Here is a 125,759-nt window from a genome sequence, read left to right as displayed (position 1 = left end):
AAAGGCAAATGGCTTCAAGATCTATAAGTAAATATTACAAGCTAGCAGGAGCTGGCCATAGGACAAAAGAAAGTATTTAAACTGCACTATTTTGGCTAGGTGTGGTGTTGTGTGCATACCTGTAATTCCAGTACTCCAGAGGCAAAGGCAAGCTAATCTCTTGAGTTCAAAGCCAGACTGATCTATATAGAGAGTTCCAAGATTCTGCCTCAAAAAAATTAATTAAAATTTAAAAGTTAAAGACAAGTAAATTTATTTGTCTGTCTGTTTTTACAGTTCTGTTTTTCCAGTTTTGGGATTTTTCTCCCCAAACAATGAGAACCTATTCAGTTTGATATTTAAAATTAGCATAAGAAAGCTTGGTGGTCCACGGTTGGGATTCTGAAGGGAGGCAAACCAAGCATCAAGTGGAAGGCCAACCTGTGCTACATATACACAGACTGTTTCTAACCTTGAGGCAGGGTGCGTGCACTGAGGACTACTGCTGCCAGCACAGGGCACAGACCTGATTGGTCCACAGCAGGAATCCTGGAGTGCAGCTGCCCTGTAGGGAGCTCATCAGGCTGGGGGTGAGGAAACCACTGCAGTCCCTAACCCACCCCGGGGCCCTGCACAGGGCTAGGGGCCCCTTCTCATTCTCCCCTGGGAGTAGGGGGGACAACCAGGTGGCTGATTCCTCCTGTAGTCTGTCTGACCTTGACCCTGAAAGAATGACTCGAGTCCACCCACTCACTCATTCAACCCCCAATCTGCATACCCTCCCATGCTCAGACCCTAGGTCCTTCCCTGGCCACCTTGACTCCCCCTCCCCCAGCACAGGGCATCTTGATTCCCCATCAGTGGCTCCTGCCTGCACCCTGACAGGCCACAGGGAACAGTCCCTCCAGCTCCACCTCCATAGTGCTAGTAGTGCTGGTCTTATCTCCTGGGGAGAACAATTACCTTCTCTGGAGGCCAGCTCCCACTTTTCCATCACACAACTTCTGTATGATGGAGGGCCCCAGACTTCAGTGAAGTTTCAGATATGGAGCGGAGCAGGGAGATGCTGCCAATCCCAAGGAAGGTAGCCCAGAAGACAGTTATCAGTTTGTCTGAGGGTCTGAGAGACGAGACAGGTGACCATAAGGTTGGACCTTGGAATCTGTTTACTTCCCAAATGGGAAAGATTATAGCAATCTATTCACAGTTCAGTCATAATGAGAGGACCTCCCACCGATACACCCTACCTAGGCTGATTAGGAGTCACAGTCACCCCTCAATTGATGAAAGGAGAAAAATAAATGTGGTATGCCCATACAGATGGAGTATTACTCAGCCATAAATATGAATTAAGGGCTGGGAAGTGGTGGCAGACGCCTTTAATCTCAGCACTCAGGAGGCAGAGGTAGGGAGATCTATATGAATACTAGGCCAGCCAGGTTTACAGAGCTAGTTCCAGGGTAGCCAGTGCTATACAGTGAAACCTTGTCTCAAAAAAGCCAAGGAGGGGAAAAGGAGGAGTAGGAGGGAGAAGAAGAGGAAGAGGAGGAACTAAGGATATTTACAATACCCCAGGTGACCCCTGGGAAGGTCATGCTCAGGGACAGAGGCCAGACACAGTGATCATGTCATAGGTCCTTTTTATACGATATGTCTAAAGTAGGTAAATCCTTAGTTTTTAATTTTACAGAAAAACAGCTGGGGAACTAGTGGCTTTTTATGACCCTGTGGGTACAGCCAAAGCTACCAGATTGTATATCTCCAAGTAATTCAATGAGATACATGAGTCATATCTTTGTAGACTTAAAAATCACAACCTTATATTTAAAAAATACCAGTATACAGCGAAGATGAGTTCATTGGCTGAACACAAAGAGCTAAGCAGGGCCGTATGTGGCCACTGCACGGTGGGGTTCACTGTCACCCCATCTGCCCCCTAGGATGCTGATACAGGAGCCTCGTCTTGGATCCTGCTGGCCCAGCGTGGCAAGCAGACCAGAGCCTGTTTGTTCTCTGGGCGTGTCTTCTCTTAGAGAGCCAGGACTAGTCTGGTTGGCCCCTACCTCCCCTTCAGGTCTCTGGTGCATAGTTGTACACAAAGACAAGAAAAAAAGACCAGAAGACCCTAGAGGGAGCAGAGGAAAGAATGCTCAGTTGCAGGAAGTCAAGTGAGGCCCTAGTGCAGACATGGTGGAGCTCAGCAGATGTGGGAACGCAGACTGGGAAGAGATCCCGACCTGAGGACGGGGGTAGCTGTACACGTGTGCCACCTAAAGTCTGTCACTCGAGACCCCTCTACCGCTCTTAAAATTATATTCTCTCTCTCTCTCTCTCTCTCTCTCTTCTCTCTCTCTCTCTCTCTCTCTCTCTCTCTCTCTCTCTCTTTCTCCCTCTCCCTTCTCCCCCTACCTCCCCTCCCCTCTCTCTCCCTCTTTCCCCGGTCTCCTCCCCCCCTCCCCCATCTAGTCCCGATGTAATTGTCTGCGGTTCCTTTTGTTCCTTTCCCTGAATACACAGGCCTGTCACTCAGGCTCTGCAGAGGGGTCTTCCTTACCCACTCATACCATCTCTCTTCAGTCGTTACCCTGCCCTGACCCTCTCCATGGGGGCTAAAACTACTACTTAGAACTATGCCACATGCCAGTATTTATCTCCTGCCTCTACCACTGAATCCCCAGTCCCTGTATTATGAGGATCTGGCTTTCTAAAGAAGCCTTAGCTTATAACTTTTTAAAAACATGTTTGTATGGGTGTCTACATGTGTGCATGCACACTTGGTGCCCAAAACGGCCAGAAGAAGGTGTTAGATCCTCTAGAACTGGAATTGCAAGAGGCTGGGAGCCACCAAATTGGTTCTGGGAACCAAATTTGGGTTCTTTGCAAGAGCGGCCAGTGCTCTTAGCCAATGGTGGTCGTGGGTTGTATGAGGAAGGGAGCTGAGCGAGCAGGAGGAACAGGCCAGCAGGCAGCATCCCTCCGTGCTCTGCTTCGGTTCCTGCTGCCAGGTTCCTGCTTCAGTTCCTGCCCTGACTTCCTTTAGTGAAGAAAGGAAACCTGTAAGCTGAACAAACCCTCTCCTCCTCAAGCTGCTTTTGGTCATGGTGCTCATCATAGCAACAGAAAGCATGCTCGCTGGATTTTTCTAACATTTATTATTTATGGGAGTGGGGCTGGAGTGGAGGGTGGAGGACGGCTTATAGGAGTCGGTTCTCTCCTTTTACCATTTGACCCAGGAAATCAAACTCAAGATATCAGGCAAGTACCTATACCACCAAGTCATCTTACCAGCTGTCTTGGTTAGGATTTTATTGCTTCAAAGAGACATCATGATCAAGGCAACTCTTATAAAAGACAACATTCATTTGGGGTTGGCTTACAGTTTCAGAGGTTTAGTCTGTCATTATCATGGTGGGAAGCATGGCGGTGTCCAGACAGGCTTGGTGCTGGAGATGGATCTAAGAGTTCTGCATCTTAATCCAAAGGCAGCCAGAAGCAGAATCTTTACACTGAGAGTTTGGGCACCAACAGACCTCAGAGCCCATCCTTACAGTGACACACTTCCTCTAACACGGCCACACCTCTTCTGATAAGGCCACACCTCCCAATAGTGCCACTTCCTATGGGCCAAGCATATTCAAACCACCACACTAGCCCTATTCCTGGTTTCTTCAAGACTTGAGACTTTTTTCCCCCTAGCTGGGCATGGTGGAGCATACCTTTAATCCCAGTAGTATGGGGGGTAGAAACTGATGGATATCTGAATTCAAGGCCAGTCTAGTCTACAGAAAGAATTCCAGAACAACCAGGGTTATACAGAGAAACCTTGTCTTGAAAAAATAATTTTTTCTTTTGTAGGTGTGTATGTCTTCTATGTATGTGACAAGGCATCATATAGAGCTCAGAAGTTGACTTCAGGAGCTGGTCCTCACCCTCTATCATTTTCAAGACAGTCTCTTGGTTGTTATCACTGTATACATCAAGCTAGTTGGCCTGTTAGCTTCTGCAAATTGTCCTGTTTGTGCCACCCATCTCTCTGTAGGAACACTGAAATTAGACACATGATACCATGCCTGGCTTTCTGTGAGTTCTTAGGATTTAAACTCAGGTCCTCATGCTTGTATGGCAAAAGTTTTACCCACTGAGCAATGTCTCTGGCCCTTTAAGAAGGTTCTTATAAAGAAGGGATGTTGAATTTTTAAACAATATATTTATTAATTTTTAAGAACATTTAAACATTGTAGATGTTGAATTTTATCAAAGGCTTTCTCTGAATCAGTTAAGATGACATGATTTCTGTTCTTATTTATGTGTTGAGTTCCCCTTAATGATTTGCATATGTTAAACCACCCTTGATTGCCTGAGCAAGACCAACTTGTGATTTGGTGGTCATGAAGTGTGAAAATTCCTACTGTGTTCTTTATTGGGGTTGTTTTGATTTTGGAGACTGTTTTAGTTAATAGTTTATTGCTGTGAGGAGACCCCATGACCACAGCAACTCTTATGAAGGGAATCATTTAATTGGGCTGGCTTACAGTTTCAGAGGTTTAGTCCAACACCATCCTGTTAGGAAGCGTGGCAGTGTGCAGGCAGCCATGGAGCTGGAGGAGCTGAGAGGTCTCTATCTGATCCATAGGCATTAGAAGACTCTGCGCCACACTGGGCATAGCTTGAATATATGAGACCTCAAAGCCCACAGTAATACATTTCCTCCAACAAGGCCACGCCTACTCTAACGAGGCCACACCTCCTAAGAGTGCCACTTTCTATGGCCAAGCATTCGAACACATGAGTCTATAAGAGCCATTCCTACTTAAACCACAACAAAGACAAAGTCTCTCGATGTAGCCCTGGCTGGCCAAAAACTCTGTTTAAACTAGACTGGCGTCTAATTTATGAGAAATGGATTAAAGGAGTGTATCACAACACCCAATTTTGAAGAATTCCTTTGAGAATGTTTTAGTTTGTGTTCCTTAGAAATCATACATCCCAACACTCAGCCATTGGGAGACCAGAGGAGCAGGAGTTTAAGATCATTCTTGGTTATATAGCAATTTTGAGGCCAGCCTGGGCTACAAAAGACTCATTTTCTGCCCTTTTTCTTTTGTTTTGCTTTACTTTTGAGGCAGGGTTTCTCTATGTATCCATGTCTGGCCTGGACCTCTCTATGTTGACCAGGCTGACCTCAAACATGAATTCTTAGAGATCAGCCTGCTTCTACCTCCCCATTGCTGGGATCAAAAGTATGTGCCACCACACCTGGCTCATAAAACTCATTTTCAAAGAACCCCTTCCAAAATTTTTCCTTAAAAAATAATGGTTGGGCTACATAACGAGAGCCTATCTCAACAAAAACAAATAACAACCTAAAAGGAGTCTAGTTTTTTTAAGATCTAAGTAATGTTTTATATGTGTGCTTGTGTCTGTGTGATTGTGTACCCTGTGGGTGCAACTGGAGCAGAAGTTAGAGCAAACCACCTGACATAGGTTCTGGAAACCGAACCCTGGTCCTCTGGAGGAACCGGAAGTGCTCTTGACCATCCCTCCAGCCCCTGGAGTCTAGGTTTATTCCCCTATGAACCAATAAACAACAAAAGATAATTTGGCACCCCCCCACCTCCATGGCAATGGGCAAAGAGATGCCTTGTTGATAATGTTCTTGTATCAGTCAAAGGCAGGGCAGACATCGGTCTTCTGTCTCTCCTAGCTCGATTCCTGGCTTGGTGGCCAAAGCTTTCTTATGGCTATGACTTGTAAAAATCAAGTCAGATCAAGTCAGATCAAATCCAGGCAGGCAGGGCAGCAGAGGAGGAGGAAGTCAGAGATCTGTGGACTGCCATGCCACCTGCAGAACTGCCCTCAACACACGGCACAAGCAGGCCATAGATAGTCATTTGCTGCTGTGCCATGCAGCACAGGTGTGAGATGTCACCCAGGAGCTCACCAGCTTTGTGGCCAGCCTGCTGGAGCCACCATGGTGCGCGAGTGTGTGGTGGTGAGAGGGAAGGGAAAGAGAAGTGGGGTAGCATGAGCAGTATGAAGAGAGATGGAGCTGGAGACGCGAGGGTGGAGAGGAGTCGCCTATTGTGAGTGGCAAACCCTGACAGCTGGGGACATTGGTGAGGTCCCAGCCCAAGCTGCCACTGAGGGCCATGTCTGAGTTCATGAATACACAGTGGCAGGGGTTAGTGTTTGTGTCCCTGGCTTACATTACCACAGAGAACATGGAGAAGTCCCTGGGTGGGGCAGCTGCCTGGGACCGTCCAGGGGCTGTGTGTAACTGGTCCCGCCCCTCAGGGGGATGCAGAGCTCTGGAGTGCTGGCCCCATCTCTCACAAGGCAGCAGTACTGAGGAGAGCAAGCCCTGAGCCTCACCCAGGCAGCATAGTGGAACTGGCTCTGGAGGCGTGTGTGTGTGTGTGTGTGTGTGTGTGTGTGTGTGTGTTGGTGAGCCAGCCCTGAGGGCATGAGTGTGGGAGAACTGACAGCTCCACTCATCTGCCCTGGGGTGGCACGGATGCAGAGATGATGTCCTTTCTCTCCTCTCCACTTCTGTCAGTGGGGAAAGCTGCCCACAGTGTCAAGAGCCCAGGAGAGCTGGCCCTGCCCCTCACCAGCTACAGCCCTTGGGAAGGGCCCTGCCCCTCACCTGGACAGCACAGGGCGCTGATCCTGTTGTCCAGAAGCAGGTGAGCAACCCCCTAGGGCAAGAGCTTGGAGCCTGGTCTCGTCTGTGGTCTCATCTGTCATGTGACAGCATCTGTGTGAGGCTGATGCCTTCCCCCACCTTGCCCCTCATCACCCATGACAGTCGGGAGAGCTGGCCCTGCCCCCTCACTGGCTGAAGAACTTGGGAGAGAGGGCCCTGTACCTTGACTGGCTCTGGAGGCCTGGGTAAGGGTGATCACTCAGGAGGGCAGGTCCTGAGCCTCACCTAGGCATCAAGTGGAACTGGCTCAGGGTGGCAGGGGGTGTGGGTGAGCTGTCCCTGACAGAGTGAGAGCAGGAGAGCTGGCCCTGCCTCCTGCACACGGTGGCATTGGGTCACCTAGCCTGAGCAGTGCTGGAGAGCTCACCCTGGTGGTGTGGATAAGAGAGAACCAGTGCACTGAGGAGCTCAGCTACCACCCAGGCCCAGATCCACAGCTATGAACTGGATTGGCCCACCCCCAAATCCGTATCATCTGCAAATGGCTGGGACACCTGCGGGTAGGGACAAACCACAAGTGTACTCGGGCTTCCTTGCACCTGAGGGCTCAGGCTGCACTAGGTCATTGGTAAGAAAATAGAAAATATTCAAATGCATTTTAAAATCTGAGACGAATAGCATTTGCTAGTAGAACAGGATAAAGCAGATTTATAAACACCAGACCCACAGTTCCTTGAACAGCAGCCAGGATTACATAGACAGATCCTATCTCAATCAATCAATCGATCAATTGATCTATCGATCAATCAGTATTTTTTTATGAAAAAGAACGCCAGCAGCTGCTTCAGCACACATAAGCCAGCTCAGCCCTGCCCACCATGAGTCCTCCGGTGTCCCATAACGTGTGGAAAGAGCCCTCATGTCATGATTATGACCCTCTTCTTCCAGCCTCAGGCCCTCGGTGGTCTGAGACCTTGCACCACCAGACTTCAGCTCAAAACCATTTGCCTCTCTCAGGGATGATGACACGTGTCAGATGCAGTTGCCAGCAAGGCAAAGGTGTGATTCCAGTTTCAAGTGAGCACATGTCAAAGCAGGCCAGCGAAGTCTCTGGAAGCTGAGTCTGCCTCTGAAGGTGAGCCGGAGAAGCTGAAGAGACAGATGGCTGCGTAGTTGAAGCCATGAACACGTGAGGACCCAAATACGGATCTCCAAAAAGCCACCTAAAGACTGACCAGTATAATTCCAGCCTTCAAAGGCAGGAGGTAGGTGTCCAGAACATACTGACCTGCAGGGCTAGGCATTTCAGTGTGTGGGCCTGTGCACCCAAGGTTTTCCAGGGAGAGCTCTGGCCCGGCTGGCCGGCGGGGTGTGAAGGTTTACACAAATGAGAGAGAGAGAGAACAAGAAGGGGGAGCTGTCTCTACTGCCTCCACTGCTACAGGTGCCTCCACCTCCCTCTCCACTGGTGCTGCCTCAGTTGTTCCTTGTCCTGCACGGAGTCCGGCCAGGCTGGGCTGGGCTGATGAGAGGTTCAGGAGAGCAGACCTCTTCCCAAGCAACAGTGTTACAGCTCTTATGATGGAAGCTCTCAGACACAACAGAGTAGTTTTCACACCTTTATTCCTTCTGTATAGGAATCTTATATACAGTTTTGGGGTAGATCAGGGTCTGACAGAGGTTTGGTCTGAGAGCTTGGAGATTCCTTATCTGCATGTGGGAGGTCTTGGTGCTGCTCCTACTTGATTGATGTCCACAAACCTCTCTGGGGGGCGGGGAGGCTGTAGCCATGTGACAGGAGCCAGGGGCCCAAGGGGCGTGGCCAAACGCCTGCTGTCCCTTATAGGTGACAGTCACCTGCTGGGTCTCTGGGGTTTAAAACCTGTGCTTGACCAGGGACCAGGCTTCCTATCACAGCTCACCACCCCACATCAGTAAGCTCTGGATTTGAGTAAGAGAGTCCACCTATCAATCAGTGAGCTCTGGATTTGACTGGGAGAGCCTGCCTCCATGAGTTGGAGTGGAGAACCATGGAGGATGACTCTTACATCAACCTCGGGCCTCCCTATGCATGTGCACTCACATGGGGGAAGATGTGTGTGCGTGTGTTAATTTTAAAATTTAAAAAGGTTTAAGCTTGTATTGAGTGCAGCAGCAAGGTAGCAGAACAAGTGACAGAAGATTCTAGAACCTGAGAAGAAAGCATGCTGTAGTAGACTAATTCACAAAACCGTTAATACCAAACAGAACAGTGAAGCTTAACCTTGACAAGACTCTTCTTTGAGACAAGGTATAGTTAATAAAGCTCAGGCTGGCCTTGAACCCACGACCCTCCAGCTCAGCCTCCTAAGGACAGGGATTACACTGCACCCTGCTGTAGCTCGCTTGCTTCGCTTGCCCCTCACTCTTCAGCCCACTAAAATCTTATTTCTATCCTAATATGCCTTCATCTCTCTCTCTCTCTCTCTCTCTCTCTAATTGTTTTAAAATAAAATTATTTGCCCGAGATGTATGATTTATTTTTATTTAAGCTGCATGGCAGCTTTCTGTGCTTGTTCTGTCTCTCCCTCTCCCTCTGACCCCCGTCTCCAGGGTCTATATGGGCTTGGTTGGCCTGAAACTCACAAAGATCTGCCTGCCTCTGCCTCTTTTTTTAATTTTGTAATTATATTCATGTATTGAAAACTTAGTGTAGATTTAACCCAATTTAGTGGCGAGTTAGTGGCTAAAGCCTTTGCCTTTTCCAGCTTGGAAATGCGAGCCACAGACTTAGGGCCCAGAACATTGCCTCCCCAGTGGCGGCGGGTCTCGTCATATCTGTCATTATAATTGGTCCCAATAGCTGCCACCAGCTTGGCCAGAGCACCCTTGTCTTCCGAGTTAACCTGTGTGAAGGCGACAGTGGTGCATGTCTTCCTGGGGACCAGGTGCCCAGCCTGGCCTTTCCCTTGATGCTGCAGTAGGGCACCCCCATCTTTCCACACAGGGCAGGCAGGTAAGCCACCAGCGAAATGGGGTCTACATGGTGGGCATCACCACCAGCTGAGCCTTCTTGTTCTCCACCGAGGGGGTGACTGTGTTGACTCCTGCTCAGAGGACAGTGGTCTCTTGGTTGGGATGTGCCCCCTTTGCCAGTGGCCTTCTTCTCAGCACGGGCCAGGAGCCTTTGCTGCTTCTCCTGCTTTGTCTCGGCCTGTACCTGTGGGCAAGCTCAAGCAGCTGAGTCCCTGTTTGCCTGTCCAGGGCCTGGGTGAGCTGGTTAATGGCAGGAGGGGCTTTGAGCCACTTAGAGAGGATGACTCTTTGCCGCTGCAGCCTGATGTAGCGGGGCCATTTGACAAAGTGTGTTAGGTCTCTTTTGGGCTGGATGTCCTGCCCAATGCCGAAGTTCTTGGGCCTTTTCTCAAACAAAGGAATGACCACTTTCTTGGCCTCCTGTTTCTGGATGATGGTGGCAGGGGCCGGGGCCACCTTCTTCCCCTTGGCCTTCTTTCCTTTGGGCATCCTGCTCAGCTGGTGGAGAGAGAAAGAAAGTGCCTCTGAAACACTCCAGCATACCCTGCCTTTTAAATTATTATTATTATTATTATTATTATATTTTAGCAAGAATTTTGGTTTCTTAAAAAACTTAGTTATGTTATGTGACTATGTTTTCGTTTGTTTGTTTAACCCCAGGTTTGGGATAAGAGGCTGCTTCACAGCAGGTGATTATGATTTGCCTCAGCACTAGCGGGGCAGTAATTTTTGTCAGCTGCAGATATTTAAATTTGGATGACTCTGAAGAGGGTATACATGGGAGAGGCCCAGAGGGCTGTGGATGCTGCTGCCCCCTCCCCGCCGCCCCCCCTGCCGCCCCCTGCTGCCCCCCCTGCCGCCCCCCTGCTACCCCCCCCTGCTGTCCCCCCTGCTCCCCCTGCTGCCCCCCCCCCCCCGCCACCCCCTGCTGCTCCCCCCCCCCCCCGCTGCTCCCCCTGCCGCCCCCCTGCCGCTCCCCCTGTCGCTCCTAGTTGCTGTTGTTGCAGTTTGTCAGTGGTCACCAGCAAAGAGATGAGAAGTTGGATATATCCTGACAATGGAGTCTTAGCTTGCTCTACGGAACTCAAGGCTCCAAGTCAGCAGAAAGTAGTCTACAGAGGTCCACACCACCTTTTCCCCTCTAACCTTCTTTCTCTCCTATCTAATGTTGGAGGGTTGGAAGGGATTAGGGTAGAATAACAGTTTGGAAGGAAGGCAGAGAGATAAGAACCCAATAAAATAGCTAAATAATTATGCCAACATTATTTTTGTTTTTAAAATTAACATTTGTATATCTGTTTTTGCCTTCATATATGTCTGTGCACCATTTGTGTGCCTAGTGTCCTCAGAGGCCAGAAGAGGGTGCAGGGTCCCTCGTAACTCTAGGTACAGAGGACTGTGAGCCACCATGTGGCGGTGGGACAGAACCCAGGAGCTGGGTCCTCAGCACGGGCAGCCTTTGCCCAGAACTGCTGAGCCCCAGGGCAGCCACTCTGTAAATCTTAGCAGAGGACCAGAGTTCAGTTCCCAGCATCTGTACAGGGCAGCTCACGACCACCTGTAACTCCAGCTCCTGGGACCTAGTGCCCTCTTCTGACCTGCGGGCACTTGCACATCTGTGAACACATACAACGCTTAAAAAAATCTTTAAGAATAAAGAAGTAGATATTTTAAAAAACAAAACCTCTAATGACAGAACTGCCTGCCTCACATGTTTCCTCCACCCCTACTTAGGGATCAACTGGACGCAGCCTAGACTTCTCTGAGGATGTCACATTTGGGGAATTGCCTCATTCAATTGGCTTGTGGCACATCTGTGGGAGTGGCTCAGTTGGTAGAGTACTCAACATCCTGGCCTTTGTCTCTAGCATCACACAGACTAGGCATGATGGAGCGCATCTGCAATCCCAGTAGAGGGAGATCAGGAGTTCAAGGCCACTCTTGGCTACATCGTGAGTCTCAGGCCAGCATGCACTGCCAGAGAGGCAGGGGCACTCACTGGGCACTCTCGCAGAGAATCCAAGTTCAATTATTCCTAGCATCCAGATGGCAATTCACAACTATTTGTGCATGGTGCCTTATCTGTGTATGTCCGTGACTATGTGTGTGTGTGTGTGTGTGTGTGTGTGAGTGTGTCTCCGTGAGTGTGTGTGTGTGTGTGTGTGTGTAGTGTATACCTTTTGCTGCTGAGCAATGTCTCTGGCCCTGTCTTCATTTCCTAGAGCGAGGAACCTGAGGCTTACATGGGACAAGGAGGGGCTCACGCTGGCACTCCTAGCCCTGGTCTCGTGGCTTGGATTGTTTCTTCTCTGGAACAGCAAACACTATCAACTTTCCCGTCACTGGGTGCTCCGGAAGGGAAGGCAGAGGAAAACAGTGGAGTGTCCCCAGAGGAGGACAGGCAGGGTACATTTTACAGGGCATTTGCACTCTCTGGTGGGAGCCTCGTGGACTCTGAGTTCTTTCCCCACACCCATCGGCAGCCTTGGGTTTGTTATCGTTGTGACAACGACAATGTCCTCATGGGACCTGGTGACGCTGGCTGAACAAATACTACCTCCGCTATTGACTCAAAACGTGTACAGGGGCTCAAAGTTCAAGTTCAGGGGGACCTGAGGCTTGGAGGAGGAGGGGAAAGCCCCGCCTTCTGGGATTACAACATTCTTTATTATGGGGTAGAGTTCCTTCAAAACTAGGTACTATAGCTAAGTTCCCAAAAGCCTTAAGCACGTTGGATGGATGTCTGTTGGGTGCTGCCAACAGAAAAGGAGGCTAGAGAGAATGACCACAGAGCAGTCATACTCTTGGCAAAACAGTGGGGGTCTGGAGAATTCCCTGTCCTGTATATTAGGTGGGATAGTTAGGGTTGGGTGTGGTTTGGCCTACTACACAAAAGACCTTGGCTTCCAGTGCTAGTTCTGAAAAATTTGAGGGCTGTAGAAGCTCAGTGGCAGAGCACCTGAGTAGCGTGCATGGGACCCTGCTATTAATCAACTTATTCTTTTCATTGTCCTCAAATTTGATATGTGGTCAAGGACGACTTGAACTTCTTGCTGGGATCACAAGTGTCCCATCATACCTGCTTTATGTGGTGTGGGGGATAGGATCTAGAACTTCATGTATGCTAGACAAGTGCTGTAACACTGAGACACATCTCCAGCTGTGGTTTGGTTTCTTTTAGATTAAAAATAAATGACGTGTATGGGAGGGTATGTACACATAAATGCAGGTGCACATGAAGGCCAGAAGGGCGCGCCAGATCCCCAGGAACTGGAGTTATAGATGCTTGTGAACCTTGAGACTTGGATGTTGGATGCTGGGAATCAAACTCTGGTCTTGGACAAGAGTAGTATTTCTATTTAGTTACTGAGTCATTTCCTCCAACTATGGTTTTGTTTTGTTTCGTTTGTTTTTGTTGAAACAGGCTCATGCTGTAACCCAGGATGGTCTCTCCAACTCATATATGATCCTCCTGCCTCACAGTCTCCCAAGTAATGAGATTACAGATGTGAGCCACCACACAGAGCAAACGTGGACAGCTGGCACTGTCTGTGGGATTAAAACAGAGAAAGAATGTGAAAAATAAACAGAAAATCTTGAGAAAGGTTATTCTACCTTTGGTGCCAGTTCCTGGGATATTTTCAGCACTCAGGGAGTTTAAGTTAATGCCCCAAGCTTTCCCATCCCCACCCCAAGGGGCGAAGGGGGGGGGTTAAGCTCTTTATTAATAGCTGCCCAGGGAGCTACAGTCCTTGGGAGCAGGGCCATGGTGAGGGTAAAGGAAGGAAGATGAGGTCCTCACAATGTAAAACCAGGTGCAGGCGGTTCTGGCTCCTTAAGGTGCCTCCCCAAGGCACATGAGGCTCCAGGCGACTGAGCGCTCCTTCTGAGGAAGTCTCCGCCCCTGCCCTTGTCTTGCCTGGCCTGCAGGTGGCAACCAGGCGGCCGGGCCGGCGGGAGGGCCTACGGTCAAGGCCGCGGAGCCTCCGGGACAGACAGGGCACAGGGCCAATCCAAAGGCAGGCAAAGCAGGACGCCAAGAAAAGAGGAAGTGTCCTTGGGGAGGGGACCGTTTAGGGCTGAGGTTCTCAGGAGAGGAGGAAGGGCATTTAAGGTGAGCGTAACTGTCCACGAGGTAAAAGGAGCCTGAAGTAGGGAGCGGCAAGAGGTGACGCTAGAGCCATGAAGGCCGATGACAGCCGGGTGGGCAGCAAAAAGTGTTTCCAGATAGCACCTCTGCAGTGCCAGCCACGGGTCACACTTGTCTCTCTGCTTCTGCGCTCAGGAGCAGGTGCTCAGGCAAGGATGCTTAAGAAGGCCAAAGGCGTTTGGGTGTCAGGACCACGCAGCCAAGTTAAAGACCCCGATTATCTGTGAATCCCTTCACATAAACGAAGTAAAACCCGCAAAGTTAGACCAATCGCCTGGCCTTTTAAACAATAGAGGTGTAGGGGGAGGCGAGACATAGCAACAGTTAACTACAGTTGGGGGCGGGATCAAGGGGAACTTTCATTTTCTCTTCCAAACCCTTCCACGGTATTGCAGGGAAAGATGGAGGCAGACAGCTCTTCCACGACCAGGCGTGCTTGACCTCAGAATGGAGGCTCTTCCTTCTTCAGAGCATTTATGGAGAGGGGGCTACGTGCAGGGCCTGGAGCTGCAGCCCGGGAGGGCGCCCCATCTGGCGGGTAGAGTGCCTTGCCAGGTCTCGGCCGAGCTTCACAGCACTCTATTCACAACTCACTCTGCAACTTTCGTTCCTGTGAGCTGTCAGCGATCCCTCTCCAGAAGCCACTCTGAACCAAGTTCCAATCCCCACTGACACCTGTTCTCAACGTTCAAGGAGTACTTCGATTCCGCTTTTTGGCGCTGAGATTTGAATCCAGGACCTTACACAGGACAGGAATGCTCAGCAATATGAGCTACACACCACACCCTAATTGCTCCGCAGATGAGGGGTGTTTGTTTTTTGTTTGTTTGTTTTTGTTTTTTTAAACCTTGACGATTTTATCCCAGGGAGACTATGAGTGTGTTGACCTCTGGAACCAACCTTCCCCCTCCTCCCCGATGAGAAACGTTTGTTCTCAGGCTTGGGTCTTGGGGGCTTACTTCTTCATTCTGTGATGATAGGCAAGACGTTCTTTTTCCCGCCAAGCGCCCCACCCCCCTTTTTTAAATAATCAACCAAACAACCAAACAAACCAAAAGTCTGGAGCAGAAACCACATAACCCCCGCAGGGTTGCAGAGACGTTTATATAAACCGCGAGTGTAAGCCAGGCATGGTGCAAAGTGCTTTTATGGGCATGGCTTTAATGAGTTGGTCCCTTTTGTATATGAAGAAACCGAAGCTCGCAAAGTAAGGAAGGTTGTCCTAGGTCTGTTGTTGGCAAGTTCAGGTCCTAGCCTCAGTTTCCTTACTGAACTCCTCCCCGCAGCCCCGCCCCGCCCCGTCCAGGCCCCGCCCCGTCCTGCCCGCGCCGCAGAGGGGCCGGGCTCAGCCAATCACCCGCGGCGCGCGTCGGTGCGCCTGGCCTTGCCCGCCCCGGCCCGGACTCCGCTCGCTCATTCCGCCGCCGCCGTCCGCAGACTCGGTAAGACACTGCGAGGGCAGCGCTGCGGCACCGCCCTGGGCTGGGCGCGCGGGTGTCATCCTTGGGAGCGCGGAGGGAGACCCAGACTGTGCCCGTAGGGTACGCGTGAGCCGCGTATTGGAGAAGCGGAGGGCACCCTCTCCTCCGCGCAGTGACGGAGCTGGGGATCCCGGGACGGGAGGAAAGATGCTTGGTGCCCAGACTGGGCAAGATGCCTCCGCTCGGGACGCGTAGGACCTCGGCTCTTGGTGTCCCGCCCCACGGTGGATTCTCTCACCGCGTGGGTTTGGGGTCCTCATTGCCCCGTGAAGGATGCTCAGTATTAGGCGTGACTCCTTGGTCAGTGACCAGTAGAGGTGTCAACTCCCTTTCCGACCCCATCTCACTTTCCACTCCGCGGTTGGCTAGGACCAATGTGGACACCGAGCCCTTTTCCACGCCCTTTCCACCCGCCACTCTGCAGGTGGAATGGTTCTGGGGCCGTGAGGGTCGGACTCCGCAGTAAGAAGGATGCTCCGCCAGGGGACTTGGCAGGTGGCCGGTGCCCTCTCCCCGTGCGGGTCCCTGCAGTACAGCCTTCGGGACACACCCTTGGCGCAGAGACTTAACTGTTGCGCACCCCTCACCCTCTGTTTTGCCCGAGGTTCAAGGGCAGGTGGGTGTCCAGAGACTGCCCAAGGTCGCGCCGGGACCGGAGCCCGGGAGGGTGGGGTGTCACGTGACTTGGCCTGAGTGAACTTGGCCTGGGACAGCCTTGCCGGCTAGGTTTGAGCAGCCCCGCGGTGCCCTACCAGCCGGTGCCCTTCGCTTTTCTTCATCTTCATATTGCGAATCGGGTCTGCTTTCGTTGATGTCACAGAACACAGATGAATGCTCACATTTTTAAGGAGATAGAAAGTTCCTAGTGTGAACCAGGCTAGCCACAATCGAGCGCTCAACTCTGGGCCGACTCTCGCTCAGCTCCTTTCTGTTCCGTGCATTCAAATAGTTTTCCAAGGATAGACGTTAGTCGGAAACTGCAAACTTTGGAAGTTCGCAAATAAAATGAAAGTGAGTTTAGAAGCCTTTCGGAACGCGTATTTAGTTACAGCATTTTGTCGCACAGGCGTCTGGTTTCTGGTCATTCCTGATATTCAAGCGTGTTTATCTCTGTCAAAACCACAAGCCAAATGACTAAAACACAGCTTTGGCCTTTTATTTGTGCCAGCAAGTATACATCACCACCACACCCCCCTTCCTAGTCGGTCGACTCAAGGCTCAGTGAGGGCGTAAAGCTGAGGACTGTGGTGCGCGGACGACAGTGCTTGCTCCAGGGCAGTGCAGAGCAGTAGGTAGGTCTGGGCAGCGTCCCCATTCAGTCTTTGGCTGGACTGGTTTTGCTGCTGCACCAAGAGCTCCTTTGTCATGTAAATTATTGTTTTCTTAACTATGATGCCTCGCTATACTTAACCTTACATTTGAAATTTCTCTATTATCTATTTATTTACTTTTAAAAATTGAGATAGGGTCTCATGTAACACAGGGCTCAAGCCTGCTCTGTACCCTCGGCTGGCTTTGAACCCCTATCTCCTTCCTGCACCCACCCCCAAGTACCGTGATTATAGGCGTGCGCCACCACGCCCGGCTTTGAACTCCTTAACCGTCTTTGGAATCAAGCCCCGGTCAGGTTTTGTATCAAAAGTGGCCGAAGCGGCTTCCTGCACAAGACAAAAAACCTTTCGAGTTTGAGGTAGAAAGCCACCTGACTGCAGATGAGGAACCGAACGCCTCCCTTCCGCCGCCGCTGCGCTTGGCCCTGACCCAGTGGTCACGGAACGGCAGGGCAGGCCTGGCTCTCTCGGGAGTCTGGGGCGCTGGCCGGAGCTTTACCCAACCCTGATTCCTCTTGCCCATTTTGCCCATTCATAAAAGTGCTGTAATTTTTATTTTTTGTCCCCCTTGGGTTTCGCAGTGAAACCCTTTGAGGCACGGTGCCGGCTGGCTGTTTTGTTGTCGGCGACATCTGTCCCCGGACAAAGCGGGTCGGTGGCTCCGGGGCGGCGCACTGGGATGGCAGCGGCGGCGCGGGCTCCGGAAGGCCTGCGTGGGCTCGGCCGGTGGAACAGGATCCGAGCGCCCCGGACGCGCCAGCACGGGGGCGGGGCTCCCGTAACCTTTCCCCTACTTTTCTCAGCCGTCACGTGACCCCGGCGGGTGGGGGGAAGGGGCGGGGCGGGAAGCCGCGGTTGCTAGTGTCCTTCCCCTCCCTGCGGCTTGTGTTTGCAGGCTGCTTCTGCAGACGGCTAGAGCCACGCGACTCTCCTGTACTTTGGCCGTTTGAAGGGTTTGGTTTGTTTGGGGTTTTTTTTTTTTTTTTTTGTTAGGAAAAATGTTTAGTCACTCTGGATAGCTATTTACCGGTAGGCTGGAGTCATGGATGGTGGAAGTCTGCATTTGAATTAGTTTAGAATAAAATGGTAGCCCAAGGTGGATCGTTTTAAAGTTGTGTTTAGCAGATGTCCAGTCCCCTGAAGGAGGGGAAGTCGCTCGAATCTGGGGGTTAAGGGACAGCCTGGGAAGAGGCTAAGATCCATCCTCAGCTCAAGAAAGAAGAAAAAATGGAGGGGGTGTTGAGCCGGTGGCCGCCTAGTAGGCTTAAAAAAGGATTACTGCACACTTGAATTCATGCCAATTTAAGCTCTTATTGCAAGAATTTTTGTTGTTGGGAAAATAAACCTGCTGCCAAGGCTGACGACTTGAGTTCGAGCCGTGAACTCGGAGGGTGAAAATGATCCCAACTTCCGCACACGTGTTTTAAGTAAAAAGCAATACCAGCATACTGTGCAAAGTTATAGAGGCGAAATAATGGGGTTTCGTTTGGTCACCTCCTTACTCGGTAGTTACTGCTGAGGCCACCCCTGTGAGCAGTTCATTCAGGACTGTGAGGTGTCCGCCTGTACCATCTTGGCCTTGGGAAGCAGACAGAGGATAGCTGGATTTAAAGCCAGCTTCTGCTCTCAGTGAGTTGGCGTCTGTGGGATACACAAGAGCTTATCCCTAAACCAAACCTACACTGCAAAGGTGTTTTTTTTGGTTTTTTGTTTTTTTTTTTGTTGTTGTTGTTTTTTATCTTACCTAACACAAGGAGTAAGTTCTACTTGTTGATTTCAAATATCCGTTACCTTTTGTACTTCACCTCGAGCCCCATGCAAATATCTAGGCGGACATTGAGTCCCCGCCGGCCCTGGGCTCAGGCCAGCTTTGCCCTGTTTGGGTAACGTGGCAGCCTGGTTCTGAGAAGTGCCCACCCTTTGCCCTTTTTGTTCGAGTTGTTCTGACCTTCAGGAATGTTTTTCGGAAGTTAACAACAGTGGGCATGCTGCCCATTGAGGGCCCCGACACCTGGGTAACTGCCACTGGGAAGGTTGGGAAACAGGGTGGCACTGACCTGGCCTCTGAGGAGTGTCAACCTGTGGTGCACACAGAGCCACTTAGGTAAAGGAATTTTGCGTGGTACAAAATACCTATAATCCTAGAGTCTGGGGGATGGTGCTGAGGCAGGAGGATTCCATGGTTCCATAGCAAGACCTTGTCTCAAAAAATTAAAATTAACCAAACCAAAACCAGCAAAGACAAGATTAGGCTGGTTGATCATTGCCTAAAATCCCAGCCCTTAGTAGGTGGAGACAGAAAATTAGTAGTTTAAGATCAACCTCAGTGACATACCTGGTTTAGGGCTAGCATGGACTACATAAGACCTGTCTCAAAAAACAAGAAAAAATACTTTTATACACTGGCATTAAACACTGGGGTTATGCACAGGTGTTATATTCTGGTATTATGTACTAGTGTTATACACTGGTGTTATGCACTGGTGTTAATGCACTGGTGTTAATGCACTGGGGTTATGCACTGGGGTTATGCCCTGGTGTTATGCACTGGTGTTAATGCACTGGTGTTATGCACTGGTGTTATACCCTGGTGTTCTGCACTGGTGTTATGCTCTGGTGTTATGCACTGGTGTTATGCTCTGGTGTTATGCACTGGTGTTAATGCACTGGGGTTATGCACTGGTGTTATACCCTGGTGTTATGCCCTGGGGTTATGCACTGGGGTTATGCACTGGTGTTACGCACTGGTGTTAATGCACTGGTGTTATGCACTGGGGTTATGCTCTGGTGTTATGCACTGGTGTTATGCACTGGCTTGTGGCACTTACGAACACAAAGGCCATCTATACTCTTTTTTTCTCTTCCTCCCCCATGTGTGGTCCAAGGAGCTGAGTCTCACTTCTGTCTCTTAAGTCCCTCTAGAATTTGTCTTCCTCAGTTTCTCTGACCTTGTGCAGGCATGCACGTCCTGAAGGAAGACCAGGTAGGGGTGCCCTTCCTTCACTGGACTGATCAGCCGACTGATATTAAGGGGTGGGGGCCTTTTGGAAGTTTCCCCTAGAAAAATGCCTGAGAGAGAGGGCTTAGAGGAAGTGGTTGGCCCTGCTTCAGTGTGTGCCCATGTCCCCTGGCTCTGGGTACCTTACCTGGCATTCCTACCCCATCCAGGCCACATGCTCTCTGCAGTGACCATGTCCACACCCACCTCTCTCTTTTAGGGTCCCCTTGGCTTTGGGTAAAACTATGAATAGAGAATTCAACATGCCTTGTTATCATGCCCTGAAGGGATATTCATATGTCTACAAGGACAGGGACACTGAGCGACTCCCCCAACCCTGTCTCCCTTGAAACAAGAGTCTCACTATATAGTCCTGGCTAGCCTGAAAATCACTATGTAGACCAGGCTGACCTTGAACTTCTGATCCTCTTGCCTTCACTTCAGCTAAAAACTTGGCCCTTTATGAAACTGGCTGGTTTATTAAAGTATTCACCCCTAGCTTGCCAGCAGATGCCCCTGAAAATGCTACAAGGAAGGTCGAGTCCTGGAGCCCATGGTGCCCGGTGGTCTGTGAAGGTTTTCTGAAAAGAAATGAATGAGCTGCCATGTCAGTGGGAGTTAGGAGATGGCTGAGGTACCTGTGCTGACGCCGAAGCATTGAGCTGGGGGCGGGGGGGGGGGGGGCGGTGGAGGAAAGAGCCAGGACAGACACCACTTTGTTGAAGGACAAGCGTTGACCACTCAGGCTCCTGCTGGAATGGCAGAGCGTGGCCTTGAGTGGAGGAGCCTGTTCTGCGTTTACACGCTCTAGCAGTCTTCGGTTGATGGGAGCTGAGGTGCTCTGGACTGCCCTGTGCTGATAAAGTGTGCGAGAGAGGCTGATGTGTGTCAGTAAGCCATTGAAGTAGACCCAGATCTGTGTTGTAGCCACTCTCTCAGCTAGGCCCAAGTCACCTGCTGTCACAGAGCACGGCTCTTAGTGGCGGCCACCACCCCCATACATGCAGACCTGGACTGAAATGTGGTCGTGTCTGGGTGTTCACTTCCTTCTCTGTAGGATGGCAGCCCTGATACCTGCTCTCTCATTGAGTTCCAGGAGACTCCAATAAGGAGCAAGGCCCCAGTCTTAGCATTCAGGTGGCAAAGATAGGCTGATTTCTAAGTTTGAGCCTAGCCTTGTCTTCCCAGAGTATGACCTGTGCACAATCTTGAACTTTAGAATGGCTTTTTTTTTTAAAAAAAAAGGATTTATTTTATTCTTCTTTTTAAAATACAAGATCATTATGTATATAGCCTTTTCCAGCCTTAAACTTGCAACATAGACCAGGCTGGTCTTGAACTCACAAAAATATACCTGTCTCTCCCTCCAAAGTGCTGGGATTAAAGTGTGCCACCATACATGGTGCTTTTGACTTTTTTAACATTTTTTTTTTATTTACAAGTCTGCTGTGTGTGTCTCTGTATGCGCACCTGAGTTCAGGTGCCTCTGGTGTCTCTGGCAGCTGGAGACATCAGCTCCCGTGGGGCTGGAGACAGGCAGTTTAAGCTGCAGAGGTGGCTTCTTAATCCTCTGAAGAGCGACGGACACTCTTAGCCTCCCTCCAGCCTGGCCCCTGATGCCTGAGAACACCACACATCCCATGGAAAGTGAACTTAGGAGGTTGACTTTGTATCTTCTCCCGGAGCTAATGAGGTGAAGTGGCATCTTCCATGCGACCCTAGGTGACTTCAGCATGACCCCACAGCTGTGTGGAGGAGCAGAGGCCCTTCACAGGACAGTATGTTGCTAAGGTGTGACAAGCAGCAGATTGGATGGACTCTGTGTTTAATCCTTTTTTTCCTTTTTCCCCCCCCTATGAAGACTGGCTGTGAGGGTTATTGGTGAGCATGTGTGGTGGAGTGTGCGACTCGGCACAGGGAAAGCCCTCGGTGCAGGGCCTGCTGCTTGTTCAGGAGACTACAACTGATGATGCGTTTGCACCCTCAGCTGACTTATTTTTCCAGTGTGTTGTACATGCTGTAATCTCAGGGCTCTGTAGGCACAAGAAGGCAGGTCTCTGTGATTTGCAGTCAGCTTGGTACATACAGTCAGTTCCTGGGCTACATAATGAGAACTTATCCTGTCCTTAAAGAAAAAGAAAGATTTATTTTAATATTCTCTCTCTCTCTCTCTCTCTCTCTCTCTCTCTCTCTCTGTGTGTGTGTGTGTGTGTGTGTCTGTCTGTCTGTCTGTCCGTGTCCGTGTCCGTGTCCGTGTATGCATCGCTCGAGTGCTCTGACCTCTGAGTCCGAGGAGGTTTATATTCTAGAACTGGAGTTAGAGATGGTTGTGAGCTGCCTCACATCGGCGCTAGAAACTGAACTCAGATTTTTCTGCAAGCAGCAGACATTCTTAACCCCTAAGCCATGTCTCCAGCCCCATCTAACAGCATTTTCTACTGGCGGTGGCCTGTGGCATGTGCCGCCTGCCTCTGTCAATCAGAACATCTGTAGACACAGGTTCTAAATGCCGTGTCAGGATTGCAGCCGGATGGGCTTTCTGATGGTCGCTGTGCTCTGCATTGCTAGTGGTGCAGATCTCAGGTGCTGAGGTGACACACATGGACAGGACGAGCAGGGCAGTCCTTGAGGATCTGGGAACATATATGGGGACAGTGGTGTGAGGGGAAGTTCGACTTCCTTGAGCTAATAAATGTATGCCACTTCCTGGCAGTCAAGAGTTCAGGCTGGCATCCTGTTCTGGCAAGATTGGACCCAGGTGCCGTTTCATAATGGATGGGGTTATGGCTTAGCCTTGTCAAAATCCATTTCTCTTATCATTCAAAATTTTCACATGTATTTTTTTTTGGTATGGTGAGGTAGAGGAGTGTGTGTGTGTGTGTGTGTGTGTGTGTGTGTGTGTGTGTGTGTGTGTGTCAGAGGACCGTGTGTGAGACTTGGTTTTCTCCCTCTTCTGTGTGGCTCTCTTGAGGACTGAACTCATGTTGACTTGGCAGCAAGAGCCTTCTGCCCAACCAACGAACCATCTTGCTGGCCCTCCTTATTATTTTGTTGTGCGTTTTTTGAGACAGAGTCTTATATATGCATGGGGAGTTTAAACTCACTATGTAGTTGAGGACAGTCTTAAGCTTCTGGTCATCCTGCCTCCACTTCTTGAGGACTGGGACCAGGTCTGTGCCACCACACCTGCTTTAGTGGTGTTGGAGATGCAGGATTATTAGGACTGTGCGCACGCGAGGCATGTGCGCACGCACTCTGTCAGCTAAGCATATCCCCAGTCCTGGTTCTTTCCTTTAGAAGTGTGTCCTCTGGTGGCTTCCCCTATATCTGTTTCTCTGATTGCCCGTTCTTGATGATGTGATGCGGTATACAGCCTAAACTGGACTTTGCTTTACTTTGAACTTTTGTTTCTTTTTGAAACGGGGTCTTACTAAGTAAGACTCTGGCTGACTTGGAAGTAGCGATGTAGACCAGACTGGCCCCAAATGTACAGCGATTCTTCTGCCTCCTGGGATTACAGGTGAGCACCACCACACCCAGCTTTTACTTCACTAGTATTGTTATTATTTTAAATTAAGACAGGGTCTCATTGTGGCCTAGGCTGGCTTTGTAGCCACAGGTGCCTTTGAATTTATGATCCTGTTGCCTTCAGCTCCCAAGTGCTGGAGCCGGAACTGTTCAGCACCATGTCCAGCTTGGGTTTTTACAGTGCCTGGCATGTGGGAGTTCTGTTGTTATTTTGGGGGAACGTAGACTGAATTGAAAATAGATTGAAATTTTATCTTTACCGTCCAAATACTAACCAGGCCTGACCCTGCTTAGTTTCTTTCAAAATCAGACCGTCAGACCATTTAAAATAGACCAGAGTTTGGTGCTGTCCCTAGTGACAGATGCCTGCCACGCTTCTGATGCCCTGCCTGCCTGGGGTTCTGTTAAGGTGCCACTTCCTGTGGGTAGCCCTTTCTTTAAGGATTTCCAGAGGTTGTTTCCTGCTAGTCAAGATGGACAGCTGGTGAGGGATTAGAGCTGCGGGCACAGCCTGCTCCTGTCTGGCGGTGAATTATACAATTCTGGTAGGCACCCAGGTCATACTGATAAGACTTATAAGCTTTGGTCTGCGTTTGTAGTAATCGAGTTTTCCTGCTCGCTGCCGTCTATTATTTTGGCTACAGCAGTGACATGAGTCAATGTGTGTTGCAACTGCAGGAATCTTTTGCTGGCCCTTGCTGTGTTCTTTTCCTCATCAGTGAATGGAGACAGCTGTGGATTCGTTAATTAGAGCTGTACTTAGGATTTAACGAGCTGATGGATGTAAAACAAATTAATAATAATAATAAACAAAACATACGGCAGGTGGCCCATGCCTTTAACCCCACTTGGTAAGCAGAAGGTGGATCTCTGTGCATTTCAGGCCAGGCAGGACCTCATAGACCCTGTCAAAAAAAGCAAAGAAAAAGGCTTGGGCTGAGGAGAGGGCTCAGTGAGTTGTGCTTGCCGTGCAAGCATGAGGATCTGAGTTCGGATCCCAGCACCCACTTAAAAAACTGGGAGCAGTGGTGCATATCTGTAATCCCAACACTGGGATTAGTGACAGGGACAGGAGGATGCCTGGGGCCCACTGGCCAGCTAGCCTTGCCATATCGGTGGTCTTTGGGCTCCAAGAGAGACCCGTTCTCAAACAATAAGGTAAAGATTGATGGACACCAATTTGGACACATGCATTCATGCACAAAATAGGGAGGGCATGCATTGCTTGGTTTGTGCCAAGCAGTTATTAGGCAAACCTCACATTTTCTTTGCCATGAAAACAGGCCTGCATGCCATCCATGCTAGACTACGGTGAGTCACCTCCCTGCCTGTTGTCTTGTCTGCCTTTCTACCAACCTATCTGGCTCCCCCATCTATGGGCTGCGGGGCTGTGTTGCAATACTCCCTGCGGCACAGAACCCATTTGCATAATTCAGTTACTTAGAAGCCTGTCATCCCTGGGTGAGTCTTACTGTTTGATTTATGTGGTGGACAGAGTTTCCTCATTGCATCGTCTCTGGCATGTACCCGTTCCTGGCGGGTGCTGGGCCTCTCCTGACCTTTCCCCCTCCTTTCCTAGCTGGCTGCCTGTCTCAGCTCTGCAGCCCCAGAGAGCTACAGGAGCTGCAGGGAGGCAGGGAGGCCCTGGGCTGGGAAGGGGAGCGGGTCTTTTAATGGGGTGGCACTTTGGTGGCATGGCCAGTGTTAGGGCTCATGGGTTGACCTCAGAGGTGAAATGATTTTGAGGCAGAGGGCTTGACTGCAAAGAAAGCAAACCCAGTGGGCAAGTCCTATCAGCAAAGCTCAGAGGACTGGCGCTTGACGCCGAGCCATGATGTTAAAACGAAGACAGTTTCAAGTCAGCAAGAAGCCTCAGTGGGTAAAGTGCTTGCTGCACAAGTCTGGTGACCTGAGATCAACCCCCAGATCCCACATACATGTAGGAGAAAAGAGACTCCAGGAAGCTGTCCAATGACCTCTGCACATGCTCAAGAGTGTGTCCCCCAGTCGTGCACACACACTTGTACAATACTAAAGACAAATTTAAAAATGAAGACAGTCTTGGCAGATCAAGCTGCAGCCTTCAGGGTTCTCGTGATTCGATCAAGAGCATTAAACTTTGGTGTCTTTGAAACGCTTTCAGCTTATTGGGGGGGGGGATGATTAAACACAGCTTGGAAAGGGAGAGTCCTCCCCCAGAAAATAGAGGTGAGCACTTGAGTGCATCTTGAGGCGCTCTGTGCTTTGGGAATGTGAAGTCAGTCGCTGGCCTAAACTGGACCCTGAGGGAGCTAACTGTGATGAAAGGTGAGAACAGGTATGACCCAAGAGGGGCTAAGGAGATGGATCAGGCAGCGCACACCTTGTTATCCCGGCTCTGGAGAGGTGAACACAGGAGCATTCCTGGAGCTTACCACCAGCCAAGCCAGCCTAGCTGAATGAGCCAGTGAGGGAAGCTTGGCCCCTGGGGAACAACACCCAGGATGGATCTCTGGTACACACACACACACACAAGAACATAGTGCAGGTGGAGACACAGAGTTGCAAACAGGTGACAGTTAAGCACCAGCCCTAACATGTGAGCTTGGTTCTGGTGCAGGTCTCCTGTCTGCATTGCAGGAAGGGCTTGGGGGGTCTGTCACAGCCCTCCTTGGGAGTTCCTCCTTGGCGGGTGCAATATGAGGCTGGAATATAGGCAGGGTTGGGCCTAGAAGCCTGGGGCGCCTGCATGTCCCCAGATAAGGAAGTTGGCAGGTAGATGTGGGAGTGAGCATTCACCCACCGCACTAACACTGCCACTTGGGGCGGGGCAAGAGCCCAGGTCTCCATACTTGTATCTCAGAAATACTTTTGTCTTCTCTCTGACACCAGATACCACAACCTAGTCACACACCTAACAGAGTTTTTAACTTTAGCCATTCTGGATGTATCCCTGAATGTCTTCCTGGGTGAGGGTGGAGCTTCCTGCCACAGAAACCACCTGCAGTTTTGCCCTGAGCAATTGTGAGGACACAGGGCAAGAAACTGTGTTGTGTTAGGAAAAATCCCAGAGGGGCCTTTCCTGTGTACCTGACCAGACTTGCTTCTGGGGGTGAAGCTGTCGGTGTGTTTACCCTAGAGGGTGTGTCTCATGTAACCCTTTTCCTCTGGTTTTGGTTTCTAGTCCAAAGGTAAAGCTAGGTGTGGTGGTGTGTATAGATCCTGTGGTCCCAGTATGAGGGCAGCCACAAGGTCAAGCCCAGTCTGGCGTAGACACCAAGTTGAGTGGCAGCAGGGGTTCTACTTCTCCCTCTGTCCCTGTGTTTCTTATCATGTTTCTTATCAGTGTGTGTTCTTGGGGCCCTCTTTGAACTTGGGGCCCTGCAGGTATAGACTCTGTGGTCCTGGTATAGACCTGGTGTCTAGGGACATCTTGTGCTGTGATGACTCAGTCCCTGGGGGAATATACAAAGCAGAGCTTCAAGGGGGCTTGGGACAGCTCTGTGAGAAGTAAGGGCTGGGGAAGGCTGGGGAATCAGGAGGAGCACAGGTCTATGCCAAGGCCAAGAAGGGTGCAGGTCGGGGAGGCGCTGGTGGGCTAACACACCTCCTTCCTCTGTGGGTTCTGCTGCCTGGGTGAAGGAAGCAGAGGCAGGGAAGCCAGCTAAGGTAAGAATGGTTCCTCGCCTGCTGCCTCACTGAAGCAGGCCAAGTAGGAGAGAGGTGAGGTAGAGAGGGTGCAGTCTGAGAGATGGGCTGATGTCCAGTCTTTGTAGTTTGGGCCTTGGAAGGTGGGTTTGTAACATCTGGTCACACGCACAGGTTGTAGAGATCTGATTAGGGACAGGGGCCCTGGCTAGCTCCCAGGTAAAGAGAGCCAAAGAACCTCCTATCATGTAGACCGAGATCAGGGGCTGGAGGTCATAGCAGGCAGTGTGGTAGGCCTGGCCTGTGTGATCTGAGGTGGGAGGGAGAGCCTGCAAATGAGACTTGTACTGGGGAGGCCAGGCTTAGTGCACCCTGCATGGAGCCGTGGCAGGTCCCCCAGCCACCATGGAGGTCTGCCGTGCCCTCCTTGCAAATGACTTTGGAAGGAAGGAGGCAGCTGCCCACTGTCAGTGGCCTGTATCCAGGCACAGCTGACCTGCCAGATGGCCCTGAGGGCCTTTCTTCTAGTACGTTAGGTTCCCAGTTTCGTAGACACAAGGATGTAGCCTTGTGCCCAGGCTGGGCAGGGTGTGATAGCAGAGAGGGCTCTTGGGAAGGAAGAGCGGGAGTCAGAGCAGCCGGGGTTCTTACTACTCTTCAGCCTCAGGTGCCAGCAGGGGAATGGATTGGCGGGAGAATGGATTGGCGTTCTGTTGGCAGGGGAACACCAAAGAATAGGGAGGGATCTGTGGGTGGATCAGGCAGGGATAGGCCTGCCCCCAGGCCTTGCTGCTTCTGAGACAGGACTAGATTTCTAGAGAAAGGAGAGAGAGGAAGGGCTTCTGGTGGTCAGACAGCTTGAGCACACTTCCTTGGGTGTCCAAGGTGAGGTGAGTGGGATTATCCAAACTCTTGGGGAAACCAAGTTGGGGATACAAGGATCAATACAGCAAGATTTGCAGACCACTTGCACACACATGCTTGCATGTACAAATGTGTCCACTCACACAGGTGCAGCACACACATGGCTGCTCAGACACGAATGCGAGAGAAGCCCGGGGTTCCAGGGAAGAGGTGTCGAGTGTCTGTGTGTGCATCATGTGCACACGGTGGCTTGGAGCCTGGAAGACATCGGATCCTCTGGGTGGAGTTCAGGCAGCTGCTGAGCCACATAGGGCTGCTGCTGGGAACTGAACTCGCTCCTCCGCGAGAACAGTACGCTGTGTTCTTTTTTTTTTTTTTTAAGTATTTGTTTTTATTATTTTAACTTATGTGGTTATGTGAGACTGTGCGCATGTGAACTAAGGTGTTCCTGAGTCCAGAGAAGTCTGCTCTCCCTGCAGACAGAGTTTCAGACAGCTCAGAGTTAGATGATGTGGGTGCTGGGAACTGAACTCTGGTCCTCTGCATGAGCAGTGTGTGTTCTTAACCACCGAACGGCTTCTCCAGCCTGAGGCTGTATTCCTATCTATCTATCTATCTATCTATCCATCCATTTTTACTTTTTATTGATTCTTTGTGAGTTTCACACTCTGTACCCCAGTCCCACTCATCTCCCTGTCCCTGATCAGCCCTTGTCACCTCCTCCCCCCAAATAAAACCCATACTCAAAAACACACACTATAGAAAACTCTCGTTGTAGAGGCTGTAGTGTGTCAGTGTGTCCCACAGTACACCCCTCCATCCTCACGTCTTCCCTTGCAAATGCACATTACAATGAGTCATTGGTCCGGTTGGAAATCTCTGGCGTCTGAGACACCATCAATATTGGATCCCCACTGGCGCTCCTCCAGGTTATCCTGTCGTTGCCTTCAGTCATGGAGATCCTGCAGCTGCGGATCGGATCGGATCGGATCGGATCGGCAGGACCAGCACTTCCATGCATCCCAGTGATTTGCGGATGATACAGATTCTGCAGTGGGCCAATTCAGAGCCCTGGCTCTGGGCCTGGGTGGGGCCTGAGCTGGGCTGCACACAGCTCTTCCTCATCAGCACCTCTAGGGCCAGTTCTCCAGCATTGTTTCAGCTAGGCCATCCAATGCCACCATCAACCAGAGGCCGAGTTACACCCTCAGGCTGGCTTGCCCACACCCACGCCTCCAGAGCCAGCTCCACTGTGCTGCCCAGTCAAGGTGCAGGACCCACTCTTCCGAGTGCTCTCACCAGTGAGGAGACAGAGCTAGGTCTCCTGCTCTCATGGCCTAGGGGCCAACCAACTCCCCTGACTGCTCAGTTGGCAAGGGGAAGGGGGAAGGGCATCACCCCTGCACCCCCACCGCCTCACAGCAGACAAGTGGCAGAGCCTGCCCTCCGTCGCTCTTGCCCTCAGGGTTGGAGCACCCACACCCTCTTGACCAGAACCAGCCCTCCTGTGCTGTCCAGGCAAGGGCCAGGGCCAGCTCATCCGCTCTCACAACCCCCGCGGTCGGCTCTCCCGGCTGCCACAGGTGGCAAGAGGGCAGGAACATGCATCACCACGAAAACCACATCACCTCATGACTCCGTGGAGCCAGCTCTTCCCACCCCACCCCCACCCCACTCTTGCCCTCAGGGGACCAGCTCACCTGTGCCCCCTGTACCAGGGTCAGCTCTGCCTGCTGTCGGGGGTGGGGTGGGGGGCAGGGCCTGCTTTCCCCAGAGCTCCAGCTGGTGAGGAGCAGGGCTAGCTCTCCCGTGCTCATGACCCTGTGGGCAGCTTTTTGGACTGCCAGAGTCAGCTCTCCCCACCCTCACACCACAAGGGCCCGATCTCCAGAGTGCTGTCGCCAGTGAGGGGCAGGGCCAGTTCTGCACAGCCCTTGGACAGCCAAATGGTCCCCTGTGGCTGTCCCAACTAAGGACTTCCCCATGTTCTCTAGTAGTACTATGAGCTAAGGATAGCTATACTGACCCTTGCCACTTGGTAGCCATTGACTCAGACTTGGCCCTAAGCAGCAGCCCAGGCTGGGACCTCACCATGACCCCAGGTGGCAGTACTGGCCACTCACAATAGGCTCCTCCTCTCCACCCTCGAGTCTCCAGTTCCTTGTCTTCATACTGCTCAAGCTGTTCCATTTCTCCTCCTCTTCCCTCTGACCACCCACTCATTCCTGCACGTTGTGGCTCCTGCTGCAGGCTGCCCTGCAGTTGGTGGACCCCTGGGTAACATCCTCAGTCTTTGCAAACTGGCATCAAGTGTGTGTGTACAGCCTGCCTGTGCTGTGAACCAGAGGGCGGGTCTGTGGGTGGCATCATGGTACAGGTCTCTGTCTTCCTCCTCCCTCATTACACTGTGTGGTGATAGGCCGGTGTCTGTGTATCTATGGCCTGCCTGTCCCATGGGACAGAGGGCAGGTCTGTGGGCATTTCCCCTGCTTGCACAAAGCTGGCATAGCAGGACACAGGTTTCTGTCTTCCTCCTCCTTTGCTGTGTTGCCTGGATTGATTTGATTTTTATGTGTCCTAGACATAAACAGCTCTGTCCACCGAGCCAGGCATCAAATTAGGATACACAAAAGACTGCTACATGCTCTAACCCTATAAAGTTAGACTGCTATGAGGACAGCGAGGTGTTGCCTTGCCTTTTGCTGAGGCTGGGGGGATGCTATAGTATTAATTGAAGAGGACCTGATAGCCATAGGTGTGTGTCACTAACTGGTCATTGCTGGATCAGGTACTTACTTAGGTGAACTTCTATACTGGCCTGTATGTGTTGTGTTTTATGACTGAACATTTGAGGAAGTGCTCGCTTATGGCCAAGTTCATGGAGGCCTTGGGGGAACTCTCCCAAGCTCCTTGGATGTATGGATGTTTTACTTCCCGCCCCGGGACTCTGCACACCCCAGCACCTTCTCCTCAGGCTTCCAGCTGGCCCTCCAGGGGTGCCAGGCCTCCAGTCCCACAGACTGGCCCCCAGCAGCCATGCCTGAGGGTGAACTTGCTTTAGGTGCTTTATGGAGAGCTATTCATTCTACCACAGTAGCTGCTAATGGTAGGTGAGGAGGAGCACAGGGTGTCCGACCCACACACAGCCTGTGGAACACATGCGGCTAAGGATCTGAAAACAGCCCGGCATAAATTATAAAATTGCTCTGTAGCAGTGAGGAGGTTAGGAGACAGCTTTCAGGAGTCTGTTCTCCCGCTCTGCCCACAGAATGGGCCACGAGTGGGCGGGCTTAGCAGCGTGCGCCTTTCCCCCTTAGCAATCTAGCTAGCCCAGAATGTTCTTTTTTTTCTTTCTTGAGTTTTTGTAGATAGTAATGTCCTGTTGAAAGTCAAAATGTGAGGCACCCTGCCTACGGTTACTTTCCCTCTGAAGAGAAGGGCCCTATCGCGAGGGGCTCTGGGAATGCCGGCTCTGAGTCAGGGATGAGGACCTTCCCCACTCAGGCCTGGGATCAGTTCGGCTAAGCAGAACTGTGGTGACTGGGCTGGGACTCTGTGACTACTGTTTCTGGGGTGACAGAGCCTCCCACAGGGACATCTGTGCTCATCTGAATAGTAGGGAGCTGCAGATGGCAGTTTCTGCCAGGTGTGGGGTGTGGTCTCCAGGGCAGGAAGAGAATGACAGGACCAGTGTGCAGCCTGACCACTGTGTAGATGGGTCTGGTCAGAAACCTCGGAGTGGCGTGTGTACACACGTGAAGTCAATCCAGATCAGTCTCCTACGACAGGCCACCAAAGCCCAACTGGGCAAAACAATGATTCAGGGGGTGGGGAGTGGGGTGGGGGGGTATTTACAAGAATATAGGGAAGGGGTTCCTCATAGGAGCAGGAATTACTCACAGACAGCTGCCTCACCAAGGCCCACCCCAGCTTGGGTGACAGCCCACAAAGCTGGGAACTTAGAGCACACTGCGACACTCCTGGCAGCTCACACATCGGAGAGTGTCCTTTCCAGGCACCTCGGTTGGTCTAGACCTCTATCTGTTAGCTTGGCTGGTTTCTGCTTCTTTTAGGCAGTTGGCCTCAAGAGACTTCGTTGCTGCTGGTCCTGTCTGAGTCTTACCAGCAGCTCTGTTGTTGGGCTAGTCACAGAGGCACTCAGAGCTTTTCTCTGGCACAGAGGGGCCTAGTAGATCTGGTCAGTTTCAGGGACTTCCACGAGGTATTTACCTTTCTGTTTAAGGAGCCTGCCTGCAGGATGGAATGTTTTGGAGGAAAAGGTTATACAAGAGGTGGGCGTGGGCTGGGGTCCGGGCTTGGGGCTGGGGTCCGGGGCTTGGGGCCTGGGCTGCTGAAGCTTCTTTCCCTCCCTCCTGTGTCCACTGCGGTCTTCATCTACTGCAGGAGTCCACTGTGCTGAATGTCGGTGCAGCGAGTTCTTTCTATCTCAGGAAGCATGGGCACACAGGACTACTTAGCATCCATGAGACTCTGGCTTCTGGAGCAGACAGCTGTGTTGGGTACATTCAGAGCTGTGGGGAGATCTCAGACTTGTACAGAAAAGGAGCCCAGAGCCTGGAGCTTCGTGTGGTCCCTGCCCACTGCCCACCTTTCCTGGCTCTCACTGAAACTTCCCCACCCACATCCTAGATGCCATGAAATCTGCAGGGTGTGTGTGTGTGTGTGTGTGTGTGCGCGCGCGCCTCTCTATGTATTTGTATTGTGTGGGGGGGGGTCATGTAGGTCAGAGGTCAACCTTGGTTGTCATCCCTTGTACAAGCTACCTTACTTTTTGAGGCAGGATTGGCCTGGGTAGATCCCTTGGCGAGGCAGGCTGCCCGTTGAGCCCGAGGGGTGGGTCCTCCTGTGTTTGCCTCCCAGTGCTGTGCCCCACCATGCCTGTCTTTTTTTTTTTTTTCTTAAATTGAGCTCAGATTTTCATTCTGTGCAACAAGGGAAGTACCTCACTGTCTGAGCTGTCTGCAGATGCAGACGCTTTGGTATCTGTCCTACCGCTCTAGGGGATTCCTGAAGAATTACTTAGTTCTGGAGGGTGACGTTTGTTCTGAATGAGGCCTTGGTAGGGACAGTGATGGAGTAGGTACTAGAGTGTCTCCTTCCACACCGATGGCCCCAGCTGTGTGTTTGACCAGAGCAGGATTCAATGCTCAAGACAACAAACCAGGTAGTGGTGGTGCACACCTTTAATCCCAGCACTTGGGAAGCAGAGGCAGGCAGATTTCTGAGTTCGAGGCCAGCCTGGTCTACAAAGTGAGTTCCAGGACAGCCAGGGCTACACAGAGAAACCCTGTCTTGAAAAACCAAAAAATAAAAAGAAGACAATAATGCTTGTGTGTGTGCCTGCATGTGTGTGCATGTGTATATGGAGGTCAGAGGTCAACTGTTTTAGCATCTGTTCGTTTTCTTTCCACTTAAACATTTTAGTTTATTATTACTGTGTACATGATGTGAGTGAGAGAGAGTAGGGACACAGCGCACCACCGTGTGTGGTGGGCAGAGGATGGCTTTTGGAACTCAATCCTTTTCTTTCACCTTTTTTTCTTTAATTAAAAGAAATGTAGGTGTGTGTGTGTGTGTGTACATGTGTGCAAGTGTGTACAAGTGTCCTCAGAGAGCAGAGGTGTTGGATCTGCCTGCAGCTGGAGTTTAGGTCGATGTGAGCCAATGATGTGGGTGCTGAGCACAGAATTCTGGCTCTCTGAGAGAGCAGAGTGTACTCTTAGTCTGGGAGTCCCCCCTGCAGCCCACACCTTGTCTCAGAGCCCCCCCACCCCCCGCAGCCCACACTTTGTCTCAGAGCCCCCCCTGCTGCCCACACTTTGTCTCTGAGCCCCCCCTGCAGCCCACACCTTGTTTCTGAGCCCCCCCTGCAGCCCACAGCTTGTCTCAGAGCCCCCCCCCCTGCCGCCCACACCTTGGTTTTGAGGTGGGGTCTCTCACTCTGTTGTACTGTAGACTCCACCGCAGCTGTGTCTGTGAGCTTAAGGCCAGCTATTTTCTGCCCCACCTCTTGCTGAAGGAGTTGTAGATTACAGATGTGCACTACCACACCTTCATTCTTACTGAGCTCTGGGCACGGAGCTGAGGGCATTAAGGATCCACGGCAAGCACCTTTGCGCACTAATTCCTCTCTGTGGCTCTCACCTTGGTTTTTGAGATAGGGTCCATTACCAGCCCCAAAGATGCACTGGTCTCTGCCTCCCCAGCACCAAGATAGAAAGTGTACTCCACTGCACCCAGAGTTTTATATGAGACCAGGACCCAATTCAGGCTGTTTTATGCAAGCACTTCACCAACTGAACCACTTTCCTGTTCTGTTTGTGTGTGTGTGTGTGTGTGTGTGTGTGTGTTGTTTGTTTTAAAAGACAGTTTCTTACTTCTGTAGGTCTCACAGCAAACGTCCTGCCTCAACTACTCAGAGACTAGGACTGTAGATGTGAACTACCATGCCCAGCTGAAATAGTTTTTTTTTCTCCAAGTGATATGTTTTAGCAGGACATGGTGGTGCCCACATTTTTAATCCCAGTACTAGGGAGGAAGAGGCAGGGGAATCTCTGGGAGTCCAAGACCATTCTGTTTTACAAACAGAGTTCCAGGATAGCTAGGGCTACATACAAAGACCCTGACTCAAAATAGAAGACAAAACAAAAAAGATAAATTTATGCATTAGTTTTTAAAACTTATTTATTTTTATATTTTTGGATATTTTGTCTGTATGCATGTCTATGCACCATGTGAGTATCTGATGGCCAGGGAGACCAGAGGAAGGTATCACATCCCTTGGGACTGGGGTCACAGATGGCTATGAGCTGCCATGTGGGTGCTGGGACTCTGACCTGACTCACTTAGAAGAGCAACCAGTGGCTGGTGAGTCGTCTAGGAAGAGAAGCTCAATTTAAATTTCTATTTATTTGTGTATGTAAGTGTGTATGTGAGTGTATATCTGAATGAGTGTGTGTGTGTGTGTGTGTGTGTGTATGTGCGCGCGCATGCACAGCGCACGCACGCACACACACCACGTAAAAAGTGCAGTGCCCACAGAAGCCAGAAGAGGCCATCAAATATCCTGAAACCATAATTACAGGTGGTGTGAACTGCTTAATATAGGTTCTGGGAACTGAACTTGGATCTTCTGGAAGAGCAGCAAGCACTCTTGATGACTGAGCCATTTCTCCAGCCTCTGAGACACTATTTTTTAATAACAGCCTCAGTGAGGTATGCCTATGCTATTTTATATGAACTTGACACAGGCTATAGTCAATCATCTGGGAGGGAGTGTAACTGCCCACAGTTACATCGAACAGGCTACCTGGAAGGGAAGCTGGGGATGTATGGGAAGGTGGCGAAAAGAGACGGAGACCAAGACAGCACCTGCTATTCAAGGCTTCAAAGTTTAATGAAGAACTTCAAATATATAGGCAGGGGGAAACCCTTACCCCAAAGGCTGGAGGTTCTCAGCAGAACCAGTTCAGTTGCTCCACAGGTGGCTAGTGTTTCTCTGGAAACTGCAGGTCCTTGAAGAACAATGGGCTTCACCTTGGTCTGAGCACTGCACCTTAGGTGGAGGGGATTATGGCTAACACAGGAGTTCCTGCTCAAAGGCTGGGAGAGGAACGTCACCTTGGTCGATGTCAAGTTCCTGCCAGGTGGCATGGCACCTCAATAAGGCTCTCTACAAGGGAGGAGGGAACCTCAATTGAGAAAACCCATAAGATCGGGCTCTAAAGGATTTTCTTTATTAGTGAGAGATAGGGGAGGGCCCAGTCCCAGCCTGTTGTGGATGGTGCCACCCCTGGGCTGATGGTCCTGGGTTCTATAAGAAAGCCGACTGAAGCTGGGCGGTGGTGGTGCACGCCTTTAATCCCAGCACTTGGGAGGCAGAGGCAGGCGGATTTCTGAGTTCGAGGCCAGCCTGGTCTACAGAGTGAGTTCCAGGACAGCCAGGGCTACACAGAGAAACCCTGTCTCAAAAAAAACAAAAAACAAAAAACAAAAAACAAACAAACAAAAAAAGAAAGCCGACTGAGCAAGCCATGCAGAGCAAGCCGGTACGCAGCACAAACTGTGGCCTCTGCACCAGCTCCTGCCTCTAGGTTCCTGCCTGGTGTGAGCTCCTGTCCCAGCTTCCTTTAATGATATACTGTGATACAGAAGCCTGTGCCAGATAACCCCTTTTCTCCCCAGCTTGCTTTGGTCACGCATTTCATCGAAGCAGTAGAATCCTGAAACAATGGGTAATTCACATAAGTAATCCACCCATCGAAAGTCTGTGATTTGGTGATTTTTGATTTATTCACAGCATTCTAATCAGTTTGGGAACATTTTTATCAAGCCTCCCAAATACTCCTTCTAAGTGCTCATCCAGCCTCCCCCGTCCGTCCCTGGCCACTCCGATCCTTCCTTCTCTATAGGTTTGCTCTGTTCTGGACGTGTCCTGTAAATGGAGTAAGGGAGTTTGGAGTTTGGCGTCCTTGGCTCACTGCAGTGCTGGTTTGTTCTGGTTTTAGGAGACAGGGTCTCCTGTAGCTCAGGCGAACTTCTAGCTTACCCTCTAGCCAAGGATGCTTTGCACATTGGATCCCCTGGCCTCCTCTCTCAAGTGCCGTGACCTCAGGAGAGAGCCACCAGGCCTAGGTCCTGTGGTACTGGGATGGACCCCTGGGCCTTGTGGATGTAAGGTGACCCCTCTGCCCCTTGAGCCGTGTCCCCAGAGCCTGGTGCTTTGCTTTCACCCCTGTCACTGCATGTGTTGGTGCTGCTTTCCTTCTTAGGGTCAAAGAGTCATGTTCCTGGCATGTGACTGCAACAGTTTACCCACTCCCCTCCTCCTGTGGAAGGGCCTGGTTGTAGTTTCCTCTCCTGCTGTGAAGGGACTCCTGACTGTTCCTGTAATTTTGTCTGTCATGACCATGGGTGTATAGGTTTTCCTGTGAACTTGTTTGGTTATCTTAGACAAGGAGAAGTTGATGGGTCCCATGGGTTGTAGTTTTGCTTTTTTGTTGTTGTTGTTGAGATAATGGTCATTTAGCCCAGGTTAGCCTGGAACTCACTGCCTGGAATCAGCTATATGCTTACTTAGCCTTTCAGGAAAAGACAGGCTGTCTTCCAGAATGAGCCTACCCTGTCACATTTCTTTGACAGAGGCAGGGGAAGCTCCTGCTCTCTCAGTGTCCTTGGTAGCACCTGTCACTGATTATTTGCATTCTAGCCATTCCTGTGGGTGGTGTGTGCTGTGATTTCATTTGTACTTCTTGGTGACTTCCGGAAGCAGTCTGAGAATTTGAAGTAGTCTATGAGGCCAGCATGGAGGCTGCTGCTGCCTCATTAGATCTGCGGGCCTGAGTTTCTCAGACTGGTGTTTGGTTTCTGGCACCAGTGCCTGCTTAATGGCTTGGAGCGGGGAGGCTGTGAAGGCAGAGCGCATTGCTCATGCATTCCCACAGAGCAGCAGGACTGCCTGCTGTCAGGGGAGCAAGGCCTTGATTAAGTTTAGGCAGGTCTTTTAGTCTCTGGGTGGCGGGGTTTTATGTAGACTACATGGGTCTTGAATTCACTGTGTAGCCAAAGATAACCTTGAAGAGCCTCTTGCTTCTACATCTCTAGCGTTGGGTTTATAGGCTTGTGCAGTCACACCTGGGAGGTTCAGGTGGTTCTGAACACTAAACGCAGGCCGTGTGACAGGGATATTTCACCCTGGAAAGGACATCATAAATATTCTCAAGTCCCATGATTGTCCTGAGGGCAGGTTTGGTTTCTGGCCAATCATGGGGTGTGTGACTTTGGATAGAATTGTTTGCAACAGTGTTTAATCCACTGCTATTAACAACCCCCTTGTGGCTGGGGAGACGACTCAGTGGATAAAGAGCTTGCTGGGCAGGCTTGAGGACCTGAGTTTGAGCCTCAGTGTCCATGTAAAGTGCTGAGAACAGCAGCGCAGGCCAGTAATCCCAGTGCTGGGGTTGGTGGTGGGAGCAGGATACTTGGGCTCACTGACCACTGGGCCAGCCAGCTTGCTCCAGGCTCTGTGAGAGACCCTGCCTCCAAACAGTAAGCTTGTAAGCAGCAGCAGAAGACATCTAGCCTTGAGCTCAGGTCTCCAGGTATATATATATATATTCGCACACCCACGAACACATGTACACATACATACACACAACAGAAAAGTTTACATCAAAATAGTTCCCTGGTGTTTTAAAAATTCACTAATGTATTAATTGGGTTTGTTTTTGTTTTTGTTCTTGCTACAAGATATGTCTGTAGCCCAGCCTGGAATTCACTGTTGAGCCACAGGCTGGCTTTGAACTTCAAACAACACTCCTGCCTCTGCCTTATAACCAGGGGGATTCCAGAGTGGGAGCCACTGTGCCTGGCTCACCTTTGAGGGTGTGTAAAAGATTGGCCAGGTGGCCAGTCACAGAGCCCTGTTCGCCAAGATTGATGCCTTGGCGGGGTGGGGAGGGTCTCTTGTCTGTCTGCCAGCCCCACGATTGCTGCAGATGTGGGCAGCCTGCCTAGCATACCCTGGCCTCCATCCCTGGCAGTGCATAGACCAAGAACAGTGCCTCATATCTGTGGTCCAGCACTTGAGAGGAAGATGAAGAAAGACCAGGACTAGCAGATGTCAGCCCCTTTGCCCCACCCAGAGCCATGGCCGGGCCTTGTTGCCCTCTTCCTGCCTGCCACAGATGAAGATACACTAGAACTTCCCTGGGGCTCTAAATTATCTCCACTACCAGGCTGTTTCCTCCTCAACCTTTTTGAGGTCAGAACAGCGCTCAAAGGCCAATTTCCAGGTGTGCCTCCCACGAGCATTGTCCTCTTCCTCCCACATCCACCTGTCCCTAGGTGTCCTCGGTGACACTGTGACATTTCCAGCACAGCAGGTCCACGGGTGAATTGTCTGCTGTCTGCTCCCCCCACCTCAAAGGTGAGCCAGGCATAGTGGCTCACACGCTGTAATCCCACTAGTTACAGGGCAGGGGTGGCTTCGCAGAGCACATGGTTCAAGGCTGGAGGGTCCCTTTGGGCAGCTTGTCCAGCCCACAGGTCTCAGACCCGCGCAGTAGGTTGGCATCTTCATCTTCACTCGCACCACACTGGGCCAGGGCTGTCCGCTCTCCTTTCCAGAGTGGCCTGCTGAGCTTTGTGGTGCCTGCCTGGCCCTCTTTCTCCCACATCCTAACTACTCTGCAGGCATTGCTTGCTCTTTGCCTCTCATCTGTGCCCACAAGAGGGCAGGAGGGTCTAGGTCCTTACCTCACTGGTACATGGGAGGCAGCCAACAGGTATTTGTTGAACGAACAAGTGATTGACAGTTGACACCATCTCATTCTGCAGCTTAGGCTGGTAGGTCAGTCAAGCTGGCCTCAAACTTGTAGCAATCCTTCTGCCTCATCCTCCTGAGGTGCATGCCACCACACACAGCTAGCTTTGGTTAATATCTTTGAGGTGTGTGTATGTGTGTATGTGTGTGTGTATTTTTTAAATTTATTTTGCAGTGCTGGGGTTAGAACCCAGGCCTCACATATGTTAGCAAATGATCTACCACAGAGCTACATCCCCATTTCTGCTTGTTGATGACAGGTAGCCCAGGCTGGCGCCTAACTTTCAGTATAGCCAAGGATAACTTTGAACTCCTGATCTTCTTGCCTCCATCTCCTGAATGCTGGAATTACAGGCATATGCCACCACACACATGATGCCCAGGGCCCATGCAATCTAAACGGGCATTCTTCCACCTGAGCTACAGCCTAGAACCCTGACTGCTGATTTTCTAAAAAGGTACTTATTTAAGTTTTACAAAATCTGAGTATTTTGGCTACATGCATATTTATGCAGCATGTGTAAGTCATGGCCAGAGAGGACAGAAGATGGTGTGGGATCTTCAGGAACCGGAGATCCAGACGCTTGTGAGCCACCCACCTTTAAATGCCAGGAACCAAACGCAGGTCCTCTGTAAGACCAGCAAGTGCTTTTAACAGCTAACCCATCTCTCTAGTCCTGATACCTGTTGGTTTTGACAGGTTTCTCAGGCTGTCTGAGCCTCAGTAGGAAAGTTACCATCTAATGAAAACACACCCAAGAATTAGATTTTATTATTGTTCTGCATAGTTTTTACCTGATTTTTTGTTTGTTTGTTTTTCGAGACAGGATTTCTCTGTGTAGCCCTGGCTGTCCTGGAACTTCCGCTGTAAACTAGGCTGGCCTCGAACTCAGAAATCCTCCTGCTTCCGCCTCCTAAATGCTGGGATTAAAAGCATACTCCACCACAGCCAGTGTTAAAAGCATTTTTATTTATTCCGTGTTGGGGGCAGGGCATGCGCACCACAGTGTTGTTGTGAGGGTCAAAGGACAGCTTTGTAGAATTGGCCCTCTCTGTCTGCCTTTCCTGGGTTCTGGGATGGAGCTCACATTGTCAGGCTTTGGAGGAACAAGCTTGTCCAGCCAAGCTATCTCACCACCACACGTGGAGTCTCTATAGCACTGTCCAGAGCTGGAGGCACAATGGTCCTGTCTGAAGGTCAGGGTTCAGGGCGCTGGGGGCTTGTCAGTGGCTGCTCCTGGTGTCTTCACAAGAACTGAAGGGGAGGGGCTGCAAGATTTCATCTCTGCCATTCAGGTCAATGCATAGTGATGAGTGTCCTTAGCTGCCTGAGGATGCCTTTGGAGGTGTGGCTCTGTGGGGCAGGCAGAGGGGGTTGGTGGTAGCATGAGCCCGCACCATCACCCCAGACCTCCAAATGGGGGCTGCACAGGTGAGGAGTGTGGAGTGACCGGTGGCCCTGTATCTGTTGACCAGAACGAGGCTGTTGAGCCAAAGAGTTCACTCTGAGAGGGCCTTCTCAGGCATCAAAGCTATCTCTTGCCCCTCCTCTAGGTCACCACTCACGATGGCAGAGGCTCACCAAGCTGTAGCCTTCCAGTTCACAGTCACCCCTGACGGCATCGACCTCCGCCTGAGCCATGAAGCCCTCAAGCAGATCTGCCTGTCAGGGCTGCACTCCTGGAAGAAGAAGTTCATCCGATTCAAGGTTGGTTGGTTGATCGTCCCTGCAGCACTTGCTTGGGGTGTTTAGGGCACCTCCTGGCCCCACTAATGGAGCAATGTGTCTTAGGTGGGTCTCTGACAGAGCAGTGGTCTCCATGCTGGCTAAGGCTTGTGGAGGACACAGATAGATAAGATGGCCTCGCAGACTCAGAGCTCCTTCTTAGTGTTTGGTTTGGGGCTTTTTGTCTGCTGTTTTAAGATATGGTCTCTCTGCATCCCTCATGCTCCGGGAACTCACTCTGTAGACCAGACTGGCCGTGAACTCACAGAGATCCTCCTGCTTCTGCCTCCCAAGTGCTGGGATGGCAAGCCCAAGCTACCATGGCCCGGAAGGCAACTGGAGCTCACCAGGTCAATGTGAAAAAGGCCAAGCACCTGAAGGCGGAACAAGGGGCCCACTTACGGGAGGCAGCGTCAAGATAGGGACACAGGCCTGCCTTCTGCCCCACAGCTGGATCTCTTGTACCTTACTGAAAAGGGTTATTTTCAAACTTTAATGAATTTGTGTCTTACTTGTTTAAAGAAAAAGGTCTCCTGTAGCTCAGGCTGGCCTGGAATTCTCCATGTAGCTGAGGATGGCCTTGTATACCTGGCTCTTCTGCCTCTGTCTTTCCTGGTGCTGAACCACAGGTATGCCTATTGGGCGTTTTATTAGGTTTCTTAGGGTTTGGCTGGCTTCAGGGATGGAGTCCAGGGGTTTTCTCAGGCAGTCAAGCCACCTCTTGAGCTGTAGCCCCAGTCTGGTGGTTTAGTTGTTGTTTTTCTTTCTTTTCTTTCTCTCTGTGTGTTTGTTTATTTTTCAAGACAAGATTTCTCTGTGTAGCTGACTGTCCTGTAGACTCTGTAGACCAGGCTAGCCTCAAACTCGCAGAGATCCTCTGCTTCTGCCTCCCAGGTGCTGAGATTAAAGGTGTGTGCCACCATGGTGGATGTATTTATATATTTTTAATTTTAATGAATTTATTTACTTATTTATGCTTGTATTTTTTGCCTTTTTTTATTCTATATATATTTTATTTACATTTTTATGCTTGTATTTTTGAAGTAGGGTCTCATTCTAGTCCAAGCTAGACAATCATCCTGCCTCTCCTCCAAACTGCTAGGATGACAGATAACACAACACGGGCCTCTGAGAACCTTGTTTTTTTGTGACACACATAACTAAGGCTGGCCACAAACAGTATAGTGAGGGATGACATAGAATTCCTGGTCCTCCTGCCTCTACCGTCTGGGTGCTGAGATCACAAGCATGGGGTTTTAGTTTTCTTTAAAAAAATTGTTTTACTTTTAATTATATCCCCGTGTGTCTGTGTATGGGTAGGTGTATCTGAGTCGCAGGTGCCTGCAGAGGCCAGAGGCATTGTGTCCCCTGAAGCTGAAGTTACAGGTGGTGACCTATAGATACCTGATGTGGGTGTTAGGAATTGAACTCCGGTCTTCTACAAGAGCAAGTAGTCTTAACTACTGAGCCTTCTCTAGTTTTTAGAGAGGACGTGTTTTTAATTGAAAGGTTTTCTTCTTGGTTTTGTTTGCCTATATGTACAAGGGTAGGGGAGAGAGAAATAGAAAGAGAGGAGCGTGAGTTAGTGTGTGTGTGTGTGTGTGTGTGTGTGTGTGTGCACATGCATGGAGGCCCGACCTTTCCAGCGGGTATCTTCCTCTATAGCTTCATTTATTGAGCTGAGTCTTTCTGAACCTGAGGTCACTGCCGCCTCTGGCTGGTCTAAGGTCTGGCTGGTCTAGTTAGCCAGCTTGCCTCTGGATCCCTGGAGTTACATACAGGTGGGTGCCGTTCCTGCCTGGCTTGTACATTGATTCTAGAGATCCAAAAGCCAGGCCTTCCTCCAGCTTGTGTGGTAAGTGATTTACCCAGTCAACCTTGTTTAACGTTTTTGAGACAATATCTGACCCTAGACAGGCTGCTCTGTAACTATAGGCAGTTCTCCTGTCTTAGCCTTTCAGGTGCAGGGAGGGCGTGTGAGCCCCCACACTGCGCTTGCAGGGTTGTTGTTAATATCACTGTCATTGAGTTAGGGTTTCACCGTGCATTCATGGCTGACCTAGAGCTCGCTCTAGAGACCAGGCTGGCCTCAAACTCACAAAGATCATCTGCCTCTGCCTCCCAAGTGCTGGGGTGAAATGTGTTTGTCCATTTACTGCCTTCCAAGTGCTGGGATGAGATGTGTTTCTCTATTTATTATGCTGGGTGGGGTGGCACATGTCTCTAATCCCAGTACTCAAAACACAAACAAAAAAACCAACAAAATAGAATTAATGTTTTGTAAGACTCAAACATCCAACAAAACAGAGAAAACACACCACCTCCTTCTGGTTCCCAGAGCTGGCAGAGTCTGGCCCATGTTGAGTTATTCCAGCCTTCCCTCTTCTTTTTTTTTTTTTTTAAAGTGTGTGCTATTTGATAGAACAAAAAAAGATTTATTTATTATATGTAAGTACACTGTAGCTGTCTTCAGACGTACTAGAAGAGGGCGTCAGATCTCTTTACTGATGGGTGTGAGCTACCACATGGTGTCTGGGATTTGAACTCAGGACCTTCTGAAGAGCAGTCAGTGCTCTTAACTACTGAGCCAGCCCCTAACCCCTCTTCTTTAGACCAGTCTTTTGAATTAGGTGGGCAAGACTGCAGCCTACCTGATGACCTGAGTTTGACCCAAAGTTCCACAAGATAGAAGGAAAGACCTGACCTCCTTTGTACTATAGGGTCTTTGTATCCACCTCTGCACAATAAATAAATGTAACAAAAATTATTTTAATTCAAACTTTATTTTGCTGGGTTAGTTTGCAGCAATAGTATGGGAGCTCCTGTAAACACATTTTGACTCCAGAGCAGGGCAAGGGGGGGGTTGGGGGCTGGGACTCCTGACTGCCAGATAGTGGTAGACTGGGAATGGGGCCTCATAGTGCCCCAGGCTGTCACTCACCATATGGAGACCTATGTGGTAAGTCAGGCCCGGCTGTTCTTACCGACACAGTCCCTCTTGGGAAATCTCTCAGGATGCATTTGGGCCCAGAAGTCAGGGGAGAGAATAGACTGTGTGAAGGTGAGGCAGTTGAGACTCCAGGAAGAGACCCAGTTACTAGGCCCTGGTCTTTGGTGGCCTGCACACAGCATCTTCTCCCTGATGCCTGACATCCCAGCTGCCTGTTGCCACGGGGCTGCTGACAGACAGTGATGGCGACCTCAGGGCGGGTGCTGCTCACAGCCCACGTGTCTTTCCAGAATGGCATCATCACTGGTGTGTTCCCCGCGAGTCCCTCCAGCTGGCTTATCGTGGTGGTGGGTGTGATATCATCCATGCACACCAAAGTGGACCCCTCCCTGGGCATGATTGCAAAGATCAATCGGACCCTAGACACCACGTGAGTAGCCCAGCCCCACCCTCCGCACCTTGAGGAAGATGGCGGTACCTCTTCTGCTGACTGTCCTCGCTCTGGACTGTCTGCTTACGATGCTACTGCTGCTCTTCCACACGAGTCCTCTTGGCTTTCTTGACCTGCTATTGAAAGTTTGCAGACACTCTGCCCTTCCTCTGGAGACTAGGCTAAGAATGGCAGAGGCACGGGGACCTGCCTTCCAGGTGTCTGTCTCCCTGAGGTCAAGCTGTGGCAGTAGATGGAGCCAGCGGTGACCTCAGAGGGCATCTCTGCCCCAGAAGATGGCTCCCAGTGTGGCTGTTGCCCTGGAGTTAGTCCGTCCAGTGATCTGGTCCTCTGATCTTTCTGCCACTCATTGCATAGGGACACTTCAGCCCTTGGCCCCCCACAGTGGCTTAGATGGCCTGCAGGGAGGTCCATTACTCCTTGGTTTTGAGTTTTAGTTTATTCTGGGAACTTAAAAAGTAGTTGTCATCCTGTTTAGGGACAAGGCCAGACCAGCTTCTGGGTTTTTCTTTCCTTTTCTCTTCTCTTCTTTCCTTTTCTCTTCTCTTCTTTCCTTTTCTTTTTCTCCCTCCCTCCTCCCCCCCCTCCTGCTTGCTCAGCTGCAGATACTGTACACTAGGAAGGATTACACAAGCATACAGATGAGAGAGTGGCCCCAGGGGACGCCCACAGCTGGAGGAGTTGGTGTCTGCTGACTCAGAGGGACTAGCAGACTTAACCCAGCAGTGTCATGTTTAAGACAGCTTGAATAGGTGCTCGGGAATCCTGGAGGTCAGTCTTTCATGGGTCTCCATGCTCTGCCCTGATTGAGACAGTCAGGAGCGACTGAGAAGCCAGCCAGCTCCTCAGCCTCCAGCCCTCCAGGAAGCATTGGTCATTCCTTTGTAAGCAACTGCAGGAAACAAGATAGAAATGCCTGTCCAGGCGTCCTGCCAAGGGTCCTGTCTGCCTGGGGCCTGGAACATCTAGCTGGGACTGGGTTCTCAGAAGCAGCTGGCAGATCTAGTCACTGAAGACTGGACCCGCGCAGTCCTGAGAGGTGAGGGAAGTCCTGTGGACGCTCACCGTGCTGCCCTGTGTGTTGAGCCGGCCGCGGAGCCAGGCTGTGTGTGTCTCCAAGCCGGATTGCACACAGCCATGCCAGCCCAGCTACTAAAACCTTGCTTAATCTCGGTCTTTATACGATTTGTTTCTTTGTCCCTTGGACTCTATTTTGGTAAACTGGGTCATCTCTGGCCCAAATTTAGAAAGGCCAGGTGAAGGCTCAGAGCCTTGCAGCCTGGAGGGCTGTTCCGGAGCCATCTTCCCAGTGTGGATGGAGCTACTGTTGTTTGAGCAGATCTAAGAGGAAGAGCATAGAGGTTATCAACACAACTGAATGTTGGATTACTCTTTTTTTTTGTTGTTGTATTTTTTTTAAATTTTTTTTTTGAGACAGGGTCTCTATGTAGCCCTGGCTGTCTTGGAGCTTGCTATTGACCAACCTTGTCTCCTGAACTCATAGAGATCTGCTTGCTTCTGCATGTGACCCCATGCCCAGCTTCTTCTTCTTCTTCTTTTTTTAAATTTTATTCTCTGTGTATGTATAGCTTACTGTGAACCATGAGTGTATACCTGGGGCCATCAGAGGTCAGGAGAGGGCATCAGATCCCCTGAGATCAGAGTTGTAGATGATTGTGAGCCACCGTGTATCTGTTCCCATCAGCTGCAGAAGGAAGCATCTTCTGATGACAGATGCTTCCTTGTGCTAGGCACCGATCCTGTTCTTCTGGGAGGCAAGGCCTCCAGAGCATAGGTCTTTTACCAAGGAAGAAACTTGTCTCTTACATAATGTTAATGTTTTCCAATATCAGAACTCTGCAGGTTAGGTATGCTACTGCTCTGATCATTTGGGATCTCTTAGTTTTGTTATATTTTGTTTTTAGATTTATTTATTATGTATTAATATTATATATTATGCATATATATATTTAAGAATTATGTATTTATTTTAGGTATATGAGTACACTATAGCTGTCCTCAGACATACCAGAAGAGGGTATCAGATCCCTTTACAGATGGTCATGAGCCACCATGTGGTTGCTGGGAATTGAACTCAGGACCTCTGGAAGAGCAGCCAGTGCTCTTAACCTCTGAGCCAGGCCCAACTTCTTGGTTTTTAATAGAATATCTTTTATTTGTTCCTTGACAATTCCATACATGTCAATAGGGTATCTTTTTGTTTTTTGTTTTTTCTGAGACAGGAAACAGCCATGCCAGCCCACCTACTAAAGCTGTATAGCCCTGGCTGTCCTGGAACTCACTCTGTAGACCAGGCTGGCCTCGAACTCAGAAATCCTCCTGCCTCTGCCTCCCAAGTTCTGGGATTAAAGGCGTGTACCACCACCGCCTGGCTTTTTTATTTGTTTGGTTTCTTCTTTTCCTTTTTATTTTTTTAAAGATTTATTTATTTTATGTATATATGCTCTCAGACACACCAGAAGAGGGCATTGGATCCCATTGCAGATGGTTGTGAGCTACCATGTGGGTCCTGGGACTTGAACTCAGGACCTCTGGAAGAGCTGAGCCATCTCTCCAGCCCCAGTCAACAGGGTATCTTAATCAGATCCATCCCAACTCTCCACTGGAACCTTTTTTTCACCCGCTGAGTTCACTTAGCACCCCTGCTGGAGTGTCACTGGTCGGGCAGCTGGCCTGGTCCACTGCTCAGGGAGTGTCTGCAGCAGCCATGCCATGTTGACAGCTGGCTGCACCCTTTCCAGCCCTTCTTCCTTGATGTCCCCTGAGCCATGAAGAGGAGGGGCTAGTTTGAATTTTTGTCACTATTTTTCCATTTCTAAAACAACTGAAATAACTCTACAAAATAGCAGTCTTGAGTTTTCTTTCAGAGTAGGTGCCTTTGATTTTTAACTACTTAAAAATCTTTTAAGGTTTTTGTTTTTTGTTTTGGTTTTTTGGATTTGGTTTTTTCGAGACAGGGTTTCTCTGTGTAGCCCTGGCTGCCCTGGAACTCACTCTGAAGACCAGGCTGGCCTCAAACTCAGAAATCCACCTGCCTCTGCCTAGGATTACAGGCATGCGCCACCTCCGCTCGGCTAAGTTTTGGGGTTTTTTTTATTTTTTTAAGATTTATTTATTTTTATTTACGTGGGTTTTTAGGGGGGGTTGTTTTGTTCTGTTTTTGTTTTTTGAGACAAGGTCTTTATGTAGACCATGCTAGTCTTGAACTCACAGAAATCTACCTGCCTCTGCCTCCAGCGTGCTGGGACATTTGAGTTTCTTATGAATAAAGACAACCATCTGAGGTTATATTTGAGGGCTGGGAATATAACTTAGGGGTTGAGCCCCTGCCTAGTGAGCATGAAGCCTTGAGTTTATTCTGTGCCCAGCAAATACAAGCAAGGAATGTTTGACAGAGTGGTGAAGCATAATCTGAAGGAAACAGGCCAGGGTCCCTGTGAGCAGCCATTGGCAGTCCCCACCCCCTGGGAGCAATCGCCATTGTGAGTGGCTCTCCACCCCACAGGACCCTCTCCACCGGTCCTCCAGAGACTGGGAAAATTGTGTGTTGTTCAAGATTGCTCAGGTCGCTGGCTGGCCTCTTGATTCTTCCTTGGGGATAGAACACTCACTGTGCTGCCCAGGCTGGCATCTGCCCTCTGCCTCCAGAGTGCTAGGACCATTCCAGAGACAGACCACTCTGCTGCGCCCAGCCAAGGCTGGCCCATTTTGAGAGGGATAGCGACTGCCAGGGTGCTTGGAGAATTGGGGTCCCTCAGGCTTCTTCTGCTTCAGGGCACTGCAGCCTGCTCTCTCCTGTCGCTGGAAGGGTGCTAGCTCAGCCTGCTTTCTGGTAGCTGCCATTACCACCTTCCATGCTGACGCCTTAGCTACTTGTCTGGTCCATCCCCACAGTGGCCGCATGTCAAGCCAGACGAAGAACATCCTGAGTGGCATCCTCTTCGGCACGGGGCTCTGGGTGGCGGTCATCGTGACCATGCGCTACTCACTGAAGGTGCTGCTCTCCTACCACGGCTGGATGTTTGCAGAGCACGGCAAAATGAGCCGCAGCACCAGGATCTGGATGGTAACCACCCGTCACCTGCTAGGGGACCCGCTGTGGCTGATGCCCCGCGTCTGAGCAGGACCCTTGCTTGCCTCCTTTTACCTTTCCTCCTTTGTTCCTTGGTGTGTGACCTGTCCTCAGCCTCTGGCTATGGGAGCTGTGGCTCACCCTGACATAGATGGAGCCAGGGCTGCTTCTGCTAATGGTTTCTGGGAGTTCTGCCATCTCCCTGTTCACCTCTGTGTGGCCTGTAGTTCAGGCTGGATATTGAGCACAAGTACCACCCACGAGGTCTTTTTAGCCTTGGGGGCCACTTTGCAGGCAGACACCAGATGGTTTCCTGAGCTGGTCAGATCGTATGATTTACCCTAACCCAGCAGAGTTCTCTATTTCCCTGTGATCTTAAGGCCAAGGCACCCTGTTTAAGGGAGAGGGTTATGCCATATGCAAAGCGTTTGTCCGGTTATAACTGGTTATGGAGATTCTTGTTTAGTTTTGGTTTTTGAGATGAGGGCTCATGTCACGATGGCTGGCCATACACTGACTGTGTAGCCAAGGATGACCTTGAATTTCTGGCTTTTCTGCCTCCAGCTCAGGCATGCAACAGCATGCCTGGTTTTTATGAGATGCCAGTGATAGACCCAGAGCTTCATGCCTGGCTTACCCAGGTGAGCTGTCTACCCACTGAAGGACATCGAAGCCCCAGCGAGCTGCTTTTATATGCTTAGTTCTCTGGGGTAGTGGGGAGGAGGACAGCTGATCACTCCTGGGACCTCCCTCTTTGGCACTCAGACCCCAACCTCTCCTTCCCACACATACCTTGGTGTGGCTGTCACATGCCGTTTTCTGCACCTTAGGTTTGTAAAGGATGTTAATGAATCTGGCCTTGGTGACATTGTCTTTCAAACTGCTTCTCTATGGAATTCCTTCTTTGTGCCTGGGAGGAGTAGGTCAGCCTGACCTTGACCTGCAGGCCCTTTGCCCCCCACCCCCCATCGCCCGCACTTGTGAACTTCTTCAAGATCCCCTTGCTGCCTACCACACACTCCTGGCCTCCACTCTTTCCCAAACCAGCCTCCACCTTGTGATAAGTTGTATACGTTTAGAGTAGCAAAACTTAACCCACAGGCTTAAACAGTGTCCTCTGAGATGGCCCTTGTGGCTGATGTTGAGCTGAGTCCCAGCACTCCCGAGTATCGAGAATCATCACCTACTACATCTTGAACCCTTAGAGATGCCCTAGCTTCTGCCAGCAGGAGACAGCTGCCTTCCATAGCTGGCCTGCACAGTCTTCATACAGGCTGTGGGAGGACACACTGCTGCCCCTGGGGTGGCTTGAGGATCAGGCCCCTCAGCTGACCTTACTCCCTATGTGCAGAGCCCGCCCCAACCTTCAAACCAAGGGCCTTCCAGGAGAAGGCAGACAGCCCACCTGCAGAATTGCTGTCAGATCTGGGGCTCTTAGTCAGGAGAGACAGTAGAAGACTTCTTTTCAGCTGAGCTTTGAGTGGGACCTGTTTTGTCCAACCAGGGCCTGATGGTGTAGAACCAGGCGTGACTGTCGTAAACACTCAGCAAGTCATATGCAGTTGGACCCTGGCTTTGGTTCTTTAACACAGCCTCATCTTTGAAAATGTAACTTGTGTCTTCAGGCTATGGTCAAGGTCTTCTCGGGTCGGAAGCCCATGTTGTACAGCTTCCAGACATCTCTGCCACGCCTGCCTGTCCCAGCCGTCAAAGATACCGTGAGCAGGGTAGGTACGATTCACACTCTTGCAGAGATGCCAGCGACCTTGGGATCAATGCTTCTGCCTAATTGTGACCATAAATTACAGTTCTTAATCTTTGTTGTTGCTCTGCAGTCTCTCCTGTAGGGTTATTATAATAATGTCCCCAAGTCCTGCCCCACAGAGTCCTTGCTCTGGCTAGACAAGTGCTCTGCCTCTGAGCTTCATCCACAACACGTTGATATTTTTTGGCTACAAGGTCTTGCTAGTTAGAGTACACTGGCCTTGCACTTTTTTGGTTGGGTTTTTTGTTTTGTTTTTCTAGACAGGGTTTCTCCATGTAGCCTTGGCTGTCCTAGACTGACTTTGTACACCAGGCTAGCCTGTGCCTGCCTCTGCCTCTGCCTCTAAGTGCTGGGATTAAAGACAGCACAACAACTGGTGAACATTTTCTTTTAAGATCTACTTACCTTATGTATGTACACCGTATGTATACAGTGCCTGAGGAGGCTAGAGGAGGGTGTTGGATCCGCTGGGACTGGGGTTATAGACAATTGTGAGCCACCATGTGGGTGTTGGCAATCGACCCTGGGTCTTCTGTAAGAGTAGCCAGTGCTCTTACCTGCTGTCCATCCCTCAGCCCCGTGGCCTTGAACTCTTGACCCTCTTGCCTTAACCTCCTGATGACAGAAGAGTTTCACTATTCATGGCTTGATATTCTTTTCTCTAGAGCTTATTGTATCTTCAGTGTTTAAAGATGCCACGTCCCAGTCAGGCAGTGGTTGCGCACGTCTTTAATCCCAGCACTTGGGAGGCAGAGCCAGGCGGATTTCTGAGTTCGAGGCCAGCTGGTCTACAGAGTGAGTTCCAGGACAGCCAGGGCTTCACAGAGAAACCCTGTCTTGAAAAACAAAATCAAACAAACAAACAAACAAAAAGTGCCACGACCCACCTGTTGGAGCATCTTTACCGTTTTTTTGTTTTTTTTGTTTTTGAGATTTTATTTATTAGAGTTCACTGTAGCTGTCTTCAGACACCCCAGAAGGCAGCCTCAGATCCCAATAGAAATGGTTGTGAGCCACCATGTGGTTGCTGGGAATTGAACTCAGAACCTCTTGAAGAGCAGTCACTGCTATTAACCACTGTGTCATCTCTCCAGCCCGCATCTTAACTTTTTAATGGTTTTATTGAGATGCAGTTTAGGACATTATAGTACCCTTGTTTAATATGCAAAGTTCAGTGATTTGAGTGTATCCATTATTTTAAACTGTGGCAAATACATACAAAGACCTTTTTTTTTTTTTTTAAAGGCTGGGCATGATGGCACATGTCTTTAATCTTAGCACCCAAGAGACAGAGGTAGGTAGATCTCTTGTGAGTTCAGACCAGCCAGGGCCACAGAGTGAAACACTTTAAAAAAAAAAAAAGAAAGAAAGAAAAGAAAATGGTTAAGAAGATGACTCAGTTGGTAGAATGCTTGCCTTGCAAGTATGAGGTCCTGAATTTGATTAGTCAGAACCCATACATGATATGACAGATTTGCGGCACAACTGATAATCCCAGTACTGGGGAGTGGAGGCAGGAGGATCCCTGTGGCTCGCTGCCCAGTGAGCCTAGCCTGGTTGTTAAACTTCAGGCTGCTTCCAGGGAGGTGGATAGCATTTGTAAGGATGGCTCCTGTGTGCCTCTGTCTTTTAAATGCCTCCATGCATGGGTGCCTCTGTGCCCTTCAACTCTTGAGTGCGCATGTGCACGCACACACAATCATTTAAACTGTTTTCAAGTATAAACTCAGCAGTGCTAATTATACCTAGAGCATTGAGCAGTGGTGACCACCCTGGATTGTCAGGATTTTCATGGCCTCCGGCAGAAGCCATAGCGATTAGGCAATAACTCCCACGCTCCCTGCTCCAGGCCTGCCAGCTTCTGTTCCACTTTCTGTTTCTAGTTCTGCCCAGTCAGGGAATATGGCATGAATGAGATTATGTAAATGAGGCTTTTGCGGTTGTGTTTCCCCCCTACTAGTGTTTATTTTTTCTTTGAAACAGTATCTTAACCCAGGCTAGCCTCAGACTTGTAATCCTCCTGTCTCAGCTTCCCAAAGCAGGATGATTTCAGGGTTCATCCCTGTCCTAACAGGGCTGTGCTTCCCCTTTTGTGGCTGATAGCACAGTCTTGTGGGTAGACCAGTTATCTGTCGATCTGATGGAGTGAATGTGGGTTATGTTGTAAGCCAGGAAGTTGGGAATATCTATGCATGGTTTTCTTCTGGGTACCTGCCACTTCTTGTTGATGGCGGTGTCCGTGGCTGAACTGAGGATTTAGACCCTAGATGTGACCTGTCCCATGACTCCTTGTCCAGCCTGCCTGACCTCACTGGGCTGTGGGTTTTCCCACCCTTCTCACCTCATCAACCAGGTCATCACTGAAGCAGTGGCCAGGTGTCTTGGTACCTCCCTCAGGAAGCAGTGATTTAATTACCATCTACCCGAAGCCCTGCTTGGCCCTGCAGGGACTGTCTTGTCCGGCCTGCCAGCCTGTGCGGAAGCAGAGAGGACAGGCTAACTTAGGGAAGCTTTTCCAACCTTGCCTACACTGTCTTACTTTTCTGAGGCGTGTGGAGTGATCCTCGGCTTGGATGGAGGAGTGTTTAACTCTGCCCATGTTTTCTCTCTCCAGTACCTGGAATCTGTGAGGCCACTGATGAAGGAAGGAGACTTCCAGCGCATGACAGCACTGGCCCAGGATTTTGCTGTCAACCTCGGACCCAAACTGCAGTGGTATTTGAAGCTAAAATCCTGGTGGGCCACAAATTATGTAAGTAATTCTGCATGTAGATCTTTTCTCAGTGAGGTGTTTTGGTGTGAAAGTTCTTATTTGGGTACCAGGGCTCATGAAACCAGCTACACTTCTGCATGTGGCGTTGGGAGGGGCAAGTGGGCACCTGGCAGAATATGAAACCAAGAGGGGGAATCCAGGTGTCATGAGTAACCTGATGGAAGGGAAGGGATTGGAAAAAACCCATGGGAGCTAGACACAGTGCTACGTGGGAATAATGCCAGCACGCAGAAGGCAGAGGCAGGAAGACTGTGGGCTCAAATAACCAGGGCCACCCAGGGAGACCAGACCCTAGCTCAAGAAAAACAATTAAAATTTAAAAACATTGTTTACACACACAGACACACACACACACACACACACACACACACACACACACACGCCTAGGTGAGTTTATATGTATTAAATGAATGCCGGTGCCCATGGAAACTAGAGGGCACTGTATCTCCTAATTGTTGCAGATGGTTGTGAGCTGCCCAACATTGGTGCTGGGAACCAAACTCAGGTCCTCTGTAAGAGCAGCACACAGTGAGCCATCTCTGTAGTCCATCAAAAAAAAAAAAAATGCCAGAGTTGGGAGTCCCTGCCAGGGATGCACCATGCCCTGGGTTCAGTCTCCAGCACCACACCTGTTTTGTGGCACACATGTATTCCCAAGGGCTTGAGAGACAGAGGCAGGAAGGTCAAAGTTCAAGGTTATCTGTGCTTTCATAGAGTTTAAGGTGAGCCTGGACTGCTTGAGACTGCTTTAAAAATAAAACAAGCTGCTGAAGAGAAGGCTCGCTGGCTAAGAGCATTTGTCATTCTTGCTGAAGAACCTGGGTTTGCTTCCCAGAGCCCACAGGATGGCTCACAGCCGTCTATGACTCCAGTGCCAGGGGAGCCAACATCCTTTTCTGACTTCCATAGGTACCAAGCACACACATGGTACACATACCTATATGCAGGCAAAATACACACATGAAAAAAAATCTTAGTGCACACCTTTAGTCCCAGCACTTGGGAAGGCAGAGGCAGGTGGATCTCTGAGTTCAAAGCCAGTCTAGTCTACAGCATGAGTTCCAGGACAGTCAGGGACAAACGGAGAAACCCTGACTCCTGACCCCTGACCTCCCAAAAAAAGAAAAATTACTTTAAAAACACAAATGATAATTAGACAAAAATGAACAGAGAAAAGGATCCAGCAGGACCAGCAGATGGGGCCAGACCCAGGCCCTGTGCCTGGGAGGGCGGGAGGCCACAGGCCCCTCAGGCCATCGAGTTTCTGGGTCTAATCCTCGGCAGCTGGCCTGCTGCTCCTTTAGACTCTTCTGCAAGCCTTTGCTCAGGTGCGCGCCCAGCACGATGCTGCGGGTGGCATGGGTCACAAATCGGCAGCTTCTGGTGCCAGGGCTGGGTAGACTGCTCCGCTCCCTCATGCTGGCCTTAGGCTTCGTGCTGTGGCTGAGACACACCCAGGCACCAGGAAGAGGAAGATCAATCTTTGGGGAGATCTGTGTTACTTTTTTTCTGCAGTGCTGGGGATGGTGAATGTCAGGCAAGCGTTGGGCACAGTACCCCACTTTCAGCCAGGATACTTTGGCAGTTACAGGTTTTTGGAAATGGTCTTATGTGGCCCTCAGAGTAGTCTCAAACTTGCTGCATAGCAGTCTTGGACTTGCTATGATCTTGAACTCCTGATCCCCCTTCCCGGGTGTGCACTGCTGTATAGTTCTGTGCCCAGTTTTATGCATTCTTACAGTTGAGCTAAAAACAAGCCCCAACTCATTTATTTATTTATTTATTTAAGCCCATTATGAAATGATCTGTTGTCTAGCCAGGTCTCCCTTTAATACCAGTGTGTCTCTCAACTCCTTGTGGCCTGTCTGCTTAAGACAGCTTGGTTTTGGAGCCTGCCATCCGCTGGAACAGCTGGGCATGGCTGCTCAGCACGCTGACTTTCTGTTTGTACTACAGGTGAGTGACTGGTGGGAGGAGTACATCTACCTTCGAGGCCGAGGGCCGCTCATGGTCAACAGCAACTACTATGCCATGGTGAGTTGGTCTCCACTACCGCGGCAGCCACGATGGGTTTGTCCTGCTGGGTGTGCCCCTGGCTGCCTGGGAAAGCTCAACATGAAATCTTCCCTTCTTGTTCCTGCTTCTGTTGTCTGAGTCTTCCTGTTGCTGTGAAGAGCCCACCTGGGGCCCAAGGTGTTAGACCCTCAGTCCTGCGTCTGAGGAGCCCCCCCAACCTGACAGTGCAAGCACCTTTGCATTGCTAAGTAAGTGCAGGCTGACCCTGAGCCTGTGGCGGTGCAGATAGGAGCTGGCGGTGTAATAGAACAATAACAAAATGAGAGTTTGTGGTGGCTCATGCCTGCCAGGCACTAGGGAGGTGGAGACAGGGGGATTAGGAGTTCAGTGTCATCCTTGGCTACATATGTATAGTTCAAGGCCCACCTAAGTTATATTAGATACTGTCTCAAAAAAGTAAGTTTGTGGCTAGAGAGGTGGTTTAGCAAATTAAGAGAACTTGCTGCTCTTCTAGGGGACCCGGGTTCAGTGCCCAGCCCACATCTCAGGTGTTTCAGAACCATCTGTAACTCCAGCTGCAGGAGATCAGATGTCCTTTTGGCCTCTCTGGGTACCTGCACACACATGTACACTTAACTCCACACAATTACACGTATACACATAAAGATCAATCTGCCATAAAAACAAATGGACCCAAAGTGGTAACAAAACTGTCCAAAGTTATAAAGTCAGACATCGTGACACAGGGCCTTAATCCTAGCACCCAGGAACCCGAGGCAGCCTGAAAGCTAAACGTGGTCTCAAAACACAAAAGCCCACCTGAAACAAACACAAAAGGCAGTTGTCACGGAGCACAGCTGTAGCAGCACAGCTGTGAGGGAGGGTCCCCCACACCATGTATACAGACCACCGTGTCATCCCCATGAGCCCTCTCTGCTGTCAGCACAGCTGTAGCAGCACAGCTGTCGGGGAGACCCCCCTCCCCCCAACACACACCATGTGTACAGACCACTGTGTCATCACCATGATCCCTCTCTGCTGTCTCATCCTCACAGGAGATGCTCTATATCAACCCAACCCATATTCAGGCAGCGAGAGCTGGCAACACCATCCACGCCATACTGTTGTATCGTCGCAAGGTAGACCGTGAGGAACTCAAACCTGTACGTAAACTTCCCATTAAAATCTCTTGGGAGGTGTGGGGCTGCGTACCGAGGCTTTCCACAGAGGTCTCTGACCTGGCCGGGTGTGAGAATTCTGGCAGAGGGAAGAGGGTGGAAGCAGAGGGGAAGTCACTTCAGCTGCCACAGCTGGTTCCATCTCCATGTCACCATTTTGGTTACCTGCGTAGCCCTGCGCTGAGTTGGGTCAGGCTGGGACAACGAAAGGCTAACTAGCCTGGGAGGAGTGCGGCAGAGCCACAGGTGGTGTGTCAGGAGAGCAGACCTCTTCCCAAGTGTTACAATTCTTATGACAGAAGCTCTCGAACAATGGAGTAGTTCTCGCACACCTTTAATAATAATCTATAGGATTCAGGATAGGATTTATATACAGTTTTGGGGGTAATTCAGGGTTTGACAGCAGGTACTTCTCATTGGCTAGGACTGAGAGCTTGGGGAAACCTTATGTATGTGGGAGGGCTTGGTGCTGCTCCTACTGTGACTAATAGCTATACACCTCTCCTGCAAGGAGGTGCTGTGGGGGCTGAAACTGCTACAGGAGCCAGGGGCCCAGGGGGCGTGGCCGAACTCCTTCGGTCCAGTCCTGGGACCAGGCTACCTGGCACAGCTTCCTAATGGGGAGGCTAGAGAGGCGGCTTGGTTGGTGAAGTGTTTGCTTTGAGAAAAGCATTCAGACCTGACCCAGTGGTGCCCAGCCAGATGCACGGTTGTAATCTCAGCACTGGGGAGCCAGAGTCAGACAAAGCTGGGCCTTCCTATCAGGCATAATCAGTGAGGTCCAGGAGCAGTTAGGGACTTTGTGAGGCCTGAGTGCACGTGTTCAATTCCGGGATCTACACGGTGGGAAGAGAGAATCACTCCTGCAGGCTGTCCTCTGACCTCCACATATATGATACATTGGCGAACTCCTCAGGAGAACTGTTTCTTCATAACCTTGGGTGCTTACATGTTTTTCTGGAAGAAACTTCAGTTCCCTGGCACAGCTCAGTGAGGCCCCTAGGTGCTACCCCAGGGAAGCTGAGTGGTGTCGTCAGACTGGGCAGTGTGCACAGGAAACAGGCTGCGTTATAATCAGCTCATTGCAAAGCTTTCCTGAGGGATTTTTGCCTGTTGGTTTAAAACACATTTTTATTATAGATTCGTCTTCTGGGATCTACAATTCCACTCTGCTCCGCCCAGTGGGAGAGACTCTTCAATACTTCCCGCATCCCCGGGGAGGAGACAGGTGGGTAGTGCTCACCAGGGTCTCCCCTGGGACCCAGCATTTGCCATTCTGCTGCTCGGAACCAGGAACTGCTGGGGAACATTGGGAGCAGAATTTTTACAGTGTCTGACTTGTTTCTGAGTGTCCCTCCTCTCGGAACCGCTTTGTCTTTCGTCATTGGTGTGGTTTGGGAACAGGATCTCATGCGTTCCAGGCTGGCCTAGAACAGTGCATGGCTGAGGACGATCCTCTTCTCCCCCTGGGATATAGGCATGTGTCACTATGCCCGGAGCATGTGTTGCTGCACTTGGAACTCTTGGCTTCACATAGACAATCGAACCTCAGCTCTGGGCTGAAGTTCCTTTGTCCACTAGGCCTGGACAATGGGCCAGTTTCCAGATTTTAGTATTTCTTCAGTTGAGAGTTTCTTTTCTTGGGCATTTTCCCCAGACCTGCTGGAATATTCCCACAAGACTCCTTGGGCATCTTACGCTGGCCCACGTGCAGGGTTTGCTGTAAGATACCCTGGAGAACCACAGTGCCTGAGGAGCTGGATCTCAGCCCAGCTGCTTGCTGTTGGCAGCCTAGCCTACGCTGGGTGGTCATCTAATCTGCTTCTAACCTAGGAACTCCTTGGCAAAGACAGGGAGAACAGATTCTAGCTGGTGCCATACGGGCCTGCTGGGGTCAAGGGTGCAGCATTGGTCACTTTTTTAACATGGTGAACAAATACCTGAGCAAAACCACTTAGGGAGGAAAGATTTATTCCACCTCCTGGAGCCAGAACCCATAATCCATTGTTTCTGGGCTATGGAAGGCAAAGCATCATGAGTACAGGAGCATGCGAGGGAGCACGCGTTTACCTCTGACAGGCAGGACACAGCTCGAGGAAAGGGACTAGAGTCAAGGGTCCCCTTCAGGGCTGGCGAAGTGGCTCAGCACCTGAATGTGCCTGTCTGCAAGCCTGGTGCTGTGCTTGATGCCAGGGACCCTTGTGGTAGGAGAAGAAAATGGACTCCCATGAGCTGGTGGTCTGCCGGCTACACATGTACCAGGGCATGCCTGTCCTCACAGGTATTTGAGCACTCACACAAGATAAATAGATTCCATTTATTTAGTTTACTCTTGAGGGAGCTGGTTCTCTTCTTCCACTGGGTGGGTCCAGGCTAGGCAGCAAGTGCCTTTACCAGCTGAGCCATCTCGCTGGCTCCATCATGGTCTTTAATAATAGCAATCATAAATATTAATTAAAATCTGGGTAACACTGGGTATGGTGGCACATGCCTTTTCAGAAGGCTGAAACAGGTAGATTTCAGTGAGTTTGAGCCCAGTCTGGTCTATACTAGGTCTACATAGTTATAGGCCAGCTAAAGCTTCTTAATGAAACCCTGTTGCAAAGACAGCAAATTATAATTTATGAAAATGTAGTATGCTTGGCGCGGCCGTACAGTGCATGCCAACAGTCGGAGGCCTCTCCCGCTCTGTTGTGGGCGCCGATAGACTGCTGTTCCTTTTGAGAGAGGATATCCTGAAGCCCTGGCTCTTCTGAATTCCCTAGCTAGACCACGCTAACTCACAGAGATCCATCCCCCTGCCTCGGCCTCCTCTGTGCCGGGATTAAAGGTGTGTGTCACCATAGCCAGCCTTTTGCTCTCAATTCTTTTAAAGATTTTTTCATTGTGTTTGTGTGTAGGAGGGACACAGTCACACTATCGCAGTCGTGTGCAGGTCAGATGACAGTGCTGTGAGGCTGCAATCAAACTCGGGCCACCAGGCTTACACAGCAAGGGTCACCCACAAGTCATCTCCCAGCCCCCCCCCCCTTAGAGACAGGGTCTTATGTAGCTCAGAGTAGCCTCTAAGTTGATATGTAGAGGCTGACTTTGAACTCCTGATCCTCCCAAGTGGTATACCATCATGCCTGGCTGATTTTTTTTTTTAAGATTTATTATGTATGTGTTGCCTCTTTATACGTATGTGCACGTGAGCATGTGAGTGCCCCAAGAAGCCAGAAGAGGCCACCAGAGTTTCAGGAAGTTGTGAACCACCTGATGTGGGTATTCAGGAAGTTGTGAACCACCTGATGTGGGTATTGGGAACTGAACTCTGCATGGGAGAGCTCTCATTCAATGCTACATGTGCCAACTGTGTCTATAGATAGGAAACTGAGGCTTAGATTAGAAGGGCTGACTCAGTATGGGGCCAAGGGCCACACAACTGGACTTCTAGAACTTACAGGTGGAGGCAGGAGAATCAGGAGTTCAAGGTTATCCTTGGCTACATAGGGAGTTTAAGACCAGCCTGGGCTACATGAGATCCTCACAAAACAGTCAGATCGGACGCTCCCAAGGCTTTCTGATGTCTGTCACTCCTTTGTGTTCTCACTACCCCAGACACCATCCAGCACATCAAGGACAGCAGGCACATTGTCGTGTACCACAGAGGCCGGTACTTCAAGGTCTGGCTCTACCATGATGGGAGGCTGCTGAGGCCCCGGGAGCTGGAGCAGCAGATGCAGCAGATCCTGGACGACCCCTCAGAGCCGCAGCCCGGGGAGGCCAAGCTGGCCGCCCTCACTGCTGCAGACAGGTGTGTGCGTGTGTATGTGTGTGTGTGTGGCCTTGCACACCCTTCCTAGTGCTCTGCAGAGCTCTTCCTCACAGGGTAGCAGCAGTTCAGTGTTGCTTTATGGTGTCAGAAGCCCTGAGAGGAGGGGGGTCGCCAGGGCAGCAGGTGTATGTGGGACAGCACTTGAGAGCACATGTACAAGTCAAGGTGTGGCCGTTTTCGTCAGGCTGTGGACTATTTGTTAAAGGCTCAGACTTCCTATGTGTTTGAGGGCCTCAGCCCAATGCCTTAATCTTGGGGTCCTCCCTCTCTCCACCTCCTATAAGCTTGGATTAAAATCCTGCACCACCTAACTTCATTTCTTTCTCTGAGGTAAGCATTCCACCACTGAGCTCACCCCCCAGCCAGAGAGACGTGTGTGTGTGTGTGTGTGTGTGTGCGTGTGTGTGTAGTGTATGTGTGTGTGGTGTGGGTAGTGGATGTTTATGTGTGCGTAGTGTATGTGCATGTGTATATGTGTAGTATATGTGCATGTGTGCGTAGTGTATGTGCATGTGTATATGTGTGGTGTGTGTGTGTCAATGCTGGGTGTTCATCTGTCCCTCTCCCTCTTATATTATGAAGACAAGGTCACTCCCCGAACCTGGAGCTCACTGATTGGCTAGTCTGTTAGACCAGTGAGTTCTAGGGATCCTCTTGTCTCTGCCTTCTCAGTACTAGGGTGATAGGTCAATGGCCACAGATCCTCATGCTTACACAAAAGTACTTTACCCACACCCCACACACACCAAACAGGCATGTTTACCTTTAAGGTCAGCTCCATTATGGGGTTAGATTGTGGGAAAAAGGAACTGCCCTGCGCCCTGCTTTGAGAGAGTAAGCAGGTGGTGGGTTGGGGATTTCCCTCTCTAGGGCCAAAAGTGTACCAGCCTTTCACAAAAGACCATCTTTCGCAGAAGACCAGCCTTTCACAAAAGACCATCTTTCCCAGAGCCCCGAGCTGCCCGAAGCTGCTGCAGGGTCAAGGCCAAGGGGCAAATGCTTTAATAAAGAGTTGCTCCAGGCACTCTGGAGATAACAAGGCTGTGTGTTGTTTGGAGCCTGGGACTGAGGAGGAAAACCAGAAAGGAGGGAGGCCGTAGTCCATGCTTCACCTCCTGCCCAGGGCTGCGGTGCACCAAGGACTTGCGGCACTTGTGAGTCTTGACACCAAAAGTGGCGAGAGAAGTGGGCAGTGGAGGGGGGCAGCACAGAGGGCCTCGGGCTGAGAACTGTGGGAGGGACCCAGGAGCCATGGGAGGAAGCTACTGCAGGCCAGCTCTGAAGGGACACTGACGTGAGCAGCGTGGTGGGCTCAGGGTGGTCATTGTGGGAGTATCATGTGGTCAGGCTTGGCCTGGGTTCAGGGGCAGGTGTCGCTCCTTCCCTGCCCCAAAGTAGTTGCGGCTTGATCTCTGTGCCTCAGTTTTCCTCATCTGACAGATGGGTCTGTGATGCTGAAGACATCAGTGGACTCATGCCTGAGGGAGGCTCAGGTCAGAGCCTGGCTCCAGGGCCAGGTCCTTCAGCATTTGTTATAGCTTCTGCTGGGGGATGTCTGGGGCAGGGAAGGGTGCTTCTCCCTGGCTGCTGCAGAGACAGGCTGGATTTCATTCTGAGCTCTGTGTGTGTGTGTGTGTGTGTGTGTGTGTGTGTGTGTGTGTGTGTGTCTGTCTGTGTGTCTGTGTGAATGTTGTTCCTCAGGCATTTGCTGTCCACATTGATTTTGGAGACAGGGTTCCTCACTAGCCTGAAGCATGCCTGGCTGGCTCCCAAGCCCTGAGGATCCTGATTTTGTCTCCGAGACCTGAGATTAGGAGTACATAACACCAACTTGGCTACTCTACATGGGCTGTGGGGATGAAATTCAGGTTCTCATGTTGACAAGCAAGCACTACTACCTACTGACCATCTCCTCACCCGGGCAGCTGATTTTAGAAGTGTTTATTCCTTGCCACAGAGTGCCCTGGGCAAAGTGTCGGCAGACCTATTTTGCACGAGGGAAAAATAAGCAATCCCTGGATGCGGTAGAAAAGGCGGCGTTCTTTGTGACCTTGGATGATTCAGAGCAGGGGTACAGACAGGAGGACCCTGAGGCATCCATTGACAGCTACGCCAAATCTCTGCTGCATGGGAGATGCTTTGACAGGTAACTCCCATTTTTCATCTCAGTTATGGGAGATGTTCCTGGGTGTGCTTGGGAGCAACCTCCCCCAATCTGACCCCCGCCCCGGGTTGTACTAGGAAGGAATGAGCATCCAAACCTAACACTCTGCTCTCTTCCCTGCACACACACTCAGCAGGCACAGCCTAGGCCAGGTGCTCTCGAGGTCCCTTCCTTTGCTCGCCCCACCGCCCTTCCTAACTGTGGGTTGCCTGGCTCCCTGCACAAGGTGGCACACAGGCAGAGTGGGGTCAGTCCTGGGACATCATTGGCCTTGTGCAGTTGCTGGAGCCTGCCCTCCTGGACCGCCTTTCTGTACGTGTAAAGTGAGAAGGTGCCTCCCAGGCCTGGCTGGAGGGGGCACAGGCCTGGTCTCTGTGTGACAGTAGTCTGCACTCTTCTGGTCCCAGGGCTCACATGCATACTGTATTGTATCTGTTACAAGAAGATGTGAATGACTCAGTGTTCTATGTGTCTCTTTGAGTCACCTTCCTGGGATTTAGAAACCTGGAGAACTGTCAGGGGTGGGAAGAAGTCATTGGTCCCTGCAGAAAGAAATGCCCATGTAGCTTTTGGGTTCCCATGTTGATATAACCCTGGAAGCCCATGATCATGTTGTCTCCCTATAGGTGGTTTGACAAGTCCATCACCTTTGTTGTCTTCAAAAACAGCAAGATAGGCATAAACGCAGAGCACTCCTGGGCGGACGCGCCCATCGTGGGCCATCTGTGGGAGGTGAGCCACACCATTGTTACCTGTCTGAATGTGCAAGGTGCTTTGGGAAACCCAACCCAGGCCCACTTGAACTCCACACTATTTGTCTAATCCTGTATCAGTTACGTTTCTCTCTCCATGACCAAATGCCTAGAAAAGGGAGGAGAGATTTCTTAGGCTTTGAGAGGGCATGGCCCACTGTGGCCATGGAGTGCAGGTGCTGCTTGCTGACTGTTCGGTGCATCAAGGAGCAGAGACCAGATAGGGAACAGGGCCCTAGATGTAAACCACAAGGCCTGCTCCCAGTAACTCACTCCTCCAAGAATCCCTAACATCCAAGAGAGCACCACCAGGGGCTGCAGAGATGCCTCAGAGGTTAAGAGCACTGACTACTCTTCCAGAGGTCCTGAGTTCAGTTCTCAGCAACTACATTGTGGCTCACAACCCTGTGTAATGTGACCTGATGACCTGTTCTGGTGTGTCTGAAGATAGCGACAGTGTACTCATATAAAAAAAATAAATAAATCTTAAAAAAAGTATAGTACCACTACCTGAGGACCAAGGGTTAAAACATGCATGCTTGTAACCTGAGCAGTGGTGGTGCACACCTCTAATCTCAGTACTCTGGAGGCAGAGGCAAGTGGATCTCTGTGAGTCAGAGGCCAGCCTGGTTTACAGAGTGAGTTCCAGGATAGCCAGGACAACACAGAGACATCCTGTCTCAAAAATAAATGAATAAAAAAGAGCCTGTAGGGGACTGCTTACATTCAAACCACAGCACCACGTTTGTCATTGGTGTTGGTACCACACGGGAAGTTAAAGACACTTGAGTCTTGGTTTCTTTCCTGTAACTTGTGTCCCTTGAGTGCTGGCATATGTGGGGTCTATTTTTGCAACTGACGTCACACAGTGGCTCTCGGCTCACACAGCATCATTAGTTCTGAAATGTTTAGCTTACTGCCAGACTTCCTAGTGTTCCACTCACCCAAGTTTGAGAGCAAACAGAAAAAAAAACATTAAAATCTGAGTGTGTATGTGTGTGTGTGTGTGTGTGTGTTGCCAGGCAGGTGCTCCACACTTCAGCCATTATTTTGGAGACAAAGTCTCACCAAATAAAAACATTCTAGACTTGAACTCACTCTGTTGCCCAGACTGGCCTCAGACCTGGAATCCTCCTGCATGTCGAGTGTCAGAGATTACAGGTATATATCACCAGGTCTGGGTTAGACTCTTGGCTTTAAAATGGCAGTGTCCTAGAGTCAGAGAGATGCTAGTGGGGTAAAGTCCCATGATCTGAGTTTAACCCCTGACACCCACGTAATGGTAGAAGGGCAATACTCCATGCACACACCCACACACATCATGATAGTTAAATTAAAAAATTTAAGGCGATGTATCTTACTGAAAATATTTTAATTACTAAAATGACCAGGTTACTCAAAGACAACCAAATCTCTGTCCCTCTTTCTCCTAACCCAGCTCTCACAAACACAGAGTTGGGTGTGGTAACACATGACTGTCACCCTTGTACCTCAACCTGGGAGGCTGAGGCAGGAGGATCAGGAATTTGAGGGCTAGCTTGGACTACAAAACTAAACCATTTCAAAACAGTGAAAGAAAAGCCCAGTATGGGCTGGAGAGATGGCTCAGCAGTTAAGAGCACCTACTGCTCTTCCAGAGGTCCTGAGTTCAAATCCCAGCAACCACATGGTGGCTCACAACCATCTGTAATGAGATCTGACACCCTCTTCTGGTGTGTCTGAAGACAGCTATAGTGTATTTACATATAATAAATAAATCTTTAAGAAAGGAAGGAAGGAAGGAAGGAAGGAAGGAAGGAAGGAAGGAAGGAAGGAAGGAAGGAAGGAAGGAAGGAAGGAAGGAAAAGAAAGAAAGGCCAGGTATGCTCAGGGCCGGGCTGACAGTCTGGCGTCTTGGTAGACTTCTCAGTCAAATAGCTGTATTTCAGAAATCTGAAATGTATTAAATATTGAGGTAACTGTCAACGCAGTTTAAATTCTTTGTAAGAGTTTGGATTTCAGGGATGCTCTCTCCTTCTCTTCCTCCCTCTTTCCAGGGTCTCACCATTTGGCCCAAGCCAAACCCCAGTTCATGGCAATGCTCTTGCCTCAGCCTCCGGAGTGCTGCTGGTTTAGGGTCCTGCTCTGCCAGCACACACCCACCCCCTTCACCCCACCCCCGGCTAAGACTTGGCACCTTGGTTTCTCCTTGCAGCAAGCACTGTACCAGCGATTGCTTTTCCTGTGGTGCAAAATCAGCTACAGAGTGCAGATTGAATCTGCTTGCTTGTGCGTGTGCTCTGCCCTCTTTCTGGAGGGGAGGTGTGTTCTTTAGGTTTCAGCTGACTCCTCTCCATCCCCCTTTTCTCCCCCTCCAAAGGAGGTTAGCAGCACCTTGACTCACCTTCTCTCATCCCTTGGGTGCTCTGACCTCTGCTTGGGGTCTTGGCAAAGCCCCAGCTGCTGATGCTTCAGCCAGGGAAGGGTTCCTACACGAGAAAACCTGGAAAGGAAGAACCAGGCAGTCTGGGTCTAAGACACCAGTGTGCTCCACTGAGACACCGATTCCAATGGCAAAGTGCAAGGGCTTATGGCCCCACCAGATCCTAAACTGATGCCGGCAGCAGTGAAGGGCCTTAGCCCAGACGCACAGATACCTCCCCTTCATTAGCCCCCAGACCCTGTGCTCACACACAGATCTCTGGGAAGCTCTGCAATGCCCAGCAGTATAGACCCATCAGAATATCCCAGGGAACGAGGGTCTCTGGGGCCCGGGCAACTTGCAGCATATACAGCACTGTTCTCAAGGGCAGACATAAGAGGAAACGTAGTGGCGCATGCCTATAATTCCAGCACTTCAGAGGCTGAGACAGGAGGATTACTGAAAAACTTAAGGACAATCAGAGCCACATAATAAAAAACAAAACAAAGCAAAAGGTTAAAAGGAGAGATAAAGAAGAGAGATCAGATCAGCAAGCTATCCACAAGCTCTGGCTGATAAGGTTTGTGTGTCTTCATGTGCACATGAATGTAGTATGTGCAGCAACCAAAAGTGGGTGGTAGATCCCTGGGAGCTGGAGTTAAAGGGAGTTGTGAGCTGGGACCCAAACCCCAAACTTCTGCTAGAGTAGCAGGCACTTTTAACAGCTGAGTTGGCTCTCCAGCCCTCGGGCTAATGTTTAAAGTAACTGATCAAGATAAGGCTAAGGAGACATAGCCTTAGGCCAAGGCCACAAGTCCACATGATGCTGGAATGAGGAGGACTCTTGAATGGAACCCAGGTACCCAGGAGAGTGCTGGGGACACAGCACTCATCTTGAAGGCACAGTGCCACAGTGCCCCTGGGCTGATCCTGAGATGTGAAACGTGGTGGAGGCAGACACAGCTTAGGTAGTGGCATCCTGCGTGCCATGGGTGCAGCATTCTGAGAACTGAGGATGCACCCGGCAGCCCTGATTCAAGGTTCCCTTGATTCCCTTCTCTGGACAGATTAGTCTCCTAGAGCAGCCCTGGCTAGGGAGATGCCTGTGCTTCTCTCTTATTACAAGGAACACGGAAGGCTGTGGCAGGTGGGCCCCAGCGACACAGAGGTTCAGAGCCACGGTATTACCCTCCCAGACCTGGTTTCTAGAAACCACTCATCAGTTAGCTCTCTGGGAGCTCCCTACTCTCTGCCTTCTGGTGTGGTGGTGATGGTGTGGTGGCAGTGGTGGTGTGGTGTGTGTGAGACTGAATTGGGCACCCAGCGGGTGGGCACTGGGGAAGGTGCTGGGTGTGTGAAGACCCTGCCCTTACTCCCAGGATTTGTCCCAGGAACGGTCTGTGCCGAGCATGCTCGCTCGCTCGCTCGCTCGCTCAGTTTCTATTCAGTCTCTGCTTCTTTGTCTTAGTATGTCATGGCCACTGACGTCTTCCAGCTGGGCTACTCAGAGGACGGACACTGTAAAGGAGACACCAACCCCAGCATCCCCAAACCTACCAGGCTGCAGTGGGACATTCCAGGAGAGGTAAGTCTGGTGACCCAGAGGCCGTCACTCACTTGGGTGGCAGTCTTGTTCCTGAGTTCTGTTAATGGCAAGCTCTCTACCAGACAGACAGAAAGCTGTCTAGAGTTGCCTAGAGTTGGGGATGGGCCTGGGCTGCTGAGAGAAATGGGGCGTCAACCTGCAGCTCTCTGTTGAGATCTCAGCTGAAAAGTAGCTGAACTTCTGTAAAGTCCCTGCAAATAAGGATAAAAACTTAAACCATAGGCAGGCGGTGGTGATACACTCCTGTAATCCCAGCACTCCAGAGGCAGAAGCAGGCAGATCTCTTTGAGTTTGAGGCCAGCCTGGTCTACAAAGCTAGTTTCAGGACAATGGGGACTACACAGAAAAACCTTGTCTTAGAGATTTTGGGGGCTATATAAAAATGGCCCATTTCTGTCATCCCAACCCCTGTGGCTGAGGCTGAAGAACTGCTGAGACCTTGTCTCAAAAACCAACAACAGGAGATTCTGAGATGCAGTCCGTTCAAGTAGGAGCCCTGAGGAGAAAGGATGTTGGGATTGGAACTTTTCCAAGTGGGAGTTGCTGGGCCTGAGAAGTACTTCATGTGGTAAAATCCAGTGCTCTGAGGCCCCAGGGCAGTGTGTACTCCATAGAGAAACAATACTTCTGTGGAGAGCCTGCCTGACCTTGGGGCCAGGGCTGACCAGGCCACCCTGGTGGCTCTCTTCAACACACCTGTAATAGAGCCGTGCTGGGTTCATGGCAGAATTTCCTGGATACCACAGAGCCTGCACCCTCAGCATCCCCACCCCAGTGGTCTGTCAGGCCTCCTGCCACATCCCACGTTTACACAGTGTCACCTGGCCTAGATGAGATTGTGTAGTGTCACATGACTACTGTCACAGAGTCGGACAGCAGTGACATTGCTGTAAACACCCATGGCCTCTGCCTGCTCATCCGGCTCCTTCCTGACCCCTGGCAACCACTGATCCCTGGGTTTGTCCTTTAAAAAGTAATATTCTTTTATTTGTGCTTCAAATTTAACACATGTAAACAATGTGTTTTGATTATATCCATGGCTTCCTCCTCCAGCCAACTCCCCTAGGGCCCTAGAATAGAGGCTATGAAGGGCGTACTTCCAGATTTGTTCTGCCCTGCTTCCTTCTGCTGTGCTTCCCCACTAAGCAGAGCTGCCTTCTTCCTCTGCAGTGTCAGGAGGTCATAGAGACATCCCTGAGCAGTGCCAGTCTTTTGGCAAATGATGTGGACCTGCATTCCTTCCCATTTGACACCTTTGGCAAAGGCTTGATCAAGAAGTGCCGGACGAGTCCTGATGCCTTCATTCAGCTGGCGCTGCAGCTCGCACACTACAAGGTAGGAAGGGAGCCGGGCTCCCTGTGGGCACTTTGGAGCCCCACGAGACATCTGGGCTGTTTCTCTGGTGGGCAGAGGTAGTATAAAGCCCAGCATGGAGGGCAGCTGACACCAAACATCAGCTCTGTAGATCCCTGAGGTACCAAGGTATGAACGGTCACACTGCAGAAGAGCAGATCACCCTTGGTTTTGTGACGTCCCTCAGGCAGTAGTTTCTATCACAGACAAGAGGGTTTGGGACATAAGCAGATGAACAGTTAAACTGTAATGGGGGTGGAGAGATGGCTTGGTGGCAAAGACCAGCTGCTGCCTCTGCAGGGACCCCATTCAGTTCTCAGCACCCTCACATGGTGGCTCACAGCCACAGTAACTGCAGTTCCAGGGGATCTGATGCCACGCCCCTGCCTTCTGTGAACTCCTACATTCACACAGTTACATATATGCACAGAGGCAAACACACACACCAAATCTTAAAATGTAAATCGTGTAAAACAACTCCATAATAAGCTCTGACTCCTACGTATCAGGAAATACTTAGGACAAATTGCTTAATGTGTCTGACCCTTGTCACCCTTTCCTTAAAGCAGAAGCTTTGAGGTCCTCGCTGCTCAAGGCTGAGTCCAATTTCCGTATCCACCCAGGATTGTGTGCCATTTTTTTCCCCCTGAACACTGCTAAAGGGCAGCAAACCCAGAGTGTGCCTGTGTGAGGATGTGGAAGGGACTTTGGTTCTTGGGAGTGGACAGCCTACCTCAGACAGAAGCATTCAGTTGCTGGCAATGCAGAAGTCACTGTGGCACCAGATCTAAATGTACTGCACGGTGGGAGGGTGGATACCGGCTCCCCTGGACTGTGAGTGTCCCTCCAACTGTCCTCTGTGACATCCAGGGGCTCAGCTTTAGGTGCCACCAGCTGTTCCACCACCCTTGTCTCCCCAGGTCTCGTCCTGCCCCACCCCACCCCTACCCCGTTTCTCTTCTGTCCTCTCTGGCACAGCTCCCAAGGCCTCTGTAATCACCCCTAACCTCAGCTTCCCTCTTCTCTCCCCAGTCACGCCCTCCTGACCACGCCCCTGCTGTTCAGTTTCCCAGCCCTAGCCACACTCTCCTCCAGCCAGGAGCCTCTTACCTCTCCCCTGAAGCTCATCACCCTCCTCTAGTCTGCTTCCAGGAAGGCAGCCTTACCTGCACACCTCTTTGCTTCAAGCTAAGGAGCGTTGGCTGCAGTAGCCTCCCCCCTGTGGTACCTCCCATCCTGCCTTCCACAGGTGACCCTTCTGCCCCATTCAGACAATAATCTTTTCCCTTGGGGACTCGCTAGCTCTCCCAGCTACTGTCTTGTCAACGGCCATACTGAACTCCTCATTCCCCACTCCTGCCCTCTTGCCTGTCCCTCCCGTGTCTCTCAGACCTTCTCATGACTGTGATCTTGCTTTATGCCTTGTCTTTTCTCCTAAGCAAATTTACATCAGCTGGAGGACATTATGGCCTTAGTCGTGACTTGGACCAGAAACCAAGCAAATACAGACTCCAGGGGGCTGGAGACATGGCTCGGCAGTTAAGAGCACTGGTTTCACTTCCAGAGGACTTGCATTCAATTTCTAGCACTCACACGGCAACTCACACTCATCTGTAACTCCAGTCCTTGGATCCAGTGCCCTCTTCTGGCCTCTCGACACCAGGCTTGTCCTTGGTTGGCAAAACACACACACACACACACACACACACAGTGGGGAGCAGACTGCCACCTCCTCGACACCAGGCTTGTCCTTGGTTGGCAAAACACACACACACACACACACACACAGTGGGGAGCAGACTGCCACCTCCTCAGATCCATTCCTAGTCACTTCTCCCTTAGACATAGATGGCCACTCCCACCTGTTAGTCCTAACCTAATTTTCTCTCCTTCCCAGGACATGGGCAAGTTCTGCCTCACGTATGAGGCCTCCATGACCCGGCTCTTCCGAGAGGGGAGGACAGAGACCGTACGCTCCTGCACTACGGAGTCCTGCAACTTTGTGCTGGCCATGATGGACCCCATGACAACGGTAAGACCATGGTGGCAGAACATGGCATGGTGCATGCTTTCCTGGAAGACCCTAGAACAGTGGTTCTCAACCTGTGGGTCATGACCCCATGGGGGGGTCACATATCAGATATCCAGCACATGGGATATTTACATTGTGATTCATAAAGTAGCAAAATTACAGTTATGAAGTAGCAATGAAATAATTGTATTCATTATGAGGAACTGTGTTACACAACATGAGGAAGTGTGTTAAAGGGAGACAGCAGAGGAAGGTTGAGAGCCACCAACCATGAAGCTCTCTAGCCCCTCCAGGCCACCCTTCCTCCCTCTACCCCTCCTCTCATATCCTCCCCCTGCTCCTCCACCCCCACCCTGCCTCTGCATCCCCTCCCCTGCTCCTTATGCCTGCCCCTTTACAAAGGACCAGAAAGCATTTAAGAGGTTCTGTTGGGACACACACAAAGAGCATTGTCCACTGAGCTTCGGGAATGAGGTTATAGGTATTGAGAACTTCACATGTGACATGGCACAGGGACAGGAAGCAGGACACCTATCCCTGGGGTCCATGGACTCTGGTCAGAGCCAGCCTGCTGCACCAGTCTACCAGACTGCTGCAGAGTGCTACAGAGTGCTCTGCCTCTTAGGAGCCCTGCAGTGGCCTTGGGAAAGTGAGTCCAATGCACTGTTGCTTGCAGCTGGCACATGGCCGCATTCAGCTGTGCCCAGGTCCCCAAGCCCCGAGGGAGACAGGTGCTTACCACCAGCAGACAGCAGGCTACATTTTTTTTTACTCTAGAAAAGAAAAAAAAAAAAAGCAAGTGGCTACTTCTGTCACCGGAACTCCCAGGAAGCCCCTAGGAGGCTGGCTCTGTCATAGGAGGACCAGTGCCTTGACACACCTCCATGTAAAGGGCATGTTCTCAGATGGTGTTGTAATAATGTCCTGAGATCCCAAAGCAGCCTGTGTGTTTGTGGTATGTGTGAACACGCATGTATGTATGCATGTGTGTGATATATGCATGTATATGTGTATACATATGCGTGGTGTGTATCTGTCAGTGTGATGGAGGCCGTGATGGAGGCCGGAAGTTCGTGCCGTTGTCTTCTGCCATTACCCTCCACCCTGTATTTTGAGACAGGGTCTCTCACTGAATCTAGAGCTTGCTACTTAGGCCAGCCTGGCTGCTCAGCAAGCCCTGTGGACCCGATGCTTAGGTGCAGCAAGCACCTGTCTACAGTCCCCTGAAGCCCCCACCCCCGCTTGGGTCATACTGAAGCCCCCGCAGCACCATTTTAGCAGAATAGCCAAGGAGGGGTAGTGTCCATCCCTGTGACAAGATAAACTTAGGTCAGAGCTGGGATAGAGCTCCAGGTTTGACAAGAACTCTAACAGCTTGAGAGGTCCACTTCTGGCTATCTCAGTGTACATAGCACATACCCCGTCACGGGGCACCTCTCCATCAGCCTGCCCGCTCCCGGCAGCCCTTCTGAGGCAAGAATCTGGAAAGGGGTCGTGGGCTGGTGGGGCTCTGTCAAATACCTTGGTCACAGCACCCTGCCTTTTGCAGACCACTGAAGAGAAAGTGGCCCGGCGCACAACCTGAACCGTGCAAAGTATGTCCTTCTCCTGTTGACCCTTAGGCAGAACAGAGGCTCAAGCTGTTCAAGATAGCTTGTGAGAAGCACCAGCACCTGTACCGCCTTGCCATGACGGGCGCCGGCATCGACCGCCATCTCTTCTGCCTCTATGTGGTGTCCAAGTACCTTGCAGTCGACTCACCTTTCCTGAAGGAGGTGAGTGTTTGGCCTGTGCTCAGCCTGGCTTTCCTGTGTTGGGGAGACAGGGTTTCTTCACTCTGCAGCCTAGCCTAGCCTTAAATGCAAATCCTTCTGCTTCAGCCTTCTGAATGCTGGGAGTACAGGCATGTTATCAGCATGCTGGCCTTTAACAGTGGCTGCATATAGTGAGCTTGAAAAGCCCTTGAGAATCTTGAGATGGGTTTACAGAAGTGATCCTGGCTATCCTTGACCCCACAGACTGTCCTCTACCTTCCCTGTGACAGGCAGTTGGTCAAGGGGAGGGGCTCACACACTTTAACCTTAGTGTCCTCAGGGGCTTGGGGAAATAGTCTTTGACCACACAAGTCTTTCCTTGCCTCCCTGTTAGGGGGGGGGGGTCCCCAGGCAAAGAGGAAGGTGTTCTATATTGCTTTTTGTGTCTATATAAAACACTCTGACCACTTGCCCCTTGAGGAGGAAAGGGTTTATTTGACTTAGACTTCCAGGTCACAGTTCATCTGTGGAAGTCAGGGCAGGAACTTAAGCAGGAACAGAGTCAGAACCATGGAGGAAGGCTTCGGGCTGGCTTGTACACAGGCTCCCATTTGGTTAACTTTCTTTAAAACACATGCGTGTTGCCTTCATGTGTAGGTATGTGTGTGCAGTGCCTAGAGGGATGTCTAGGAACTGGAATTAGTGTTCTACCACCTGGGTGCTTGCAACCAGAGCTGGGTCCTCTGCAAGAGCAACAGTGCTCTTAACCCAGCCACCTCTCCAGTCCTCTGCAGCTGGACAGCTGTGCAGGGAACAGAACCACCTACACTAAGCTGGTCTTCCTGCATCAGGACAATTTCCCACAGACTTGTCTACCTTACTGAGAATTTCTATTGCTGTGAGCTGGGGGGCAGGGAGTGTTTATTTGGCTCACATGTCCATGTCATAGTCCATCACTGGAAGAAGTCGGGATAGGGACTCAAGCAGAGCTGGATCTGGGAGGCAGGAGCTGATGCAGAGGTCATGGAGGAGTACTGCTTACTGGCTTGCTTCTCCCTGGCTTGCTCAGCCTGCTCTCTTATAGGACCTGCTCTCTTATGGGCAGGACCACCAGCCCAGGGATGGCACCACCCAAAATGGGCTGGGCCTTCTCCCATTGATCGATAATTGAAAAAATGCCTTTCATCTGGATCTCATGGAAGCACTTCCTCACCTGAGGCTCCTTCTTCTGCGATGACTCTAACTTGTGTCAAGTTGACAAAACTAGTCAGTGCAATGTCCACAAACCAGTGTGATACCTGAGCAGTTACTCAGTTGAGAATGTCTTGGGGATTTTCCCCCCAAGTGATTGTCAGCTGTGTCAGGTTGACAGTCAGTGCTCACCAGGAGAAGCAGGTGGGAAAGTGTCATTTGGACATCTTTTTTCTTTGTCACAGGTATTGTCTGAGCCATGGAGGTTGTCCACCAGCCAAACTCCTCAGCAGCAGGTGGAGCTGTTTGACTTTGAGAATCATCCTGAGTATGTGTCCTGCGGAGGGGGCTTCGGGCCGGTAAGTGCAGCCAGGCCACCAGCTAACTTCAAGCCCATCCCATTGTCCTGAGGCTGGCCTCAAACCCACTCACTGTAAAGTACAGGCCGGCCACTGGCGTCCTCTGGCTTCAGCCTCTTCAGTGCTGGGATTCTCCACCCCTGCCCAGACTTAACATTGAGAACAGGATCCATGTGATCTCATTTCCTACTGATAAAACTGCCCTTTCTCAGGGGCTGGAGAGATGGCTCAGTGGTTAAGAGCACCGACTGCTCTTCCAAAGGTCCTGAGTTCAAAACCCAGCAACCACATGATGGCTCACAACCATCTGTAATGAGGTCTGATGCCCTCTTCTGGTGTGTCTGAAGGGAGAGAGCTACAGTGTACTTACATATAATAAGTAAATTTTTAAAAAAATGCCCCCCCCCTTGCAGGTTGCTGATGACGGCTATGGTGTTTCCTACATTATTGTGGGAGAGAATTTCATCCACTTCCATATTTCTTCCAAGTTCTCTAGTCCTGAGACGGTGAGTATATTGGGCACTACTTTTTATGGACATGGGGTGAATTTTTTTGGAGAGAGCATATCTTTAACAGAAACATTCAATTCAGGTGTCAGCCTTTATTTAGCTTAGTTTCACATAGATTCATTTCCCTCATTTCCCTCATTTGAAGGGCATATATTTGGTTCATTTACCTGCCTTTGATGGTAGAGGTGGTATTTTTTTATTTAAAATTTCCTTTTTTTAAATGATTTATTTATGTATATGAATATACCATTGCTCTCTTCAGACACACCAGAAGTGGGCATCAGACCCCATTGCAGATGGTTGTGAGCCACCATGTGGTTGCTGGGAATTGAACTCAGGACTTCTGGAAGAGCAGTCAGTGCTCTTAACCACTGAGCCAATCTCTCCAGCCCAGCAGCAGTGGTCTTAAATCTCAATGTGTATGTGTGTGTTTATATCATTCTTTCTATTCTAAACAACTCTGTGAGCAAGTTCTGGCCTTACTTTGGAGCTGTCTGAGGGAGCCTCCTGGGAACCTCTTTGATGGTGGCTTCTGCAGTACCAGCCCAGCTCATGCTGTAAAAACTTCCCACACTCACAGACCCTGAGTCCTCAAGAGTGTGAGTTAGGAAGCCAGGCAAGAGGTCACACCTCTAACCCTAGCATTACTTAGGAAGCTGAGGCAGGAACAGAGTTCAGGGATAGCCTGGGGTGTAGAACAGAGTGACAGGGATGCCTCAGATCTGACCCATCCATGCACATAGCAAATCACCTATGGCTGTCCCCTCTGAATGCTCAGGGTGCTTCTGTCGCCCCTTCAATAATTCCCTCAGAGCATACAGAGTGGGAAGACAGGAGGCTGTCCTAACCCAGGGACAGATGAGAATGGGTGGTTCCAGATGTGAGCCTTTCTGTATGCCAGTGCCTTCTCCTCTCTGTCCCTGCCTTTCTCTGCCTCTCTCTGTCTCTGTCTCTCTGTTTCTCTGTCTCTTTCTCCCCCCCCCTCTCTCTGTGTGTGTGTGTGTGTGTGTGTGTGTGTGTGTGTGTGTGTGTCTGGGGGGGGCACTGGATATTCCTTTCTATCAATCTCTTTCTTCTCTGGAGACAAGGTCTTTCTGAGCCTGGAGTTCACTATTTGGGCCTCGGCTGTTTGATTAGCAGGTTTCCAGATGTCTTGCTGCCACCCCCACCCCCACCCCCACCCTGTCCTCCTGTCCCCTGTCCCCTGTCCCCAGCACTGGGTTCCAGGTGGGAAAGGGCATGCTTGGGTACTGGGGACTCAAACTCAGGCTTGTACGTCCACTGAGCCATTTCCCCAGCTCCTTTCATTTGGCTCTTGAAGAAGAGTCTTGCCATATAGCCCCGGCTGGGTTTGAACTTGCTACAGTTGATGCTCCTGCCTCAGCTTCGTAGGTGCTGGGATGTGCCCAGCCGCTAACGTGTTTTTGGCTTTCCCTCCAGGACTCACACCGCTTTGGAAAGCACGTGAGACAAGCCATGATGGACATCATCGCCTTGTTCGGCCTCACCATCAATTCCAAAAAGTAACCGTCTGAGGCACACGGGAGGAAGACAGACTTGTGTGATACAGACCAAATGAATAGGTGTTGCTCCTGATCATAGGACAGGCAGAAAATTGTTCTTATAAAACTCAGTTTTCCTTCCAGAAGGTTTACTGTTGGTCTCCCTAGAACAGCCACAGACTCCACGGTGTGAACTGTGATGCTACGACACCCAGAGAAGCCTTGACTCCAGGAATATTGGGCACAGTCCCTTGAAGTCTTTTGAATTGGCTCCTACTGGATAAAGGGATTTAAATGCTGGTGAATTCCTGGATTTTGGGGGCTATATCTTCATACATGTTGGAGGTGACAGACTTCCTCAGTGGTGACCCTGTGGATATTTGGGACTTGAGGGTGCCTGACTTCACCTAGGCAATGCAAGCGTCACCTTGTGGAGAGAGAACGTGTCTTCAGAGCCAGCAGAGGTAACAGCTGTAGCTAACACACCTGTAACATACTAATGGAATGCTTAGGCCTGGGGACTAAGGCTCTGCTACAAGTGACAGCCACCCTCCCTTTGGGAGTCCACACTTGACTCTCCACATTTCCACCTCCTCAGTGCCACCTTCCTCACGCGTCTTCAAAACCCAGTGCCTTAAAGATGGAAGCCTATTGGCAAGTGGGGCCGTAGAGATGACTGAGCATCTGTAAAGCCTTTGGGTGGATATGTGAGGATGCTGCTTCCCCTCATGAGTTTCTGAATAAACATGTCCCTGACTTAGCACTCCCCCACCTCCAGAAGACAAGGTCCCTGGTGAAGGCAGTGATGCCAGAGTCTCATTGGCCACCGAACAGTTCCATTAAGCAACAAAATAGCAGACGTGTCTACAGAGGAAGTGAGGGACTTGGTAGTCAAAGGCTGCACATCTGGAGACCAGCTGGAGAATATGGCTGGCTGTATTTGGCAGCTGATGGCATGGGGAGTGAGACCCTGGTCACTGAGTCAGGCACACTGACATAGGCAGCCAGAGCCTCGTGGCAGCCAGGAAATACAGACCCTGGCAGTATTCTGGCAGACACACCAATGGGCTTATCTTCTAATCCCACCCAGGCAGATTCCAACCAGAGCAAATTCCATAGAAGGCTAGGTCGTTTTGGTGACAGACTCAGGGGTCTCAAGTAATGGGTGCTTTGTACCCAAATGCCATCCCTAGTGGCAGTGCCTTTCTTAAAGCACCCAATGGACTGTAAAGCAACTCTGTACCAAGTCCGTTTGGTATTTAATGTAAACATAGCATAATGGAGTGACCTCCCATACCTGTCACCATCCTATTCTGACAAACTTAGCTATTCGTGTTTTAAATCATGTATTTATTTTTTAGTGCCCTGTTGGCCTTGCTTGATTCCTGCCCCTGTGCTAGCAGTAGCACAAAAGTGAGGGGTGGGTGGCCGGAAGCGCAGAGGTGCTGGTTGAACAGCTCGTGCATATCTTATGGGTATACATGTATACATTTTGTAATCTCAAAAAAAAAAAAAAAGGAATCACACCTAAAAGGGCCAAAGTTCTTTTCCTACTAAAAACAAGAAAACAAAAGGCAATATAAATACAGAAACAAACTGTACATCAGAGCTGCCTGACCTCGCTGTTATGACCACTCGCCAACCTGTGTTTCTCAGAGCGGCCCTGCTAGTGCCCAAGTGTGACATTCCTCTCTCAGGTTTCCAGTGTCCCTGCTGCTCCTGAGCAGGTCCCAATGCAATTCCATATTCCTTACAAGGCAGAAGAGTGGGCTTTCACTGTATGTGTTCAAGGAGGAGGTAAGACTATTATATATTTAATTTAATGTGGAACAAAACAGTCTTACCGCAGCTAAGGTTGGATTTGGTATTCTAATCTGTCCATTGCATGTAAATACATATGCTGTTTGGATATAAATCTTAGAAATGCATGTGTGAACGAACATAGCTGACCATTAATAAAACATTAATCCCGTCTACTATGGCATCTGTCCCTGTCTCCTTTGTCATACTAATCAGGGTCAAGTACGGGCCCTGAGCCTGCAGTGTGGGGGCTCCATTGTTCATGTACTTGACTGAGGAGCAGCATGGGTGCCTGGCACCATACAGGTGCTTTAGTGCATGCTCAATGAAGGATAACATTTCTTTTTAGGAACATGTAGAGTGTGTGCGTGTGCGGCCTATGCACATAGGCATACAGCTGTGCAGGTGCATGGTACATGGCGGCCTGGCACGTAGGAATACAGCTGTGCGGGTGCATGCAGAGGCCAGAGGAGTCCTCTGTCACTCTCCACCACCTTTCTTTGAGACAGGGTTCATTTTTAGGGATGCTGGTATCTGAACTTTGGTCTCATGCTTTGTCTTAACTGCTGAGCCATCTCTCTAGCCCAGCACTGAGTTTCTTCATCAGGCTCTTCTAAGCATCTGTTCTAGGCAATGAAAATAAAGTCCTGACTCCCTACCTCTAGCTCTAGGTGTTAGCTTCAGTCCCAAGACAGCCAACTGAAGGATATTCAGTATTGCAACTTGAGGGAGGCCTGAGCATGGTGACATAGACCATGAATCCCAGTACCAGGGAGGTAAAGGTAGGAAGATCATGGAGATGAGGCCAACCTAGGCTACATAGTGAGTGCCAGACTAGCCTGATCTATATAGTGAAACCCTGTCTCACAAAATGAAGCAACCTGAAACTGGACGTGGATCAGCAATTCAGAACACTTGCTGCTCCTGCAGAGGACCTGGGGTCGAGGCCTAGCACTCAGCCTCGCACTCATGGGAACTTAACCACCTGTGACTCCAGTTCAGAGCATCTGACAACATCTTCTGACCTCCAACATGGGCATGCGTATGGTGCACAGACAGACAGACAAAACAGCCATTCACATGAAATCAAATCTTAAATTAAAAAAGAAAATAACCAAGAGCCCCCAAGAGCCAGATGTGGGAAGTGTAAACCAGAACAAGGAAGCGCCCAGCTGGGCATGGGTTAGAGCTACGATCAACAGGAATAACAAGACAGCCAGCTTTGGCCAACCTACTAGAGACAGTAGCAGTCATGGAGTTGCTGGGCTTCACTCTGACCAGCTTGGTGACACACCAGTGTCTGTTTATCTGGTGGGTAGGAGTCTAAGACTCCTTGTCATGCTTTCCTGACAGTTTTTGTACTAGGTTCCCAGTACAAAATAATTCCCTTAGCAGTGTGCTTGTTCCAGCTGTACACAGACACCAGGAGAGGGCTGGAGATGACAGGTGCAGGAGGAGGGCAGCCTCATCTTCCATTTAAAATTTGGGAAACATTCATAGTATGTAATTGAGTGGGAGGCTCTCCTCATTTTAACAGGAAGAAGCTGCCAGAGCATTGTGTAGGATCCTTCCCAAGGATATGGGAATGGCAAGGTTTGCTGCTAGCCTGAGGATGTGGGTCAGCCCACAGAGTGCTGGCCTAGCACACAAGAAGCCCTGGGCTTAATTCCCATTCTAAATACACTGATTATAGTGGTGCACACCTATAACCCTGGTGCTCAGTAGGAGAGGCAGGAATGAGAAGTTCAAGACTGCCCTTGATTACATGGTTAAGTTCAAGGTAGCCTGGGCTACATGAGACCTTTAAGAGATAGAAGTAAAAAATTAGTTAGAAGCCAACCTGGACTAAAGAGTGATCACTAGGCCAACTAGAGCCATGCAACAAGACCCTGTATCAAACAAGCTAACAAAAAACTAAAATGGCTGATGAGATAGATAGCTTAATGGGTAAAGGTGTGTGCTGCCAAGCCTGACAATCTGAGTTGGATCCCAGAACCTACTGCGGTAGAAGGAGAGACTCAACAAGTGTAAGTAAAACCAAACCCTGAAAGCAAAACCTGATGGCGCAGGACTTTAATTGCAACTACTGGGTAGACTGAGACAAGGTAACAAATTCAAACGCAGAGTGCCTGCCCATCAAGCAGGAGGTCCTAGATTCACTCTCCAGTACTGCATGGGTAATAAATAAGCTGGCTGGAAGATGTCTCAGCGGTTAATAGCACTTGCTGTTTTTGCTGAGAACCCAAACTCACTTCCCAGCATCCCTCAACTCAGTTTAGCCACGCCCCTAAGAGGTTGGACTGACCATTAGGGACCGTTATGACGGGGGCGGGGCCATCTGACTGAACAGGGCGGTGCCTGGGCAGGAGTGGGTGGGGCCTCAGCTTGTTGGAAAATAGTCTTGGACAGATGTCAAGCTGGGAAACCCGACTAGCAGTGCTTCAGATTTCCTAGAATGTCAGTCACGCTTTTAACCTCAATTTTGGGGAAGCAGAGACAGGCGGAGTTCCAGGCCAGCCAAGGCTACCTACTGAGATTCTGACTTAAAAACAAAAACAGGTGAAAGGGAGGGGTGAAAACGATGTAAATACAGTCAGTACTCACCTATGAAATTCTCGAAGTTTAAAAAAGAGAACTACCATTTTGGGAGCCTCAGTTTCCCCCACTGGGGGTAGGAGATGTGGCTGATACCCAGTTCCTCCAGCCTCCATCCAAGCATACAGAAAGGCCGCACTACAGGCCTGGCCCTCAACCACCAGGCCTCTTCCATCATGCTCAGGCCCCGCCCACCGAGAGCTAGAGCCCAACCTCCACGGCAAGGCCCCGCCCACCATAGGCTCCCACCTACCACAACCCAAGCTCCTGTTATCTTGGCCGAGGCCCCACCCACCACATCCCAGGCCCCGCCCAGTTCAGTCAGAGACGGGCCCCGCCCCCTCCCCTAACGGTCAACGGTCAGTCGGTCCAACCTCTCAGGACCACGGCGAGCTGGGCGGTCGCGTCGTCGTGTCGCTGTCCTCAGGTCCCCGTGGCCATGGAGGACGCGCTGCTCGGCGCCATGACTGGTCCTGAAGACGAGCTGGGCGCCGAACTGTTCGGGTCAGAGCGTGCGTTCGCCGACGGGCTGGCGCTGAGCCCCGCAGGAGGTGCGGCCGATCGGGATGAGCTGCCCGTGCTGGCCGACGCCTACCTGGGCGCCAGCGAGCCAGGGGAGCCGCTGCTGCGTGCGCTCAGTCCCCCGCCGGGCGCTGAGGTACCGGCCGCCCTGCTCGGCGACTTCCCGGGGCTGCCCGAGCTCCGCAGCGCAGACGACGCCGCTCCGCCTCCGGCCTACAGCGTGCACGTGCTGTCGTCGTTACTTCCCGGTGCTCGCGGGCCCGCGCTGTTGCCGCTAAGCGCAGGAGTGCGCGTGATCCCAGTAAGCGCCGGCAGGGGGCGCCGTCGCGCCGCCTCTCCACGTGCATACCCTGTGGGCTAGCCCGGGGCAGCACGCTCTCAAGGGAGTTAGGGCACCCGCGGGTGGCAGAGGCATCACAAGGGTAACCTCTCGGGCACCCTGTCTCCTCCTGCCCAGCCTTTTCCCCTGCAATGACTGTGCCACACTAGAAGAGTTTGTAACTGTTGCCATCACAGTAGGTGTTTGCATCGGACACCTGCTTTGCATAATTCCTGGCCTGTTGTACTTGTGTCTTCACCCCACCTTCGCCCCAGCAGGGCTAGGGATGGAACCCAGGGCCTTTTGGTTGTTTTGCAGATATCTTCAGCCTGGTAGTTTGGCTTGGGTGGGGAATTGTTTTTTTAGATACACATTTGTTCACACCAAAGACTTTCATTTTTGAGGAAATTTTTTTTCAGTTGATCTCCAGCTCTGTCAAAATAAGGGACAGTTCTTTAAACCTATGTAGAGTCTTGATGAATTCTGCTTCTCAGCCAGCTTGAAATTACTATTCTTTGAAATTGTCATATACCTTAGCATGACCTCGGGCCTCTGATTCTCCTGCCTCTACCTCCTGAGTGCTAGGAGTACTGTGAGCCCCACCACAGCTAACTAATACTGTGTGGGGATCAAACCCAGCGCCTCCATTATGCCAGTCAAGCATTCTTCCAGCTGACCCACATCCCAGCACCTCTCCTCTCTTGCCAATTGAAAGGAACCAACCTTTTAAAGGAAACCTGGCATATACGTTAGCCCCCAAAGAAGCCTGCTTGGGAAACTGGGCTCCTCATCCAGTCAAGTGTGTCAGGTCGAGAGGAAGCCTTCATAGAACTTTTGTTTTATTAAATCTCTGGAGATGACAGGAGCCTGGCTTTGTACAGCAATAAGTCACAGCTGGTGGAGCTCAGAACGCAAAAATCCTGTTCCCTGCTCAATTTACAGGGGAGGTGGGACTCGAGCCTCCCCACAGGAACCTTCTAACTCAGCCTCATGCCAAGGCAGAGGCCACATCCTGATTTCCAGTGGTTCCAAATGCCAGCAGTTCCATTTACCTCAAGCAGGAGCTGGCCCAGCACCTTCTGCCAGTTTCCTCTCCCTTCTAAGAGTAGAACAGGAGAGGGAATGAGCTGTGTAGAAGGCAGCTTCTCTTCTTAATCCAGGTTTAATCATTGGGTAAAAAAACAAACAAAAAAAAAACAAAAAAAACTACTCTTTTTTAAAACATTTTTTTGAAATATGTTTTTTAATGTGTGAATTTGTTTACATGTAGGTGCCCTGTGAGCAGGCAGTGGTCACGGAGGCCAGAAGAGGGTGCCAGATCCCCTGAAACAAATCACCCACCTGTTGTGAGCTGCCATGTGGGTGCTGGGAACTGAACCCCGGTCCTCTGCAAGAGCAATAAGTGCTTTTAATCAATGAGCTGTCTTTGAAGTCTCTCTTTGAACTTTTAGACTATATCCTAACATAAGTATATCTATTGCTTAAACAATGGAATCATTCTGGTTCTATTCTAGTAACTCTTCAGAGTGAGTCACTAACATCCTTTTGTAGACCTTAGTTTTTGTTTTTATGAGGCAGAGTCTCATGTAGCCTAGGCTGGCCCTGAACTCTGTGCACCTTGCACATGATCTTCACACCTGCTGCTCCTCTCCAACAAAAGGGCTCAGGCCAGCACTACTGGCTTTGCCTGAGGGAATCCTCCCCACACACTGTCATGCAGTTAGGTTCAGTCTGGAAGAATACTGCTGCTGTAGTATAGCCAGCTCTGATATTTGCTGCTACTGAAGAGGTCAGCAGTTGTGTTTGTGGGTAGGGGGAAGTCATTTCAGTGGACTCCAGTCAACTACTGGCAAGTTCCAAGGCGGCAAGCAGGAAAAAGGTGTAAGTTTCCTGCATTTCTATAAAATCTGAAATGTAAGGCTATCACTCAAAATCTAGCTGCACTTTCTCGTCTTCTAAGGCTTGGCCCACTCAAGGCTGATGTAGATTTTGTAACCATTGGGACCTTTCAGCTTTTAAATCTCATTGCTTAGTAAATGCAATTTTGTCTCATTTATTTTATAATTAGATTTATTTATTTGTGTGTGGGTCATGTTCCACAGTGCACATGTAGAGGTCAGAGGACAGCTTACAACAGATACCTTTCTCTACCATGTGTGTTCTGGAGTTGGAACTCCGGCTGTCAGACTTGGTGGCAAGTGCTCTTACCCCGAGCGAGCTTGCTGGTCCTTCTATTTCTTTTTGATGCAGGCTCTCAATATGTTCCCAACTCTTGTCCTCTTCACACCCTGGAACTGATGGCTATCCTCAGAGGCCTCCTTCCTGAGGCTGCTCAGATGACTAGTTCCCTTTATTTCTCAAAGGACAAAGTGGTTTTCAGGGCTGAGGGGAGTCCTTGCTCCGCTGCTGATCCCAAGCTCAGACCTCAGCGTTCCATGTGCTGTCACTTCAGTGCATGTCTCTGTATCCTCTAACATGACCACTGACTGCTTTTCCAGGTTGAAATCAAAGAAGCAGGTGGTAGTGTGCCAGGCGGCAGCCCTGAAGATGCAGCTTTTCAGGCCCCTCTGGCTCAGGAATCCTGCTGCAAGTTCCCATCATCCCAGGAGGCAGAGGAGGCCTCCAGCTGCCCTCGGAAGAAAGACTCCAGCCCCATGGTAACTATGCAAAAAAAACAAAAAACAGGAAAAAAAAACAGAAAAACAGCACTCTTTGCTTGTCTGTCTACAAAGGAGGAGAATAAACTTGAGCCCTCATGCCCCCTCAAGACTCTCATCTCTGCCCCTCCAATGAGGATTGGGACACTGCTGTATCCCAAAGAGGAGCCACCGTAAGTCATGCTGTCTGGTGTCTGTGTAGGGTTAGGAACTGAGGACAGTTCCACCCTACAGTTTGAAGTAGTCGTTTTTCCAATGCTGTGTTTCTACAGCTTCAGGGGATAGACCCAACCTTTCTGCTTGTTTCTAGATTGCCAATGACAATGGTGAAATGGCCACCCCTAGGGACTGTGTATCCTAGTCACCCACAGGGACTAGTACTTATGTGATGTCATTCCCTTATCTCAGCCTTACAGGCAGTCCTTCAGTGCCTGTCTTAGATAACAGATGCCTCACGGCTGTCTCAGCTCTAGGCTAGTCTGTTGCGCTTCTGGAACTGCTCTGGAGACAGAATCACCAGCACTTCAGCCCAGCTTGGGCTACACAGGCAGCGCAGACTCAGAGCCTTCAGCCTTTCCAGATGATGCTCCCCCAGAAACACTTGAAATAATGTCCTTGTGAAATCTGTCTTTGGGGTGCAAACATTAGTTCCAGTCTGTGTCTAGACTTATTTGGACCCCTAGGTTCTGATGGCAGAGCTTCCCATAGGACAAAGGACTCTGCCTCCTTCTACACTGTAGGGTGACACCTGCCATCTCTTCTTGGGCAGTGGATCACAAAGCTGGGCATCACTTTAGGTTGTTCCCAGTTTAGCGCATGCTTCTATGTGGCTACATAGTCTGAATGTCGCTGGCCTCTTCCGGTGTCCGAATAACTTGATCATTTGCCCTGGAACCTACATCTCTTCTTCTAGCAGGTTCATGATGTTATTCAGATGACTTCTGTCCTTTGTGCCTATTTGAGTTCTCCTGATAATCTCCACACCACATGCCCTGAGAAGCTGGGTGTGCAAGACACTCACTCTGTCAGTGCCTGGACTGCTGGCTCTGCTGGGCAGATACACCTGGCTTGCTGAGGATGAGTGCTCAAACCCACATGGAGTCTGACAGTGTTGGTCAGGCCCCATAAATCCACCCTGGTTTCTTAGGAGTTTCCAGTCATCTTTCTTAACTGTATTTATAGGAAATAAAACAACAGGCATGAACAATCCACAAGATCGCCTGGCTCTGCAGCAGGGAAGAACACACAGCAAATTAAAGTTAATTCTACAAATGTGCTTAGCTCCTAGGGGTCTCAGAGGTGGGAAACTGGGGTTCAGGGGACAGGCAGATCCCTGTCCACTAGGTTGTGGATATTAGGAAGAAACCTCAGTTCATAGCTAAGTCCTTCAGAGGATGCAGGAGCAACCTATGAGTGTGTGGAAACATTCCAGGAATATATGGGGTGGGGTTAGGGGGCTGCAGTTAGTGTAGAGGAAGACATGGAGAACACACCCACCTTCTTCCCCAATTTAAACCCCAGGGAAAGTCTTCTCAGATTTCAGTCTCTTCCTGCCTTGAACTGGAGACATCTGCCCTCTTTACCCTGTCATTTCAGGTAATTTGTCAGCTGAAAGGAGGTGCCCAGATGCTCTGCATAGACAACTGTGGCGCGAGGGAGCTCAAAGCGCTCCATCTGCTTCCTCAGTACGATGACCAGAGCAGTTTTCCTCAGTCAGGTACCACAGTGCACAAGCTGCTCTGGGTCACTCACGCTGGAGGAGGTGAGGGATGGGGCAGCAGCAGATAAGCCTGTTAGGAGGGAGGAGGAAGCTCTGTTAATAGCTGGCCAGCCGGCCAAGGCTACTTGGTGAGTTCAGACCAGTGAGAGACCCTGCCTAGGAAAAAAGGGAAAAGGTAGATGGCTACTGAAGACCATCACAAAAGGTTGTTCTCTACATAGAGACACAGACATCCCCCCCCCCCACACACACACACAGTAACAGTAGAACAGGCCAATGATATAGTAAAGGAGCGCTTGGGAAAACCTGGGCAATGGTAGTCAGAGTCAAATGAAACAGCCGACCACCAGCCTAATCCTTCCACAGTGTTCAGCGACTGTTGTTTGGCTTCCTCCACTGCCTTGACTTCTAGTGACAGTTCTCATCAGTCTGGCTCTGCTTCGCCCCTCTAGGCAGGGGTAGATGTGGCTTGCTTTGAAACATTATCAGCCTACCCAGTGGCTCAAAACCTGGCTGTTCAAATGTGCTCTAAATTATTGGCATTTTAATAGGAACAGTTTGTGTGATCAATAAGGGCGGTCCCTCTGCTTTACCCTCAGGATTTCCAAGCTGGCTCTCCAGTGACCTATCTGACAGTCATTTACCCAACCCCTCACACTGACACGATAATTGACAAAATGACCCCAAAAAGCCTGATCTACACTTCAAAGCTGATGAATGCTTAGTGAAAGATTAAATGATGTCTTGGGCCTATCTAACCAAGCCCCTGCCTTGGCCTTGGCAGTGAACCTCTCTGTGTAAACCACAGAGGCTCAGACTGCTGTGATGAAATGGCAACCTTCCAACAGTGTCAGGCTAATGTCAAGCAGGTTAGTAAAGGGCAAAAAGAAGTGTAACACTCCAGACTCCTCCTTGAGGTCCTTCTCCAGGGGCTAGGCCTTACGTCTGGGGGTCCCCAGGTGCTGTTCATCCTGGGGTTCTCACCTCTTAGTGGGCAGGGAGGTGTGTTTTCTCATGCCTAAATCCTGATTCCTAGAGGACCACAGAAGGTCCTTCAGTTCAGTGTTCTTGTGGGGGAATTGAGGCTCTCTCGGTTGTTGCTTCCTGCTACGTAGACCACATCTATGGCCTCCAGCCTTTCTTTTACTGAAAGGATACAGAGGACCAGAGCAGGAAATAGGTGTACACTGGAGGGCTGCAGGGAGGAGGAGGAGATTACACCAGGTCTCCAGGGATGTTACCTGATGGAGCCTTTGGGCCAAAGTACAAGTGGCTTCCTCTAGAGAGTTTAGAAAGCATTGATACCCTAACAACTTAGGGCAATGCGAGAAAAGAACATGCAGAGATTCGAAGTCCTGGATGTGGCATCCAAAAGTCGATGCTAGGCTTTCATTGAAAATGTAAAATGCCTCAAGGTGTTCAGGGAATTTGCTAGGTCATGCACGGTACCTTGGCACACAGTTTTAGAAGCCGGGTGCTGACACTCTTCAGTATAGGAGACTGTGATACTTAGCCCACACGGCTTTATGATGGAAAACAGCAAAAAAAAAAAAAAAAAAAAAAAGAAAGTTTAAAAAGTACACTGACCCCAAAGGGACTATAGAAAAATCACAAAACCCAGGAGGGGTAGTTCCTCCCTGTGCCTCTCAAGGACTACATACAAAGTGAGGTGAGCACCTGCCTTTGAGACCCTGTCAAAAAACAAGGGACTCCCAGCATCGACTTCAGAAGGCTCACAAACCGCCTGTAACCCCTGATCCAAGGGGTCAGACACCTTCTGGACTCTGGGTGTCTGCACACACAAGACATATAGCCACCCATGTGCACATATGCATAAAGAAAATTAAGACTAAGATCAGGGTAAGTTTAAATAGCCTTGCCCATGGCAGACCTACACCTTTCAGTGTCTGCTCTCAGTTAATGTCAGTTGCTTTCCTACAGAGCTCTCTAAGCCAATGACAACTTTAGTAGGAAGACTTCTGCCGGTGCCAGCGAAGTTAAATCTCATCACACAGGTGAGTATTCAGTACAAAAGCACACGATGTCGCCCCCTGGCATGCCAGCCACTGCACTTGTGTGTGCAGTGAGCCTGAGGAGTCAGGTTGTGTAGTTAACAGTGAGAGGCAGGCCTCCTGGCACATGTCTGTAATCTCAACAGTTGGGAAGTGAAGGTGGAAGGCTCAGGAGTTCAAGGTCATCATCTGTGCAGCAAGTTTAAGATCAGCCCAGGTTACATAGAACTGTCTTAACACTATGAAAATCATTAGTGAAATGTTTACTGAGTATTTGTCCCTTCACACCTGTGTCAGACCCTGGATGAAAGACTAGAGATGGGGACATGAGGCTGTGAGAAAGACGAGAGTCAGAGCATTAGCTAGGAATCCCTAATGTCCCCATTGCTGGCCCTCTGCCTGAACAAATTTTAAAAGAGGTGTCCTAGCAACGGTGCGGAGAGGGAGTAGAGGACACCCTCCTGAGTGTTGCAGCAGGGATTTTTTGGGAGGGGGTCAGGGTAGACAAGGTGTGGGTAGAGAGGTGGAGTCCAGCTGGAAATTCTGAAAAAGACAAAACCAAAACAAAACAACAATGTTTACCAGTGAGACTTCAGATGTCCAGGTCTTTTTTGAGAACATATAGAGCCAGGCGGTGGTGGTGCATGCCTTTAATCCCAGTACTTGGGAGGCAGAGGTAGGTGGATTTTTGAGTTCAAAGCTAGCCTGGCCTACAGAGTGAGTTCCAGGACAGCCAGAGAAACCCTGTCTCTAAAGAGAGAGAGAGAGAGAGAGAGAGAGAGAGAGAGAGAGAGAGAGAGAGAGAGAGAGAGAGAGAGAAAGAGAACATAATGATTCAGGAATGCTTCTAGTTTGTGGACATTTGTAACTGATTGTATTTTCAATTACTGGTTTAGGGACACAAAGTGTTCCATGACAGTGTCTCCCTAAGTGACAACTGTATGCACTGCTTCCTAGCTTGTCCTTGTTGGCCCTAGACCCTACCCCACCCTAACTGTTTTCTCCATCCCCATGGTCAGAGACTTTGTACCCTTGGGGCCCTGGGCCCCATGCATGGGAATAGCTGCAAGATGGTCTCAGCCTGTGGGCTCAATATCAGTGGACTACAGAGGTCATGAGGCCTGGCCCTGGGATTGTAAAACCAACCTGTAGGGGCTGCTGCTGGCCCTTCACACACACTCTAAAGAGACCATTCTTGCTTTTGCCTCCATCAGGTTGATAATGTAGCTCTCCCATCGGCTGTCAATGGGGCTACCTTTCCCTCCGCACCTGCTCTGCAAGGACCACCCAAAATAGCTCTGGCTGGGTAAGGATTAAAATCGGAGGCCACTGCCTTTGATGCAAGCATCTAAGATGTTGCTGTGTAAACTGCACTTCCTGCTGCACTGTAAAATTAACTTTGCTGAAACATCAGTAGTCATCCTGTCTCTGCCCCCGAAGCAGGTCTGCCGACCTTCCTGTGGGTATATTAGTGACAGGCCCTGGCTTTCCCTCCACTCTCTGCTGCCCTATGTGTGCCCCATGATCCCCTGGCTGTAGCTCTCTCTTGGCATGCACTTAGGTGGGTAGTGCCACACTGTCTCCTCTTGGCTGTCATCAGTGTAGATAACACAGCGACAGCTGCTTATGAGGTTAATCAGGGGTTGCAGCACTGCCTCTGTGTCCCTGGCACACAGTCTGTGGCAGATGTCCCATAGTCTCAGGTGGGCATGAGGTGCACTTACCCAGAGGTCTACTCTGTCTAATGCTGTGTGTATGCTGTATCTGGTTAAACTGAGTGCACTGGTAGGAATTTCTGGGTCACCATGTATTGGCTGTGCTCTCTGAGCCAGTGCTGTTATTGGCAAGTGTGAGACAAGGGGCTGCAGACAAACAGGCAAAAGTCAGATGGTCTCTGGACACAGTGTTAGGCTCAAGTCAGTGGGACCTGAGGCTCTGGCTGTAACACATTTGGGGCAATGCTATATATACATGGCTGGCTGATGGTTTTTCTCAAATGTTCTAGAATGAGACAGGATGGGTTCTTACTTTCCTCTGTGAGTGTACTATTCCCGCATTGGTGGCATTCTCATTGATCATCTTATGGTGGCTGTTTATATTGGAAGAAGAAACAAGATGACTTCCTCAGCTTGGAGCTGCTGCTCATAGCATCAAGGCTGTGCAGGGGATCTGGGGGTATCACAGGCCATGTGAAAGGCTCACTGCACCTTTGTCGTGATCAGGAGACACCACCCCATACTCTGTCATGTCCAGAACCAGAAGCAGACGCTGGTGCATACAAGCATACACTGGTGCACACAGACTCTGGTGCACACAAGCAGACACTGGCTCAGAGTCACATCCCTGTGTGGAGTTCCTCTGCAGCAGCCAGTGTGCTCTCCAAAGGAGCAATGTCTGCAGCATAGCATCTCCTTTTCTCCCAATCACCGCTCTCTTAGACTTTCTCTCACACGCTGTCTTAACTTTTTAAATAAGCTCCTACGGGGCTAAAGCTTGTTCTCTTGTGGAGAACGCAACAGGAACCACCTGAGCTTTGAGCTTGTTGTTCTGCCGCAGTACTGGTCTGAACATGTTGTCACTCCACTGAGCCAGCTCTGCAGGTATCCTGACTGGAGGGTGGGTACGGTGTGAAGATCTGGGCCTGGTAGCTTCAATATGGAAATGCCCAGTCTGAACCAACCCACCATTGTGCTCCTTAGCCCTCTTGGCTTCATAGTCAATCAGTTCTGAGAGAGCAGAAGGAAACTGTCACCCGTAATTGTCCCTTTGGTAGAGGACAGAGAAGCAGCACACTGGGGCCTGAAGGATAAATGTGTGGCTTGGTCCAGTCCCAGAGCCTGGTGCAGACTGGCTAACTTATCCACCTTTTGTTACTATATTCTAGAACTCCCTGAGATAACACTTGTTGATTGGCTCTAGCACTCAAATCACCTTGCCAGTTAATGGATGTGAATCCTGGCTGATGGGTGATGCTATCATTTGTGTAGCATAACCAATTGTTATGATGAGATTATCTGGTAGTTGGCATCTCCAGATGTGTGGCTCATTTGTGGTACCCTGCAGAGGTGAGGTTATCCAGATCTTGGCAGGCCTTTTGGCCCCACTAGGACAGTTGTCAGACACTGTCAGAGCCACAGAAGCCTTTCCCAGTCATTTCAAGCCCAGGGCATGGTTTGTTTCTCCTAGGCTCCATTTATTCCCAGTGGCCTTTCTCTGCTCACAGTGTGCATCAAGACAAGCTTTCAACCACTGGGACCCACTGCCAGGGCTGCGGAGAAGGCTTTTGTCAGTCTCGTGCAAGCGTAAAGATCTGAGTTCCATTCCCAGACCCACATAACATGTCAAAGCATGGTGGTGTTCACTGAGGGTGAGAACAGAAGTATCCCTGGGTCTTTCTGGCCAGCCAGTTTTCCTGATTGGCAAGGTCTAGAGCAATAGGAGACACTGTCTCAAAAACAAGTAAGGGCTATAGAGATTGCTCAGTGGTTAGGTTAAGAACACTTGGAGTTCTTGCATGAGGATCTGGGTTCTGTTCCCAGGACCCACACCAGACCAATGACAACTGTCTGTAACTCTAGTTCCAGAGGATCTGATGCTGTCTTCTGGCCTCCATGAGTACTCCATGCAGATGATACACATAATCTACACTTAGGTATACACACATACACATCAGAGACTTTTAAAAAATAAGGTGGAACACGATAAAGGAAGGCACACAGACTAGCTGGTTGGTGAAGTCAGTGAGGCCAGGGATTAACTCATCCCTGCTTCCCCTGTGCTAGGCCTGTGGCAACACACCCCGCTTTTTGTGTGGGATCTGGGTTTGGAACTCAGGTCCACATGCTTGGATGACAAGCACTTTAACTACTGAGCCATCTCTCCAACCCCTCTGTAGCAATTTGATACCCACTTTGTAGTGTTCAGATTTGGTGTGAAATCCCATTTAGAGGAACAGAGGCCTGAGCCGGTCAGAGGTAGAGCCTTGGGAAGACTGCAAAACAGTAGGCGGGTGTGGGAAACACCCCCCCCCTTCCCCATCGCTGGACCTGATGTGCCCCTGTCTTACACTGGATGTGTTTAGGAGCACTTATCAGTGGCTGCTGCCTGTCCAGCTTTTAGAGCTCATTCTCTTTTTATTATACTTTTATTTTATTTTTAGCTAGCATATAAACTAATGGGCTTTGCTGTGGCAGTTTCACACACAGAACACTGTATTCTTACTCTTAGCCAGTGCTCTCCTCTGTCCCCCCACTTCCCTCTTTGTGGTCCCCTTCTGCTTTCATGACTTTTTCCCTTCCATGATCACCATCTACTATGTACACATATAAACACAGGATTCTTTTTCCAGACCAACCATCGGAAAACATTTCTCTGTTTAATCTTTGTAGAGTAATCTTCTTAATCTCTGAGCTCATGGGACACAAAGTCTAAAGAGCCATGTAACTGCCCCAAATCCCTGATCTGAAATTCAGTGCTTTCCTTCTGTGATCAGGGTCCTTGGACTGGGTGGGAGTCAGTGAAGTGTAGGCCAGCTGCAGCCCCAGCCAGCACTCCATAGCCGTGGTCAGATGCTTTCCCCAGACCAGCAGGCAGGGCCATGCTAGGTGACTTCAGGCGTGACACCAAGTATCCAGTCTTCAGTGCCATGGTTTGGTCAGTGTCCTCTGCCTCTTATGTGATGTGGCGCTCTCACGCCCTGTCTCTGAAGGCCGGATGATTGGCATGATCCATATTGAAAATTTCTCTAGATAATTCTGTCCCCAAGATGTGGAGCCTCCCTCCCAGAAGTCTCAGGCCAGGGAAAGGGGTGGGGAACAGGGCAAGCTGTCAGGTGACATGGGCTGACGGTGATGGCTGCTCCTTCAGGATCTTTTCACTGCAGGGCTCCTGCTGTGGGAGGTCTACCATGGGGTAGGGACAGGGGCGGTTTCTACACTTTTACCCAGAGCAAAACTGGAAACACTGCTGAAGGCTGGGAATGGGGCTTACAGGCAGAGCCCGGTACTTGGGAGACTGAGACACGGTTGCCACAATTTTAAGGATATCTTGGGCTACAGAGTGGATTTGAGGCCAGCACAGATTATGAGTCAGGTGCTGAAGGCTGGTGTTGCCTGCAAACATTGGAGTGAGTCAGGCTTGATGTGGACCTCTCTGGGCTGGAACCCTAAAAGTGAGGGTGAGGGTGAGGATGAGGACAGAAGCTAGGTGGGCACAGCTACAGATAGGATGTGAGGTGAGGGCAGCCAGTGGACTATACCGGAGGCCTGAGTCCCTTAAAAATACGCTGTGGCGGTGCCTTGCTCCATAGCGTGCTTAGGGCTGCCTCCTCACATGAGGCTCGCTCCTGTGGCAGAGCTTGATGAGCAGCCATGCCAACCTCAGTAATCTTTGCCCCATCATTTCACAGAGCAAGAAGGGCCTCTCACTGGGCTGAGGGCATCTTCCTCCATGGGAACTCCAAAATGGGAGCCGGTTTGCACAATGACTTTAAATAGTTTGCAGAGCAGGTGTTTTTGGTTTTGGTGTTTAGGTTTGGTTTGGTTTTGGAGATTTTGAAATGGTTTCTCTGTAACCCTGTCTATTCTGGAACTCGCCATGTGTACTGGCTGGTTTTATGTGTCAACTTGACACAGGCTGGAGTTACCACAGAGAAAGGAGCTTCAGTTGGGGAAGTGCCTCCATGAGATCCAGCTGTGGGGCATTTTCTCAATTAGTGATCAAGTGGGGGAGGGCCCCTTGTGGGTGGTACCACCTTTGGGCTGGTGCTCTTGGGTTCTATAAGAGAGCAGGCTGAGCAAGCCAGTAAGAAACATCCCTCCATGGCCTCTGCATCAGCTCCTGCTTCCAACCCTGCTTTGAGTTCCAGTCCTGACTTCCTTTAGTGATGAACTGCAACGTGGAAGTGTAAGCTCAATAAACCCTTTCCTCCCCAACTTGTTTCTTGGTCATGATGTTTGTGCAGGAATAGAAACCCTGACTAAGACACCATGTAAATTATGCCAGCCTAGACCTCACAGGGATCCACCTGCCTCTGCCTCTGAGTACTGGGAGTGTCAGGCCTTGCAGTGTTTTGAGACAGGGTTTCATGCAGCTCAAGCTGGCCTTGAACTCCTGATCCTCCTACCTTGTTCTCCTGAGAGTTGGGGTGACAGGCCTGTACTCATTCTTCTTCCCCATGTTAGGAGATTGGGTCATTTGTAGTCTGGAGCTCACAGCACTGGCATCCAAGGCTCCAGCTTGTCTGAATCACTGTTGCTTTCTTGAGTTTCTGCTTACCTGGTCACCTTGTGTGCTGTGGCTGCATTTTCCTGTGAAGTTTATTAGTGAGGAGTCTAGGTAAAGGAATTATCTGTGGTTTGGCATGAGGATTAACTTGCTTTGGGGTGTGTCCTCACTTCCCCTGGGGCTGTAGCTCCCAAGTTGGACAACAAAAAGTTTCAACCAGTAAGGTCTGTTGCCTGTGGAGGCAATATGGCACAGGGCATCACAGGCATGTCCCTGAACACTGTTTTTACCTCTCCATAATAACTGGGGCAGGATGACCCAGGAAGCATTGCCATCAGCCACCCTGGAGCAGCATAGACCTCGAGGTGGCAGCTGTCACACACCATTCAGTGTTCACTGGTACTTCTCTGACAAAAGGGAACACAGCATTCAAGAGCTAGTGGCTGTCCATGAGGTTTCCCAGGCAACAATGGGAGTAGATTGATGCCAGAAGATGCCTGTACCTTGTACCATAATCCCTAAATGCTCATGGTGCAGGAGTCTGAGACCAGCGAGAGCGCCATGCTCAGTTTCTCCCTGCTGCCACTGATGGGTCAAGGTTGTTGGCAGAGGGGAGCAGTACTGCCCAGAAGAAGCTGCGGGGACAGCTTGGTAGAAATAACTCTCAGTCTACTCACTTCTGTGCCAGGGAGAGTGGAAGAGAACAGAGAGAGGGGAAAGATGATGGGCAGCATGTCCTTCAGGAGATGGTGTTGCTTCACACGGCCTTTGAAAGCCAATGGCTGCACTAGTTTGTCTTTCTTCTGGGTTAGTAGTTAGAAGACATCACACCCCTGCTTCCAGTTCTATTTTGTATATAAAAAGTCCAAAGGAAACCCCTAAACTAAGTCACCCGTCCTTGTATGCGTGCTCTCACCTCAGGCTGCCTGTGCATGACTCAGCGAGCTCTCCCTCACAGGTACTGTGACTGCTTCTCCAGCGGAGACTTCTGCAACAGCTGCAGCTGCAACAACCTGCGCCATGAGCTCGAGCGCTTCAAAGCCATCAAGGTAAGCACTTCGGAGCGCTTCCAGGGAGGGCTGCGAATAGTCTCCAGAGTCCAACTCAGGCGGCAGCACAGACAGTCCCAGTGGCCAGGGCTGTAGTGATGCCCAGCAGTCTGGGGCCCTTCAGGGCTGCAGCAGAGTCTGGGAAGCTTTGACTCAAGAGCATAGTCTGGCTCTAGGTCTGGCTCTAGGTTCATAACTGTGGTCGTGCTGTGCCCTGTGGGGAGGCACACTGTATCACCTGAGGATGGGAAACACTTGGTTAGGCCTATAGACTTTAAACTTTCATTCCTTTAGTTTCAGGTGCAGGAAAATCTAAGCTTTCTCAAGTCCACTGCAGGCTAAGCAGGAGACTGCTGTATCTATGCCTTCCTGTGGGCTCAAGGACCAGGGGATGGGAGGAATAGCTGGGCTGGGCCTGGCAACTTCTCCAGAGAGACACTTCCAGGGCCATCAGCTAAGGCTGGAGGGTATCCTGTTAAATGGAGCAGAAATGATCCAGAGCTTGGTCAGTCTTTTATCCCCCTCTCTACAACTGTTTATTTCCTCCTCTTGAGTTGCAGACATATCACTTAGAAGTATCCTACCAGTTCAGATCTGGCCAGACCCAGAGGACAAATGAGAATGGCCCTGGCCCTGAGCTTTGCGGCAGTTGATTGTTTCTGCATGTAGCAGTGAGTGCAGTCTGTTAGTGTGAGATCAGGATTCTTGTGTGCCAGGGATAGGAACAGGGCTCGATGAAGCACTACTCTGAGAAATGATTAGCAGACACTCTAACAGCTAAATGTTTGCCTAGATGTCACCCAGCATGTTCCTCCCTGGCACACAGCCAATGGGAGCTGGAGGAAATCCTCATGGAGACTTGCCAAGCAGGTTCCCAGCAGCTTTGTTCATAATAGACAAAACCTGCCACAAGGCCACAATCCCTCAATGGTGGGATGGAGTGCCTGCCGGCTAGGTGACTACAGAATGCCACACTCCATAGGGAAAGGCTGGTGGTCCCCTCCAGTGGAAGGAGTCATGTTGGCCTCAGCCTTGTTCTGGGCCATGAACACACTGTTTACCCAACACCCCTGCAGTTTTAAGCTCCCAAGTTTGCCAACAGGATGAAATGGAAGACAGCATGCATCAGAGAGAAAGATGGCTAGGTGCTGGTGTGAGCTATGGCCATGGCCTCACCTGCCTCAGGCAAGAATGCAAGGCATGCTGGGAGGGCACCCTGGCTTTCTTTACATCCTGACTGTGCTGTATTCTCTACAGAACATATGGTGGGCTGTCAAATGCAGGCAAAGGGCTCAGTGCTTCTACAACCCAGCCACCATCATAGGTCTGTGTGAGGTGAGGCATAGCTGCACAGAAGCCTCGAGGCCTCTGGCACGTCCTCAGGACCTGAGGCCCTAGCTCCCTCAGTAGCTCCCCCTGCATGGTCTTTCCTCACACAGAGCCTTGCTTCTGGCTTCCATGCATCTCCTGATGGTTCTCATGTTCTCTCTTAGGCATGTCTTGATAGAAATCCTGAAGCTTTCCAACCAAAAATGGGGAAAGGCCGGCTAGGAGCTGCTAAGCTTCGACACAGCAAAGGGTGCAACTGTAAGCGCTCGGGCTGCCTGAAGAACTACTGTGAGTGCTATGAGGCAAGTGTCAGCTTCTGGAATAAGTAGAGACATCCAAGTAGCTTTGTGGTTAGAAGATGTTTGCTGTCATGTAAAGGGATGCACAATCCCTGTCCATCCTTCCCCATGTGATGATAGAGTGCTGTCAACTTGACAGGGTCTAGAACCACTGGGAAACAGGCCTCTAAGGGATGTCAATGGTCAGACTTAACTGTCACCTTGGCAGAGTCTAGAGTCACCTGGGAAACAGGCCTCTGGATGTGCTATGGGGATTATCTTGAGGTGGAAGAAAGGCCTGCTCACCAGGGGCAGCACCATACCCTGGCTCCATTCCTGACGTGTGTAAGTGGAGAGGGAGCGCAGTAGCAGCAGCCACACCTTTGCTTCCTGATGGTGGGTCCCAGCTGCTTCGAGCACCTATCTTCTTGGCTTCCTCTCCATGCTGGGTTGTAGCCTTGATCTGTGTGCTGTAGTGAGCCGTTTCTCCTCTGAGTTGCTTTTGTTCAGGGTATTTTATCACAGCATCAGGAAACAAAACTAAGACACTAGTTTGTTTCTATAGGCAGGTCTCATGTAGTTTAGGCTGGCCTGGAACATGATTCCTAGCCAAAGATGTTGACCTTGAATCTCTGATTCTCCTGCCTCCCCCGCCAGAGCACTTGGATTATGGCCATTGATGCTGCCATGCCGGCTTCCTCCTAGTGAACAGCCTTTAGTGTTCATCTGAACTAATCTGACCAAGCAGATGTGAGTGCTGGGTGGCTTGCAGGGAACTCTGATTTCATCAAAGCATTTTTTTTATCATCAGGCCAAAATCATGTGTTCTTCCATTTGCAAATGCATTGCTTGCAAAAACTATGAAGAAAGTCCAGAACGAAAAATGCTGATGAGCACACCCCACTACATGGATCCTGGGGACTTTGAGAACAGTCACCATCTGTCCCCAGCCAAGTTCTCAGGACCTCCAAAACTGAGAAAAAATAGGTAGGTGCTCTGAACAGTTAGGGTGATTCTGAGGGAAGGTTAGAAACCACATCTGTATTAGCTGTAGCCTGCAGGGCTACAGGGGACAGGAGGGACAGGAAGATGGAAGCCTAGTATGCAAGGTGGCTACTGTGGTAATTACGGCTCTATAATCATGAGGACCTGAGTGCAAACCTGGCTGCCATATAAAAAGTCAGGCTTGATGGCCTATGCCAGTGATCCCAGTACTGGGTATGGAGACAGGATCCCTGGGGCTCACTGGCTAGCCAGGTAAGCCAATTGATGAGCTCTAGGCTAATGAATGACTATCCTACAGTGGACCATCTGGGGAAACCACACAATGGTAAAGCCTTGCTTTGCAAGCCTGAAGCATGGGTGGGTAGGCAGGTGCTTGTCATACCAGTGCATGAGATGCAAAGACTCAATTACATATTTATCTCAAAGTATAAGGTGGAAGAACAATCAAGGAAGATACCCAGTGTCAACTGCTAGCTTTCATACTCTTGCATGCAATTACACACATCCATATATAGGCATCATGTACCACACATGTGCACATAAGCACACACCTACACAAAACCTAACCAACCAAAGGAAGAACACTACTTTAAGTGCCATGCAGTTAGTCATTCGGATGCCACAAATGAACCAACTTCATTCTGCAAAGTCAAACCCAGGCTTATTTCATTAGAGATGAGAGAAGTGCACTCACCAAGCCTGCATCCTCCGTGATGCTCTCTCCCCCCATGCTGGGGCCAGCCTTCTCTGAGGTTGTTTGGGTGTGAGCCCTGCTCGAAGCTGGCTGGGTAAGCATCCTTGCTCCAGGGCTCAGAGGGGAAATGCCAAGTCCTAAAAAGCCCAGGCCAGGCCAGATTTCTACGGGGTTCCCAGGGTGAGATGTCCTCATGGTGTAACAGGAGAGTCTCAGAGCCACATGGTACTTTCCAGTTCCTGATGTCCTTCAAGTAGGACAAGCAGACCTCCTACCCTGGCGGTCTCACTGCCAGCTCTCATCTGCTGATGTATGCAGGGAGCTGAGGGCATCTGTACACTGTCTGGGAGTGTACATTGCCAAGCCTCGTGCAACCTGTGGGTTTGCCACCCAAGCCACGAGCCTGTGGGATTGGCAGTGGCTTTACACTGAGACATTTAGACTCTGCCAGGTGACGAAGGGGTCCTTTGCTGCTCCCCAAAGCCCAGCCCCAGGCTTTCTTCTATGTAGTTATTTACTCCTGGTGTGCTGAGACAGCGTCTCTCCCTCTAGCCCAAACTGGCTCACGGGCCTGGGCCAGTGGGCTCCACTCAAATGAAACCCATGTTACTAGCAGAAAAAGACATCCATAGCTTCTTTTTAGCCCTAGAAGTTCCATGCATGCCTACAGTGTGCTGTGATCATAGTCCCGCGCTTGCTCGCTCTTCCCTGACTCTGTCCCTTGGATCCCTCTTCCAAACTCACTCTCCTCTTCTTTTCTAGTTTTTTCTTTTTTTTTCTCCTCTTGGCGTTTGTGTATGTGTGTGCATGTGACTTTTTGTGTTTAATTAGGGCTTCTCATCTGTGCATGGGGTAGTTATTTGCTGGGGTATGGGCAGTTTACCAGTGACTATATCCCTGAAGGAAATGTCCCTTTACCCCAGCAGCCATTAGCTACCAATCATTCCTCAGAGAGGGCTGGGCCTTGTGAGCCCCTCCCCCACCCATTCGAGGGTGTAGAAGGCTCCAGTCCTCTAGAGATCTGAGAAGTTTCCTAGGCCTTGAGGAGGAGATGATATAGGTAACCTCTCTACAGGCCATTGACTCTTGAACTAGAGTGGTTGAAGAGCTGAGTGGCTGTGTCTCTCCGCAGGCAGGCCTTCTCCTGCATTTCCTGGGAGGTAGTGGAGGCCACGTGTGCCTGCCTGCTGGCCCAGGGGGAGGAGGCAGAGCAGGAGCGCTGCTCCCCAAGCTTGGCTGAGCAGATGGTCCTGGAGGAGTTCGGAAGGTGCCTGTCGCAGATTCTCCACATTGAGTTCAAGTCCAAGGGGCTGAAAATGGAGTAGAGTGCAAGCTGGTAAAGGGATGCCTATGGCAAGCCCAGCCCGGGGCGTCTGCTCCTCTGCACCTGAGGAGGCTGGTGCAAGGGAGGAGCAGGAGGCCCGCATCATGGCCAGGTCAGCTGTGAGGGCTGAATGATCTGCGTGGTACTGGCCAGCCTACTCAAGGCATCCTAAAGTGCAAGCAGGCAGAGCTGCCCTGGGGACAGATCCTGGCCCTCCTGTCCCTGGGAGGCCCTCTGGGGACCCCCTGCCCTGCATAAGACGAGGGCGGCTTTCTGCTTGATGTTCTGTGTTCACTTTTCTAATCGCTTAGGAGTTCCTCCAAGTTGTAATGAGCCAGCTTCAAGTTCGAGAGCGGGGCTCTGCAGGGGGCTCTGCGGAGTCACACATAGGTGGCCAGCAGGGCTCTTCCAGGCCAGGCCTGTGACAGGAGATGTGGGAGGGGAGTCGGGTTGGTCGGGTTGGAGCTGGGTTTGTTTGGGTTTTTTTTTTTTTTTTCCTGTATTTCTGCTTGAAATGGGAAAACTTGTCTCCTGTTCAACCCTCTTCTCCATAATTAATGCTGCACTGTCGCCTGCAGACCAGTCACAGTGACCTCAGACACAAGCAGGTGAGGTGACTTATTATGCCCACACTTTGTGTTTAGTTGTGAGAGTAAACCTTTCCAGATTCCCAGTTGGAACTAGGTTAGTAGCTGAAAAATATATTTGTCTCAATACCCACTCTGGATTCCACAGAGACTTTGTCCTTTCTTGAGTCTATGGGAAACGTTCATGAGTCTAACAGCACTGCCACCTCATCTCTTGAAGAGTGCTAGGAAACCTGGGCACTGACAGGACCATGGCTGGAGGCTGGCTGCAGGAAGCCAGAAGCTCACTGACAAGAATGAAAGGACTGGAGATGGCTCCGCAGTAACGTGCTTGCAACGCAAGCCTGAGGACCGGAGTGTAACCCAGATCTGTGTTAAAGACGAACATCCTACTGCACCCCCACAGCTGCAAAACAAAAACAAAAAGAGCAGACACAGACTTGTGATCCCAGTGCTGGGGAAGCAGAGATAAGGAGGCTCTGGGACTCACTGGAGAAGCAGGGACAGGAGGCACAGGACTCACTGGGGAAGCAGGGACAGGAGGCACAGGACTCACTGGGGAAGCAGGGACAGGAGGCACAGGACTCACTGGGGAAGCAGGGACAGGAGGCACAGGACTCACTGGAGAAGCAGGGACAGGAGGCACAGGACTCACTGGGGAAGCAGGGACAGGAGGCACAGGACTCACTGGGGAAGCAGGGACAGGAGGCACAGGACTCACTGGGGAAGCAGGGACAGGAGGCACAGGACTCACTGGCATAGTATTATTGGCAAATTGCAGGTGGAAGAGAGCCTGGCTCAAAAGACAAGGTGACAGCTCCTGCACACATGCGCCTTTGCACAGACACAACATGAAGCAAAGATCCAGAGAAGTTGGAAGATGGTAAGGGGTGACTGGGCAGCTAGCTGTACACTGCTGATCCAGAGGCTGGGTTGCCATGGCAGTGGCTGCAGGAACTACTGAAACACTGGTTCCAACGGCCTTAAAGGAGCCTAGAACTCAGGAGGCTCTGATGAGCTGGTTAGATCCCCAGAACTAGAGTGACAGCTTTCTATTAGGGGTCCCCACTACTGAAGCCAGGGAGAAGAAAGGCTGCCACTTAACAAAGTGGCCCTGACAGATCCCTGGACTGTATGACAGACATTGGGAGGGATAGATAGGGGGGCTGAGGTGAGACAAGGCTGGCCTAGCTGCTAGCCTGGAGAATTGGGGATGGAGACACATGATGCTTATGCCCTAGACAAGAGGGAGCAAGGCTAGAAGGATGCTACATAGGGTGGGCTTCAGGCTGGGGGCTGACAGGAGCAGCCCAGGTGCCATCCTTCTGGGGACTCTCTTTAAAACACAATATGGCCTCCAGACCCACCTTGATACTCGGCAGAGCCCAGCAATCTGTTTTCTGTGAGCCTCGGGATCCATATGCCTGCTCAAGTCAGTTAAATGTGGGAGGAAGAGTAAGGGGACCTAGAGAAATGACTCAGATAAGAACTCCTGCTTCTCTTCCAGAGGACATGAGGTTGTTTCCTAGCACCCATGTTGGGTGACCCCCGATCACCTGTGGATCCAGCTCCAGGGCTCCTGAAGCCTGCACACTACACACATGGCTCCCTCCTTAGGAAGGGCCGGGGGTTTAGTCCAGGCAGAGAGTCTTTGTGCATGTAGCGCCTGGCCTGGGAGCAGGAACTGGGTCTGCATCACAGGAGTATATGAGAGGGAGTGGCTGAGCCTGAGGACATCATGCTGGCATGTTCCTCGACAGGGACAGGAATGTAGGGTTGCATTCGCTATGATGTTGAAGTCACCCTTGGAGCCTCTGTGGACTCCTTTAGTCTCCCCTGTTCTGCAGAAGACCCATATAGGCAGCCAGGTGAGGCCAGTGCTAGCAGCCTGTCCTCTATCCAGGGAGACAGGAGGAAACCCATCATGTGGGTACCTGGCTCTCCTGCTGCCTGGTTTCTTCTCTGATCAGGTATTATCTGCTTTCTGCTCAGTACCAGTTCTTCTGTCTCCATAGCCATGGCTGCAGATGGGCTTGTACCCATTTGTGCCTTTGTTCACCTCAGCGACACACTAGACATCTGCATCAGACTGAGCTGAGCATCGGACAACTGTTCCTGGGCACAGCACGAGCTGACAGGTGCCCTGTAGTCCTTGTGGAATTCGGGTTTAAACCTTACTTAGTGCACGGGTGGATGGACTACCATTACCTTTTAAGACATACTACGGGGGCCAGAGAGATGGCTCAGCAGGAAAAGCACTTTCTGTGGAGTCTGTGGATCTGAGTTCAGTACACAAGGTGCATACATGCATGTGCATACACATATATACAAAATACAGCAAACCACACTGAAGGTGACAGTGATAGACTACAGCGAAGAAGAACCAAACAGTCGCAGATACTTGCTAGTTTTTATTATGTCACGCAATATAATTACTCCACTCAAAACATCTCAATTATAACACAGCATCAAAGCAGAGAACAGGGTTGGTTTGAAGAATTGGCAGAAGATTCTTCTTAGCCTAGAATGACTTTAAATTACAGCACAGGACACATGTGCACAGTGGGCATGGTCTCAGGACTGCTCTAGGTCTTCTGAGGAGGTGTCCAAGGGGATGCCAGGCAGGCTGTCGAGGGCTCCGGCCTCTAAAGAATAGCAATCAGGTAGGTAGTGTGAGAGGAATCAAATCGCAGTACCTATGGAGGGGCAGGTTCTCACGGTAGCGACCCTGATTTGGGGACATCTGAAAGACTGTCCACTCTTCAAAGAGGCAAGTGTGAAGCTGGCATCTGAGAACACATTCTCATGAGATCAAAACTAAATGGAAGCTCAGAGCCCCCAGCAGAGCTGTGGAGCCCTCTGCAAGAACAGCGGTGCAGAGATTTCTAGAAAGCCCTAGAAGCCTTCTAGAGGCCTGGGGACCTGAGGTTGAAGACTAACGCCATCTGTTCCCCCACAGTCTCCCTGCCCTGATGGGTGGTTTCCCTTTTGTAAAGATTTCATTTATATGTTGTATATGTGTGGTGTGCTATGTGTATGTTATGGGATGTGTGTAGTGTGTGTATGTTCTCAAAGCAGGAAGGGGGTGTCAGATCTTCTGAAGCTGAAGTTTCAGGAGGTTGTGAGCCACCTGACATAATGCTAGGAACTGAACTCCAGTCCTTTGGAAGAGCAGCAAATGCTCTCAAGGACTGGGCCATCCTGCTACCCTGCACACACACACACACACACACACACACACACACACACACACTGGGTTTTAATCTCCTGCCTTTCAGCTCCTTTTAGAAGGGCAGAAACTGAGTGAGGAAACAGCTTCCTTCCAGAGCTGGCCTGCCAGGCACTGTGCTAACACAATATGGCTTCTCGTAGCCTCACAGAACCTGGCTTGAGGCAAACTATACCCTAAACACTATGCCAAAGATAGGGGCCAGGAGAGAGAAGTGTCCAAAGCTTCAATCTTCCCACATCAGCCTGGTGACACTCAGCCCTAGCACCAGATGTTGGAGTGTGACTAGCCTCATTCGTAACGTAGGGCATAGGGTAAGGGATGTTTCCCTTTGTACTTTTCCTGCCAGTACCAGGGATAGCTGCAGCCCAAGACACCATTTTAGATGGGAATCACTCTCATACCTTTACGGTGCAAGAAACTGAGGAGTTCCATTATAGTATGGACGATCTTGTTCTCAGGCAGGGGCACAGCGACACTTCCTAGACAGTGGAAAAGAACAGTGTTCACAGCCTGCTTCCTCACCACCCTCCTCAAAGGCCCAGTCCTGGCAGTAGAGAGGTGTGTGAGGCTGCAGGTTTTCAGGCCTGGCTAGGGCAGTCTTAGGCTATGACTGGAGCAGGAGGGTGGTGGGTGTCACAGCATATGCCCACATGCACCTGGGAGTCCCCATAATGATGGCATGTACATCTGGTTCCCAGGCCTACCTGGTCTCCCTTCCTCCACTTCCAGTTGTAACTCCCTCTTGCCTGTGAGGCCATGCTTGTCGCTAAATGATCTGTGGTTGTCAATGGCATCTGTTTGCAGACCAGAAAGGGAAGATCTGTCACTGTGGTGCATCCCATTTCCAACCCCACACAGCTGGCCCACCAGCATAAAACCAAACGTGTGGAAGCCCCAGCAGAGGATAGTATCTCCAGGGGCGCCCACAGGGCTCAAAGGATGACCCCACACACATCTCCACATACATCTGCAGCATGGACAGCCCTCACAGAATCTGCAGTAAGAACACATGGCTTCATGCAGACTCTGGGGCTGGGAAGCACAGGCACCTCTCCACTGTCCCCTCCATGCTGGTGGACTGGGGACAGGAGCTGGATGTATATTTTGCCTCTACTGGGGACAGTGAGTACTTAAGGCAGACAGGCACCTCAGATCCAGCTGTGCATGTAAACTTAAAAGCAGAAACGAACTAGGCAGATCTCAGGAGAGAACCACTGTCTTCCAGCCTGGTCTCCTTTGGGACAGTTCACATCTGAAGGCATTAATGCAAGTCACAACATCATCCAGGACACCAACTAGGGGCCAGGCCAGGCGGGGAGCATATGTGGTGGTGGTGGTGGTGGTGACACCAGACACTTCTGTCTTCAAGCACTGCCTTTCCCCTCTGGCTGCCTCTCGCTACAGAGCTGTACCCCAGCCCTGCTCCCCCTGTGATTCCACAGCCCCAAACACAATCCCCATCTCTGGTGGTCACATGTCAGAAAGCATTCACATTACACAGAAACATTAAACTCAAAAGGCAATCACCAGTCTCCATCTCCCCCAGTGTGACAGCTGGCAGTATTGGAATGCGAAGAGATTAGGCATGGACACAATGGGCCCTCTGCCCCACCCCACCCCATGAGTGGCTGGGAGCTGTCAAAGTCCTCAGATTCTAACCCTCCGCAGCTCTGAATGCAGAGAAAGAACAAGTAGCATAGATCAGAGCAGGAGCTGCACCACTGGACAAGACTAGTGTTAGTGTAAGGTGCTGGGGTGACTGCGGGGCTGGCTGGGGAGCAGATCTGAGCACTAGAGACTGGCCCCAGTGGGTCTCAGGGTAGGGTGTCTGCTACCTTCAGTTTGCCAGAGTTCCCTACCAGAGCTCAGAGGACTGCTTCAGGGTACCATGAAGTGGGAGAGGGTGTTTAGGGAGACCTGGGATTCAGACAGTCCAAATAGAACTCCAAGGAGACCTAAAAGACTCCTCCAGAAAATTTAAATTAAAGCTCCTTGGAAGGATGAAGTGGGAAGTAAGCAGAAGAAACTTCTAGAAGGAGCAGGTGTTGAGGTTAAAGGTGCAGATCAGTGATGGGAGGTCCCTGGTGAGCCCTGGGGATGTCAGGTGCTGAGTGTCAGGGCAGGTTTCAGAAGTAGAAGGGAAAGGAGGTTCAGGCCAGAGCAGGCTCTCAGATGCTCTGCCTAGATGGGCGCTGGGGTTCCCAGGAGGCTGGTGTGGATGTCAGGAGACCCCGGGAAGGAGCTCTTTTGCTATGAATAAGAGTGGAGGCCTGGAGGAATCAGGCCTTTCGGGGGAATGGGAAAGCCCCCTCCCTTGCCCCTGCCCCTGCTGCCACCCACAATGCAGCAGGTGTTTTAAGCCAGCAGTGGGATAGGCTAATGGAAACCCACAGTCCTCAAAGCCACATGGGAATGCTCCCAGCTTTTTTGCATCTGAGAGTAAATGGGCTCTGAGGACAGTGCCTGGCTCCCGTAGTCACATCAGGACAGGCAATCCAGCCTCAGCAAGCCAGCCCTGCATCACTCACGTGGGCCCAGAAGGTAGCCAGCGCTGTTCAGAGTCCAGCCTCTCTTCTCCTTTGCCTAAAACAGGATGACACGGGTCAGACAGCCTAGGTCCCTGGGCTGAGGAGCAGAATAGCCTATGCTTGGCTCCCCAACACGACACAGCAGAAACCTGGGCATCCAGGCTGCCTGGAGTGACTGCATGTGACCCGAACACACTACTGTGTGCACTAATTCAGGGTCCACTAGTGCTCAAGCCAGACCAGGGCTCAGTGGCTGATAACCCCCAGTATTGTCTTCAGAGCCAAGTGACTGGCTTACTTCCAAGCGACCCCAGGGCTAAGGACTGAGCTACCAGCACTCCAGACTTTAGGGGATGTTAGTCTATCACAGGCATTGGCCAAAAAATGGGAGGCTTTTCCTTGCTGTTCTGTGGAGACAACACTAAATAGCCCACACTGGCATAAAAATCTCTATGTAGGGAAGGTCGACCTTGAACTTTTGGTCCTACGGCCTCCACCTCCCTCCTGAGTGTTGGGATTACAAACCAGGACCCCTAACCTGGCCATGAATGGAACTATTTTGAACCTGTGTCCAGATGCTCCTCAGCCCTTCTCCTGGGACCCTCCCTACCCTCGAGCAGCTTCAGAGACCTGCCCCCCCCCCCCCATGGGGACAATGAACCATCCTTTGTTCCAGGCTGATCCTCACTCAGGTCTGACACCCTTGGTCCTCTTTACAGTCAGTCAGTACTTACCGGCATCCCAAGCCCCAGAGTGGCCGACAGGGTGGCAACCAACAGGAGCCAGGCTAGCAGGATAACGCTGCCTCTGGCCATCTGAGAGAAAAGAAGTGGATGGGTTGATACCACCTGAGCAGCCCTGCGCACGCACATCTGGGGGCACCCGGACTGCGGACTGCGATGGCATCGGTGTGGGAGTGGTGGGGTAAAGAGGACAGAGCTGTGAGGGGTGCAGGGGCAGCCATGGGGAGCCAACCGCAGGAGGACTAGGGCCTGGCAAGCCTCGGTGGGACGGGTACCTTGAGCAGCGGTGAGAACCGGGCGTGGCTGGTCAGTGCAGGTCCAAGTGTCTCGGTCCAGTCGTGGCGTAGAGTGGCGGGCGGGAGGGTCGCTCACTGCATGGCGCAGCTCAGCGGCGAGGGGAAGTGCACGAGGATCCCTCGACGTGACCGCGGCAGGAGTCGCGCTGCCGCCGCTATTTATGCCTGGTGGGAGCTGCCGCGTCACCCGCTCAGCGCCGCCTCCTGTGAGTCCCAAGGGCCGCTGTGACCGGAACCGCTCCGCTCCGCTCCTGGGGCTCAGGAGAGGACCACCCACAGTCCCAGACCATCACTCGGCCAACCCTGCATCACAGAGTCACTCCCCACTGCTCCGCCCTGGACTCACACAAGAGTGAGTCGCGACACCCGCCCTGTCCTGAGGCCAGCAGGAGGTCTCGCTCTCTTCCTGGGGCTGGAATGGATCACCCCAAAGACCAAGCAAGGCCAGTCACAGACATCTGAAAAAAATCAAATTCCCAGGTCCTGCTGTGCACCTGGATGTGATTGCAGCTTCCCTACTAGGGTCCAGGGTCCTCAACTCCTGTTTTGCTGGGGAAAAGGGTGGGGTGGGGGTGCAGCCATTGAGGGCAGAGAGCAGGATGAGGGTGGCTGCTCGCTGTGCATCGTCCCTCCAGCGCCCCAACCATCCATTCTCCCTTGGAGCCCCCTCTCCTGAGTGAGTCCTGCAGAGCCCCAGGCCAGGTTCTTGCCAAGGGGCAGAGCTGTCTGCACCCCAAGAATTTAGCCACCTGTGCAAGGGTAGCACACAGGCATACACACACCCTGAAATCACACCTCAGGACAGACACAGGGGTAGCAACTCTGGGCTCCCAAAGTGTGAGATATTTCAACCAGGTGCAGTTCTCTGATGAACGCCTCAGCTTTCCAGGCCCCTCGGGAGCACTGTCACCTGGCTCAGAAGTGGACCCCACTAGCATTATCAGCCAGGTCCTGAGAAGCCCGTACACACAAGAGAAGAGAATTTCTGCTCTTGGCCTGACATGATTCCTTTGCTGGAGCAAGCAGCAGTGTCATCACATGAGACACTTCCGCTAACCTCCGTGTCCTGATGATCACTGGCTGACCTGTGCCAAGGAGTCCCTTCTTCCCCTAAGACCCATCTGGGACCCTGAGGTGAGCAGAATACAAGGCAAAAAATGGTGAATGTTAGTATAGCATTCCAAGCTCCCCCACACTAGGCTTAGGAGGCTGTGCAGACTCAGGTCACTCCTGGAGGGATCTGCTGACCCACATGGACTGGAAGGCCACAGAGTGCTGGAAGACGCTGGGTCATCATGCCTGGGCGTGTGTCATGGCTCACATGTGGAAGTCAGAAGACAATTTTGTAAGGTTAGTTTTCTCCTTTCATGTTTATATGGGTCTGGGAATTAGAACTTGGGTCTCTAAGCTCCTACTGTCTTTACCCACTACGCCATCTTGCTGGCCCTCTTTTTAACAAAATGATACTTTGCCTCTGAGTTACCCCTTTCCTGCAAATGTTCAAAACCAATAGGTGGACAACACCCCACTGCCCACGCCTTCCAATGTCTCCAGGGAAATCCAACTTCAGGCAAGCTAAGGTCTCAAGGCCTGCTGGAAGCAGTAAGGGGAGAGGGATGTGCCCCTCACAATGGCCACTGGCTGAAATCTCTGCCAGAGCCCCAGAGTGGCCCCCTGCTCAGAGGCAATCAGGGTAGGGGCCCGAGCAGAACGAGCCTGCCCATAGCCAATAAGAACATCTTGAAAGACTGGAAGCCAGACATAGCAGCAAAGACCTGCAGCTCAGCTACCCTGGCTAAGGCAGGCCAGCCTGGGCAATGTGGCTAGACACCATCTCAAAAAGTAAATAAAATAGAATTAGAGAGAGAGAGAGAGAGAGAGAGAGAGAGAGAGAGAGAGAGAGAGGCCAGACCAAGGCTGGTCACTGCTCTTCCGTGCTTCACAGGGAAACCAGACATGCCCGTAAGCATAAACTTGAGTGTTATGAATTCATTTAAAGATGACAGCAGGCTGGGCGTGGTGATCTGCGCTGTAATCGCAGCCCCTGGAAGGCAGAGCAGCAGGAGCTGGAAGTTCACTCTTGGCCACCCAGCTCCAGGTCAGCTTGGAATAAATGAGGCTCTGTTAAGGGCATGGGGACTCAGGCCAGACTCAAAGCCTGCCTGTCAATGCCACTCCTTGCAGAGTATCCGCACCACATGCAGTGGCCACTGACGGCACTGCTCCCCACCCCCCCTTTGCTTGGGTGAGGAGATTTCTCTCTAGCTCTTAGAGGGTGGCTGGCTCCTCCTGGGGAAACACCGGGAGGAGGGCAGGCAGGAACAGAGGAAATGTGACTCCCCATATTGCTGACAGATTCACTCCTACAAATGAGGACAGGGTGCAGGATTACAGGTCTGCTTCCTGGTACACGCTGTGCTGGAACCCACGGCCTGATTCTAATGGGCTCCTCACTCAGCAATGACCCAATGGAAGTCACCATCAACTTGTCATCTTCAAGGCAGCCCAGCGTGGAGCTAGCAAAGTGGGTCACCATTAAAGTAATGGACAGGACACACAAAGTGTCATTTTCTTACCCATAAGCCCAGACTTCCTCAGAAGCCCTGCTTGCTGCTGCCTGCCACCAAGAAAAAAACACCCAAATCTGAATACCAAAGAGAGCTGGGTGCCGGAGGAAGCTGGAGTGTGTGGTGGGCCTGAAATCATCAACAGAGGGGCCTGCCCCCATAGGGATTCCAATCTGCTGCAGGCCTAAATACACACCAGTCCTCCAAATAACTGTTCAGTTCTCAGGAGAAGGGCCGTGGATTCAGGGAGCACCTAACAGGCAGGTACATCCGTCTGGGTGAGCCAGGGCTCCACACTTGCCAAGTGGAGGCCAGCTCGTGGCTGTGTGGCTGTGCCTCTTCTCAGAAGTCCTTCTTCCTTCCGCCTGGAATTTGAAGGTGGGGGCTGGAGGGGAGCGACCATCCTGAGCGCAGGGTGATGGCAGTGGATGGCAGCCAGACTGTGGAACTGTGCTTGCGGGGACCTGAAAGTAGGCCCATGCTGCCAGCCTCGGGCTTGTTGCAGAATAGAGGGAAAGTCTCCTTTTTGTTCAAGGCCTTGTTAGTTTGGAGTTTTACAGTGGATGCCTTTGGAGCTACTAGGATCAACATCCCCCATGAAACACTCAGCCAATGTCTGATGGATAAATGAGCACATAGCAAAGGGAAGCACAAGTCATCCATCCTCAGTGGTGCTGATGCTGGGAAGATGGACTCCCGAAGGGAGAGGCTGGGGAGAGCTGTCACACAGATAAGTACCCCTGCACCTCACTGTGACCTCATTATGACTGGAAAAGCAACCAAGGAAGTGGCTGGGCAATCCAAAACTGGCTGACCTTCGCCCTGGAGATGCCTGTGCTCTCGACTCTCTCTTCCCTGGGTTTCTAGCTGGTTCCTTCCATCTGACCCTAGTAACACAGAGGCCATTGGAAAGAAGTCTCCAGGCTTAATTCTCTCTGGGAAAACAGTAGCTGGGGGGCTAGGGTTTGTGGTACAGGTGTCGACCACGTGGTTAGAATCCCCCACCCAGGGGCCGGGAGTGTGGCTCAGCCGTACAATGCTGTCATGCACCCACAAGTCACATAAATAAAATATTGCAACAAAACAAAATATCACCTTGGGAAAATGATAGCTAAAGTCAGCAGAGAGAACCGAGCCATCCTGTGAGTGACTGAGTACCTGTATTCAGTTGTCCAGCGTAACTCTGTTTCACAGCTTCAAGAGGTAAGAGAAAGCTGGCCCGCCTTCCTTCATATAAATAGCAGGTGTTTTCCTACAGGGCTGTGGCAGCAGACTTTGAGGGATGGATGGTGTGTAGACAGAGAAGGGGGAAAACCTGAGGCTATTTGCTAACGTTCAGTTAAAGAGTGAGTTCTTTATTTTTTAAATTTTGTTGCATTTGTTTATGTTTTTACATGCATAGGGGTTTTGCCTGAGTGTTTGTTATGTATGCCAAGTGCATGCAGTACCTATGGGGACCAGATGGTAGCGTCAGATCCCCCAGAACAGGCATTCTAGGGGATTGTGAGCAGCCATGGGGATGCTGGGAATCGAACCTGGGACCTCTGGAAGAACTTCTCCTTAACTGCTGAGCATCTCTCCAGCCCCATGCTGTTTTTCTATGCTAATCCTGAAGTGTCTGTTTAATTTATTGTTCATGGGGTGTGTGTTTGCTTATGTGCATAGGCGTGTCCAGGCGAGTGTGCATGTGGCTCCCAGGACCTGCCCACCTTGCTTTATTTTATTTTGTCTTGAGACCCAGTCTCTCAGCGGGATCTGGAGCTTGCAAATTAGGCTCTGCTGACTAGATCCTGAGCCCTGAGGCTCTGCCTGCCTGTCTCCCAGCAGTGGGATTACAAATGTGCACCATTTATGCCCAGGGTTTTTACATAGCTGTTGGGGATAGAATGCAGTCCCTTGATCACTCAGCAACCAATTTATAGACCGCTCTCTCCCTAGCCCCTATTAGCATACATTAATTATGCATAATAATGGGCTTCATTATGACACGTCTAAACATGCATATAATGTATTTTGGTTATATCTGCCTTCCATCAGAGAATTCTGTCCTTAAAAAGCTTCTGGAGGATAGTTCCCCACTCCTACCTAATTTTAATGGCCTAGGGGCACCCAGGCACGGCAGGGCTTTGTGGTGAGGTACTTTATGTGGCCTTGGATAGACACCATGGCTCTGAGGCTGGAAGAACAGAGACATGGGACATGGGAGGACCTGTGATCTGCTTCAGGTGGGGCTTTAAGGCAATGCTCCCTGGGCCAGGGCAACGCCCCTTTCTTGTGAAACCCCTCCCTGCACAGTTACCTTGCCCACAGCAACTCTGCCCACTGGCCTTCCCGTCAGGTTTTGAGGGCTGAGCCTTCCCTGGGAACTGTAGAGATGATCAAGTACACGCCCCCTCCTGTAGTCTGGGATTCACTGGCACCCTGGGGTGACTCACCCAGCTCAGCCTGGAGCGAGAGCTGCTGCTGAGCAGGCCACTGCCCACGGTGGGGGCTGAGGGAGATGGTGACTCAGCTCCAGCCCTGGCCAGCTGCACCTGCTTCCTGGCCCTGAGTCAGACAGACCCATAGCATTGTCCAGGCCAGACGGGGTCCATCTGGCTTTCGGGATGCAAAGTCTCTGGAGGGCCAATAGACTGAGGAAGACATCCCACCTCTGCCTGAGCTGGGCAGTAGTCATCCACAGCCTTGTCTCTGTCTCCTTCTAAGGGACCCAGCACACTTCAGGGGTCTTTACCTCTGTGTCACCAGCCCTCAATCATAGTGTGACATCCATTTCCTTAAGTACCAATATCCCTTCTGCCACTGCCTCTCAGAGGGGCCAGCGGTCAGACTTCAAGGGCAGCTTCTGAGCCTCCCCAGGGGCTGCTTTTCTTGACACCTACGTCACTTCCTCCTGATGGTTTCTTGGGTTTGCGCTGTGTATCTTCATGTCCCTGCATGTTTAGAACCTCTAGGGCTGAGCCACAGCTTCCCACAGGGACCACGCCATTGACTGGCCTCCTCCCAGCTGGGCTTCGTGAGCAGACATTTCCACTGGAGTCGCAGCAGCCACTGTGGGTCTGTGTGACTGGGCTGAGAAGCCCTATGAGGTACACTGAAGCAGCCCCAGGTTCATCTACCCACTCCTCCTCAGGGGCCCCCACCTGCTCACACCCACACCCTCACCGCTCCAAGATTTCCCTGCCCACCCCATCTAGAAACCCTCCCTGCTGTGAATGTAGCCATGCCAATTTCCTAGGGTGGAGGGGTTTCTGGGACATGGAGATTCCATGTCAAATCCAAGGTAATCTGGGACACTATGTGGTATGCAACAGGTCTGCACGGGCTGCTCCTCACCTCACCTGAGGAAATCTGTCCTGACAAAGTCTCCTTTCCCATAGGATGCACCTCACTCTCTCCTCTCCACCCCACTGATCCCAACCCAAGCACCCCGAGAACCCCTTTCTCTGCATGTTTCCTGTAACAGCACCCTGTTCACCCCTACCACTCCCCCACGTGGTTCAGGCATGGTCAGGCACATACAAACAGAAAGTATGAGCTAAACTAGAAATTCTGAGAGACAAGTTTAAATTTTTCTTGTATTTTTAAAAGATTTATTTATTTTTATTTCATGTGCCGGTGTTCTGAGTGTGTGTGAGTGTGTGTGTGTGTGTGTGTGTGTGTGTGTGTGTGTGTGTGTGTATGTACACCACGTTTGCAGTGCCCATGCAGGCCAGAAAGGGGAATGGAGTCAGAAATAGTTGTGAACCACCGTCCTCTGTGTGCTGCCCAGGTCCTCTGGAGGAGCAGCTCTCCCTTCAGCCCCTAAAACCTCCTCACTCTTAAGTAAGTTCACAAAACATTCCTGAGAAGGGCAGAAGACAGTTTTCAAGAGTTCTCTCCTACCCAGGAATTCAACTCAGGTCACCAGGCTTGGCAGCAAGTGCCTTTCCTGCTAAGCCATCTCACCAGTCCAACAAATGAGTATTTTTGAATATATGCTTCATGCAATACTCAGGATTTATAATCCAAAAGATTACATATTTGGGCCATCACACCTGCCGTGAGGGTGTTTTGTTTTTAATTAATAAACAAATGTATTTGTTTACATCTGTAGGTTTATGTCTGCCTGTACATCTGCACACCGTGTGCACACTGGTCACAGAGGCCAGAAGAGGCTTCTGATGATCTGAAGTCTAAATGTAATGGGATGCCCCACATTTTTGCCTGCCCCCAGGTGCCCAGGATGGAAGTCCAGTCCCCAAAAGCTGAAGTCTAGGGGTGGAGAGATGGCTCAGTGGTTAAGAAGACCCAGGTTCAATTCCCAGCACTTACATGGCTACTAATAACTTTATGTAACTCTAGCTACAAGGGACTTCATGCTCTCACCTGTCATCTGTGACCCCTGCATGTGTGGGGTGCACAGATGTACATGCAGACAAAACATCTATACATATAAACAAATTATTTATTAATTAAAAAAATAAACCTGAGGTCTCAAGACAGGTGTGATGTGCCAGGCTTACTGACGCACACCTTTGATGCTTTAAGAGGCAGATGTAGGCAGAGCACCGTGAGTTCAAGGCCAGTCTGACCTCCATGCAAGTTTGAGGCTTAATGACATCCTCAGAAAAAGTACACTGGCCAATTGCCGCACATCACCAACTGAGCCACTGGCTAGTGGAGCCATGGAAAATGACAAAAGGACAAGTCCTGATGGGGTCTGTGGTGATTTGAATATGCTTGGCCCATAGGGAGTGGCACTTTCAGGAGGTGTGGCCTTGATGGAAGAAGTGTGTCATTCTGGGGGTGGCCTTTGAGGTCTCATATATGCTCAAGTCTGGCCAGAGTCAGTTTTTTCCTGACTGGCTTCAGATCAAGATGTAGACCTCTCAGCTCCTTCTCCAGCACCATGTCTGCCTGCACGCTGCCACGCTTCCCACCATGATGATAATGGACTGAACCTCTGAACCTGTAAGCCAGCCCCAATTAAATGTTTTCCCTTGTAAGAGTTGCCTTGGTCATGGTGTCTCTTTACAGCAATGGAAACCCTAACTAAAACAGTTCTTGTATTTTTTTTTAACATAAATCTGCTAGGGAAAAAAATGGACATAAGAATTAAGAGGAAATCCAGTTAATGGGCCCTTAGTGCCTACGGACATCTTTTCCCACTGTGGTACACAATAACATCATGCATTGTGACCTAGGTGGGAGGGAATTAAATTCCCAAACCCTGTTATTCTATTTGAAGAGTCATGCTGAACTCAACAAGGAAAGGACATGGCCAATTACTGTCTCCAGGGACAGCTTTTTCCGGGGCGTGCAGCTGTCCTGCAAGCTACCGTATGGCAGCCCTGCCTGGCAGCTGGCCTGTGGCTGGGGAAACTCACTCTGGATGTAAGCAGGAGTGGGCAGGGGGGGTTACGGGAATTTTTCTCAGGAAATGACACTCGGGAACAGCTGTCAAGCCTGCTCCTGACTCCCAGCTGCTGACCTGCTTCCTGCTCGGCCCCCGTGAAAGAACCAGGCAGAATTCTCCTTCCCAGACTTCCACTGCTTTGTGTAGCAGACTTCTCCAAAACGGTGCGGCCAGTGCTGAGAGAGCCTGTTTCTCCCACCGATGCAACACCACCGTGGGTCCATTTAGCTTTTGACTCAAATGTGAATTGGTTTATGTGAGTTGGTGCTGGCTGAGGCCTGGAGCACCCAGGGGACAGTGGTGGCATCTCCTCCAGGGCCAGCTCGTGTATTTTCCTCCTCGTGGTCACTTTGGCTTCCTTACAGTATGGCAGCCAAGTGTCAAACAAGAGGAAGCAAGAGACAGCCTTCCGCTGACCAGGCACTACTACCACGTCACTTCTCTTATGTCATACCCAGCAAAGCATCCACAGCTCAGCCTGGATGTGGGGTGTGTGGCAGTGAGGAGTGGCCCCCTCCCACAGCAGCACTCCAGGTCCCCTTTAAGCCTCTGAGATCCAAATCTGACCCCACCTCTTCTTTGCCTGGAGACTTGGGAACTGTCATTCCCTTTTTGATCACGTTCAAATGTTTTTCCGCCGTTCTGGGACCCAGGTCTGACCTGAACCCACCTTCCTTCCGTCTCCACTGGCCCCCTCCGTCTCCACTGGCCCCCTCCGTCTCCACTGACCCCCTCCGTCTCCACTGGCCCCCTCCGTCTCCACTGACCTCCTCCGTCTCCACTGACCTCCTCCGTCTCCACTGGCCCCCTCCGTCTCCACTGGCCCCCTCCGTCTCCACTGGCCCCCTCCGTCTCCACTGGCCCCCTCCGTCTCCACTGGCCCCCTCCGTCTCCACTGGCCCCCTCCGTCTCCACTGGCCCCCTCCGTCTCCACTGGCCCCCTCCGTCTCCACTGACCTCCTCCGTCTCCACTGGCCTCCTCCGTCTCCACTGGCCCCCTCCGTCTCCACTGGCCCCCTCCGTCTCCACTGGCCCCCTCCGTCTCCACTGGCCCCCTCCGTCTCCACTGGCCCCCTCCGTCTCCACTGACCCCCTCCGTCTCCACTGGCCCCCTCCGTCTCCACTGGCCCCCTCCGTCTCCACTGGCCCCCTCCGTCTCCACTGGCCCCCTCCGTCTCCACTGACCCCCTCCGTCTCCACTGACCTCCTCCGTCTCCACTGGCCCCCTCCGTCTCCACTGACCCCCTCCGTCTCCACTGACCCCCTCCGTCTCCACTGGCCCCCTCCGTCTCCACTGACCTCCTCCGTCTCCACTGGCCCCCTCCGTCTCCACTGGCCCCCTCCGTCTCCACTGGCCCCCTCCGTCTCCACTGGCCCCCTCCGTCTCCACTGACCCCCTCCGTCTCCACTGACCTCCTCCGTCTCCACTGGCCCCCTCCGTCTCCACTGGCCCCCTCCGTCTCCACTGACCCCCTCCGTCTCCACTGGCCTTCTCACTCCTCACTCGGAGTCTACACTTGGTCCGCACCCCAGAGTTTCCAGTGATACGCTTGCTCTTGTTCTAGAAATACGTGTCTGCCTCGCCCTACACTGGGAATAAAACTAATGACATCACATTGACTCGAATCACTTTTCTTTCAGTCACATGGCCATAAAATGACAGATACTGGCCAGCTAGGCCCAGCACTGGGTGGAGTCAGCCCCACCCACGCCACAACGGGATGCTTCCTGGGGGAGCTGCTTGCCCCGCCCACAGGTGTCCAGGAGGAAGTGGAGGGGAGACAAGGAATGGTCCACGGGCTCGGAGTCTGCGGCTCCCTGCTCTGTGGATCCATGGACAGCAAGAGAGGCCCAAGGATGAGGTGGTGCAGACCTGGGTCCCCAATGATCTTCAGAGACGGGCTGGCTGGTGCCTCAAGGGACAGAGTCCTCAATTACCAGTGTCCAGAGGGTACATGAAAGGAAAGTAACATCCAGTCCGGCTCAGAGAATTGGGACATATGTCGGAGCCTAGCAGCCAGAGCAAGCCAGGGGCCTCAATGATGTCCTGAGCCCTAATGAGGTGTTTCTGCAAAGATGAAAGGCCAGACCGGGCCGTCCAGCTGCCCAACTCCAGCACCGCATCTTTCATGTCTCGTCCTCTTTCATCTGGGGAGCCACTCACAATGGGCTTAAGTGGCGGGCCTGGTTCTGTCTGTACCGGGCCCAGGAAGTCCACAGTCTCTGGCTGTCCTGCATGGCCTCTGACCCTTGTGAACCCCATCCAAGGTGCTTGCAGGTGTTTCCTACTCCTCCTGGGGTGACTCTAATACCTTTCCTCACCACTTGCTCCCTGGTACTTTGGACCCTTCAAGATCAGGCAACCACCCTTCCCTGGCTTCAGGAAGAAAGATCTGGAGTCAGTCAGACACTTCCCTGTAACACACTGGGGCCACCCAGCCTGCCCTTCTCCTCACCCCAGCTTTAGTCTAGAAAGTAGGGCCTAGGGAGGTACCAGCTATCTCAGAGTTACACCCCAAACAGGGAGAAGGCTTAGCCTTACTAGGAAAGTCAGCTTGAGAACCAAGGGAAGGAAGGCGGCCTGGGCTGGACTGGCTTTCTACATAGAAGACAGGCCTGATCCCAGGTGGGAACCAGGTCCCCTGGAAGGAGTTAAATGGTTGGGAGCCACCATGTTGGTGCTGTGAACTGCTCCTGGGTGCTCTGGGAAGCAGCTAGAGTTCTTTACCACTGAGCCCCCTCAAAAACAAAGCATTTTGTTCCTTTGGGCTCATTGTCTTTCAAACAAGCTGAGCTCAATGCCCCGTGGACCTGGGAAACTTTCTGTCAACTGATGAGTGGTCCCACAGCATCTCACAGGGAGGGGAAGCCAGCACAAGACAACCCTCAGATAACAGGCTGGCACTTAAACGCTCCCCTGTGACAAGGGAGAAAATGAAAGAGCATTTAGCACCCTTCTCCACTAAGAGTTCAGCTGTGAAGACAGCTCTTAGCATTTTTGTCCTATTAACCAAGAAGATATTTCAAATTACCATCAGATATCCCCTTTCCCAAGACACGGTGTTCTTTAAAACAGGGTGGGCTGCCCCAGCACAGCAGAGAAAAGAGTCAGGTACCAGCTGTGGGGAGACCTGTGGGCTGTGGGAACCCTGGGGTTGCAGTTCTACAGGCTACGAGGTCCCACGGGCTCAGGCCACCTTGGCCACTGATGATGGCAGGCTGTCAAAGGGCACAGTGTGGCGCACCAATCCTAGAAAGTCCCAAGAAGAACATAGGCCGTCCAGCTCAGGGAGTCCCAGGGAGGGAGGGCCTCGCTGGAACAGGGGCGTACAACAGTTACAGATCTGAAACTAAGCAAGCAGGACCCGGTGGGCAGTGCTGGCCCCCAGACCTACGGATCCGCTTGCGCTCACACTCTGTCTCTGAAAAGGGAAAACTGTGTCTTCTGAGGAAGTGCATTTGCAAAACTTCCAGATGAAAAGAGATGGCTCAGTGGTTGAAGGCGCCTGATACCAAGCCCGACGACCTGAGTTCCATCCATCAGGACCACATGGTGGAAGGAGAAAATCAGCTCTGATGTCTACACATTCCATGGCACGGGTGCACACATACACAGTACACACATATGTCTACCATTACTCATGCATTCGTGATATGTGTCTATGCACACTTAATACCAGCAGAGACACACCTGCATGCGTAGCCTGCTCTACGAGTATACACATCACAAGTATTTGCACTTGGTCATTTGGCTGGGCTATGTGGGGACTGCTAGTTAGGAAAGCCCAGTTCCATAGGGTTGGTGGTGCGCCATGCGCATGCCCCGAACCCTCCCTGGGTGTCGGCACCGAGGGGTCAACCTCCCGGGAACAGTCTGCTGATGCCGGTCTGCAACAGGGCCTGCCTCTTACCGTGCTCATCTTCCTGGGTCCAGCTGCTCATGTAAGCTCTACCCTAGCTGGACGGCTAAGGAAATTATGGGCGACTCTGGTGAGAGTCAGCAGAGCCCTGTGTGGAGCTGCAGGCTGGAGGCGGCTGCCGGGCTGAGTGCCACAGGGTCCCCTGGACAGAGGAGCAGGTCCATCTTTCTCTGGCCTCTGGTTTTGCCACTAAAAATGGGAATGAGAATTAGGGAGACTGCAGTTGTGTGAGTGGCCTAACATCCGAGGCTCCGCACTTGCCTCAGTTGGGGTAACTTGGGAACGGATTTATGCTGGTGTTCTCTCTCTCTCTCTCTCTCTCTCTCATTCTCTATCAAGATTTTTAAAATTCTTTTTTAGTTTTTAAATTATATTGATTTACTTATTTTGTAATTTTTTTAAAGATTTATTTATTTATTTTATGTGAGTACACTGTTGCTGACTCCAGAGAGGGAGTCAGATCACATTACAGATGGTCATGAGCCACCATGTGGTTGCTGGGAATTGAACTCAGGACCTCTGGAAGAGCAGTCAGTACTATCAACCTCTGAGCCATCTCTCCAGCCCTTAACTTGTAATTTGTTTTAGATTTATTTATTTTACTTTATGCCCGTGCATATCTGTGCACTGCATTCAGGGCCCTCAGAGGTCAGAAGAGGGCGTCAGATGCCCTGGACTGGAGTTACAGACAGTTGTGAGCTGCCGTGTGGATGCTGGGAACTGGGGCCTGGCTGGGCAGAGCACCCAACTCTCGATCACCCAGTCGCCTCTCTGGACTGCTTCTCTCCGTGTGCTTGCACGTGCTACCCTGAGCATGTGGCATTCGGGCCACAACTGTGGGAGTCAGTGTTCCTCACAACACCGGGGCTAAGGGTCAGACTCAGGTCTTCACATTTGGTGCAAATGTCCTTACCCACTGAGGAGCTCCTCAGTCTATTTTTTTTTCTAGACATGTTCTCATGGAGCTGACCTCAAGCTGCTTAAGTAGATAAGAATGATTTTCAGTTTCTCTCACAACCTGCCTCTCCCTCCCGGATGCCAGGATTCCAAGTCTGTCACCACAGGTGACTCCCAACTGCGGTTGCAAACATTTCACTTTTGTTAGCTCCAAGCATATGCGTGCCATGTGCCATGGCCTCCTGGAAGGTTCTGGAAAAGGAACTGTGCTGTGACAGGAGGCTTCGAAGGTCACGAGTGAGGGTCTTCTCTGAGAGTGAAGATCCGGGGCTTCAATTTAGCTTCGTGTCCCAGCTCTGTGTGGGAGCCAGGCCTCAGTTTCCCTATCTGTAATGTGTGGTTCCAGCAGCCTTTCTTGGCTTGTCACCCTGCTCAGGTCTAAAGGCTGGGAAGGCTGTGCTACAGCAGCCACTGAGCACGGAGACATCTGGTGGGAAGAGGCCACGCGGCCAGGCCCCAACGTCTCGGTGGCTCCTGGGACTACACAGTAACGGTCCCTCGGGCCAGGAGGCCAGTGCTCAGGTCTGTCACCAGAGCCTTGGGAACTCAGGCACTGAGTGAAATGGAAGACCAGAGGCTGAGCAGGAGGAGGGGGCTGTGAGGGGACATGAGAAGACCAGCGTTCGCCATGCCTGAGGATGTGTCTTCACAGCCCCAATGGCTGGGTTCAAACCCTCCTCCCTCATTGCAGCTGGGTTACCTCACACAAGCAACTAAACATCTCTGAACTCTGCTTTCCCTGAAGGTGGTTGGTAACCTCCACCCTGAGTTAGACGCTGTTGGTTGTCATAACAAACTGACTTAAGGGAAAAGGAGACTGGTCACATCAGTAGACATCATGGCCTCGGGCCACCCTGGAGCCCACTCACCTGTTCTCTTCTTTGTCCCCTCCCCTATGACTCCATCCACCTTGTTCCAGTCACCTGGAGGACAAGGACAAGGTTGCCACAGTGGGCTCTCCTTCTTCAGACACCATCCATACATCCCAGAGTGCTCTTCTGTCTTCCAACTGAACTCGCTCTTGGTGGGATTTGGGGGTGGGGAGGGATAGATTTTTGTTTGTTTGTTTTGAGACAAGGTTTTCCTGTGTAGCCATGGCTGTCCTGAAACTTATTCTGTGGACCAGGCTGAGTTGGAACTCGCAGAGATCCACCTGCCTCTGCCTCCCTGCTGGGATTAAAGGTGTGAGCCACTGCCCACTCCAACCCCAAATTATACTGTGTGAAATCTGACTGATCCAGTCCGAGTCAGGAGCCTAGCCTGATCCCATCACCTGTGTGGTGGAGGTCTGGGAGAGTGGAGAGCTTTGTGACACGAAAAGGCTTCTGGGTACCAGTCCACACACGAGGCCAGGTGACTGGGAATCACTGTGAGCTAAGAATAGTTCATTCAAGCTCGCCAGGACTTGAACCTGGGTCTGAGTAACCCCCAAGCCCTGGGAGTTCAACTCTTGCGTCAGTGCCTTCATAGCTACAGCTGTTAATCCGACACGCGCCTTTGAGGGAAGCTGGAACCTCACTTGAGGAACTGCCTCCATCAGACTGGCCTGTGCATGACATTGTGGGGCGGGGCATCCTCTTGATGGTTGGGTGGCTGTGGGTGGCTGTGAGCCTGACAGACCGTTGTAAGCAGGAAATGGTGGCATCTGTGTCCCCTGCCTGAGTCCTGCCCTGATTTCTTCTCTTCAGAGATTGAATGTGACTGGAACCTGTGAGTCAAATAAACCCTCTCCTCTCCAAGCTGCCTTTGGTCAGGGTTTTGGCATAGCAGTAGGACACCAAGCAGAACAGTCCCTAACACCGACTGTAAGACCACAGATCTGTAAGAGAAGGGATCTTCAAGGAAAGTACACAGAGGCGATCTCAGGATGTCTGGTAAAAGAGAACAGTCCTGTGTCGTGGCTCTGCGGGCACCCAGGACAGTCCATAGCAGACAGCAGAGAGAGACAGGGCAGCCCCACGCATGCTCTGCGGACACCCAGGCACCTGTCCTGTTGCTGACAGGAGCTGAGCTGGCGGCGGCAGCCACAACCCTCACTCTGAATCACAGTGATCATCACAGTGACCTAGAGCTAGACGCGACTCTGAGGAACTGAAGAATGCCATCAGAAGGGTCGCAGTGTCCTCCTGGCTGTCCTGAGAGCCGTGGGCTTACGTAACCATCAAAGCCCATTTTCCATATTAAGTGCTGCAGCTGCCCTCGGGGGCTGTGAACAACTACCGTCTCCCGGCCTCGCCAGCTCGTCAGTGTCACAGAGATTTGGGAAACAGGGCTTCGAAATTTGTTAAAAAAAAAAAAAAAAATTGAGGATGAATATTCCCTCTAGTTTCCCCCACCCTGGGGGGTTCCTATAGCTCAGGCTGGCTTCCAAATTGCTCTGTAGCTAAGGATGGCCCTCATAGCCAAGGGACCTGTTTTAGAAATACCCAATAACAATAACTTTCTAAGCACAGATCTCCCTCTCCCTCTTTCCTCCTCTCCCCCTAACAAATTTGGTTTCCCCAACAAAGCAAGCCTTTCTTCTTGCTACCCTTCATGGTGTTTTCTTTTTTAAAACTAAGACCTCCACCGCACCAAGCCTGATGACTGAAGTTCAATCCCCAGAGAAGCCCCAAGGCAGGAGAGACCCAGCTCCCATGCATTCTTTCCAAACAACTAAAAAGTATTAAAATGTTTACTGAAAAGATAGAAAGGAAGAAAACAGCAACAGTCAGGATCTGCAGCTCAGTAGGGAGAGTGTTTGCCTCACACACAGACCCCCGTTCCTTGGAATGGAGAAAAGAGCTGTGGAAATCAGATTGTAACAAAAGTCCCCCAACAGGGCTTCCTATTTCACAGATACACTTGGTCAGAGCAAGACCCCTAGCCCTGAGGCAGCAGAGATGGCTCACAGAGAACTTGGTTTCGTTTTCAAGCACCCGTATGGCAGCTCACAGTCACACTCCAGTCCCAGGGCATCCACGACCCTGGTCTGATCTCTGAGAAAACCCAAACACACATGCAAGGCCACAGGTGGCCACAAAACTGCCTGAGGCACATTGCATGCTGGGTAGGGGCGGGGTGCTCAGCCTCACAGCAGGATCTGAGCTGAGGGCAGTGCTCCCCACTGACTGTTCTGGAAACCCCTCTTGCTCACCTCAGTTCAGTTGTGTGGCGTTTGAGACTAAACTAATTTTTTTAAAGATTTATTTCTTTTATGTGCATTGTCTTTTTTGTTGTCTGTCTGTATGTATACCATGCACATGGCTGGTGCCTTGGGAATCCAGAAGGACAAGGGATCCCCAAGGATTGAAGTTACAGATAGTTGTAAGCTGCCATGTGGGTACTGGGAATCGAACCCAGATCCTCAGAAGAGTAGCCAGTGCTCTTACCCACTGAGCCATCACCGCCATCTCAAAATTTAATTAAGCAAAATAAAAATAATGAGTCAAGTGTGTTAGGGCATTCCTGTAATCCAAACACCCGGGAGGCCAGCCTGAGCTACATATGGAGACCCTGTGTCAAAAAGCAGGATTGGTAAAGAAGTGGCCCGGCGGGTGAGAGGGTTCATTGTGGCATTGCAGTCAGTGGAGCAGCATGGACTTGGCTCTGTGTTAAAGCACCTGTTCTGTCAGCCTGTGGTGGCACACGCCTTTAATCCCAGCACTCAGGAGGCAGAGGCAGACAGATCTGAGTTCAAGACCAGCCTGGTCTACAGAGTGAGTGCTAGGGCTACATAGGAAAACCAAACCAAACCAACCAACCAACCAAAACAAAACAAAACAAAACAAGAGCACATGTGCTCGAAGCAGACCTGAGTTCAACTCCCAACCCTCATGGCCATCTCTAGCTCCAGGTCCAGTTCCAAGGGCTCTGATGGCCTCTTCGGACCTCCAGGGGCACCAGGCATGTATGTGCACATATATACATGGAGGTAAACATCTGTGCACATTAGAACCAGTAAGCAGGACAGGGATCCATGCTAACCCCACTGCTCCATGCTAACCCCACTGCTCCATGCTAACCCCACTGCTCCATGCTAACCCCACTGCTCCATGCTAACCCCCACTGCTCCATGCTAACCCCACTGCTAGGACCTGGAGGCAGGAGGATCTGCTAGCTGTCAGCCTCGGCCCAGGTTCTGTGAGAGACTTCAACTCAGAGGACAGAGCAAGACACACAATGTGCGCACACACACACATGTGCAGGCACCACACACACAGACACACACACACACACACACACACACACACACGCACACGCACACACGCGTGCACACACACACGCACACACATACACACATGTGCGCGTACACACACACGCACACACACACACGCACACACACACGCACACGCACACACACACACGCACGCACACACACATACACGCACACACACATACACACACACACACACACACACACACACACACAGGGACAGCTGTGCTGACTTACGCTGGTCATCTTGGCACTGCGAGGAAGCAGCGGCAGAAGGGCCGGAGTTTCAAACCAGCCCCAGCTGCACAGTGAGTTCCCAGCGTGGGTACCTGAGACCTTGTCTTCAAATACAAAATCAAACCAAAGGGAAGTAAGGCTTCCTGAGTCCACAGGGGCAAACTGTTCGGTTCAACACGACCTTCCCCTGCTCACTCACCGGCAGGCTGACGGCCGCAGTGGCGTTTGTGTCTGGTCTCGGCCGATGTGTGCATCAGTAGATACAGTTCTGTGTGTAAGGCAGTGGTCTGTGGGGTGCCTGCATACCTGTGAGAACTGCTGTACCGTTGCCGTGTGCACCTGCCTGGTGGCTCTAGTGACCTTGACTCATCTCACCCCTGTCCCCTGCCGGGCCATCAAAGGCAAGGACTCCACTGAAGAAGGACAGAGCCCTGGGAGAGGACAGGTGCAGGGCCTTAGATTTGTCACACAGGTGGAGAGTAGCTCTCTTCTGTTTCTCTGTCACTGTGTCACTCTGTCACACTCAGCTCACTGTCCCAGCAGTCCCAGCCTGGTCCTGGGGCACTTGCCACCTTATACAATGTCTGAGACTCCGGCCATGCCCTGTCCTCTCCCATCTCAGCCACGCTGACAGCCCGGTGACCCCAGCCACTGCCCGCAAATCAGATTTGATTTATTAGGTTATTTCTGCCCTTTACGGAGCAGCGTCACGATGCCTGGCAGCCTTCTAGACTGAATGACACCTCTCCCCCCAAAATGAACTTTTCTTACATAAAAGTCCTCCAGCCCCCAGGGAGGTGACTGTGTGGGGTCTGGAGTGTGCACCGTGCTTCTGCTCAACAGAGAATGCTGCCCCACCCACAGTCAAGACCACAGGCCTCGCTGCTTCCCTTTGGTGCAGGCCGCTGGCTGGCTCACTCATGAGGAGACTCTGTAGGGCCCTTGGGCTCAGGACACAACACAAAGAGCTAAGAGCCCATGGGGGTAGCTCCGGGCCCTGGCTCAGTTCCCAATTCCTCTTTCAGAGAACTTGGCCTCTGGGTACTGAGCCCTGAGGAGCCGGGCCTGCCGGTTTTCATGATCAGTTGCCTAGAGGGAAAGGGGAATCCAAATGGAGAGGGATGCTGGGGCCCTGACCGGCCTGCAGGGCTGGTACTCGGAGGAGAGCTACTCTGCGTTTGGGGGCCCCTGGGCTCTGAGATGACCCTCATCCCATCAGCCCGGCAGAAGGAAGGGACTGTGGTGGTTTGGATAGGAATGGTTCTTGTCTTTATCTGAAGAGACAGACATATGTGACCATAGCTAATCTTATCTAAAAAACAAACAAAAAACATCTAACTGGGGGCTGGCTTACAGCTTCAAAAGATTAATCCATTATCATCATGGCAGGAAGCCAGCCGGGTGCTGGGGAGGGAGATGAGAGCTATGTCTTGATCAGCAAACAGAGAGAGAGAGAGAGAGAGAGAGAGACAGAGAGAGAGAGAGAAGGATGGAGGGAGAGAGGGAGAGACAGAGAGAAAAGGAGGGGGGAGGAGGGAAGGATGGAGGGAGAGGGAGAGGGGGAGAGAGAGAAAAGAGGGAGAGGGGGAAGGCAAAGGGGAGGGAGAGAGAGGGGGAGAGAGAGAAAAGAGGGAGAGAGAGGGGGAAGGCGAAGGGGAGGGAGAGAGAGAGGGGGAGAGAGAGAAAAGAGGGAGAGAGAGGGGGAAGGCGAAGGGGAGGGAGAGAGAGAGAGAGAGAAGGATGGAGGGAGAGAGGGAGAGACAGAGAGAGAAGGAGGGGGGAGGAGGGAAGGATGGAGGGAGAGGGAGGGGGGAGAGAGAGAAAAGAGGGAGAGGGGGAAGGCGAAGGGGAGGGAGAGAGAGGGGGAGAGAGAGAAAAGAGGGAGAGAGAGGGGGAAGGCGAAGGGGAGGGAGAGAGAGAGGAAGAGAGGGGGAGAGAGCCTGGCTAGTGGCACACTTTCTCCAACAGGGCCACACCCTTAATCCTTCTAATCCTTTCAGACAGTCCCACTCCCTGATGACTGACTATTCAAACACATGAGCCTGTCCTGTGGGAACCATTTTTATGAAAACCACCACAGCCCCCTTAGGCTCATTTGTTTAGATGCTTGGTCCCCAGTCAGGGGAACCTTGGGAGAGGATTAGGAGGCGTGGCCTTGTTGGAGTGTGTCACTGAGAGCTAGCTTTGAAGATTCACAAGGCTCGCACTGTTCCCA

General features: G+C 51.0%; 3 protein-coding genes across 4 annotated transcripts; 2 read left to right on the top strand and 1 right to left on the bottom strand.

Annotated features, from left to right (window-relative positions):
* The first annotated feature begins 15,154 nt into the window (after window positions 1-15,154).
* Window positions 15,155-77,336, top strand: Cpt1a (carnitine palmitoyltransferase 1A). 2 transcript variants are annotated; one of them, XM_052194249.1, is made up of 20 exons: window positions 15,155-15,232; window positions 16,440-16,563; window positions 40,518-40,671; window positions 43,930-44,069; window positions 48,006-48,177; window positions 49,809-49,910; window positions 52,563-52,700; window positions 54,678-54,755; window positions 55,793-55,900; window positions 57,056-57,143; window positions 59,516-59,711; window positions 61,690-61,878; window positions 62,523-62,628; window positions 66,518-66,634; window positions 67,826-67,990; window positions 69,906-70,040; window positions 71,663-71,815; window positions 73,231-73,344; window positions 73,758-73,850; window positions 75,294-77,336. In XM_052194249.1, the coding sequence occupies exons 3-20, from the start codon at window positions 40,531-40,533 to the stop codon at window positions 75,378-75,380; spliced, it is 2,322 nt and encodes a 773-aa protein (XP_052050209.1). In that variant the 5' UTR covers window positions 15,155-15,232; window positions 16,440-16,563; window positions 40,518-40,530; the 3' UTR covers window positions 75,381-77,336. The 2 variants fall into 2 exon arrangements, with proteins under 2 accessions (XP_052050209.1, XP_052050198.1); XM_052194238.1 differs by lacking the exon at window positions 16,440-16,563 and having other exon boundaries at window positions 15,160-15,232.
* Window positions 77,337-80,097: 2,761 nt separating this feature from the next.
* Window positions 80,098-99,647, top strand: Tesmin (testis expressed metallothionein like protein). Its single transcript, XM_052194259.1, has 9 exons — window positions 80,098-80,573; window positions 83,090-83,248; window positions 84,845-84,965; window positions 86,910-86,983; window positions 88,195-88,286; window positions 94,164-94,254; window positions 95,748-95,885; window positions 96,673-96,848; window positions 98,693-99,647. Exons 1-9 carry the CDS (start codon window positions 80,190-80,192, stop codon window positions 98,883-98,885), a joined length of 1,428 nt encoding a protein of 475 aa, XP_052050219.1. The 5' UTR covers window positions 80,098-80,189; the 3' UTR covers window positions 98,886-99,647.
* Window positions 99,648-101,867: 2,220 nt separating this feature from the next.
* On the bottom strand, window positions 101,868-106,414 carry Gal (galanin and GMAP prepropeptide). The gene is made up of 6 exons (XM_052173551.1): window positions 106,250-106,414; window positions 105,966-106,046; window positions 105,232-105,286; window positions 103,408-103,497; window positions 103,105-103,182; window positions 101,868-102,116 (listed from the first exon to the last, which is right to left on the bottom strand). The coding sequence occupies exons 2-6, from the start codon at window positions 106,044-106,046 to the stop codon at window positions 102,046-102,048; spliced, it is 375 nt and encodes a 124-aa protein (XP_052029511.1). The 5' UTR covers window positions 106,250-106,414; the 3' UTR covers window positions 101,868-102,045.
* Window positions 106,415-125,759: the final 19,345 nt, after the last annotated feature.

Source organism: Apodemus sylvaticus, chromosome 1, assembly GCF_947179515.1.
Source record: "Apodemus sylvaticus chromosome 1, mApoSyl1.1, whole genome shotgun sequence".
In the NCBI taxonomy this organism is placed as follows: domain Eukaryota; kingdom Metazoa; phylum Chordata; class Mammalia; order Rodentia; family Muridae; genus Apodemus; species Apodemus sylvaticus.
Note: the sequence above shows the minus strand (reverse complement) of the source record. Positions and strands in the feature narration are given on the sequence as shown.

Coding starts and splice junctions, on each gene's coding strand:
- Cpt1a (XM_052194249.1), top strand. CDS start 40,531: ATGGCAGAGGCTCACCAAGCTGTAGCCTTCCAGTTCACAGTCACCCCT. Junction 62,629..66,517: donor TCGTGGGCCATCTGTGGGAG/GTGAGCCACACC, acceptor TCTTTGTCTTAG/TATGTCATGGCCACTGACGT. Junction 67,991..69,905: donor TGCAGCTCGCACACTACAAG/GTAGGAAGGGAG, acceptor TCTCCTTCCCAG/GACATGGGCAAGTTCTGCCT.
- Gal (XM_052173551.1), bottom strand. CDS start 106,046: ATGGCCAGAGGCAGCGTTATCCTGCTAGCCTGGCTCCTGTTGGTTGCC. Junction 105,287..105,965: donor CTCTGGGGCTTGGGATGCCG/GTAAGTACTGAC, acceptor ATCCTGTTTTAG/GCAAAGGAGAAGAGAGGCTG. Junction 103,183..103,407: donor AGTGGAGGAAGGGAGACCAG/GTAGGCCTGGGA, acceptor TCCACTGTCTAG/GAAGTGTCGCTGTGCCCCTG.
- Tesmin (XM_052194259.1), top strand. CDS start 80,190: ATGGAGGACGCGCTGCTCGGCGCCATGACTGGTCCTGAAGACGAGCTG. Junction 80,574..83,089: donor CAGGAGTGCGCGTGATCCCA/GTAAGCGCCGGC, acceptor CTGCTTTTCCAG/GTTGAAATCAAAGAAGCAGG. Junction 86,984..88,194: donor AGTTAAATCTCATCACACAG/GTGAGTATTCAG, acceptor TGCCTCCATCAG/GTTGATAATGTAGCTCTCCC.